The sequence below is a fragment of the Chlorocebus sabaeus genome, chromosome 28 (genome assembly GCF_047675955.1).
Source record: "Chlorocebus sabaeus isolate Y175 chromosome 28, mChlSab1.0.hap1, whole genome shotgun sequence".
NCBI lineage: Eukaryota > Metazoa > Chordata > Mammalia > Primates > Cercopithecidae > Chlorocebus > Chlorocebus sabaeus.
In genome coordinates this window covers 18998466-19137418 of record NC_132931.1, presented here as the reverse complement: position 1 = coordinate 19137418, position 138953 = coordinate 18998466, and the positions used below count along the sequence as shown (strand labels likewise).

At 55.8% G+C, this 138953-nt stretch overlaps 3 protein-coding genes and 2 pseudogenes across 17 annotated transcripts; 2 read left to right on the top strand and 3 right to left on the bottom strand.

Annotated features, from left to right (window-relative positions):
• Positions 1–8228: 8228 nt before the first annotated feature.
• On the bottom strand, positions 8229–10080 carry LOC140710629 (uncharacterized; annotated as a pseudogene).
• On the bottom strand, positions 8229–42937 carry TTYH3 (tweety family member 3). Of its 2 annotated transcripts, XM_008018849.3 has the most exons (15): positions 42621–42937; positions 27757–27926; positions 27519–27630; positions 27135–27355; positions 26722–26817; positions 25237–25309; positions 24888–24963; positions 22292–22347; positions 21527–21619; positions 17567–17659; positions 17213–17349; positions 14596–14769; positions 13998–14073; positions 12989–13089; positions 8229–11363 (listed from the first exon to the last, which is right to left on the bottom strand). In XM_008018849.3, the coding sequence occupies exons 1-14, from the start codon at positions 42741–42743 to the stop codon at positions 13009–13011; spliced, it is 1581 nt and encodes a 526-aa protein (XP_008017040.1). In that variant the 5' UTR covers positions 42744–42937; the 3' UTR covers positions 8229–11363; positions 12989–13008. The 2 variants fall into 2 exon arrangements, with proteins under 2 accessions (XP_008017040.1, XP_008017041.1); XM_008018850.3 differs by lacking the exon at positions 12989–13089 and having other exon boundaries at positions 42621–42936.
• Positions 42938–65796: 22859 nt separating this feature from the next.
• IQCE (IQ motif containing E) lies at positions 65797–116462 on the bottom strand. 11 transcript variants are annotated; one of them, XM_073012869.1, is made up of 24 exons: positions 116224–116462; positions 107906–107953; positions 106009–106054; positions 103337–103465; positions 102650–102784; positions 101499–101569; positions 97426–97539; positions 97258–97308; positions 93072–93142; positions 92020–92092; positions 91657–91706; positions 89577–89740; positions 88064–88119; positions 85923–86122; positions 82261–82365; positions 80406–80493; positions 76993–77160; positions 73945–73968; positions 70423–70533; positions 69782–69903; positions 68550–68653; positions 68149–68202; positions 66389–66520; positions 65797–66032 (listed from the first exon to the last, which is right to left on the bottom strand). In XM_073012869.1, the coding sequence occupies exons 1-24, from the start codon at positions 116257–116259 to the stop codon at positions 65911–65913; spliced, it is 2274 nt and encodes a 757-aa protein (XP_072868970.1). In that variant the 5' UTR covers positions 116260–116462; the 3' UTR covers positions 65797–65910. The 11 variants fall into 11 exon arrangements, with proteins under 11 accessions (XP_072868970.1, XP_072868967.1, XP_072868969.1 ...); XM_073012866.1 differs by having other exon boundaries at positions 69782–69981; positions 91642–91706; positions 116224–116449; XM_073012868.1 differs by having other exon boundaries at positions 91642–91706; positions 116224–116449.
• Positions 116463–118296: 1834 nt separating this feature from the next.
• On the top strand, positions 118297–136113 carry BRAT1 (BRCA1 associated ATM activator 1). Of its 4 annotated transcripts, none has more exons than XM_037995167.2 (14): positions 118297–118479; positions 119566–119708; positions 126490–126644; positions 128824–128971; positions 129948–130353; positions 130589–130708; positions 131776–131867; positions 132154–132272; positions 132524–132710; positions 132953–133026; positions 134095–134197; positions 134327–134425; positions 134617–134789; positions 135203–136113. In XM_037995167.2, exons 2-14 carry the CDS (start codon positions 119582–119584, stop codon positions 135896–135898), a joined length of 2499 nt encoding a protein of 832 aa, XP_037851095.2. In that variant the 5' UTR covers positions 118297–118479; positions 119566–119581; the 3' UTR covers positions 135899–136113. The 4 variants fall into 4 exon arrangements, with proteins under 4 accessions (XP_037851095.2, XP_037851101.2, XP_037851096.2 ...); XM_037995173.2 differs by having other exon boundaries at positions 118302–118479; positions 129948–130320; XM_037995168.2 differs by lacking the exon at positions 118297–118479 and having other exon boundaries at positions 118522–119708; positions 128827–128971.
• Positions 122742–122837, top strand: LOC119622717 (small nucleolar RNA U13; annotated as a pseudogene).
• Positions 136114–138953: the final 2840 nt, after the last annotated feature.

Here is a 138953-nt window from a genome sequence, read left to right as displayed (position 1 = left end):
GGCCGGGGCCAGGCTGCTATGAGACTTAGCCAGTCTTGCCGCATGGGCCTGGGGTCAGAGGGAAAGGAGGGGCCAGGGCTAGGTCCATCTTTGTGTCTGTCAGACCGATGGGCAAGTCTTGCTGCCTACTGGGGCCATGTACCCACCCAGCCTCAGCCTTCTCAAATATTCTCCGGGGTGACCCCCTGCTTCTGAGCCCACCCCACCTTCTGAGCCCAGAATTGGACACGCAAGAAGGCACTTGGGGCCAGGCGTGGTGGCCCACACCTGTAATCCCAGTATTTTGGGAGGCCAAGGTGGAAGGATTGCTTGGGGCCAGGAGTTTGAGACCAGCCTGGGCAACATAGTGAGACCCCATCTCTACAAGAAAATTAAAAATTAGACAAGCAGGTGGCACACACCTGTCGTCTTAGCTTCTCAGGAACCTGAGCAGGGAGGATTGCTTGAGCCCAGGAGTTCGAGGCTGCAGTGAGCTATGATTGCACCACTGCATTCCAGCCTGGGTGACAGAGTGAGATCCTGTCTCTGAATTTTTTTTTTTTTTTTTTTTTTTTTTTTTTTGAGACTTGCTTTGTTGCCCAGGCTGGAGTGCAGTGGTGCAATCTCAGCTCACTGCAACCTCTGCCTCCCAGGTTCAAGAGATTCTCCCACTTCAGCCTTCCAAGTAGGTGGGATAAGAGGTGTGCGCCACCACACCTGGCGAATTTTTGTGTTTTTAGTAGAGACAGGGTTTTGCCATGTTGCCCAGGCTGGTCTCAAACTCCTTGCCTCAAGTGATCCTCCTGCCTTGGCCTCCCAAAGTGCTGGGAGTACAGGCATGAGCCACTGTGCCTGACCTCTTTAAATTTTTTTAAAAACAGAAGGGCTGTGCTTGGTGGCTCATGCCTCTGCTCCCAGCCCTTTGGGAGGTCAAGGCAGGAGGATCACTTGAGGCCAGGAGTTTCAGACCAGCCTAGGAAACAGCAAGACCTCATCTAATAATAAATAAAAGTAAAATAGGGCTGGGCATGGTGGCTTATGCCTGTAATCCCAGCACTTTGGGAGCCTGAGGTGGGTGGATCACTTGAGGTCAGGAGTTTGGGACCAGCCTGGCCAACATGGTGAAACTCTGTCTCTACTAATAATACAAAAATTAGCCATGCACGGTGGCGGGTGCCTGTAATCCCAGCTACTTGGGAGACTGAGGCAGGAGAATTGCTTGAACTTAGGAGGTGGAGGTTGAAGTGAGCTGAGATTGTGCCATTACACTCCAGCCTGGGCAACAGCAAGATGCTGTCTCAAAATAAATAAATAAACAAAATAAAAAGGCACCTGGACTCTGTGCATCCCAAGGACGGACCCCAGGACAGGGGCTCCTCATCTCGGCCCCTGGAGGCTGGAGGTTGCCCTGATGATGTCACTGTGCTGAGGTTGGAGGCTCAGAGCTGTAACCACCCCCCCACCACGCACCCCCTGCCTCCCCTGTGCAGGCCTCTAGGACCCCACTTCCCTGCCTTGTACAACCCGAGCAGTCCCTGGGCACTGGCTTGTGATGATGGCAGGAGGTTTCTCACCCCTTCCAAATCCCACGTTTCCCAGGCCCAGGGGTGCAGCCCCAAAGAGTGGGGAAGAAGGACACCCTTGCAGCCCCGTGCTTGTTCTTCAGATTCCCTGGCACAATTCACAGCACCGTGACCAAAGCCTGTGGAGCTCAGGTCCTGTCGAGGGCACGCCTGACCCGATTTCCTGCGGCAAGAAGCCCCAGGCCCCCTCCTGTGGCCGCTGTCTGCCCCGGCTCTGGGGGATGGCATCGCAACCTCAGCTAAGACATGGTTTCCCCTGCCCTCAGAGCCCCACCAGCAGGCTCCAGGCAAGTTGGGGAATGCAGATTCCCAGGCCTGGCCCAGCACAGCCGGAACTGCAGGGAGGGGCCTGCCCGGTCTTTCCTCCTCTGAGCACCCGGCGCCACCTGCTGGGCACTTTCGGTCCACACAGCAGCTCTCATCACCACCCCAGCCCCCTCTCATCCTCCCTGCCTCATCCTGAACTCTGGCTTCTGGGACGGGAGCTGCCACCTGCTGCCCACCTGGCCTTGTGTGCGTATCCACGGGCTCCCTCTTTCCGAGAAGATTTCGGCTCACACTCCCAGACACTCTTCTTTCTTCTTTTCTTTCTTCTTTCCTCCTCCTTCTCGAGACGGACTCTCGCTCTGTCACCCAGGCTAGAGTACAGTGGCACGGTCTCGGCTCACTGCAACCTCTGCCTCCCAGATTCAAGTGATTCTCCTGCCTCAGCCTGCCAAATAGCTGGGACTACAGGTGCCCGCCACCACGCCCAGCTAATTTTTGTATTTTTAGTAGAAACGGGGTTTCCTCATGTTGATCAGGCTGGTCTCAAACTCCTGACCTCAGGTGATCCATCGGCTTCGGCCTCCCAAAGTGCTGGGATGAACAGGCGTGAGCCCCACGCCCGGCTGCAGCACCCCTCTTCTGCACTGCTCAGGGGTCTGTTCTTGGTGACCTTGGCGTCCCCTCCCTCCAAACACCCTCTCCCCCAGGTCCCCACTCATGGTCACTCTCCAGGCCTGGCTCTGTCCATGGCCTTACCCTCAGTCATCCCTGCCTCCCGCTCTGCCTTCACCTGTCTGTCCTGATGATCCCTCAATGATCTTTCCACCCTCCCCGTCTCCACCCTCCCACCCAAGCGTGCCCTCACCTGGCTGCAATCTCAGGGCTGAGCCTCCTGGGCTGGATCTTGCCTTCATCATCATCTCTTGGCAGGATCTGTCACCTGGCTGCAGCCAGTCCACTTTCTGCACCTGGGCAGCCGAACACAGCTGGAGAAAAGCCACTTCACCCTCTGTCCAGTCTCACTTGGAGTCCCAGACCATGGACCCCAGAGGGCCTCAGGGATCCCACCGTTCCTCTCCTGTGGCTCACCCTTCCTCCTCTCTCCTCCGCTCCCACCCCTTCCTGCCCACCTGGCTGCCTTCCTATTTCATGAGACCCTCTGAGACCCACCCACATGTCCCCACGGGGCCCTACTCCTGTCTGCAGCCAGCCTCCACTGTGTCCTGGGTCCAGCTCCTCTTGGCTACTCAAGAACATCGTGCCACTGATGACATCACCTCTCTCCTCCCCTGCATTCATTTGCTGTCTACTGGATCAGTCCTATTAACCTTACAAACATGCCGTTATTTCCCCATCTGAAAACACACACGTTGGCTGGGTGCAGCACTCTGGGAGGCGGAGGTGGGTGGATCACCTGAGGTCAGGAGTTGGAGACCAGCCTGACCAACATGGTGAAACCCTTTCTCGACTAAAAATACAAAAATTAGTTGGGCGTGGTGGCTCGCGCCTGTAATCCTAGCTACTCGGGAGGCTGAGGCAGGAGAATTGCTTCAGAGAAGCTGTGTAAGTGTGCCTGTTCGTGTGTGGGCTCGTGTGTGGATTTTGTTTTTAGAGACAGAGTCTTGCTCTGTCATCCACGCTGGAGTAAAGTGGCGCGGTCACAGCTGGCTGAAACTGCCAACTCCTGGACTCAAGGGATCCTCCTGCCTCAGGCTCTCGAGTAGCTGCTGCTACAGGTGCACATCACTATGCCTGGCTAATTTTTATTATTTTATCTTTCTTTTTTGAGATGGAGTCTCGCTCTGTCCTGCAGGCTGGAGTGCAGTGGCACGATCTCGGCTCATTGCAAGCTCTGCCTCCTGGGTTTACGCCATTCTCCTGCCTCAGCCTCCCTAGTTGCTGGTACTACAGGTGCCTGCCACCACACCCCGGCTAATTTTTTTTTCTTTTTTGTATTTTTAGTAGAGATGGGGTTTCACTGTGTTAGCTAGGATGGTCTCGATCTCCTGACCTTGTGATCTGCCCGCCTCAGTCCCCAAAGTGCTGGAATTACAGGTGTGAGCCACTGCGCCTGGCCTATTTTATAAAGATGAAGTCTTGCTATGTTGTCCAGGCTGGTTTCGAACTCCTGGGCTCATATGACCCTCCCAAAGTGCTGGGATTACAGGTGCATGCTGGCCTCCCAAAGTGCTGGGAGAGTGCTGCTGCGGTGGCTCACGCCTGTAATCCCAGCACTCTGGGAGACCGAGGCGGGCGGATCACTTGAGGTCAGGAGTTTGAGACCAGCCTGGCCAACATGGTGAGACCCCATCTCTACTAAAAATACGAAAATTAGCCAGGCGTGATGGTGGGCACCTGTAATCCCAGCTACTTGGGAGGCTGAGGCAGGTGAATTGCTTGAACTCAGGAGGTGGAGGTTGTAATGAGCTGAGATCAGGCCCCTGCACTCCAGCCTGGGCAACAGAGCCAGGAAAAAAAAAAAAAGAGAAAGACTTGCCATTGTGCCCATTTCTCCTCTCCCATGCTGTCCTGGACCAGCTGGGAGGCTTCACCAGATGTGTGTTGTGCCCCAGGTGACTCATGGTCACCAGATGTGCAGGCCACATCCCAGTCCTCGCTGAGCTTGATCGTCAGCAGCGTTTGGCGTGGTCCTCCATCTCTCCATGACATGCTATCTTCGTGTGGCCTCCAGGACACCCACTCTCCGGGGCTTCCTCTCAGCTCACCCTTTCCCCTCTCCTTTGCAGCCCCCTCTTTTCCTAGACTCTGTACACCGGGTGGGAGGGGGGCCCAGACCCAGTCTTTGGTCCTCTGTCTCCTCTTTGATACACACCCGCTTAGCGATCTCACCCAGGCTGGTGGCTTTAAACACTGTATCCATGCCAAAGACCCCAACTGCCAAAGCATCTCCAGTCCAGTGCTCCCCTCAAACCCCAGAGAGTCTACATCCCACCACCCTCCCACACCCCTTGATGGCAAATAGGCTCAACATTCCCCAAACTGGACACCTGACCTCCCCTGACCCAATCATGTGCTCTCCCCATCTTGATTTATGACAATACCCTACCCCCCACCCCCAGCCAGTTGCTCGATCCAAGCCGCACACCCATGCCCAGCCTGCCAGGAGGTGCTGCTGGTGTTACCCTCCAGAACTCAGTCTCTTCTTACTCCCTGCACCCAGCCCGGCCACCATCAGCTCTCACCTGCCCCCCTGCAGCAGTCCGCTAATTGGTCTTCCACTTTTGCTCTGTCCCCTTCCCAGTTCAGCAGCCAGGGCAATCCTATTAAAATAAATGTTAGGGCCCGGGTGCAGTGGCTCACACCTGTAATCCCAGCACTTTGGGAGACCAAGGCAGGCGGATCACTTGAGGTCAGGAGTTTGAGACCAGCCTGGCCAATATGGTGAAAGCCCGTTTCTACTGAAAATACAAAAATTAGCCAGGTGTGGTGGCAGGTGCCTATAATCTCAGCTTCTCAGGAGGCTGAGGCAGGAGAATTGCTTGAACTGGGAGCGAAGGTTGCAGTGAGATCGCACCATTGCATGCCAGCCTGGGCATCACAGTGAGACTCCATCTCAGAAAAAAAAAAGAAAAAAGAATGTTAGGTCATGACACTCTAATCACAGACCCTCCATGGCTCCCACCTCCCTCTGGTACAATGTCAAAGTCTCTCCCACCTCCAGCCACCCAGTCTCGTCCTAGCTCCCTCCACTCCGGCCAGCCTCGCCTCCTGGCTTGAACACACCAGGCATGCATCTGCCTCTGGCCACTCGCACTGGCTGTTCTCTCCTCTGGAACCTGCTTTCCTCAGCCTCAAAACTAAACCTGACTTCCCATGGTAGGTAGGATAATGGCTCCCAAAGTTGTCCACGTCCTCACCCCCAGACTTAGCATGGCAAAGCAAAGCGACTTTGGAAACACGAGTTAATTGTGGATCTTGAGATGGAAAGATGATTGGAAGTTACTCACGTGGGCCCAGTGTAATCACAGGCAGGGGGGTTGGGGTCAGAGCCAGAGATGTTCTCTGGTGTTCTCTGCTGCTGGCTTTGAAGGTGGAGGAAGGGGCCACCAGCCAAGGAATGTGGGTGCCTCTAGAAGCTGGAAAGGGCAAGGAAATGAACTCTCCCCTGGACTCTCTCTCCCCAGAGCCTCCAGAAGGAACCAGCCCTGCCAACGCCTTGGCTCTAGCACATAGACTTCCGGCCCACAGAACAGTAGGATCATGCGTTGTCTTAAGCCCATGGAGCTTGCTGTGCTTTGTGACAGCAGCAGTGGGCCCTCATGCGCTTCCTGGCCTCCAGCAGTCTCTCTTGGCTGCCATTTTCCAGGGAGGCTTTTCCTGACTGTTGGAAATTGCGCCTGGCCAGCCAACACCCCTGTCCCTGCCCTCCTGATCCCCACCACGATCATTTTCCTGCAGCAGGTTCTCATGTGTTCCATCATCTGCTGGTTAATTTTGTCGTTTTTCTCCCGCCGGAGCATCAGCTCTTTGAGGGCAGAGCCCTTTGTCCTTCGGTTCGTTGGGTGCACTCCAGTGCCCAGAACAGTGGTTGGACTTAGAAACACCGGCCGGGTGAGTGGATGAGTGGTATGCGCCATCCCCCGCCAAACCCTCCCACCCCTGTCCTGTTAGGAACACGGGTGTTGTTTTCTGCCTTTCCTGACAGAGAGACGGGGACTGAGATCTGAGAGGGGCGGGACATGCCCAGGGTCTTCCCCTTGTGGCTGCTGGTTCTTGCTCCAAGCCTGGAGTTCTCGCCTTTTGGGCTCCTAGCCTCAGATGTCCCTTATCACATGACTCCCAGAAGCCTTGAAACTCTGGCATCTCCACTCTGGGGAGCTCAGCGGCCTTCCTTCACAGCCGGCCTGTCCTGGGGCCCACCCTGGAGCAGCCATGGTCAAATCCAAGCACACTGGGCAAAACTGCTGGTGTGTGCTGCTGGCAGGAGGAAGGGGCCCTGCCCAGCGGACCCTGCCCCCGCACCAGCCCACAAACACAGGTGCCCTGAGCGCTGGGAGCCAGAGAGAGACCCAGCGTCCTCTGCTGACTCCCTTGCCACCTGTGTTCCAAGCCTGTGCACCCAGGCATGGGAGACAAATGCTCTGCTGGCCAACAGGAGCCTCCCCCAACTCCGGGGGTCCTAACAGCTCCCTGTGAAGTAGGTGTGTTATCACAGGGTTATGTGCCTTCCCAAGCCTGCTTTTTAGCAGAAGCGTGGGGTGAGGAGGGTCCTTGAAACATGTGGGCCCTGTGCGGGCCTCCAGGAAGGGCGCCAGAGGACCCCCAGCCCAGGGAGCACAGGAATCCGCCGAGGTGCTGCTTCTGGAAGGACAGGGAGTGGTGGCACTTGGGGCTCAGGAAGAGCTCGGCCCCGAACCCATCATTGCTCCAACCTGGCCACTTGACCCCTCCATCATCCCTGCTCCTGGCCAGGCCCCCTCACCTCTCCTGAGGGCCAGTGGGGCCTCTGCACAGCGATCCTGGTCCCGGCGGGCCCCTGGCAGTGTGTGTGGGACAGCAAAGTGAGGCTTTCACCACATGGATGGGATCAGCACTCCCAGCTCCAGACCCTCGGATCCATCGCTGCTCTGCACACGGACGCCCGGTCAGCAAGCGCCCTGAGCCTGCGAGACACCGCTCACCCAGCGAGCGTGGCCCTGTCCACTTGCTCCAAGCGGCTCCTCCTACTCCATCCCCGAGATCTCCTTCCCGGCGCCTTCGCCCACCTATATATATATATTTTTTTTGAGACAGAGTCTCACTCTGTCGCCCAGGCTAGAGTGCAGTGGTGTGATCTCGGCTCACTGCAAGCTCTGCCTCCCGGGTTCACGCCATTCTCCTGCCTCAGCCTCCTGAGTAGCTGGGACTACAGGTGCCCACCACCACGCCCTGCTAATTTTTTGTATTTTTGGTAGAGACGAGGTTTCACCACGTTAGCCAGGATGGTCTCCATCTCCTGACCTCGTGATCTACCCTCCTCGGCCTCCCAAAGTGCTGGGATTACAGGCGTGAGCCACCGCGCCCGGCCTCGCCCACGCATTTTGCAAGGCGCTCACCCACTCACTCCAGAAGCCCTGCCCACCCCATCCCTGGAAAGCCTTCCCTGGCGCGCAGCCCACATCCCCGAGAGGCCCCGCCCACCCCATCCCTGGCGAGCCTGTCCCCGGCGCCCCGCCAAGTCACTCCGAGGCCCCGCCCACAACCCCGAGAGGCCCTGCCCACCCGTTCCCGGCGCCCCGCCCACAACCCCAAGAGGCCCCGCCCAGCCCACCCCTCTAAGCTGACCTGGTCGGTCCCGCCCTCGGAGTTCCCCTGTACCCCCACTGCCCCTGCCTGGAGCCGCGGACTCCCAACCGTGGAGCGCCCAGCCAGGAGCCAAAGCAGCTCAGGAAGAGAGGCTTGTTTAAAATTTGTTTATTTTAAAACATGAAACCCAAGCTGAATAGAAACCACAGAAATTACATTGACGAGATTTTTAGTATTTGCCAAGAAAAATAAAGCCCCCAAAGAAATAAAAATCAGCCCCCAAACCCAGTTCTAAAAGAACAAAAAAACACAGCGACAGTACATACAGCCATGGCCCTACGGAGGCTGGAGGAGGGGGAAATGCAAAATGGTTCAGGCCTCAGTTCCTGGATGTTAAATCACACTGGGGTGGGGGAGGTCAGATGCCCGGGCGGTGGGGTGGGGGGGGTAAACCGGGAGGCTGAGTCTTAAGGAGATTATATATATATATTATATATAACAAATATGAAGTGGTTCAGTACACAACCATTATGGTTAAACACAAAACAAAGATCCCACAGGAGGGGCCCTGGTTCCCCGCCTGCCCCCGTCTGAGGTTCTGGGGTCCAGGGCGCTGCCTCACCACCCCTCCCAGGGCAGGGCAGAGCTGGCCCCAGGGCAGGAGCAAATGGTGCTTGGAACTCAAATTGCATAGTGAGATGGGTAGGTGGGCAATGGGCCAGGGGCTGCTCCCAACCAGGCCCGTTCACTACCAAGCTTGCCATGACATGTGGAGGGCTCCTGGGGTAGTGGATGCCTGCTGAGGAGCCCCCTCGGTGAGGTAAGCCCCTAGGCTCCTCCCTCTTGTCCCCAGGGCCACCCTGTCCTTCCAATGAAGCTGTGGGCCTGGGAGCTGCAAGACCCCCTGTGCAGGGTGGGAGTGGGGGCCGGCCACGGCAGCAGGCACCAGCCAGACGCCCCCAGTAGGTGTGGCGAGGTCATGGGATGGAGTAGTTAGGAACAGGGCACCGAAAACTCAGAACAAAAGTACAACCAACGGCAGGCGCTCCCCTCCACCTACTGAGGTGGGGTTTGAACCCCTTTTGATTTTCCCCGTTTCCTTTCTTCAACCTCGGTGAGTAGAAAGTCACAGACGGGCACACACGCACACCATGGTCGGGAGTCCCGAGACAGCACGAGGCTGGAAGCCCCGGCCTCGCCACCTCTCGAGCTATGTCCATTCACCTGGCAGGCAGCCTCGCGGCCATGGACAGCATTTGTGCTTCTGAGCGGTCGCAGGGCGCTTGGCAGGCACCCAGGCCAGAGAGTGCCAGGGCCTCCCTCCCGGCCCTAGGCCTGGAGAGCTCCCCTGGCGGGTCAAGCCCAGAGGAAAGACTGGGCAGGTTGGCTGTGGCGGGGCCTCCGAGGGGGCTCAGGATGTCAGCCACGCGGGGCCTGAAGCAGAGGCCCCTCCACTGAGGTTTGGTCACGTCTGGGGAGCTCAGATGCCCTGGCTTGGGGTCCCAGGCCCATGGACTCCCCTCCCCACTCTGCCCTCCCACATCCCCATTTTTGGTCCCAAATACCAGCACAAAGAAAAGAGGGGTTCACAGAGGAAGGGCAGGGCAGAGCCTGGCTCCAGGGAGGGGATGAGGACATTTCCGGTCCAGGTAGCTGCCGGCTGCTCTGGGAGGAAGAGCCACGTGTCTGTAAACTGCTGGGGCTGGTGGCCCGTCCCCCTGTGGGGCCCGGCCTTGACCCCCGCACACGGCCATCCAGCTGCCCTCTGGCTGCCCCTGGCCTTGGCACAGGCATCAAGCCTCGAGGGCTGGGCTGGTTGGGCCAGGGCTGGGGCCGGAAGGGGCAGCACGTCCGATCCTGATGTGGCGTGGCTCTGCCCTCCATGGCGGGAAGCACAGCAAACATCGTACACTAAAGCCAAAAGCACCGTAGGGAAGCCTCGTTCCCACTTCACCGGGAGGGAGACTGAGGCCACAGGGACCTCAGTCCACAGCCCGTGGGAGGTTCATTCCCGAGGACAGTCCTCCTGGGGCAGCACCTGCCTGGGGAGGGGTGTCCAGGCCCTTGGGCTGCCTGTCGGTCTTTGGCACCCCCTGGAGCACCCCATGAAGAAACGCTACTGCAGCCTTGACTCCCAGCCAGCTGCTCCGGCCTCGGCTCCAGCCCAGACTTGGGCTCACGCTGCCGGCTCTGGGCCAGCCAGGGGCACCCGTGGAGGCTGGGGGGTGAGGTTAGTGGTTAGTCCCAAGAGGGGACGGCAGGGGCTGAGGGACGTTCACAGACGGCTCGGGTCCAGCCCCTCAGGCCGGGCTCCTGGGATGCTGTACCTGTCACGGATGGAAATGGAACCAAGAAGGGAGGGAAGGGGGTGCCAGTGGTCCCCTCAGCCCGCAGCCCCGGCCTGCCCTAGAGATGACAAATGTGGTCAGTGCAAAGAATGAACCAGACACAGCTGCCCAGTCTCTGGGTGGGGGAAGGGGGTTTGGCACCAAGAAGGCAGCCAGCACTGGGTGGCGGGTGAGCAGCCCGGGCTCCACGTGGCCCCTGCTGTCCATGGGGGCTGGGGCCTCCGGCAGGGCGGGTGCTGAGGGAGAGAGTGAAGCTGAGGTGATGGAGAGAGGCCCTGCTGGAGGGGGCCTCTGGCAGCTGGCAGGAGGGGTGAGCCTGTGGGCGGGTGGGTGGCACGGGCAAGGAGGGCACTGCAGAGAGACAGGCACACGGAGGGACCATGGGGGACCGCAGGGCAGAGATAAGCAGGTGGCACGTGCCCGTCCCTCAGTGGCCAGCAGGCGCCAACATAGAGCGGCCCCAGCCGTGCCTGTGAACTAAGAAGGGGTCCACAGAAGTGCCGGGCAGGAGGAAGGAGAGCTGTGGAAGGAAGGGCCGGCGACAGCACAGGTTGGGTGCGGCCAGGACTTGTGGGCGCGGCGGCCATCTGCAGAGGGAGCGTGCCAGGATAGAGGGTGGCGTGCAGGGTTGGGGCATCGGCTGGCGGCAGCGTTCAGGTGTGACCCGAGTTGGCGGTACGGGCTCAGAGCCCCTGCGTCTCCACTGTGCCCCTGCGGGGAGGGGAGAGGAGGGCAAGCGGCCTGCAGACGCGTCCGGGGTGGGCCTGGTGCAGTGTGCGAGGGTCCGGCGGGTGGCCCGGGTGGAAGCGGCAGTGCTGGCACGGGGAGGGGCAGTTGGCACGTGGGGTGGGTGGCTGCCAGGCGCCGTCTAGTGGCTGCTGCTGGAGTCGGGGCGAGGCTGGCTCGTGGCGAGGTATTTGGCTCTCATGCTGGAGGTGTACTGGAGGGAGACAAGGGGAAGGCGTCAGCAGGGCCCCTGCGTGGCACACGCAGTCAGGGGCGTCTTCCGCGTGGTCCTCACTGGGCTGAGCCAGAAGCCCTGGGGGCAGAATGGGACAGCACAGGGTGCCCTGACAGAGCCTACAGGGAGGGGCTCAGGAGGGACCGTGGGTTGGGGGGCCCTGTGCTCTGGGCCTGGCTGGGGCTGAGGGAGGGGCAGCCCCCAGACTCGCCAGGTTCAGGGCAGGGGATGTCTGCTCTGAGGAAGGGTGTACACGAGGCCCCCCCATGCCCACATCAGCGGCATTCGGACGTCGGGCCAGGCAGAGCTCTGCCACCCCCAGAAGCCACAGCTCCACGGCCCTACCTGCACCCAACATGCCCAGGACCTGAAGGACACAAACCAGCCACCCTTCAGGGCCAGGCCAAGGCCTCCTCCCAGCCCAGGGCCGGGTCCTCCTACAGCCAGGCCATAGCATGCAGGAGTACAGAGGCCCCAGCCTGAGGACATCCCCCGGGCCACTCTGCCCCTTCACGCTATGGAAGGAGAGCCCCCTAAGCCACACAGGAGGCTGGAGCAATGCCGCCCCCCACTCCCGTGGGGGACCCCACTGTGGGCTCCTGGAGGTCTTGGACTTAGGGACAGAGGCAGCTGCAGAGGCAGGTGCTCCCGTGTGCCTGGCTCTGCAGCTGCCTGCACGTCGTGGGCACCCTCGTCCAGCCAGGAGTGTGAAGGTCTTGAGTGCACGTGTGTGTGCATGAGAGTGCATGTGTGTGCTCACAGAGAAACGCACACGCGCGAGGCATGTGCTGAGGCCAGACAGTGCCATGGGCCCACAGGCCTGACACGGGTCAGGAGCCGGCGGTGGTGAGGAGACCTGGCAGGCTGGCTCCCATCCCAGGTGGGCTCCAGAACCCCAGGGCCCCAGGCCCATCCCCACAGTCCCCAGACTCAGACGCACAGAGCTTCCCGGGTCCCCGAGAGCCCTCCTGGGACACCTAGAAGGTTTCGAGCAGCCCGTGGGGATGCCATGGAAGGGGTGGGAGGAGAGAGCCACGGCCCAGAGCCTCGTCATTCCATGGACATGCAGCACGAGGCGGGGGTGCGGTGGGACAGGACGGGGCACAGGCCCAGACCCCTGAAGGAGCCCAAGCAGGCACCCACACCACCGTGGGGCCAGCGGGAGAAGCTCGCGTGCTCGCCGGCACACGCCTGCCCGTGTACGCACCCCCAATATGCAGTTGGTGCCTCCAGGGCAGGGTCTGCTGGCCACACGCCCACGGCCCTAGGCACATACAGGGGTCTGGGTGCATGGATTCCTCACTGGGAGGTGACAGAAGAGGCTGGGGCCACTTGGAGCTGGTGGCAGAGTCCCCAGAGGCCAAGCAGCTGGGCAGGGGGAGCCTGGAAGGGGACTTGCCAACCCCACTGTGAGGCTGGCAGACCCAGAGCCGGCATTAGAAGTCTCTGGCTGGGCTGCGGCGCTCAGAGCTGGCCCTGCCAACAGGAGCCGGACAGATGGAGCCCCAGCCCAGTGCCGACGGGAGGGCGGCAGTGAGCGCAGGGCAGAGGCGGGAGGCGCAGGCGGGTGGCCGTGCGGGGTGGGGGACCCGGTGGGTCAGTACCTGTCGCTCTGAGGGCACAGCTACCACAGCGTTCGGGCACTGTCCATGGGCTTAAACTGCCAGCCCGCGTGGCTGCCAGAGTCCAGGGCAGCCAGATAGCGCTAGGAGGGCCCAGGGTGGGTGGGGTGCAGGAGAGAGAGAGAGAGAGAGCGCGGCCTCAACGCCAGGGTGCGGGGCCGGGAGCGGGCTGTGGGCTATGTGATGGCAAGGACGAGGGCAGCCGAGCGGGACTGGGCCTGCACCTGGATGGCCTGAGGCTCACAGGGCTGGCCCCTCCCAGGCACCCCAGGCCCAGTTCTGTGCTACAGGGGACCACGACAGCAGCTCCAGGATGTGGATTTCTGAGCAAGGCAGCCTTCAGCCTCCCAACCCCTGTCTGCCTCCTCCCTGGTCCCCCACCTTTGCCACAAGCTCCTTCTCTTTGGCACCCTGTCCCCGCCTGCCTGTGTCTTACTCAGGAAGTCAGAGGGGACACCAGGCCTGGGCTGGAACAGCCATGGGTGGACAATCAGGAAGAGACTCAAGGAAGAAAAAGAAAAGGAGGCAGAGTCAGGGCCCCGGGAACTGGAGCGGTGGCACCCCACAGGTCCAGAAGGCACAGAGAATGGTGGCTGAGGCCAGGGAGGGCCTGGTGCAGGGTCGTGCCTATGAGCTGGGAAGGCCACAGTGGGGCCACACCTGCCCGCCCACCCGCTCTGCTTCCCCAAGAAAGGGCCTGAGAGCTGACCCACTGGGCGGCTGGCCCCGAGGCTGCCCACTCTGGCCCCAGGGCACTCCAAGGCCGGCCGGGAGGAGCTGGCAGGCCCACCCAGCCCTGTCTACTCAGGCCGGGCGCCCTGCAGAGAGGTCCCAGCTAGGAAGGGTCACCTCGGACCCCGGTCGTGGTGGCTCACAGCTGCCCCCAGAGCTTACACTAGCCGCACGTGCCACACCAGCCCACCGATGCAGTGGAACAGCGGATCCCCAAGGCTGAGCAGCCCCCCATCCACCCTCCTGCCCCAAGACTTACTGAGGGCGGCGGGGACTCGCGCCCAATGAGTGGGGTGTTCTCACAGCGGGGGTTCTGGAAATTGGCGTTCTGGCTCCTGAGGCATGAGGGGAGAGAGGCTGTGAGTGCCTGCTGGACACGTGGTCCCAGCTCCAGGTTGGGGGGCCCATGGGTGGGCCGGCTGTGCCCACCCAGCTCTGCCTGGCACCCCCATCTTTGATCCTGACTTCCACAGGGATGGGCATATCCCTTCTCACTGGGGGTCCGACGAACCCAGCATAGTAACAAAGGGTTCAGAGAGGGCCCACAGAGAGACCCCTGCCCACCTGGGCCCAGCCAGAGTTCACTCCCTCCGAGCCACCTGCCCACCATGTAGCTGGGCCCTGAGGTCCTTGGCCACAGAGTCCTTGTGCCCTGGACACGGAACCTCCATGTGACCACGTGGCCTCCCCATGGCCCCTGGACCGTGTTCACCTGGGGCAGGAGGCACCCAAGGCCAGGGCTCCCCAGCCCAGAGGCCGCCCCTTCTCCAACCCCTTCCCTCGAGCTAGCGCCAGCCCGGATCCAGGCTCTCAGCTGCGATGTGTCTGCTGGCCCCACTAGGCCCCGCTCAACTCACATGTACTCAGTGACCGGGGCGTTGCTGACGGTGTGGGCCGCGGCCGGGATGCTGGTCTCACTGCCATAGCTGCTGCCACAGCTGTACAGGCTGGGCATGTGGACGCGGTAAAGGCTGTCGTGTGCCTGCCGTGGCCCTGGAGCGGCCTCCTCCTCCCCGTCCTCATCAGGGCCTCTGTGAGGAGGGACACGCAGCACAGGCTCAGGCCCCAGCAGGAAGGACCTGGCCACAGACCCACAGGGGTCAGCTCTGGTGCAGACAGACACTCCTGGTTCCAGTCCTGGCTTGGCCATGTGCATATTACATGTGGGACTATGGGCAGGTCACCCGGCTCTGCATCCAGCCCTGCCCTTGCAAGATGGGGTGCTAAGAGACCTGTGTGGTTACCTGAGTGCCAGGCCCTGTACTGCGGTCTGTGTATGGCAAGGCTGGCTGGCCGCTTACTGAAAAAAGTGCAGGGCCCCTCCTGGGAGGGTACAGGAGACTAGCATGCCTCTTGAGGGCGCAGGAGGCTGGGGTGTCTCTTGGCTCTGCAGGATCCAACCGCACCCTTGGGTGGCCTGAGCCAGTTTTCCCAGCCCTGCTGCCCTCTGGCTTTCTGTCTTCCACTCTACGCGAGCCTCTGGCACTCTGGAGCTCCTCCACGCCCCAGGAGGTCCCAGATGGGACCCAGGATAGGTTGCCTGGCAGCAAGCACTTCAGAAACAGGACAATGGTAGCTTTTGGCTGCACAGGGGCCACCAGCCAAGCCCCTCACACGCAGTGGTTCATTGAGTGCCCACTCGACACTCCAGCTGAGTCCTCTTACAACTCCTCTTTTACAGTGAGGGAAACTGAGGCCCAGGGTGGTTAAGTGACTTGCCCACATCATACAATAGGCAAGGATAGAGACAGGATCTGAATCTAGCCCTGTGGGTCCAGGGCTATGCTCTTATCTACTCCCCTATGTCTGCCATCTTTGTTGCCACTGACACCATCACCACCACCATCACCAACATCACCAACATCACCAAAGCCATCACCATCACCATCATCACCACAACCACCACCACCATTACCATCACCATCACCACCACAACCACCATCACTATTACCATCACCACCAGCATCACCACTGCCATCACCATTATCACCATCATCATCACCACTATCATCACCCATCACCATCACCACAACCACCATCACCACCACCATCAGCATCATCATCACCATCATTACCAATATCACCACTGCCAACACCATTGTCATCGCCACTGTCATCATCACCAACATCATCACCATCACCACCACCATTACCATCATCACCAACATCACCACTGCCATCACCATCGCCATCATCACCATCACCACCACCACAACCACCACCACCATTACCATCATCACCAACATCACCATTATCATCACCATCATCACCATCACCACCATCACCATCACCATCACTAATATCACCACTGCCAACACCATTGTCATCGCCACTATCATCACCATCACCAACATCATCACCATCACCACCACCACCATCACCAACATCACCACTGCCATCACCATTATCATCACCACCATCATCATCATCACCATCACAACCACCATCACCAACATCATCACCATCACCGTCATCACCACCATCACCACCACCACCATCACCATCACCATTACCACCACCATTACCACTGCCATCATTACCATCACCATATCATTATGGCCACCACCCTCATGATCACCATGACCACCACAATCATCACTATCACCGTCATTACCACCATCAGCATCACCACCATGACCATCATTACCACCATCACCGTTATCACCACCACAATCATCACCATCACCACCTCCATCACCACTACCACCATCATCGGCAGCATCACTCTCACCATCACAAAGGAAGATCATAGAAATCCAGACAAAAGGAAGAAATCTGAGCTGAGCTACCTGCCGTCCATGTTGGGCCACCAAGCAGAGCCACAGTCCAAGAGGGGAGGCAAAGGTCTCAAAGATAAGCCATGGGAGCCCCGGCAAGGGAAGGGGCCTGTCACCTCTATACACCACTCAACCCAGTACTGAGTGGGGAGACTCAGGCAGGGGCCGCCAGGACCCCTACTTCAAAGGGGAGGACATAGTGGCTCCAGGGGAGCTGGCTTCTATCCTGGTCACTCAGCTGGGGGCCACAGCTACCTGGACTACCCCAGCAGAGCTAAGCCTGCACAGCGGACCACTGACCTTTCTCCCACAGCTCCGCGCACCTGCACCCCATGGTGGGGGACCCCTGCCTGGGAGGGGGTGTGGAGTAGACAGTCTGAGGCCAGCTCTCAGGGCGTAGGGCATAGAGCCAGTCTGGGGACAGGGGGCCCCAGTCCTCCCCACTGCCTGCTCTGGACTCCCGCAACCCAGGCCAGGAGCTCCTCCACACTGTTTTCCTCCTGTGGAATGGGGAGGCTCACCTGGGAGCCGGCAGCCTCAGAGACACCACAGAGGCCTAGGGAGGGTCACCAGGTGAGGAGGTGTCTGTCCCTCACCTCTGGGACTGACACACAGGTGTCCATAAAGGCATGCCCCTGAAGCGTCCTCCATGCCACGTGGCCTGGGGCAACCTCCCGCGACCCCCGGGGCCCCTCACCTCTTCTGCTGCCAGGTGTGTGGGACGCTGCAGACGATGGAGCTGAACATGAGGGCTGTGACGAAGGAGAAGAGGGCCAGGTAGATGAGGCCCTCCACGCCGTCATAGCAGAAGCCGGTCAGCGCCTGCACGTAGTCCTGAGGCCACGGGACGAGACAGCAGGATCCAGAGACAGGGAGGGTGGAGGGGGCAGTGTGAGGCCCTCAGTCCAGCCATGGTGGCCTGGACCACCCCCCAGAGGCGGGACTGAGGACCCACTGTCTGCTGGGGGTCCCCATCCTCCTGAGCAGCTGCTCCCTTGTTCCCACCCCACAAGTCGCCATGGTCCTGCCCGAGGCCCTCCCCGCCTCTCACCAGATGCAGGCTGCGGCAGTCCACCAGGGCGGTGAGGTGCTGCAGGTTCACCTCCGTGCCGTTCAGCACCTCCTGGACACGGAGGAGGGGGTCCTGGGGGACACGCACCACAGGTGGTCAGCACTTCATTTGGACGGAGAACCTTGAGCCAGCTTCACCCCGTCTTGGAAACCCCCAGGTCTCCCTCCACCCCATAGTCTGCCACTGAGATACCCCCCACCCTGGGGTCTCAGTGCAGGTCCTAAGGACGAGGACTCTGGGCCTTGAGAATGGCGACCTCAGGCCCCTCCTCAGACCCATGGGGTCCACCAAGGACACGAGGACCTGGGAGCGCCTGTCCAGTGTGGTCGCTACTATGTGAAGACAGACCCCCCTTTATTGTAATGGGAGAAACAACAAACCCCTACATGTCTACAGACAAGGACCTGCTCTGCTTTTAAAAGTATTATTTCAGCCGGGCATGGCGGCTCACGCCTGTAATCCCAGCACTTTGGGAGGCTGAGGCGGGTGGATCACGAGGTCAAGAGATCGAGACCATCCTGGCTAACACGGTGAAACCCCGTCTCTACTAAAAATACAAAAAAAAATTGGGTGTGGTGGCGGGCGCCTGTAGTCCCAGCTACTTGGGAGGCTAAGGCAGGAGAATGGCGTGAACCTGGGAAGCAGAGGTTGCAGTGAGCGGAGATTGCACCACTGCACTCCAGCCTGGGCGACAGAGCAAGACTGTCTCAAAAAAAATAAAAAACGGTATTATTTCAAGGAACAGTTAAAAGCAAGGCAAAAGTCTCATGTTGACTGACAAAACTCTCCATGCAGAGTGAGCGCAGTCCTGTGACATGTCCGTGTGCTTGCCGGTGCTCATGTGTGTGCATGTGTGTGCACCTGTGCACGGACACCGCCAGCTCTGTCTCACGCCTGGAGAGGCGGCTGCACAGACACACTGCCAGGCTGACCGGGACTCCACAGGAGCCGTGACTGGGCCCAGTGCTGCCTTTTACGGCACGTTTTCTAAGGACCCGCTACAATCCTGAAATGGATTTTGGGGCCAGGCGCGGTGCCTCACACCTGTAATCCCAGCGCTTTGGGAGGCCAAAGCAGGTGGATCACTTGAGGCCAAGAGTTGGAGACCAGCCCAGGCAACATGGTGAAACCCCGTCTCTACTAAAAATACAAAAATTAGCTGGGCGTGGTGGCGCGTGCCTCTCATCCCAGCTACTCAGGAGGCTGAGGCAGGAGAATCGCTTGAACTCAGGAGGTGAAGGTTGCCGTGAGCCAAGATCACACTACTGCACTCCAGCCTGGGCAACAGAGTGAGACTGTCTCAAAAAAAAAAAAAGGATTTCGGGACAATAGAACCTACTGTTACAGGCTGAATGTTACCTCCAGAATTCCTGTGTTGCAGTCCTAACCCCCAGAACCTCAGAAAGGGGCTGCATTTGGAGACAGAGCCTTTAAAGAGGTGTTGAAGGTAAACCAAGGTCACGTGGGTGGGTCCTAGCCCCATGTGATGCGTGTCTTTCTAAGAAGAGGAAAATTAGCTGGGGATGGTGCAGGCGCCTGTAATCCCAGCTACTCAGCAGGGGAATCGCTGGAACCTGGGAGGCAGAGAGGTTGCGGTGAGCCGAGATTGCGCCACTGCACTCCAGCCTGGGCGACAGAGCGAGACTGTCTCAAAAAAATAAATAAATAAATAAATAAAAATAAAAAAGAAGAGATCAGGACACAGACACCCACAGAGGGATGGCCCTGCAAAGACAGTGGGAAAAGACGCTGTCTATAAGCAAAAGGAAGGCCCTGGAGGAAGCTGGCCCTGCCAAGAGCTGAGATGAGAAATGTTTGCTGCGGAGGCTGCCCCGTCTGGGGTGCCGTGCTATGGGGGGGGTCCCAGGAAATGATTCCACCTCTCTACCCATTCGAGTGCAAACACACCAAGGCGGGGCTCCCGCTGTAACAGAAATTCTAAAAAGTAAATTGAAATCAAAGCTGTGTGTGTGTATATAATTTTTACTTATTTTTAATTGGTATTTTTATGTGTGTGTATATGTTATATGTGTTATATATCATATAACATATATGTTATATATCATATATATCATATATATTATATATCATATATAGCATATAACATATGTTATATAGCATATAACATATATGTTGTGTTATATATCATATAACAGTTATGTGATATACAACACATCATGTTATGTGATATACAACATAATATATATGTTATATGGTATATATATAACGTATAACATATATGTTATATGTTAGAGAGAGAGAGAGAGTGTGAGACAGGGTCTTGCTCTGTTGTCCAGGCTGGAGTGAAGTGGTACCATCACAGCTCACTACAGCTCTGAACTCCCAGGCTCAAGCAATCCTCCTGCCTCAGCCTCCCGAGTAGCTGGGATTACAGGCGTGCTTCACCATGCCTAGCTAGTTTTTGTGTTTTTTGTAGAATGGGGTCTTGCTATGTTGCCCAGGATGGTCTCGAACTGCTGGGTTCAAGTGATCCCCTTGCCTCAGCCCCTGCAAAGTGAGGGGATGACAGGCATGAGTGCCGTGTGCCCTGTATGTGTATACACATTTGTCTGCTTTAGCTTTGTGAAGAGCTCCTTGGAGAAGGGCCAACTGCTCCCAAATGGAGGCTGAGACCCACACTTGTGCCCACAGACGCACTCCTCCCTCTCATGTCCAGTGCTGGGGCCGTGTGCGCAGGGGCAGGGATCCCCACGGGTGGACCAAACACCTCCAAAGAGATTTGGGTTTTATCAAGAGTATAGCAACATATGTATTTTTTATTTTTAATTTATTCTTTGAGACAGAGTCTCGCTCTGTCACCCAGGCTGGAGTGCAGTGGTGTGATCTCCGCTCACTGCAATCTCTGCCTCCCAGGTTCAAGCGATTCTCCTGCCTCAGCCTCCTGAGTAGCTGGGATTACAGGCGTGCACCACCATGCCCAGCTAATTTATGTATTTTTAGTAGAGACGGGGTTTCACCATGTTGGTCAGGCTGGTCTTGAACTCCTGGGTTCAGGTGATTCGCCCACCTCGGCCTCCCAAAGTGCTGCGATTACAGGCGTGAGCCACTGCGCCGGGCCTTTATTTTATTTTTTAAAACATATTATAGAAATGCCCGGGCCCAAAACACTACAGGGAAAAACAAGAATCCTCTCAAATTTCCACAGTGCCCCCAGGGCACTCACCCTGAGAATGGATCTGATTCTGTTACTCTCTTCCCTCATCTCTTTCCATTTTCTTCAAATTTTTTTAAATATAAAGAGGTTGTATTACTTTTTAAACAAAGAATAAAGTTATTTTTTAAAAGTTGGGTGTGGTGGGCCAGGCATGGTGGCTCACACCTGTAATCCCAGCACTTTGGGAGACCCAGGCGGGTGGATCACGAGGTCAGGAGATTGAGACCATCCTGGCTAACACAGTGAAACCCTGTCTCTACTAAAAATACAAAAAAAGAAAAAAAAAAAATTACAAAAAATCAGCCGGGTGTGGTGGCGGGCGCCTGTAATCCCAGCTACTCGGGAGGCTGAGGCAGGAGAATGGCGTGAACCCGGGAGGCGGAGCCTGCAGTGAGCTGAGATCACACCACTGCACTCCAGCCTGGGTGACAGAGCGAGAGTCCATCTCAACTACAAAAAAAAAAGGTTGGGTGTCGTGGCTCATGTCTGTCATCCCAGCCCTGAGACCCACCTGGGCAACACAGCAAGCACCTGTCTCAAAAGAAATGATTTTTAAAACCTACCAAAAATTCCCAAGGGAAAGGAATGAAGGAGGGAGGAAGAGGCTAACGCAGAAAGGGCTGGGGAAGGAAACACCAGGTCCCCACTCGGCCAGTCTGGTGCCTTCTCCAAATTCGCCCTGAGCTGTGTTTGCACCCAACTTTCTTTCATGCTGAGAAAAGAGGACCCCTGCCCGCCCCAGTGCCTGCCCCGCAGCCCCTCACCTTAGTGGCCGGCTGCTCCGAGGGGACGGTCCTCAAAAGCTCAGCCACGACATCCTGCATCTCCACCAGCGCCTTGTGGCTGCCTGACAGCTTCTGCTCCAGAGAGGAGACCAAGTCCATGGGTGCCTCGGGGTCCGCCCGCCTCTCCCTCCCCAGGACCCTCCAACAAGGCCACCAGCAAGGTGTCCAGCCCAGGAGGCCATCACGGCTCCGCCCTGCAGGCCAACAGGGCACTCCCTACCCTTGCTTCCCCCGGGACACACCCAGAGACCACAGAGCCCTGAGGTGGTACCAGCCAACCACACACCCACACCAGTAAGCAAAGCACAGTCACACGGCCCTCAGGATTCAGAGGGTCACGTGCTATCGGTGAAATGACCAGCAGTGCATACGGGGCTTGACCAGTTGGTGCGGCCGACCTCTTCAAACTCCCCACCAGGACGCCTGAACACGGTTACCCTACAGAGGCATCCCTGGGGCTCCTCCTTCCCCCACCAAGGCCAACCCAAGGAGCAAAAGCAGTTCCAGCGATGCAGGTGCATTGAGCAGGTCACCCCGAAAGGCTCTCAGCCAGGTCACCAGGTCACTGTCATGGTAACCCCAGGGGCCGTTGGTGACATCCACATAGCCTCTGTCCAGTTCCCTCCCCCAGTTCCCCAGTCCTGCAGGCTGAGGAGCCAGGCCCCAGGCCTGCTGGGCCGCTCCACACAGAGCAACGTACTTCAGACTCTCCTGAATCCCAGTCCTGGCCTCCCAGGCTCTCACCTGCTGGAAGGGGTTGGTGGCGCGCGGTGAGCAGGCCAGGTAATACTGCAGGATGTCTGCGGAGAGATGTCAGGGCAGGCTGAGCCACAACGGCTGTCCCTGTGCGACTGCGTGCAAGTGTGCACGTGTCTGCACGCATGTCTTCAGGGAATGTCTGTGTGCATGCTTACATGTGTGCATGTGTGTCTGCATGCACCTGTTACATATGTGCATGTGTCTGCATGTTTACTTACACATGCACGTGTCTGTGTGCACGTTTATGTGTGCATGTGTGCCTGTGTGCATGTGTCTGTGTTTATATGTGTGTATGTGTCTGTTTATATGTGTGCATGTCTGTGTGCATGTGTCTGTTTATACGTGTGCATGTCTGTGTGTGTACATGTGTGTTTATATGTGTGCATATCTGTGTGTGAATGTGTCTTCGCGTGTGTGTAACATGCATATGTCTGTGTGGGTGGCAGTGGGGTCTGGGCTCCCATCAAGCCAGGGTCCCCACACATTGCCCCTTGCCTGGGTTCCACCTTCCGAATTCTTTACAAGTTCAGTTCTTCCAATTATAAAAGAACATCAAAAAAATGTTTTAGGCCGGGCGTGGTGGCTCACTCCTGTAATCCCAGCACTTTGGGAGATCGAGGCAGATGGATCACGAGGTCAGGAGTTCGAGACCAGCCTGAACAACATGGTGAAACACGGTCTCTACTAAAAATACAAAAATTAGCCGGGTGTGGTGGCGCATGCCTGTGATCCCAGGTACCCTGGAGGCTGAGGCAGGAGAATCGTTTGAACCCAGGAGGGGGAGGTTGCAGTGAGCCGAGACTGCGCCACTGCACTCCAGCCTGGGTGACAGACAGAGTGAGATTCCGTCTCAAACAAACAAAAAAAGGTTTTAAAAGTTGAAAAACTGATGAAAGTATTGAGCAACATAGGAGAGCACCAGGCATCACTGTGGCCACCTGTGCAGTGAAGCCAGTGGGGCTGGCCTTGCTGCCTTCTGGGAGGGGCTGTCTGGCCCGCAGGCTGGCGCTCACACGCGTGTGCACATGTACATGTGCACGGGAACTGCTCATACTTGATAAGACCCCCAAAGGCCGCCGGCAGTAGGGACCTGGAGGGACCAGGCTGATAGCACCGGGGCCAAGGACAGGGGTGGGTAACACTGAGTGGTCACCAGCCCTCCTGGCCCCCAGCAGAGCGGGCCCACCCCCCCACCCTCACCCCCGAGGACAAGGTGATGACTTTTCCTCCGGGAGGCTCCCCAGGCTTTGGTGGGAATGGTTCCTTCAACATAGGCAGGTAAAGAGCCAGTCTACAAGCCAATCCTGTGGCCTCCAAGGACAAAGGGTGGCAGGATGATCACCTTCAAGGTCATTCAGTGACCCCCACCCCCACAGGGACAGGCCTTCTGTTTTTTATTTGTGAACACACAGTAATTCCACAATGGGGGCCCGAGAAGCTTAACACACGGACAGCACCCCGATCTCCAGATTCCCACGTCCACCTGCTTCAGTGACGTCCGACACACATCGCAAACCTTCCGAGGGGGCTGAAACTCCTGATGCCCCAGCTCCCTGCCCCCCACCTCCTGCTCCCCCACCCACAGTACAGAGCTGCTGAGACCAGGGACGCCAACTCCTGCTCCGTCCCTCTCGCTCCCTACATCCAACTGACCAGGAAGCCTTGCCAGCTCCGCCCTCAGAGCCCATCCCTGTCCACCTTTTGCTCAATTTATTCAAGCCCCTGCTGTCTCCTGCTTGGAGCATCCCCCTCACCTCCTCTTGTAACCCCCGAGGCCTAAGGAAGCTTTGAAAGGGGCCTTCAATCACGGGTCATCTCTCCCCCGCCTCCCTCCCTCCAATGGCCTCCCCTGGAATAAAGCGAAGCTCGCCACAGTGACTCAGCCCCTCAGCCCCACTGGCCTCCCACCCTCCCTTCTCCCCTCGGGTCTGCCTCCTGCCTCGGGGCCCTTACAGGAGATGCAGGGTCCTTCCGGCTCTACTTTTGTTTTTGAGATGGAGTTTCACTCTTGTCGCCCAGGCTGGAGTGCAGTGGTGTGATCTCAGCTCACTGCAACCTCCACTTCCTGGGTTCAAGCGATTCTCGTGCCTCAATCTCCAGAGTAGCTGGGATTACAGGCACCCACCACCACGCCCAGCTCATTTGTGTATTTTTAGTAAGAGACAGGGTTTTGCTATGCTGGCCAGGCTGGTCTTGAACTCCTAACCTCAGGTGATCCACCCACCTTGGCCTCCCAAAGTGCTAGGATGACAGATGTGAGCCACTGTGCCCGGCCCTCTGGCTGTACTTTAATGCCACCCATTTGGCCTCCCCGGGCACCTACTCGAAGCAGCCCTGGGTCACCTGCCCCTCCCCCCGCCCTGTGGGCACCCAGCACCCCACACAGTTGCTGTCATTCTTTGCAGAGCCTCCCACTTGGGAAAGGTGGTCCTGTTTGCTCACTAGCGTCCTGGCCTGGGACCTGTCTCCCTGAGACCATGGGCCCACGGGGCAGGGGTGCCTCGGCCTCAGCCACCTCACTCTCTTGGCTCAGCCCAACCCTGGGGAACCCGCTCGGACACGGCTGTGGACACAGACTCACCCCCACTCAGCACCGAGTGCTCCTCCACCATCTTGGTCACATAGGTGTCGGGGTCCACACAGAAGTCGCTGGAGCCCTGGGGTGGGCGCGGGCAAGCAAGAGGGGGTGACCAAGCTGGGCCTAAAGGGAAGCTCTCGGGGGTAGAACCAGCCCCCGGAGTCTGCTTTCAACTCAGGAGGGTGGACTGTGAATCTGGGGTTACAGGCGGACTGTGCCCATGGTGGGTCCCCACTGCTCTCGGAACCCAGTGCCCCGGGAAGATGGGAGGGGAGAGGAGTGTGGCTTCCCCTCGTCCCTCCCCCAGTGCCCAGGTCCAGCAGCCGGGGACCTCACCCCCTCTGCCACTCACCACGGACACAGCCAGCTCCAAGCCCAGTGCGCCCCAGCTGATGACCAGGGCCAGGACTCCCAGCAGGCAGACCCTGGGACAGAGATAGCCAGTCAGCAGCCCCCAGGCCAGGGTGGGGGCCGTGCCACCCGCTGGGCTGCAGGCCAGAAGGCAGGTCCCTGTGCACACCAGGGCTCAGCCCACACATGGGCTGGGGTTCTTTCTATGGCCTGGCCTCAGCCAGAGCTGCCCACAGCCCAGGGCCCAGATGGATCCCTCTCCTGGGTGGGGTGGGGCTCAGAGATCCGAGCGGGAAGCAGGACTGGAAGTCCAGGTGGGTCTCGGGGCCCTGCCCTTCCTGTCCCCCAGGTCCCTCTCCTGAACAGGCAACAGTGTCCACTTTCACGTGGGTCTCCACATCCCGCTACCCACGTAGCAGCCCAAGGGGTCTGATAGCCGCAGCTAGACCAAGCCCTCCTGTGCCGAACCCTTGCTCAGCAACCGGAGACTCAGCGCTCCTGCTACGGCACCAGCCTCTCCCTCATCTGAGGCCTCACCTCACCCACATCTGGCTCCCTTTGATCCAGACACACAGGCCCCCTGTGCATAACCCACTGCAGGTGCCCCCCCACGTTCAGGCCCCCCAAACACACCCCAGTGCAGGCCCCACACCCCACTGCACACTGTCATCCTTTCTCATCTGTCCAGGCATCCCTTACTCCCTTGGGTCCCCACTCAATCCCTCCTCTCTCAGGTCTCCTTGGGCACGGTGTGCAGCTGTACTCCCCCAACTCACCCCACTGCAGGCCTGCACACCACCCCAGCTTTTCCTCTCCAGGGTGCTATCACTTCTGGCCCATGCCACGTTTCCCTCATTCTGCTCCTCTGTGGCCTGTGAGTGCCACGTTGGGGGAGGCAGGGGTTCTCCCATCTCTCCCGGGCCTGGCCCAGGGAGGCACCAGCCATGGCCGTGCGGCTGTGCAGTGAAGGGCAGTGACAACACCTCACCTCCCCCGGAGGAGCTGCCACTGTCTCTGCTTTCCAAATGAGGAGACCAAGGCCCAGCACCAACAAGCTACTTGACCAAGGTCACCCTCCTGGTAAGCCAGAGCTGGAGCTGGAACCCAGGCTGTCCCAGGGCCAAGGACGGAAGGGGTGGAGGAAGGAGCCCCAGCCTGGTCTCTGGGTGGCCCCGGGCACTCGGAGACCTGGACAGGTTGCTCTAGGTTCTGGGCTACAAGTGCCCCACATGCAGACTCTTGAAGGAAATCAAGGGTTGGGGGCAAGTGTGCCAGGATTCTGGCGACAGGGGGACAGGCCACAGGGGGACAGGCCACAGGCATGGAAGGGGAATCTCAGAGCAGGCCCAGTGCAGAGGTTTCCCACTCAGCCCCCACCACAGAGCTTGTGGCTAGGATCTGCCGATGGGGTGGGGGAAGTGGTGCCACGTGCATTGCCCTCCCCCTCCGCTTCGGGCCCACAGGGGGCCGACACTCCCAGACTCACCCCACCAGGATGCCCTTGGAGCTGCGGATGAGGCCGACCAGCACCAGGAGGCAAATGATGACGTCCAGCAGCAGCAGGCCCAAGTAGCCCAGCCACCTGCAGGCACACCTGAGAGTGGGCCAGGGCACAGGGATGCGGGCCCAGGGAGTGGGGCACCAGAGGCCCTCAAGGGGGAGCTGAGGCCAGCAGCCTGGCACCCCAGAGGGCACTCAGAGGGTCTGGGTCACGGGAACTGGTGTCAGTTCTTGAGAAAGGCTCCCATTAGGGGAACTCCAGTCATTGCCTGTGACCTCCAGTGGCCCTGGGCCCCCCACCCATCAGACCTCATGTACTAGGCGCTGACAGCAAAACCAGCCCAAGGAGGGTGAGGCTTGCCCAGGTGGGGTTGGGCAGGGAGGAGGGCCTGGCCGCACCTATACCAGTCGTAGAGATCCACCTGCTCCGCCAGCACCTCCAGTGACACTGCCGTGTTCCTCCAAAAAGGGATGGCAGCCGTGTAGCCCAGTAGCGTCTCCAGCAGGCCCTGCAGGCGCTGTACGGCTCGCAGGGGCTCGGGTCGCCCGGCCAGCTGCCGCTCCAGGGTCTGCAGGCTGGGCTCCGCCGTGTGGTTCAGCCCCACTGCCGTGTCCCACACCTGCGCCGGACCCGCGGGCGTGAGGTTGGGAGCGCGCTCCCCTCGCCCCAGAGGCTGGGCCCTTCCTGCACCGCCCCAGCCCCGGCTGCCCCGCCCAGCCTCGCGCAGACATGGGGTTCCGGAGCAGCAAGAGTGCCCCGGCCCCAACTCCGCGGTCACTCACGCGGTCCTGGACCCCGGCCACCGTGCGGTTGGCGTGACGGAGCGAGTAGGTGGCCCGATGAATGCCGTCACTGGTCTCCCCGTTGCCGTAGAATCCCACGGCGATGCCGGCGCTGGAGAGGGCAGGGGCATGAGGGCGGGGCCTGGAGATGTAGCCCCGCCCACCAACACTCCATCCCCGCCCCCTCGGGGGCTGCCCTCTCTGGCCCCGCCCTCCGGCCCCGCCCCACCGTGCTCACCTGCACACCAGCGTGGCGATGATGACACACCAGGCCGTGCAGCAGCAGTCGGCGTCCAGGTGCTCCTCGCTCTTGCGCCGCCGACAGCACAGCCAGAAGGAGTAGAAGAGCAGGAAGAGGAGGTCCAGGGCGAGGCAGGCCAGGGCGGTGGCCCCCAGCAGCAGCAGCGCCTGCCGGCGGGCAGGAAGCGGCGCTGAAAGGGGTAGACCCCCAGCCCAGAGTCCCACGCCCCGCCCCAGCAGGGGACCTGGCGCAGACTCCCATTTAATCCTGTCCCCAGCCGTAGGAGGTGGGCCCTATCCCCGACTTGTAGGTGAGGCATGGAGGCTCCCACCACCTCAGTGATGCAACTGGGGTCACCCAGGCCTGGACCCCACACCTGGGACCCCGGTCTCACCATCCTCAAGGCTGCATGGCATCAAGACTCCATAGCCAGTAGGAGGGACCGGGTGGACGGACTCCAGGCCTCTGTGGCTCCGGCAAGGCCACGTGTCCCCTCCCCACCAGGTCCCCAGAGTCCAGGGCAGGTGCTCAGGACATCTGCCCCACCACGCCCCAAGGAGAGGCGCTGGATGGAGGTAGCCAGAGAATGTGGGTGACAAATGAGGACCCAGCAGGCTGGTGAGCCAGCATCTTTGCAGCCACAGCCCCGCTAGGGAGGTCCCTCCACCTCCCCAAGCCTGGTTTCTCTTCTGTAGAAAGAAGTGCTGCTGAGATGGGCGGGGTGGCTCACGTCTGTGATCCCCGCACTTTGGGAGGCTGAAGTGGGCAGATCACCTGAGGTCAGGAGTTTGAGACCAGCCTGGCCAACATGGCGAAACCCTGTCTCTATTAAAAGTACAAAAATTAGCTGGGCATGGTGGGGGCAGCCACTCAGGAGGCTGAGGCAGGAGAATCTCTTGAAACTGGGAGGCAGAAGTTGCAGTGAGCCGAGATTGCACCACTGCACTCCAGCCTGGGCAACAAGAGCGAGACTCCATCTAAAAAAAAAAAAAAAAAAAAAAAAAAAAGTGCTGCTGCCCCTCTGAAGAAGCGAAGCCCTGGGGAGGGGCTGCCAGCATCAGCTCCTGTCCTCACCCCCAGCCTGAGACAGTTCCAGGACCCCAGGGCCTGTCTCCATCTCAGGCCCAGAACTCTCCTACCTCAGTCCTGGCAGGATCCCCCACCCCAGCTGTAGTGCTGAGGTTTTCAGGTCTGGTAGCAAAATGGGGAGTCTGTGGGGGACTGAACCCCCTCTTGCTGACCATGAAAGTGTTTCTGAGGGGTGAACATGGACGAGGCCCCATCAGGGGTCTGATCCTGTCTGGGGTCTGTGCACTGAGAAGCCACTTCTCACTGCCCATGGAGTCCCCCCACGCTGGATGTGACGGCAGGGCTGACCTCACACTGCGACGGTCACTGGCCAGGGCTGTCCCAGTGGACACCACCCACACAGGCCGCATACGGGCACCGCACCGGACATACAGCCCTGTCTGGCTCCAAGCATGGCCTTCCGGTGTGGCTCTCCCCAGGTCTCTGAACACAAAGGACAGACCACAGAACAGACACCAGAGCTCCCCTGTCCCGAGGCCAGGAGACGCGCACAGGAAGTGGCTAATTTGATGCAACAGTGACATTTCCTGAACACCCGCTGTGGGGAGGGAAGGTAACGTGGCCCCAGAGCTGTCCCTTCTCTTGGCACCGCACTCAATCTGCCTGGCCAAGGGCTCTCACCCCATTTCATCCACAGGGAAACTGGGCTTCAGAGAAGCTACAGAGAAAGCACACAGGCCCTGCAACCCCAGGTCCCCGGGTTCAGCATAGCCCTGACCCCAGCTCAGCCCTCCGGAACCTCCACACACTTCCCGTGCCAGGGTGAAGGTTGGGGAGCTGACACAGGGCTGTGCCTCATCGTGGGGCCAGGGACCACCCAGAGGCTAACTCGGGGGTGCCCACTGGGGGTGTCAGCAGCTGGGGCCCTCAGTGTTGCGGGGTGGCCGCCAGGCACACCTGCACTGCCCTAACTGGCACTGCTGCCAGAAACGCCTCCCTCCCCACATCTCAACGCTTCAGCAATGTGGCCCACTGGGGCCCCAGCCTCGGGAGCCGCTGGGGCGGATCGTCCCCTGCCTGGCCCCCCTTGGGATGAGAGGCTCAGCCACAGCGGGCACTGGGACTGCTGCTGGATCTCCCCAGAGATGGTTGCCAGGCAGTGGGAGGATGGCCTGTCCTGCCCTCCAGGAAGTCGGCTGACACCCACACCCGAAGGCGGCCTTTCCACCTCCACCTGGCCAGGGAGTCACTGACCAGCCCAGCACACCCAGAAATGAGCTGTCATGGTCCAAAGCCACGCTGGCGTGTCCACGGCTGCCCAGCAGCCAGCAATCTGGGCATTGCAGAGCACTGGGGGCGGGCACCGTCCCACTCCTTCAGCCATGCACAAGTGCCTACCGCCCCTGCAATGGCAGGAGGACTGCTGGGCCCTGAGCCCACCCCCACCCTCTGGGAGCAGGCCCCGGTGCTGGCACCAGAGCCATTGAAACTGAATCAGCTCAGGGTGGTCTCATGGTCCCAGGGAGCTCAGGTCACAGAGGCCTCAGGCCCAGGAGGGCTTACCCAAGGTCACACAGGGAGGTGGAGACAGAGCAGTCACCTGTGGGGCGGGGGGCTCACATTAACAGTGCCAGCACCGTTCCCAGGCTCCGCATACACATTAGGGAGCCTGGAAAAGCCACGCTCTGGGGCTCCCTGGGTCTGCCCTCGCCTATGTAGGGCTGGGCATGGAGTGGAGGTGCTGACCCCACCAGCTGTGACTGCAGGCCCTGCCAGTACCCTCCCCATAGCTCAGAGGCCAAGGGCAGAACAGACCTGTGGGGGCAGCTGACCATGTCCCCAGGGACCAGAGCTCCACGGGACCCAGGCCCACGTCTGCATGTCCGTCCACAGGGCCTCCCCTGGGCTCCCATGGCCTGGGGGCCATGTCAACCAGCCACATCTTGACCCTGGGCTGGCCAGACTCCTCCAGTGAACCCTCCCTCTGCCCTCCACTTGCAGAGGCCTCCCCAGTCCCTGGCTGGCGTCACCCTCGCTCCCCCGACCCTGTGCTCACGTGGGACACGACTCAAGAGCCTGTCTCTACTGCACCCCACATTCGGGACTCACAGCTTCGCAGGGAGACTCCTGCTGGGGTGAGGAGCTGGGGACTGGAAGAGCAGGTCAATTCCAGACACGCATTACACAAAGCCCAAACACGCACCAGCCTATGACCTCTACAGCCACCGGCCTGGCCTGTCCACCCAGAGCTCGGGGCATCAGCATACATCAAAGGGCTTCCAGGCCCAGATCACTTCCTCGGTGGCGCCAGAGCCACCCACTCCCACTTGCCAGATGAGAAAACGGAGGCAGAGCGAGATAAGCCCTGGCCAAACAGGATCTGGGTGAGGCAAGCCCATCCCTCAGATGGCAGTTCCCTGGTGCGGAGGGCTGACATCCTGGGGCGGCGGGCAGGGGGCGCCCGTGGCCGGTGGGGAGAGGCTGGTAGGTACCAGGCACCCTTGCCCTTGGGGCCCGCCTGCAGGGTGGTGAGGCAACACAGGCACTCAACATCATCATAAGTAAACTGTGAAGCCTGCTGGAAGGTGAGAGACGCTGAGAAAAAACAGAAAAGGCAGCACAGGAGCTGGAGTACTGGGGAGTCTATGATTTTTTTTCTTTTTTTGAGATGGAATTTCACTCGTGTTGCCCAGGCTGGAGTGCAGTGGTGTGATCTTGGCTCACTGAAACCTCTGCCTCCCGGGTTCAAGCCATTCTCCTGCCTCAGCCCTCTGAGTAGCTGGGATTACAGGCACCTGCCACCAATGCCTGGCTAATTTTGTGTTTTTAGTAGAGATGGGGGTTTCACCATGTTGGCCAGGGTGGTCTTGAACTCCTGACCTCAGGTGATCCGCCCACCTCAGCCTCCCACAGTGCTGGGATTATAGGTGTGAGCCACCACACCTGGCCCAAGTCTATGATTTAAAAAAAAAAAAAAAAAAAAAAAATTATTTTAGAGATGGGGTCTTGCTCTGTGGCCCAGGCTGGAGTGCAGTGGCACGATCACAGCTCACTGTAGCCTCAACCTCCTGGGCTTAAGTGATCCTCCTGCCTCAGCCTCTCAAGTAGCTCGGACACAGGCACATATCACCACAACTGGCCAATTTTCTTTTTATCTTTCTTTTCTTTTCTTTTTCCTTCCTTCTTTCCTTTCTTCCTTCCCGCCTGCCCACCCTCCCTCCCTCCCTTCCTTTCTTCCTCTTTTTTTTTGAGACAGTCTCTGTCACCCAGACTGGAGTACAGTAGTGTGATCTCAGCTTACTGCAACCTCTACCTCTCAGATTCAAGCGAGTCTCCTACCTTAGCCTCCTGAGTAGCTGGGACTATAGGAATGCATAAACACACCTGGCTAATTTTTGTATTTTTAGTAGAGACGGGGAGTTCACCATGTTGGCCAGCCTGGTCTGGAACTCCTGACCTCAGGTGATCTGCCATCTCGGTCCCCCAAAGTGCTGGGATTATAGGCGTGAGTCACTGTGCTTGGCCTCTGTCCTAATTTTTTTAAAAATGTTTTTGTAAAGACAGAGTCTGGCTATGTTGCCCAGGCTGGTCTTGAACTTCTGGGCTCAAGCAATCCAGCTGCCTTGGCCTCCCAAAGTGCTGGATTACAGGTGTGAGCACTGCGATTGATTGTCTGAGGCATCTTTCTCTTGTTCTTGTCCGGATGGGGCCAGCTGCAAACGGAGCCTCACTCCTCAGCCCCCGGGGTCCAGAGGCCAGGCTTCGGGGCCCGCGCCGGCACAGCCTTACTTGGCTTACCCCAACTGAGGAAGGAGATGGCGCCTCCCTCAAAGGGAGGCCACTTGGGCTGCCTGGGTCCCAGCCCACCATGCAGAACCTGTCCTTGCCTGCTGTGCAGAGCCCAGGTGTCAGGGTGCCCAGCAAACCGGGCAGCTACTTCATCCCACCTCAGAGCCCTGGCACCCAGCGCGCCAGGCCTGAGCCCAGCTGTCTTCGGGGAGTGTGCCGTGGCCAGCCTGACCTCTGCACCCACTTCCCGAAGCCAGATTCCCAGCAGACAGTCTCCTGCGGGGCACCGGGCCAGCGGCATTCCTATGGTGGCCCAGCCACCTCTCTCCACTGGGCTGGTGGCCCCTCCGCCCCTCCCTGGCCCATTCAGAGAAAGAATGGGAACTGTCTGATCAGCAGCTGGGCTCTGACCAAATGGAATTTTCCGTCTGTGGTGGAAGTGATGTAAGGGCTCGGTCAGGCGAGGCGAAAGCTGAACGTTGGGCTCCGCAGAGCACGTGGGGAGGACTCAACTGCCACGCACGCGCCAAGGGGGCTGGAGGCGACCCCCTCCTGCAGCCTCAGTCCCCCTGTCCCCACCCTAGGACTCCTGGTCTCGGCCCTGGTTACCCCCTCCTTCTCCTGGCCCCTGCAGCCCCACAGCCACAGACAGCATCCACGGGGGATGCCCCCTCCCACCATGAGCTCAGACTCCCCCCACTGCCCTGCAGCCCCCAAAATTCAGCCCCCAAAACCCCACCAACTCTGGAAACACCCAGCCAGCCAGAGAGCCAGGGCCTGATGCCTTACTCTGTCCCAGATCAGGCTGCTACTGATAGGATCCCAGTACACCCCGGGCCACAGCAAGACCTCCCTGGCCTGGCAGGGACGCCTGGGGCAGTGGCTTGAGAGGAGCAGGCAGGGCTGGGGTGTGGCTCGGGGCAGGGCTCTGTGGCCTCTATACCCAGGCATATGCTGTCCCTGGGCCTGGAGCCTTCCTCTTCAGGGAACCCCCACTGTCCCCAGACACGGGCCGTCTCCTCCAGGATGTCCCCAGGATATCAGAGACCCAGGCCCAAACCTGGCACTGCAGCCCTTGCTCTGTGTGAACCTCGGCTCCCACACTTGGACCCGCACTTGTAGGGCGAGAACCCCAACCCAACCTGGCCGCCTGCACAGGTGGGTGGCCCCGACCCAGCCCTGCTTGGAGAGGGGAGGGCCCAGTGAGCCACAAGGCCTTAGGGCGGCCCGCGGGGCAGGAGGCTTGGGGAGAGGATGTGCATGAGCAGCTGCGAGGCCTGTGCCCCACGCCTGCCGTGGCCTCCCAGCCATGCCCACTCTGCCTCCAGGCCCTGTCTGGACGTGACTCTCATCAGCCACGCAGACACAGGCACCCCCCCACGCAATGCCAGGCTCAGCGCCAGCACAGGCCGCACCACACCAGGCTGCCAAGGCAGGAGAGCCATGCATGACGGCAGGGCAGGGCACACTGCCTGCCACCGCTGGGCATCCTGGTGGCTCCCGGAGCACCTGGTGGTGGGACGTGGGCCTGCAGTGTGTGAGGAAGCATGCCACTCAGGGGAGGGTGTACAGCAAGTCAGGGCCGGCCTGTGGAACACACGCCCCCTCGACACACAGGCGGCCACTCAACAGGCGCACCCCTGGGAACAGCTGCCCACCCCACTACCCCAGGCCATGGACCCACACGCCACTCTGTCACACCAACCTGTGGGCTACCATGGCACCTGGCTGGGCTGAGGATGCCCTGGCCCACTGGGAGGTGCTCACAGGGACTATGATGAGCAGTTTGGCCTGATGCAGCCCCCAACCCCAGCCACAGGCAGTGGCCACGATTCCACCACCCCACCACTCCAGCCACAGGCAGTGGCCACAATTCCGCCACCCCGCCACAGGCAGTGGCCACGATTCTGCCACCCTGCCACTCCAGCCACAGGCAGTGGCCACGATTCCGCCACCCTGCCACTCCAGCCACAGACAGTGGCCACGATTCTGCCACCCTGCCATTCCAGCCACAGGCAGTGGCCACGATTCTGCCACCCCGCCACAGGCAGTGGCCACAATTCCGCTACCCTGCCACTCCAGCCACAGGCAGTGGCCACGATTCCACCATCCTGCCATTCCAGCCACAGGGGCTCACTCCTTGGCTGGACACTGCTGCGGGTATGCCCTGAGCAGGAAGGGAAGTGAAGACGTAGTGCTGGCATCCTGGAGCCATGCTGCTAGGCACAGAGAGTTCAGGCAGGGGCCCAGAGTCCACAGTCACACAGCGGGGGCGGGTGAGCCCGGCAGGCCAGGCAGTGTGACCACAGCTGAGGACGATGGCTGCCTGTGGCACTGGGAGAGACCAGCGAGCCCCAGGGATGCAGCTGTGGGGCACGGTGAGCAGGGATGGCAGGAGAAGCAGCCCCCAGTGGCCAGAGAAGGGGTGGGCAGAAGGTGGGTTCCAGCCCTGCTCAGCCCTGCCCCGCCCCTCATGCCAGCTCCAAGTGGAAGTGACACAGCTAGGAGGAAGGAAAGGGACAGGCTCCACAGAGGCCAAGCACAAAGGCCACTGAGGGGCCGGAATCCCGCCAGAGGCACCGGCATGTGACAGACACACAATATGATAACGGCCGCACACCCTGACTGCAGTGGGGACAGAGTCACCTCCAGTTTCATGGATGAGGATGGAGTCCCCACACTGACGGCCGTGGTCCTGGCTGGGCTCTGGGCTAATTGGGAGCATCAGCTTTCAGGGTGTCTTAGCAGCAGCCTGCGCTGGGTGCTGGGGCCCACGCTTGGACAGACAGCTCGGCCCCGCTAGGTGGGGGCTCCCCTGTGCCCACAGTGCCGGCCCTGTGAGCTCGGAGGCTATGGGAGGCAGGAAGAGGAACGAGGTGGTCACTGAAACTCCCGCTGTGGAGAGCATCGCGGGCACCACAACAGGTGGGGAGGGCACTCTTGGCCCGGGGACAGTGTCAGCCACGTCCTGGCACAGGATCCAGGCGGCAGACGTCTGCTGCGTGCTGAAGATCCACTGGCAGCAGGGACCAGCGAGGCCCTGGCCTGAGCCTGTGCGTGTGACAGCAGCACGGGGCTCCGGGAGGATGTGACAGGCAGAGAGGAGAGGTGGGAATGGGAGGGGAGTGACCTCCACTTGCCTCCATGGATGCTGAACTCCAGCCCTGGAACTGCCAAGGCCCCTCCTCCAGAGGAAGTGACAAGGTTTGGGGGTGTCTGAGAGGCTGGCTGGGGTCCCACACTCCAATGCACACTGAGGGGTTCTGGCCCCCAGCACCGTGAGAACCCGCCAGGTGTCCTGGGTCAGGGTCAGGAAAGGGGCGGGATCCCTATGGCCAAGCCTTGTTTGGGGAGGTCAGGGTGGGCTCGGCGTGTGCGAGCCACTACCACCGCCCCGTGTCGGGGGTCCCCCACTGGGAAGTGGGTCCCCCCATCTTTGCCTCGTGGGTCGCCTTGCAGAAGTGGGGGCTCCAGGGTCACAGCCTTTGGCTGGACCACAGCCCCCCACGCGGCCAAGCTGCACACGTGGCCCCAGCCCCCACCCGTAGCACACTCGGCCCAGGCTCCCAGCGACGCCGGCCCAAAATTAAAAACAGATTTTCCACCAGGCTGGGCTTGGGTTTCACGCATTCCATGACGGTGAGCTCCTGGCCGTGCCTGGAGGACATGCAGCCAGCAGCGGCCACGTGGGAGCCGGGGTCAGGGCCAACTTTGTGTCCCTGTCCCCAACTCCTGAGGTCCGAGGTCCAGGCCGCCAGGCTGCACATGGTACCACACCCACTGCCCCACGCCCCCCGGGGCTTCCTCCAGGCTGGCCCTCACCCTCCAGGAATGGCCTGGAAGGAGGCTGGAGAGGCAGCCCTTGGGCTGAGGCTCAGAGCTGCTCCTGCCATCTCCCCACAGGCCAGGCCCCTGCCCTGCACCCTGCAGCCGGGGGACCCCAGCTCTCCCGCCGCCCACGCCCGTCCTCCCCCTTGTGCAGGGAACAGACACCAAAGAACTGCAGCAAGCGTGTCTATTTTGGTCCCCGCGCTCCGACACATCTCCCAGCGTGACACCCAGAAAATCCCCTGCTCTCCCCGCTTGTCTGCAGGCCCCTGCACCAGCCTCCTGAGGACCGGGCTCCAGGTCTCAGACCCAGCCAGGAGCTGCCAGACTGGAGCCCCGTCTCCAGGCTTGGCTCCCTACCAGGGAGAGGCAGCCCAGAGGGCACAGCCCAACCCCAGACGCAGGGCTGTGGGACTCAGAGCTGGGTGTACCCCAGAACTTCGGGAGTGCTCCTCCACGATGGCCAGGAACCCAGCCAGTGTGCATGGGCCCGAGAGGGCAGAGCGGGTAGGGGCACCGTGGCTGGCACCCTCCTCAGAGACCGAACGCACTGGCACTCTGTGGGTGGCCCGGCCTCCTCCCACACCCTCGGCCAACATGGGCCTGGCCCAGCCACAGTGGGTGCTGCCCCACGGGACTCAGGTCTCAGCCAGCCTCCCAAGACGGTGAGAAGCCCCCTCGGACGGTGTGAGGCCCAGCACAGGGCCCGGGTGAGCTCCCTGCAGACCCCAGCGGTGGGCCCAGGTATTGGAGACCCTCCTGGGACCCTCCCACACCCACCATCCACCCGCCGTCACATGCCAATTCCCCACTGGCTGCGTCAGGCACTTCCCATGTCCTTGACCCCAGGCCCCTGGCTGCAGACTCAGTTCCTCTTCTCTAGCGAAGGCCTCAGCAGAACTGATGGTGGGGCAGGTGGGGGAAGTGTAGATGCCCCTGAGCCCCCCGAACCTGCACCCCTGGGCCCACGAACTGCACTGACGCCGTGTCCACTGGGAAGGATGGAGCTGGGCTGCAGCTGGAGCCTGCACCCAGTCTTCGGGCCCCTGATGCTGGCCAGCCCCCATTTCTGTTTATGTTGGGGACACAGTGTCCACCTCCCAGGGCCACGGGGTGGCTCCCCAGGAAAAATGCTTTAGAAACAAGTAGCATGGGCATCCAGGAAGAGCCACTGTGGCCTGGGGAACCAAGCTGCAGGGCTCCCCGCTCCCCCAGAGCCTGACCAAGAGCCCCTGGCCAGGGGTCAGGGTGGCTGACGCTGCGCATCCCTTAGACGGGACCGGCCAGCGGGGCCCTGCCCAGGGGTCAGGGGAGGAAGAAGGGTCACCGTGGAGATGCCCGGAAGAGGGGCCCTAGAGCTGGCCCTCAAGTCTCAGGTGAGTGGGGGGCAGGCGGGGGTCCCGCACACACAGACTGGAGTGGCCCCTGGTGCTGCTGGAACCGGGGAGATGGGGGAGCCAGCACCCTGAGCAAGAATTACCACCCCGACATTCATGCACACCCAGGAAAGGCCATGAAGACCTCGGGGACTTCTAGAGGGTCCAGGCTGCACTCCAAGGAAGGGACTTGAGAACGAGTCTCCCGGGAACAGAGGTGGCCAGAGCACCCTCAGAACCACAAACCCAGGAGCCCAAATACAGGAACCCTTCATGCGGGCAGCAGCCGGGCCAAGGGTGGCCTGACACCCACCCCCCAGCAGGTCCAGGGCCCACAGTTCCACACCCCCTGGTCAAAAGGCAAGCTCGGCCAGAGGCTCCCCAGGAACGCTGACGCCGGCCAAGATGGAAATCCTGTGTGGACTGGGACCAGCCATTACAGGCTTCCTGCCCACCCCCCACTGCAGGGTCCCGTTCGCTGCACCCCCCAGCCTAGCTCATCAGCTTCTGTCCATTCAGGGATTGCTCCTGAAGCTTCTGCCCAGCTCCCCGGGGGCCTCCGTGTCTGGCCCGCTTCTGTCACCCGCAACTACAGAATCCTTCCTGGCACCGTGGGACACTGGACAAGCATCTGGAACCAAAGGCCCCATACACAGTCCAAAGTACGGGACATGTCAAAAGCAACAGGATTCCAGTTCTCAGGGACACCCACCCTACAGCTTTATGCGCTTTGGACTGAACCCAGCTGAAGGGACACTTCTGTCTCACGCTCTTCCCTTTTCCCCAAATGTTCCATGAACGTGCACTGCTTTCGTAAACCACAAGACAGGCGACCAACACTGCTGTTTTAACCAGAGCTAATTTCCTTCTGACGAGTGGGGAGGATGATAACAGGCTAGCCCTGCCCCAGGGAACTGCCCCGCAGGCTGTGACTGGGGACGAGGTTGACCTCGCCTCGTGGCAGCACAGAGGTGCTGTGCTCTTAGGAGCCGGGTTCCCAGCTCTGCTAGGAGAACACTGGCCCTACTCCCAGAGCTCAGATCCCCTCTGAGTGGCCATCCAGCCTGGGCTGGCACAGCGCCTGGCACAGAGGGGGTTACCAGTTCCTGAGGCAGCACATTCCCCGTGTACCGTCAGACCAGACTGACCCTCCAGCATGTGGGCCAAGGCCTCTCCCCGAGGCTCAAGCTTCCCTCTGCCTCAGGGCCTTTGCACATGCTATTCCCCCAGCCCGGAAGCTCTTCCCCACGGCCTCCGCATGCTGACCTCAGTCTTATCATTAGGGTCTCGACAGAAACATCTGGACACTCCGGGCTCTAGTGGAAAACAGGCCCCCCACGCTAGGCAAACCTGAGGCAGGGCCTACTATCTGCCCTGGAAGGCAGATGTTCCAGTGAAACCATCACCTGCCAGGGCTGGCATGGCCCATGGAGGAATCAGAAAGCAGCAGGCTAATCCTAACCCTCTGACTGTCGGCAGCTGGGCTTGCAACCTCCGTGGCAGGCCAGTGAACACCACCTCCTACAGAAAGCCTTCCCTGACCACTGGGCTCCCACCACCTGGGTTCGGAATCCACCACAGGCCATAGGTGTTCTCCTGCATCTGGCCTGCCCTGAGCTGGAGGAGACAGTGAGCCCCAGAGAGAGGCTGAGGTCAGTGAGCATGAACTTGATCCCTGCCTAAGGACACAGGGTTACGAAGAGCTGGTGGGAGCTGAGCAGGCAGGCCTCCCCCGAATAAAGCCCAGGACAGCGGCTGGACCACCCAAGGTCACACAGGAAGAAGCGACAGAGCGAGGGTGCAGGCCCACGACACTCTAGTTGAAGAGAAGGCTCTGCTCCTCTCAAGGGCCCCTGCCTGGGGCCAGAACAGCCAGACCCACTGGACATTCAGGACTCACTATGCAGCAATGACTGGACCCAGGCCACGCCAGGGGCCTCAGGCCCAGCCCTGCCAGCTCAGCTGTGGGGCCACCAGGGAGTCTCAGGCCTCCTGTGGGCTTCCAAATCCCCTCTGTGAACAACAGCCCCCCATTCACTCAGATGCCCAGGCAACGCGGGAGCCCCCCTCGACAGTCACTGGCTGGGCAGCTGCACAGAGCCGACCCCCGACGCCTCTCTATCCCCTGCCCTCCCACAGATCCCTCAGCCCCCATGGGCTCCTAATCCCACGGTCACACCCCCGGGGCAAGGCAGCTGTTGGGGAAGTGGGGAGCCTGACACTCCAGGCTGACCGGGGCTCCTTGGGAGGCCGGACAAGGGGCCTGCAGCAGGGCTGTGGTTCCACCACTTACTCACTATGTGATTCGGAGCCTCAGTTTGCTAATCTGTACGATGGACGACTCTCCCCACCTCCTGGGGCTGTGGGAAAAGTGACTGCCGACAGGCAGTCCCATGCAGGGCCTTGAAACAGGACCTGGCCCTGGTCCCTCCAGGGGCTTTCACCAGGGTTCCCAACAGCAGACCACAGGGACCAGAAATAGCAAAGGACAAAAGCCAGTCCCCCGTGCCACACCCCCAACTCCCAACACCAGGCCCCACCTCCTCTCCATCCCCCGCCCCAATAACCACAGGGCAGATGCCCCCTCCCCAGCAGGGCACAGCCCAGAGCAGCACACAGACAGCTAAGAGGGAGCCCTCGGTCAGGATGGGTGAGGGGTCCACTCCCCACCACAGCCAGCAACTCCTCACCAGGGAAGGCAGGAAGGGGCGCCTGCCACAGCCCAGGCCCACCCACTGCCCACGCTCCCAGGAAGGGGACTCCTGGCCCTTGCCTCCCAGGGGCATCCCTACGCAGGAGGCATGGCCAGCCCAGATTCAGGATGAGGCGATGAAGGCTGAGAGACCAACCAAGCAGTTGTCCAAAAGCACCAGTACTCGAAGGGCAGGGGCAGGACACACGCCAGGACCAGCTCACACCACAGCCCCTCGCCAAGAGCCGGGAGTGGAGGTGGCGGGGGATGGAGGCAGGCCGGTTTCCACATCGTGAATTATTCAGTGGCTAATTCTGCTTCGTGGAGATGAGGCAGGAGAGAGAGTGAGTCAGAGCCCTCCCACAGCAGAGCAGAGCGCAGGGCAGGGGAGGAAAGAGGGCAGAAGCCAGGGCTTCCCAGGGCCACAGCACCCTGCTGGGAGGCCAGGCAGGCCAGGCTGAGCGGAGGGGCCTGGCCACTGCCCGGAGACTCTCTTGGGCTGCAGACATCACCGCCCCTCACTCCCTCTCACTGCCTGTCTCCAATCTGGGAATGCAAGCACGCTGGAGGGCTGGAGGGAAGTGCAACTGTGGCTGGCAGCTCGGGCAGGTGGCAGCCCAAGGGACAGCAGGAAACAGCCACCTCCCATGCCCCAGGGCTGCCCCGAAGCTTCAGAACTAACAAATGGACCAAACCCTCAGGGCAGAGAACTTTCCAAAGTGAAGCACACCCTCCTTGCAGCTTCAACAGAGTCCTCCAGGGACAAGTGACAAAGCTGTCAGCATGGAAGAAGTTCCAGAAGTTCCTGAATGTGCATTGCCCCCACACTGAACGGTCCCCCAGGGCTGGGCTTCTAGAACGCAGGCGTGAGATCTTATACCAATCCTTCCGCCTCCCTCCTCCCTGCTGTGTCTGGGCGTGCCTGGGCCGATCCCTCACCCCCTTCCTCATCTGTTAGGAAACGTCATCGGCTCGGCTGGGGGCCCTGGGTGCAAGTGAGCGGGAGGCTGGGAGCAGTGGGCTCCCAGGTGCCCTGCTCCTCCACTTCCGCCTCCCTCCGCTGGATGCGGGAGAACACAGACAACGCAGTTCTGAAGAGTCCAGGTGCTAGGCTGCCCGTGGAATACCGGATTCCCAAGCCATTTTGATAAGCAAAGCCGTTCCCAGCCCACCATGGGGCTCTGCCATGATCCGTCCAGAGAGAAACTCCCGGTGACCGGGGACTCTGGTCACGGGGCTTCTGGAATCCGGATATCTAGGCAGGAAGGAAATGCCCACAGCTTGGTCCCCTGCTCCGAACTCAAATGACAGTAGCTTGGCGATGGGGGTGGTGCTGGGGCCTGGCATGATGCCAGGCTAAGGGCTCCCCTGGGAGAGGGCTGCAAAGGGTCCCCCGCCGCCCCCCAGCTCTGCCTGGGCTCAGCCGCTTCCAGCCTCCCTGCCTGAGGCCCATGGTGCTTCCCTGCCGCCAGGCCTCCCTCCCTCCCTCCAGGGCTACAGGCAGCCTGGTCTCCCACGGCCACACATGGCACCCAGTGTACATCCCACAGCCTGACCGCCAAGCAGGGGGTCATTACCGGCCACAGAGGGCTGGCGGCGGCCCAGGCCATTCACCCACTGGAAGCCTGGCAGTGGGATTCCCCAGTCGGGGGTGAGTGGGCGAGGAGTCTCTGCCTGCCTGCACCCAATGTGCTCAGGCACCCGCTCTGATCTCAGAGCCTGGGGGTCATCTGGGGAGGGGTCTCTGCTGGGACACAGCATCAGGCTGCCCCCAGTGATGGTGGAGAGGCCCTCCACTGGCCAAGGGGGCTCACGGAGGGGGGTGAGGCAGTTCCATGAAACCCCAGGGGCCTTAGTGACACAGAAGAGGCCAGAATTGGGAGGGGGGTCATGGACCCTCAATGGGGGTTGGAGGGTATTTAGACCCTTGAGGAGAAGGCCATGACCCTGGAGGTAGAGGTCCTAGGACTCAGAAGGGACCCTCGAGAAGGAAGGAGGCCAAGACCTGCGAGGAGGAGGTGGTCGTGACCCTGGATGGGGGGGATGAGGGGTCCTTAGGCCCTCGGGGAGGGGGGCCGTGACCCTGGGAGGGGAGGGGGCCGTGACCTGGGGGCCCTGACCCCGCGACCCCGAGGGGCCCGTGTCACCTGCTGGTAGTCGGCGTCCTCGGGCCGGAACTGGCTGCTGGTGGCCTCCCAGCTCAGGTCGAAGTGGGGCAGCCGGTGCAGGAGGCTCACCCACCAGGGCGCCGCGTAGCTGACCCCGGCCATGGCGGGGCCCGGCCGCCTCCGGATGCGCGCGGCCTGCGCGGGGCTCCCTTGCTGGCCCGGGGCGCGGGCTTCAGGGACCCGCCGACCCCCGCCTGGCCGCCCGCATCATCCGCGCGCTCCTGGGCCCGGCCCGGCCCGGCTCGGCCCGGCTCGGCCCGGCTCGGCTGCGCTCGGCTCCGCTCGGCCGCCCGCGCCCGCCGCCTCTTTGTTCGCCGCCGCCGCCGCCGCCGCCCCCTCCGCGCCCCCGCCCGTCCGCCCGCCGGCCCCGCCCCCGAGCCTCCATTGGCCTGCCGCCCGCCAGCCCAGTCCCCGAGCGCCCCGCCCTCTTCCCCGCCTCTTATCCACCATTGGCCTATCCCCCGCCGATCCCGCCCCACATTGTGCCCCGCCCGTTCGCTCCTGCACCTCTATTGGTCCTTTTACCTGATGGTTTTGCCCCTCCACTCGCAGGCCCGCCCATTACCCAATGGCCCCGCCCCTCCACGTGTCCCCGCCCCTCGGCCCCGCCTCTGTACCGTCATTGGTCCGCCGGCAGAGGCTCCGCCTACTTCCTCGCCCTCTTGGAGGGACGCCTGGCCCCTAAGGCGCTGGAAGACAAGTCCTCAGCGATGTACCACCGGGGCCCGTCTTTCCACGTGGCCGTGGGGGCTGGAACCCTGGCTGCATACGCAGCTGCGCTTCATTCCCTGCATTCGCTCTTCGTTTCGATCTTTGCATGTTTCTTATTTGACTCCGGGGGTCCAGCCTGGTGGGGCTGGGCTGGTCTTGGCCTCTCCATTGCACACACAACAGCCCACAGCCCGCAGCGCCCAGCGAGGCACCGAGTGGCCTGTCTGTACAATGGACATGATCTGGATTCAGGGCCTGGCTGGGGCACCTAGAGCTGTGTGATCTGGGGCAAGTTACTTAACCACTGTGTGCATAGGTGTCCTTGTCTGTAAAAGGGAATGATAAAGGTACGAGTGTTGGCTGAGTGCGGTGGTGGTTCATGCCTGTAATCTCAGCACTTTGGGACGCCGAGGCAGGCGGATCACCTGAGGTCAGGAGTTCGAGATCAGCCTGGCCAAAATGGTGACACCCCGTCTCTACTAAAAATACAAAAATTAGCCGGGCGTGGTGGCAGGCGCCTGTAATCCCAGCTACTCGGGAGGCTGAGGCAGAAGAATTGCTTGAACCTGTGAGGTGGAGGTTGCGGTGAGTGGAGATTGCACCACTGCACTCCAACCTGAGCAACAGAGCAAGACTCCGTCTCAAAAAAAAGAAATTTTTTTGCCGGGCGCGGTGGCTCACGCCTGTAATCCCAGCACTTTGGGAGGCCGAGGCAGGCAGATCACGAGGTCAGGAGATGGAGACCATCCTGGCTAACACGGTGAAACCCCATCTCTACCAAAAATACAAAAAAATTAGCCAGGCATGGTGGCGGGTGCCTGTAATCCCAGCTCCTCCAGAGGCTGAAGCAGGAGAATGATGTGAACCCGGGAGGCGGAGCTTGCAGTGAGCTGAGATGGCGCCACTGCACTCCAGCCTGGGCGAGAGTGCGAGACTCAGTCTCTCTCTCTCTCTATACATTAAAAAAAATTTTTTTTTTGTTTTAAAGTACAATAGTTAAGTGGATCCACAGGTAGATTCAGTCCCCATCTGGCTTTTCCTCTGGGGAAGGCTGAGTCTTTTGTCAAGACCTGAGACGAAGACAGTGCCCTGTTCTGGCATTCTGGGGTCTAAAAATTCAGGCACCTGCCAGGGAGGGCCCCTCATGGGCTTTGGAGTCACACGGCCAAATTTCCTAACAGGGCCTCCTCATGCCTGTGCCTCCTCCTCTGCTAAAGGGGAGATGGGAACTGCCAGAGCCAGGAGAATGGACATAGTACGCGTTTGGGCCCAGGTGCATGCCTCCCTCCCCACTCCAGGGTAGTGGTTGCATCCTGGCTCTGTTTCACCACCTGGGGCCTTATTCCTGGACCTCCTATGTGCTGAGAAACAGGTTTCCACACCCGGTCTCCACCATCTGCTGTGCCCGGCTTGGCCACTTCTGTGGGCAGGCAGGCCTTTCCTGGCAGGAAGGGCTTTTTGCAGGCAGGGATGGTTCTGGGCAGTGGCTTCCCAGGAGACTTGGACTTCAGCTCACTGACTGCCCCTGACGTGCCTGTTTTCCTGTGATAGGGCACCAGGCAAGAAGGCCTAGCTGAGCTGTGGTTTCTACCCGCTGGATAACTTAGAGACACCACCCAGTTGGGAAATAACAGCCGGGCAGAAGCCGGGAGATTGCATTCTCCATCCCTAACGGCCGAAGAGCCAGTAATTCAGGGTGGGGTGGGGGTACTGGCTCAGGTTCCTCCCTCTCCAATGCCAAGGATGCTGGGAGCTCCAGGCAGACGGAAGCCCCACTAACCCCCTAAGACCAAGGCTACCTCCTTGGGGTGGGCTGGTACCTGGCCGGTGAGTCCTCTTCTCTGGCACCAGCTGACTGCTCACTGCGAACAGGTGGCGTAGGCAGGACGCCCACTCCTAGCCTGACACTGCTCCAGTATCCAGCCTGTGCCCTCATCTCCACAGCCAGGGGATCGCCTGCACGGCCTGTGCCCCGGGCTGACTCTGAGGTCAGAGTCAGTTATGCTACTCTGTGTCACGTAACTCCAGGGATGAACAGGGCAGTCCCTGGCCAGCTGCAGAAATTGTCTCATGGCCTGGGATTGTTTCTGGTTCCTGCTATTGGCAGCAGCTCCTATGGCCACAAACAGAACCTCCTGCTTCCCCCCGACTCCAGTGCCCTCTACACCAGCCTGGCAACCCTGCCAGGGTACACACATGCAGGCAGGGGGTGCATGAGTTCCTTCCCCTGTTTCCAGAAGCCTCACAAAATTGTGCCTTTTCTTTTGATAAAGTCAGAAAGCCTGATGCAGACATTATGTGAAATAACTCAGGGCCGGGCATGATGGCTTACGCCTGTAATCCCAACACTTTGGGAGACTGAGGCAGGGGGGATCGCCTTAGGTCAGGAGTTCGAGACTAGACTGGGCAAATGGTAAAACCTTGTCGTTACAAAAAAATACAAAAATTAGCCAGGTGTGGTGGCACGTGCCTGTAATCCCAGCTACTCAGGAGGCTGAGGCAGGAGAATCGCTTGAACCTGGGAGATAGAGGTTGCAGTGAGCCAAGATTGCGCCATTGCACTCCAGCCTTGGTGACAGAGCGAGAACCCCATCTCAGAAAAGAAAGAAAGGAAGGAAGGAAGGAAGGAAGGAAGGAAGGAAGGAAGGAAGGAAGGAAGGAAGGAAGGGAGGGAGGGAGGGAGGGAGGGAGGGAGGGAGGGAGGGATAACTCAGGTGTAGTGCATTGAATTATGTTCCCCAAAAAGATATGTTCAAGTTCTAACACCTGGCACCTGTGAATGTCACCATCTTTGAAGAAAGGGGCTGGGCGCAGTGGCTCATACCTGAAATCCGAGCACTTTGGGAGGCTGAGGCGGGAGGACAGCTTGAGGCCAGGAGTTTGAGACCAGCCTGGACAACACAGCGAGACCCTTCTCTACAGAAAAATTTAATTAGGCTTATGCCACCACAGTAGTTCCAGCCCCTTGGGAGGCTGAGGTGGGAGGATCACTTGAGCCTAGGAGATCTAGGCTGCAGTGAGCTATGATAGTGCCACCACACTCCAGCCTGGGTGACAGGCTCACACCTGTAATCCCAACACTTTAGGAGTCTGAGGCGGGCGGATCACCAGAGGTTGGGAGTTCCAGACCAGTCTGACCAACATGGAGAAACCCCATCTCTGCTAAGAATACAAAATTAGCTGGGCGCGGTGCCATGCACCTGTAATCCCAGCTACTCGGGAGGCTGAGGCAGGAGAATCGCTTGAACCTGGGGGATGGAGGTTGCAGTGAGCCAAGATCATGCCATTGCACCCCAGCCTGGGCAACAAGAGTGAAACTCTATCTCAAAAAACTAATAAATAAATAAATAAAGGTCTTTGCAAATGGAATCCAGTGAAGATGAGGTAATACTGGATTAGAATGTTCTCTAATGCAAAGATGGTGTTCTTATAAGAAAAGATAAATTTGGACACAGACTCGGAGATATAGAGACACAGAGGGAAGCGCCCCCTGTGAACACAGAGGCAGAGTGTCAGCGATGCCGCCACAGCCCCCAAAACCGAGCATTGCTGGGGCCACCGGAAGCTGGGAGAGAAGCCTGGGGCCCTCCCTCCCTTAGAGCGCCCCTGCCTCCATCTCGGCCTTCTGGCCTCCAGAACTGTGAGACAATGCATGTCTGTTTGAAGCCACCCGGTTTGTGGAGATTTGTCACGGCAAATCCAGAAACGAATACATCGGCTTTCTAAGAGCTTCCTGGTGACCGGCATCATGTGCCTCTGATTGGTATGGGATGAAAAGGTGCTGGTGACTGAGTAATATTTGCAGCGTATTTGGGCTGTGAAATCTATTCCTAAGGGGCCTGTGGAGGAAGAATTTGGTAAAAGGGATCCAGGGTGGAGAGAATAAGGGGCCCACAGTGAAGGTTCTGGAAGAACACAGCCAGAGTCCCTACCTCACCGCCGTGCAACGCTGCTTGGGATCCAGGTGTTGAAGAGAAACTCCGTGGGTCCCTCCCTCCAGTTCCAGGAAGGTTAAAGGAGAGAAGGCCAGAGAGAGGATCTAGTGTGGGATGGGGCATGGAGGAAGCTCCCCCTACCATCCCGCCTGCTTTGACCCGACAGTCACTGCCCAGAGCGATGTGGTTCTTCCCATCTGTCCTGCAACCACTGTGGCTGGAGGCTGGACTTCACTCCCACTCTACAGATGGAGCAGCTGAGGCCCGGGCCCCGCCATTGCATGGGAGGCCTCGAGAATCACGAGCTGGTCAGAGAGCCAGGGTTCAGCCTAGTTTCAGGGGCCCTTCCTCCCTCCCCACTTCTTCCCTCCCTCTCTCCTGTCCTCCCTCCCTTTTCTCCTTCCCTCCTCCCTTCCCTCCCTTTCTCTCCTTCCCTCCCCCCATCTCCCTCTTTCCCTCCTTCTCTCCTCTCTCCCTCCCTCTCTCCTTCCCTCTCCCTCCTTCCTTTCCTCCCTCCCTCTCTCCTTCTTTCCTTTCTCCCTCCCTCCTTCCCTTCCTTCCTCCCTCCCTCCTTTCTTCTCTTCCTCCTTCCCTCCCTCCCTCCTTTCCTCCTTCCCTCCTTCCTTCCCTTTTTTCCCTCCCTCCCTCCTTTCCTCCCTCCTTCCCTCTTTCTTTCCTTCCCTTTTTTCCCTCCCTCCCTCCTTTCTCCCTCCCTCCCTCTCTCCTTCTTTTCCTCACTCCCTCCTTTCCTCCCTCCCTCCTTCCATCTTTCCCTCCTTCCTTCCTTTTTCCCTCCCTCCCTCCTATCTCTTTTTTTCCCTCCCTCCCTTCCTCCCTTCCTTCTTTCCAGTGAAATAGGGATTGTGAGTAAAAACCAGGCCTGCGAAATCTGTGAGAGACTGCTGAGGCAGTCTGGCACAGAGGGAGGGGGGCAACCAGGTCAGGAGCTTCCAGGGTCTTTCCCCCACGCCAGGAAGGCTGAGGCTCCCGAACGGTTGTCCCAAGGCCTGCAGGCACCAGAGAGAGGCCAGGCCTGAGCTGAGCGTGGCCAGGCCTGGGCCGCTCCCCCAGATGCTGGGGCGGGAGCCAGGACAATGGAATTCCCTGTGTTTGGGCCCCGTCCAAAGAGGTTCACATTTTCTGTGGAGACGGACCTCACTGGCCAGGAAGAGAAGGCTGCAGGGCTGGGCTTCCTGGCGCCTGCCGAGATGAGGCTGGGTGACTCTGTGGTGGCACAGCCAGCCCGGGCCTGGCTGACCACAGACACCTGGCTGATGGATCTTGGCCGCACGGGAGCCACAGAAGCACCACTTTCTTTTTTTTTTTTTTTTTTTTTTTTTTGAGACGGAGTCTGGCTCTGTCACCCAGGCTGGAGTGCAGTGGCGGGATCTCTGCTCATCGCAAGCTCCGCCTCCCGGGTTTACGCCATTCTCCTGCCTCAGCCTCCGGAGTAGCTGGGACTACAGGCGCCCGCCACCTCGCCCGGCTAGTTTTTTGTACTTTTTAGTAGAGACGGGGTTTCACCGTGTTAGCCAGGATGGTCTCGATCTCCTGACCTCGTGATCCGCCCGTCTCGGCCTCCCAAAGTGCTGGGATTACAGGCTTGAGCCACCGCGCCCGGCCAGAAGCACCACTTTCAATCTGGGTCTGAGGCAACCGGCCTGCAGCTCTGGAGGCTGGGAGAGATGCCAGCCAGCGTGGTCCCCAAGAGGACCATGGAGCAAGCCACGCAGACCTGGCCAGAGTGAGGATGTGAGCACCTCTCATTTATCTGGGCTTACCCGGCCAGCAGCCTTGCCATGTCCAGAAAGCCACTGGGAGCCAGGAGACCAGTGAGGATGGTCTCTGAGCTGCCAAGAATTCTGCCCCAAGTCTCATCACTCAAGTCGAGTGTTTCATTCAGAACCTCCCTACTTGCCACATAAGACTATCAAGACTGGGTCTCTGGGTCTCTGGGTCCCAAGCCCAGTGTAGATTGAAAATAGTGCCCTGAGGCCAGGCATGGTCACTCACGCCTGTAATCCCAGCACTGTGGGAGGCTGAGGCAGGTGGATCACCTGAGGTCGGGAGTTCAAGACCAGCCTGACCAACATGAAGAAACCCTGTCTCTACTGAAAATACAAAAACTAGCCGGGCGTGGTGGCGCATGCCTGTAATCCCAGCTAGTCGGGAGGCTGAGGCAGGAGAATTGCTTGAACCTGGGAGGCGGAGATTGTAGTGAGCCAGTATCACGGCATTGCACTCCAGCCTGGGCAACAAGAGCAGAACTTGGTCTCAAAAAAAAAAAAAAAAAGAAAGAAAAAAGAAAATAGTGCCCTGAGGCCAGGCATGGCAGCTCACGCCTGTAATCCCATCGTGTTGGGAGGTCCAGGGAGGAGGATCACTTGAGCCAGGGGTTCCAGCCCAGCCTGGGAAACACAGGGAGACCCCATCTCTACAAAACATTTGAAAAATTAGCCTGTCCACGCAGCCCCACCCAGCAGCTAGGTTTTGTTGCAATGAGCACTGTGCTGAGAGTCATGAGACCTGGGACTTACGTCAGGCTTGGCCCAACTGCTATGACCCCTTTGGGAACCCATGTCACCGATTTTACAGATGGGGAAACTGAGGCTCCGAGAAGGGAAGAGACTCATCCCAAACCACAGCCCTAACTCATCAAGAAAACAGCCATAAAAAAAGAATGAAATCAGCCGGGCGCGGTGGCTCACGCCTGTAATCCCAGCACTTTGGGAGGCCGAGGCGGGCAGATCACGAGGTCAGGAGATCTAGGCCTCGATGAAATCCCGTCTCTACTAAAAATACAAAAATTAGCCTGGCGTGGTGGCGGGTGCCTGTAGTCCCAGCTACTCAGGAGGCTGAGGCAGGAGAATGGAATGAACCTGGGAGGCGGAGCTTGCAGTGAGCCGAGATCACGCCATTCACTGCAGCCTGGGCGACACAGCGAGACTCCATCTCAAAAAAAAAGAAAAAAAAAAAAGAATGAAATCATGGCCTTTGCAGGAACGTGAATGGAGCTGGAGGCCATCATCCTAAGTGAGCTCATGCACCACACGTTCTCACTTACAAGCCGGAGCTAAGCAACGAGTCAACATGGACAGAAAGAGGGAAACAGTAGATACCAGGGACTCCAAAATGGGGAAAGGGCTGGGCACGGTGGCTCACACCGGTAATCCCAGCACTCTGGGAGGCCGAGGCGGGTGGATCACTTGAGGTCAGGAGTTCGAGACCAGCCTGGCCAACATGGGGACATCCCATCTCTACTAAAACTACAAAAGTTAGCCGGGTGTGGTGGCGCTTGCCTGTAATCCCAGCTGCTTGAGAGGCTGAGGCAGGACGATCGCCTGAGCCTAGGAGGTCGAGGCCACAGTGAGCTGTAATTACACCACCACATTCCACAGCCTAAGCGACAGAGCAAGACCTTATCTCAAAAACATAAAAACAAAACTGAAACAAAACAAAACAAAAATGAAATGGGGAAAGCTTTGTTAAAGCTCTGATGCTTTCAAGGGATGTTCATTGTCTGCCAGTAAATCCCTGCTCTGGGGGTGCCGGGAGCCGGCTGCGTCTGAGCAGGATATTCATCAAGACCCAGTACTACCATCTCTTCCTGGTGGTCTCCAGTGCCTCAATTCCAGGAGCAGTGGGAGGGGGTATCTGGCCACTCTGTGGGCTGCAATTGGCATCAGTGACAAAGGCTGGCTGAGTCGCTGTTGGCAGGTGGGCCACCGACCCCGCTGCCTGAGCTTGGTGAATAAGATGTCTTTCACTGACCTTCAGAAACAGGCCAGCAGTGGGCGTGGAGGGAGGCCCTGGGGCTGAGTGGGTAGGGAGGGGTGGGGGGGGGAATGGATTCTCACCTCCCCCTCGGGAGCCCCGCCCGCTGCTCTCACAGGACCCACAGGCTGTCACAGGCTTGAGCTGCCAAGGAGACACTGCTCCCCGTCGAAGAGCAGAGACCTTTCGACCACACAACTCTCTAAGCCTCAGTTTCCCCAGCTGTAACAGGAGGAAGGTCATGCTTCCATCCCTGGGTGGGTACTGCGATTATGCTGGAAAAGGGGTGTCCAAGGTGAGGCCCCACATAACCTGTGTGCTCTGCCCCATGTCCCCTTGGGGGACCCTGTCCTCAACCCACATCCACTGTGTCTTTGTCTGGCCTGGGCAAGGGAGTGTCCTGCACCCTCTGGGTTTCAAAGCCTGGATCCGACAAACTTCACTCCCCCAGGCATGGGGGAAGGCCAGCTCAGCTTCCTTGGCTGGTTTTCTGGTCAAGGTGGGCTCAGGGAGCCCAGGGAACCCAGGGTCTCCCTCACTGGGCCGGGCAGGCTGCTGGCTCTGGGGAGCCTCTGGAGAGCCGATCCTCCCCTTGACATGCCATTTCAAAGGCAGGGGGCCCAGGAGGGAATGCGGGTCCCCCAGCATCCCCGAGGCTTTGTCCAGAACACACCACCCCTGGAGACCCGGCTCGGCGTAGGAGACGTGCTGTGTGTGGAGGTGGGCGACGGGCAGCCCCTCGCGGCCCCCACCCCTCGCCCAGCCCCCATCCTAGGACAAGCAGGGAAGTTCTAGACGCCACTCTAGGGGTGACCCACTTGCCCAGAGGGGCTCATCTCATGGGACAGGTCTGGAGGCAGGAGGTGGGGCCTTTGCTGGGTCATGTGAAGACGTCTGGGGCCACCTGGAGAAGCCCCTCAGAGGCGTCACCATCCCGCCCCTGGCAGGGCCGCCTCCTCCGAGCACACCCAGTGCCAGCCGCCGTTCAGGAGGGGCTCTCCAGCTCCACTCCTGCCAGTCTCAGCTCTGGACGCTCGGAAAAGGAAGTGTCTCGCTCAAGGTCCCCGGGAGCACGGGGCAGCAGGGCCCTGCCCTTTGTCCTGAATTTCTCTGCACCGCCCGCTTCATCTCTGACAAGGAATCTGGCCTCCTGCGCCCCTGCCAGCCCCTCCCTGCCCTCCCAGGGCCTCAGGACCAAGTCCAGAGTCCTCCCAGGACTGGCGAAGCCTCCACATCGCTCCTGGGGGTAGGGGGGCAGTGCAGGGGCACAGGGCTCCGGAGAGGAGCAGGCAGAAGCTTCTGGAAGCAAGCTGGTGATGGCGATATGATGAGGGCCAGGGCTGGGCCCGGGATAGACGCTTGGGGTGTGTGTCTGGGATGAACGGCGTTTTGCTCTTCCAGAGCTCTGCTGGCTGGTGTAGGCCCTCCCCGCCCACTGGCTCACAGCCACCCAGATACAGGGCCAGCACGCCCTTGGGTACAGATGGTGAACCTGAGGCTCGCCACGGGTCGCCCGCAACAGGGGGTGGGGGGCGGGTTTCGGGGGTGGTGCTGGCTGGAACCCTGGGCCGAATTCTTCCACCTGCAGGCCCAGGAGCCCCACTTTCCTTCCTAGACTTCCCAGCTGGGTCTGCAGCTTGGCAGGGAGGATGTGGGATGCAGGAGGCCCTGCTGGGCTTCATCAGTCGGGCTAGAGTGGAGGCTCAGCTCTGGCGGCCCAGCCCAGCCTCAGCGGACCCCAGAAAGCCCCTTCTGCTCCACAGGGTCCCTGTGAGTACAGAGAGGCTGGGGCAGGAGGAGATGGGGGCAGGAGGAGCAGGGGGAGCTGGGAGTAGGAGGAGCAGGGGGAGCTGGGAGTAGGAGGAGGAGAAGGAGGAGGAGCTGAGGCAGGAGGAGCTGGGGAAGGAGGAGCTGGGGGCAGGAGGAGCTGGGGAAGGAGCAGCTGGAGCAGGAGGAGCTGGGGCAGGAATAGCTGGGGAAGGAGGAGCTGGGGCAGGAGGAGCTGGGGAAGGAGGAGCCGGGGGCAGGAGGAGCTGGGGAAGGAGGAGCAGGGGGCAGGAGGAGCTGGGGAAGGAGCAGCTGGAGCAGGAGGAGCTGGGGCAGGAATAGCTGGGGAAGGAGGAGCTGAGGCAGGAGGAGCTGGGGAAGGAGGAGCTGGGGGCAGGAGGAGCTGGGGAAGGAGCAGCTGGAGCAGGAGGAGCTGGGGCAGGAATAGCTGGGGAAGGAGGAGCTGGGGCAGGAATAGCTGGGGAAGGAGGAGCTGGGGCAGGAATAGCTGGGGAAGGAGGAGCTGAGGCAGGAGGAGCTGGGGAAGGAGGAGCCGGGGGCAGGAGGAGCTGGGGAAGGAGCAGCTGGAGCAGGAGGAGCTGGGGCAGGAATAGCTGGGGCAGGAGGAGCTGGGGCAGGAATAGCTGGGGCAGGAGGAGCTGGGGCAGGAATAGCTGGGGCAGGAGGAGCTGGGGCAGGAATAGCTGGGGCAGGAGGAGCTGGGGCAGGAATAGCTGGGGCAGGAGGAGCTGGGGCAGGAATAGCTGGGGCAGGAGGAGCTGGGGCAGGAATAGCTGGGGCAGGAGGAGCTGGGGCAGGAATAGCTGGGGAAGGAGGAGCTGGCCGGGATGTGGCTCCATTCCAGGGGGAGGGGTAGGTGGAACGTGTTCCCCTCTGCGGATTTCCCCAGCCTGGCCGGGCCTCCTTCCCCTCTGCGTCTCTTGGCCAACAGCCAGGCTGTCCCCTTCCAGGGGCCCTGGGCTCTCTCCTCCGTGGGGTCAGCACACACGTGCTTCCTCATCAGCCCATGACGTCCTCTGCTGTTCCCAGCCTCCCTTTCTCAAATGCAAATACAATCCTGTTCCCACAGCTCTCAGGGCAAGGTCCCCCCCAGCCTGGCCTCTGTGTCCCTCCTGAGCCCTGTCACCCCTGCCACACCTGACCCACTGTGTCTGGCCACCTTGGGGCCCTTCCCATCCTGGAGGTGGGCCCTGCTCCCTTTTCCTCTGGAAAGAGGCTGATAGTTCCCTGGGCCTGGAAGACACTTGCCTCCCCACCTGCTCAGCCGCAGCCCTGCCTTTTCTGGGAGACCAGAACTGCTCCCCAGCCCTCCTAGTGTCTGGGTCTAAACCACCTGTGTCCCCACCACCCTGGAGGGGAGCCCTTGGCTGTGGTCTGCCCCAAACTTGGGTTCTCTGCACCTAAGCCAGTGAATATTTGGTGAGTAAATGAATTTAGGGTGGGTGAAGTGGCTCATGCCTGTCATCCCAGCACTTTGGGAAGTCAAGGCGGGAGGATCGCTTGGGGCCAAGAGTTTGAGACCAGCCTGGGCAACACGGCAAAAAAATAAAACAAAATTTAAAACTTAGCCAGGTGTGGGAGCATACACCTGTAGTCCCGAGTACGGGAGGCTGAGGAGGGAGGGTCGCTTGAGCCCAGGGGTTCAAGGTTGCAGTGAGCTATGACTGCACCACTGCACTCCAGCCTGGGCAACAGAGCGAGACCTTGCCAAAAAAAGAAAAAGAAAAAAAAATTATTTCCTGGTCCCAAAGATCCAGTCCTCACAGAGCTTAGTCTAGTTGCAAACAGACAAAATAAACCCTAATATAGTCCGTACAAAGTGCCCTCAGGTGCAATAAATACTAAAAGACATAGACGGGCTGGGTGCTGTGAGATTACAGGGAGGAGGAGCTGATGGTGAAAAGCTTCTCAGCAGAGGGTCATCCGGGCCGGCTCCACAGGAAGGTCATTCCTGGCAGCAGAATCGGCACAGGCGAGGGGCCAGCTGGAGGTAGAGGAGGCATTTTCCACAAAGGCCCGTGGTCAGGGGTGTGTGGCTGGAGGGGAGACCAGACAGGGCAGACGTGGGGTGCCGCGTGGAGGTGCTGATGGGATCCAGGGTGCCACGTGGGACCTGAGCACGTTTGTGGAACAAAGGGCTGAGGAACGGCTCATCCCGGTTCTGGACTGAGTCCCCTAGTAGCAATGGGGAGGCAAGACAAAAGCCCGGGACCCCAGAATCAGTGGGGCCAGAGGGAGATGAGGCTACTCTATACTTTTCTGTTTTTCTTTTTATAATGTGTTAGATATCTTTTTTTTTTTTCTTTGAGACGGAGTCTCCCTCTGTCCCCCAGGCTGGAGTGCAGTGCGTGTCCAGCCTCCCAGCTTCAAGCGATTCTCTGCCTCAGCCTCCCGAGTCGCTGGGATTACAGGCACCCGCCACCACGTCCAGCTCATTTTTGTATTTTTAGTAGAGACGGGGTTTCACCATCTTGGCCAGGCTGGTCTTGAACTCCTGATCTCATGATCCACCCGCCTCGGCCTCCCAAAGTGCTAGGATTACAGGTGTGAGCCGCCGCGCCCGGCCAGGTATCTTTTTTAAGAAACAAAATGTGACTGTAAAATAGAAATGGCCCGTGGGAAAGAGCCAGGTGAGTACGTGAAGGGAGGCATGAGAGCGGGAGCATCCCTCAGGGTCAAAAAGGGAGGACTCTCGGGCTTAGGAGGTGGGAGGATGAGGCAGGGGCTGAGATTGGGAGGCCGCTGAGCTTGGCGGGAGTTTCTGCAGGCTGAGGCTGAGTGGTGAAGAAGGCCCTGGTTTCATTCTGGGACAGTTCAAATAGAAGAGAGGGGGAATTTTCCTTCCCCACAAAAAATTATCCTTCATGGCCTGGTGGCTCACACCTGTCATCCTAGCACTTTAGGAGGCTGCAGTGGGAGGATCACTTGAACCCAGGAGGTTGAGGCTGCAGTGAGCTATGACCGCACCATTGCACTCCAACCTGGGTGACAGAGCAAGACCCTCTCTCTACAAAAACAAAAATGAGGCCTGGCGCGGTGGCTCACACCTGTAATCGCAGCACTTTGGGAGGCTGAGGTGGGTGGATCACTTGAGGCCAGGAGTATCTAGAACAGCCTGGCCAACATGACAAAACCCCGTCTCTACTAAACATACAAAAACTAGTTGGGCGTGGTGGTGTGTGCCTGTAATCCCAACTACTCAGACGGTTGAGGCAAGAGAATCGCTTGAGCCCGGGAGGCGGAGGTGGCAGTGAGCCGAGATCGCACCACTGCACTCCAGCCTGGGTGACAGAGCGTGACTCCGTCTCAAAAATAAAAGAAAAAAAATGAAAACATTAGCCAGGTATGGTAGCTCACACCTGTAGTCCCAGCTACTTGGGAGGCTGAGGCTGGAGGATTGCTTGAGCCCAAGAGGTCAAGGCTGCAGTGAGCCATGATTGTGCCACTGCACTCCAGCCTGGGGTGCAAGATCTTGTCTTTAACAAACATAATAATATTTTAAAAGTATCCTTCAGAAAACAGGGAGCTGCCTTCTTAAGTCCTTAGAAAGTATCTCATTGCATGAGGCTCTCAATTAGTTTATTTTGACAGCCACACACTGTATGGGAACCGAGGGAGGCGTCTGAAAGCTGGGAGCAATGTGTATGGAGGTCACCTGGCAGAATCCACTAAAAAGATGTCAGAAATAAATTTAACTCAGATTAGTCATTTTTCCAGGAGTAGAACCTCACATTTGCAAGCATTGGCTGTCTTTGTGAATCAGCCTTTAAAACATTTAAAAATACAGCCAGCAGTTCCACTGTGGAAATGTGATCATAAAGTCACTGCCACCTGGGCCGCCGTCCTCAGGTCCAGCACACTGGCACTTGTGGCTTGGGGAGAAATGCTCAATCATGGCACAACCTGTTCAGATTTTTTTTTTTTTTTTGAGGCAGAGTCTTGCTCTGTTGCCCAGGCTGGAGTACAATGATGCGATCTTGGCTCACTACTGCAATCTCCACTTTCTCTGGTTCATGCAATCATCCCACCTCAGCCTCCCAAGAGCTGCGACCACAGGTGCATGCCACCATGCCCAGCTCATTTTTGTATTTTTGCACGGAGAGGGTTTTCACTATGTTGTCCAGGCTGGTCTCAGATTCCTGGATTCAAGCTATCTGCCCGCCTTGGCCTTCCAAAGTGCTGGGATTACAGGCGTGAGCCGCTGCACCTGGCATGAGCAGATTTCTCAGCCGTCACGTGGATTGCAAACAGCTTAGATGGAAGTGGAGATGTCGTGCCTGGGAAACTGTGTGAGAGGATCCAAAACACGGGGACGAAGCTGCTGGTGCAGCCAAGTCCCGGGAGCACCATCAGAGGCCTGCTCCTAGACCAGTCTTCTTTTAGCTGTGACTTTAAATATGCATGATGTGTGACCAAATTAACATATTAATTATTCACAAGTTGGCATCTGACACTTTCATCCACACCTATATAAAGCTCATACTTTCAAGTTGGCTAGACGGGTTTTCTTTTCTGCTGTCTGTCTCTTCTTTGGAGACGTGGAGCCTCACATAGCTCAGGCTGGCTTGAGTTTTAAGTGCGCGTGCGCGTGTGTGCATGTTTGTGTGCATGTGTGTTTTATATGTATGTTATGTGTGTTTGTGTGTACCTGTGTGTACGTGTGTGTGGGATGCAAATTTGTGTATGTTTCTGTCTTTGCAGGTGTGTTTGCAGGCATGTTTGCATGTGTTTGTGTTTGTACGTGTGTGTGTGCATGTCTGTGCGAAGTGTGTTGTGTGTATCTGAGAGTGCATGCATTGGTGTGTGCGTGTTGATTCTGTGTGCATTTTCAAGCCTGCATTGTTTCAAGTGTGTGCATGTGTTTGTGGGCATACGTCTGCTCATGTGCAGGTGTTTGCACATATGTTGCGTCGTGGCGTTTTGTGTGTGCACGTGTCTTTGTGTGCGTGGACACGCAGCAGTCTGGCGTGTTCAGGAGTTCGGTTTTGTCTTGGAGCCCGTGGGAAGTGTCTGGTGGGGTCACCTGGCCTCACTGCAGATTGTGGCAGCAGAGTTGAGGGCTGCTGAGGGGGTAGCCCCTGTGGGGCCTAGTGAGAATGGGGAGGGAGACAGGGATGGTCTCTGGGTTTCTGGCAGGGACAACCATGTGGCTTGTGATGTCATTTACTGAACAGGGAGCAGGGTCACGGGGGAAGATAAATTGAAGCCGAGCTAAGCTGAACTGGAGGCGTCTGGGATATGAACGTGTGGACATCCAGTGGACGATCCAGGCAGGTCGGGGTGTTGGGGATGGAGCCGTGGGAACACCCATACTCAATAGGCAGAGGGTAGGACTGGGTGCCAGAGCAGAAGAGAAATCCCAAAAGCAGGGAGGAGTGATGAGGCGGGAAGGGTGCACTCCCCAGTGAGGGTAGCGGCGAGCGGTGGAGCAGTGAGGGGAGTGGAGCCAGCAGCCCACATGGGTGTGAGAAGGGAATGGGGCGGGCGAGGCTGCAATGAGCGGGAATCAGCCCCCTTTGTATATCTTATGCGAGCTGCGCCCCGGCCCACCCACTTACACCCTTCCCTGCTTTCATTCCTTTGCAAGCCGGGCCTGGGAAGGGAAGGGCTGGTGGGGAGGAAGCCCCCAGACAGGGCTGCCATGAATGGCAGCCGCGGGAGCCCTGGCAGCGCTGGACTCTCTCCTTTGAATCCCAGGCTGCTCTGGGGTTTCATCACCGAATAGCTCAGGGGCACCCCCTCCTCTTATTCAGAAAGGCACATAGCACCATGGAAACGTCCCCAGGTTCCCAAGGCAGGCCCCATCTAATGGGGCTGGCCCTCGGGGCTGTCGCTGGGCCTGACTCCCGGATCCAAAGGGGAGGTGCTGGCCAAAGGCCATTAGCTGGCACCCATGCAGAGACACGCCACCCTGTTCCTCAGCCCGTCATTCATATTCCAAGCCTGACAGCAGTGCTGAAAGGAGCGAGGGATTCAGAGGCTTACTTCTTTTTTTCTATGTCCCCCAGGGACCTTGGAGGAATCTCATATTTAAAATCGTCTTGGCAAGAGCTTGTGGTGACTCTCACTCGGTCTTTGAGGAGGCCCTCATGTACTCAGCACATGCCTGGGAACACCAAAAACTAGCGGGCCGGATGGGGAACAGGAAGAGGGTTCTCCCCGTGCGCCTGTGCCTGTGTGCACGGATGTCCACACTCACAGACTTCCATGTCTATCCATACCCCCGCCCACGGCGAGTGGAGGCCTGAGGTTGGACCTTCTCTCTCCTTCTCTCGCCAGCTCTAGCTGAGAAGCCCCCACAGGCTGCCTCCTCTCTGCTGGTGGGTCTGAACCCCTCAGGGAGCTCACAGCTGGCGGCTGCGGTGGCAGCGAGCTTGCAGCGGGCGAGTGCCTGGTGCACCATGCTCTCCAGTGCCACAGGCTCCTTCAGGCCCTACCAGCTCCTCTGCAAAGTGCAAGTCTACAAATGAACCACTTGCCAGGACAGCACACAGGCCATCGGGGTGTAAAGATGGGCTTGGGGCAGGGTGCAGTGGCTCACACCTGTAATTCCAGCACTTCAGGAGGCCAAGGTGGGAGGATTGCTTGAGGCCAGGCATTGGACACCAGGCTGGGCAACATAGCAAGACCCTATTTCTACCAAAAAATTATTTTATTTATTTACTTATTGAGACGGAGTTTTGCTCTTGTTGCCCAGGCTGGAGTGCAATGGCTCGCTGCAACCTCCACCTCCCAGGTTCAAGTGATTCTACTGCCTCAGCCTCCTGAGTAGCTGGGATTACAGGCGTGTGCCACTATACCCGGCTAATTTTTGTATTTTTAGTAGAGACAGGGTGTCATCATGTTGGCCAGGCTGGCCTCGAACTCCTGTCCTCAGGTGATCCACCACCTCAGCCTCTCAAAGTGCTGGGATTACAGGCGTGAGCCACGGTCCCCCACCCCCAAAATTTTTTATATTAGCCAGGTGCACACCTGTAGTTTCAGTCACTTGGGAGGCTGAGGTGTGAGGATCACTTGGGCCCAGTAGTTCAAGACTAGCCTGGGCAACTCAGCAAGTCCCTATCTTTACAGAATTATTATTATTATTATTATTATTTTTTGAGACAGTCTTGCTCTGTTGCCCACCCTGGAGTGCAGTGGCGCCATCTCAGCTCACTACAACCTCTGCCTCTTGGGTTCAAGCGATTCTTCTGCCTCAGCCTCCCAAGTAGCTGGGACTACAGGTGTGCGCCACTACGCACGGCTAATTTTTCTATTTTTAGTAGAGACAGGGTGTCACCATATTGGCCAGACTGGTCTCAAACTCCTGACCTCGTGATCCACCCACCTCGGCCTCCCAAAGGGCTGGGATACAGGCGTGAGCCACTGCACCTGGTCAGAAATTTTTAAAAAAGTGGTTGGGCGGCTGGGCGCGGTGGCTCATGCCTGTAATCCCAGCACTTTGGGAGGCTGAGTTAGGCGGATCACGAGGTCAGGAGATGGAGACCATCCTGGCGAACACGATAAAACCCCGTCTCTACTAAAAATACAAAAAACTTAGCCGGGTGTGGTGGCGGGCACCTGTAGTCCCAGCTTCTAGGGAGGCTGAGGCAGGAGAATGATGTGAACCCGGGAGGCAGCGGAGCTTGCAGTGAGCGGAGATCGCGCCACTGCACTCCAGCCTGGGCGACAGAGCGAGACTCCGTCTCAAAAAAAAAAAAAAAAAAAAGTGGTTGGGCATGGTGGTGCACACCTATAGTCCTAGCTACTTGGGAGGCTGAGGCAAGGGGATGGCTTAAACCCAAGAGTTTGAGGCTGCAGTGAGCTATGATTGCACCACTGCACTCTAGCCCGGGCAAGACAGCAAGACCCTATCTCAATTTAAAAATGTACATATATTTCCACACACACACACACACACACACATATATGAGATCGATAGAGAGAAAATGGACTTGGGCAAATGCCAGAGCCAACCTCAGTAAATATGGAGGCTTCAGACACACTCCACCCAGGATTCAGGGCCCCAGGGCAGGCAGCCACAAGCGCGCAAAGCCACAGATGCACCTTGTCCCATGCAACAAAATATTGGAAAACAAAACCCAGATATCAGCTCCTTCTGGTTGTTTCCATCTGTGTTTGATTCTTCAGGAAATTATTCTTTCCCTGCTCCTGAAACAAAAATGAAATCACATGTGGAGAAATGACTGCCTCACGCGCGGACATTTTTGTGTCCTCACATCTCAGGAACTGAAATTCGACGGGGGACTGGGGTGTCAACAGATGTATCCGAGTTCACGTGTGGCGGGGAGCTGGCGGCGGGACCCGTCCCTCCAGCTGGCTCTCCAACCCCAAGCCTGCACGACGACCACAGCAAAATGCCAGAAGCCCGGAGAAGCGGGGTTTCTGAAGCACATCGTTTGTGCAGCCTGAGCACATGGAGCAGGAACACACCTGGAGGTAATTAAAGAGACAGCTTCACGGGCAATCAAGGCGCCCTGCAAAACAACTTTTTATTTAAAAGGCCAGTAATGAGAATAATGAGTTGCACAAGAATGAAAACCGTATCCCTTCCAAAAGATCTGCCTATACGTTCTGTATAAAATTAGAATAATTCTAAATACAAAATGCCGAAGACCAGCGGGTCTGCTCCTTCCTCTCCTAAGCCATCTCAACAGTTTCGCCTTTCAGCTTCCAGACGTCGTTTCTGTTGCTTTTGAGGGTGCTTACCCAGCCGTGGTCTGTACCAGACAGGGTAGTTGGCACAGCGTAGGCGCTGCCGGCAGGCCCTTGGGAGCTTGGCGAGGTGGGAACCTTGAGAAATAGCTGGCTCGGACCCATGGTGGGGTTTGTGTGTCAACTCCTGGTCCTCAGAGAATCCCTGAGCCACGTGTGAGCAAGCGCTGCTTCCAAAACCAAAGGAGGAATTTTGCCATCGTTTAGACGGGTTATATTAGAATCTCGTTCAGATGTTAAAGGTTACTGGTGCTTTCTGCAGAAGGTTTTTATTCCTCAAAAATGCAGCCGAGCTTTGCTGTGCTTATCTTGGTGGATCTGAGCTAGGTTGGGTGATCTCTTCTTAATTCAATTGGCTTTTTTTTTTTTTTTTTTTTTTTTTTTTGCGAGGAAGGGGGTTTCTGGTCTGTTGGAGGGATCAAGGGCATGGTCCTCACGTCTCTTGTCAGGAGACAAAAATAGACATTCAGCAGACAGAGCACAGCCAGAGCGTGCGACCAGTGTCGTTTGGCTATTTTAGTCTCTTCTTAATACACAGACAAACGAGCAAAGAAAAAGCTACTTTGTCCAACACTGGGCCCTGGGTTGGAGTTTAGCCCTGCTTGGCTCTGCCCGCTAGTCTCATAATCAGGTCACTCACCCCATGCCTGGGGAAACGGTGGTCTTGGCGGTCTTCTCTGGCCCCTCCACCTCTTCTCCCTTGTGGGGACCACCCCAGCCCTCTCCTGACTTGCCCAGAGGCTGCACGCCTCTCTGGCATCACAGTCCGCACAGAAACTGGCTGTAGGACTCCACTGAAATCTCCCCGGTGCTGGCTTTGTGCCCCAGGCACACCCACCTCACTTCTGCCTCCTTTCTGCTGGTTTCTGGCCTCTTTGGTCCCAGCCCCTCCCTGCACTCTCTCTGCAGCTGTGTCTGGTGGGTGACGTGAACCAAGGGACACCCAGGGTCATGGCACTACCTGGATTCAGTTTGGTAATCCTCGGCCATCTGTCCCTGGCTTCTGAGCCTGGGGCCTCCTCCTCTTTCTCCCCCTCCTGGATGAGCAGGACACACTGGGGAGACAGCGTCCTACAAACGCCTCCTAAGAGCTGTGCCCTGTGCCAGGAAAGCTTCCCATATCTCCAAGGACGTCCGTGGAGCCCTCCAGCTGGTGCCTCTGCTGAGGTCTGACGGCAGCAGGAATAGGCCTCGGGGAGGAGGTGGGGGCAGGACTCTAGGGGAGACCACACCTCCAGGGAGCTGCACCTGTGGCTCACCAGCCCCCCGCACTGGGGCCAGCTTCAGCCTCAGCAGTGTCGGCTCCACAGGTGTGGCTGCTGTCAACACAGTGGGGCCAGGCCCTGGAGACGGACATTTTCTGTGTCTGCATGTTTAAAGGGCATGCGATGGAGAAAGAGTATGTTAGTTCAACGCTGGGCTACCTAACAGCCTCTGATAGCAGATACAGCTTTGCTGCCGTTCTTTAAGTTCAAGGTGATGTGGAGGCGTTGCAGCGACAATCAGGACACCCTGAGCAACACGTGCCAGACAATCAGGACACCCTGAACAACACGTGCCACCAACGTCTATCCCGAAGTGGTGGGCAGGACCTGCTTTGGCACTTAACGCTGGGGCAGAGCTCCCTTTCGTGGGGACTCACGCTCTACTTCCAGTCTCCCCTAGGCCCTGCCAGCAGCCCCAGCAGCTCCGCCCAGCCTACTCCACCCACGGCTCCAACAGCCTGGCCCAGTCCATGGCTAGCCCCTCCCATGGCTCAGTCCCGTCCATCCACAGCTCACCCCTCCCATGACCAGGCCCCGCCCACAGCTCGCCCCGCCCATGACCAGGCCCCGCCCACAGTTCGCCCCGCCCACGGCTAGGCCCCCACCCACAGCTACCCCGCCCATGACTGGGCCCCGCCCACATCTCACCCCTCCCATGGCTAGGCCCCGCCCATGACACCCCTCCCATGGCTCCATGGGCTTCTGTTCCCCTCCTGCGGAAGTTCCCGCAGGGCCAGAACCCCTGGCCCCCAGGCCCTGGGGCAGCCGGCAAGGAGGCCTCTCGGCTTGGTGCTGTCTCCAAGGAACAAAACCACACTGCAGTGTTCCAGGACCACAGAACAGCTCGGCGGGCTGTCCCCAGCAAAGGGGACTGGTGACCAGCACTGGGCACTGGACATCAGCTGAAGACACAGGCTTGAGAATGCATTGCCATTTACCCAGCGAGCTTCAAGACAGACGCTGGCTTTTAACAGAGCAGTCCAGCTGCACCAAAGGAGGACATGATGGTTTATGTATGGAACATTCTCCACCAAGCCCGAGGCAGGAACGCCCTCTCCATACCTGTAACCCAAAGCTCTAGGCCACTGGTTCTCAAGAGTGAGCACGTCCCACCGAAACAGCTTGGTTTAACAAGAGGGAGCAGCTGCCACAAGAGAACGGAGGGTCTCCCCCAGCGAACATGCAGGTGTCTCACTTTCTCAGGGCTTTCGAGGTAGACTGGCTCCTAGGACTGCAGCTTGGAGCTGGCAAGCAGGGATGGCTGGGACAGAGCCCCAGGGAGTGGACCCGGGCAGGTGGGGTGAAGACAGGAGTTTACAGAGGGCCTGTGTTTGTTACACAGTCTGTCAAGTTACCAGCCAGTTCAGGGAAAAAAAAAAAAGGACTTGACAACCCACAGACCAAGTAAGGAAAAGACGTACGCAAGCCAGGACCCCGCTGACTTAGTTCCACCCGCTGCAGAAACAGCGCCTAAGTGGAGACAGGAGCCAGGCTGCAAACCGCAGGGTGGGGCGGGTCCTGCACTTTGGGTGGCCCCATCCCTGACTGACTGGGAGAGGACAGGCTGCACTGGGGACACCTGTGTCCTCCTCCCACAGGGCAGATGGACATGCAGAGCCTCCTCTCTCTCTTCCACAAGCCACTGTGTTGGGGCCATTGGCCTTCTGACCGCCGTGGAGGACGCCCCAGGCTCAGCCCGGGTGAATCAGAAGGATGCCATGCTGCAGAAGAGGTGCCCAGGGGTTAGCCTGTCCCTGTGGACAGAAGCCTTGGGAGAAGCCATTGGCTGTGTAAGAAGGGGCTTTCTAACATTGGGTCTTTCCTAAGACAGCAGCCAGCCCCGGCAGGAGTCCCCACAGGCGTGCTGTGGAGACGTGGACACCAGGCCCGGGCTGTGCAGGGGTCTAGATGCCCCTTGAAGGCCCACCCAGGTCTAAGGCTCTTCCTCTTGACGCCCCAGCAGGGGCTAATCTCACACACAAGCAAGAGATGGGCACTGGACACTGTGCACTTCCCCCAGGAACTCCTTCCTAGGCCTCTGCAGCTGCTGCCTCCAAGGGCTCCTCCCAGGCCTCCGCAGCCGCTGGCTCCCCAGGCTCCGCACGCCCAGCCCAGCCCAGCCCAGGCCAGCAGTGGAGCTGGGAGTGCAGAGGCCACACACATGGGGTGATGGGGACTGTCCCAGACACCACATGCAACACACCCCAGCACGAGCCTGTGCTCTCCCTTGGAACGGCGAGCCTGCCTCCTCACCCTCCTCTCCTCTCCTTCCCCCAGGTGGCCCCACAGAGGCTGAGGCACCCGCTGCCGGTTTGGGAACAGACATCACCCTGATGTTCTCAAAAGCAAGTGTGATGCTGCTTTTGTGATTATAATTTGGAATTAAAGAGAAGACTTTGTCTCCACAGTGACAGAATCCCACCAAACTCCTTCCTGGGAAGGGCAGCTCTGGAGGGCGGTGCTCCAGGGGGTAGCGAGGGTGACGGGAAAGGACGGGGTGAGCAGGTGGGGCATGGAGTACGTTCATTTGGGGACCTGGGTGTCTTTAGCTCCTCACGGGCTTGGGACATGCCGTGTTTTGCTGTGGGGCTGGGGGAAGCCGGTCTCACACCTTCCTAAGGCACAGCGGGGCACCTCTGCCTGGCCTACTGGGCCGAGATCGAAGCAAATCCTGGTTGTCGCGGGTGTCACCAGGAAGAGCGGGCGTGGTGTTGGCGCTAGCTGCGGATAGCAGCTCCTCACGGTCAAGGTCGTGGGCAGGCGGCGAGGTGGTCAGATAACATGTCACTACAGGGCTCCCTGGTGTCCGTGAGCTCACGGCAGACGTGTCTGTCGCCACTGAAAACCCACCATCCGAGCTGCAGCGGGAGACGAGGGGGATGCGAGCCGCTGGCCCTCCCCGGAGAATAAAGTAAAGGCATTTGGGTTTCCTTCCACAAACAAAAGCACAGAGAGACGACACACATGTTGAGAGGTTAAGTAGGTATCATTCTTCTCCTAACACGACAAATTATCTTTCCAGTCGTGGCTCCTATGTCCTCAGCAGTGCTGCCATCACGTCATGGAGACAGTGACAGGGACCTAGACTGGAAAGTTCTTCTTCGTGGGCAGAGACAGGGCGATGACAATATCGTCGGAATCATCGGAGTTGACGTCATCCCCGGGTAGAGGTGCCACGGGCTGCGGCCCTGCGAGAGAGGGGTCTGCGAAAAAATGAACCACAGGGAGACAGGTCAGCCACGCTGACCTCAGGGGCTGCCACCACGGACACCCTTACACTGTCTGGTCTTCCCCGGCAGGTAAGACGGCAGCTACCCCCAGAAGCAGTAAGCCATGGGGCACACAGGCGCACAGGACCCACTCACACCCCTGCCAGAAAGCCTCACGCTCCTAGCCTTCACACTCAGCTCTGAGTGTCCTCGCCATTCCCCAAATCCAAACTCCTGCAAAAGCGGACATTTGCCAGCACGGAGGAACCTCCAGTCCGCGCCGGAGGAATTCCCCGGAAGTCATTCCCACAGCAGCAGCCCAGGAGTCTGGGGCCTGGCCGGGCGGCTACCTGTGTGTAGGAGCGTTTCTGCTGGGTGCAGTGGCTCACGTCTATAACCCCAGGACTCTGGGAGGCCAAGGTGGGAGGGTGGCTTGAACCCAGGAGTTCTAGACCAGTCTGGGCAACACGGTGAGACCACATCTTAAAAAAAAACAAAAAACAAAAAACAAAAAGCCAGCTTCCCTGTTAACTCGCTAGCCACTGGTATGGAAGGCAGGAGGGGGCAAGGCACGGATCGCTGTGAGCCTGCAAGCTGCTCGGCCATTCCCCCTTGGATGCTACTTCCTTCATAAGCATCTAGAGTGTTCAGAAGTTTTAATCCACTCTAGAATGGGAAGCCACCTACAGACGGGATGGGGGTGGGTACCAGAGCTGAAGAAGGGACCGGCCCTACCACACCAGCAGCCCCAGAGCTCCTCGCGAGGGAGCCTGACTCTTACTGCCTTGAAAGATGAAAGTAGAAAAGTAACAAACTGCTGATGTGAGATTTTAAAAAGGGAAGGAAATGGCAACTCGGCCATGCTGCAGATACTGTAACTGTGTCAGCTTTTTTTTCCTGCCACTTCCAAGAAAATTCATATTAAAGGGGAACCTTACGAAATTAAAAACAGTTTTCATGGTGATCTTCAAAAACAACCAATCAGCTCAAACAAAAGCTCTATTTCTACTTTTCACAGAGACATTTCCTTAGGTCAATCAAGCTGAATCCCTGGGTCACTGGGATGAACTTGCCCCTTCAAAATCACTTGCGTTTAGCAAGAGAAAAGGGCAGCACCAAGGCCCGCTTTAGCCCCTGATCAAAGCCTCTAAAGGTCGCCAAACGCAGGGTCTGGTGAAGCCGGCGGAACAATGGAAAGCCTTTCGCAGAGCCCGTGAGTCACAGGCCGGCCGGCGGCTTTGCGCGTCTGCACGTTCTCCCCGAAACCCCACAGGGCTCCTCTTTTGGTTGAGCTTTACAAATGGAGGTTTTGGAGCGAATAGCAAAGTTCAAAGTTTTCTAGCTCTGACGAAACTAGGTTAAAAACTGACTGAAAAGAAGAAAACGTGATTTCCTATGTGGCATTTCCAGGTCAAACGTGGTGTACAGTTCTTAGCTCGTGCAGGAGACTCTCTCAGACACAGCCCCTGGTGGGACCCGCTAGGGAGGGATCTCCTAGGAAAGCAAGGCCTCGGCCCACCATGGGCCCCGCACTTACTGGAGTGGTGCTGGGGGGCTGCCGCCTCCCTGGGCCCGACCTGAAGGGACGTTCTCATTAAGGCGTGTGGGTCCCGGGCAGGCCTCACCCTTCCTTCACCCCCGGCCTTCATCACCCTCATCCTCTGGGCTCAGAAGAGCCTCTTCCTTTGTGGTTTTCCTTGCTGTTCTGTCTCCTCCCTCCCTGACTCCACCCTGGAGACCTAAGGACTCAGCACAGCAAAGCCCTTCACCTAACACTTCCCACGCGAGAGGCCCCGCACGCCACACTCCTCAACAGGTCTCAAGGCTGCCCTTCTCCATCTCCCGACAGTCCCGCGTCTCGACACTGCGCCTCTGCGCTCATCCTCCCTTTACAGGAAATGTCAATGAGCGGTTTCTAATTGCAGGATAAGACACGGGATCTCAAGTCTACACAGAGCAGCATAGATTTGGGGGTGCAGTGGCTTTCGAGCTGTCTAGCCCGTTCTCTACTTTGCACATGAAGGGACTGACGGCCAGAGAAAGGCAGGGCCCTGCTGGGGCATCCCCGTCAGCTCCCGGCAGCTCTGGCAGAGCAGGGATGAGGCCTCACCCGAGGGTGTGGTATCCTGCAGCGCCAGCGGCTTCTTCACTGACTGTTTTTGGGCTTTAACAAAATAGAAAAGGAAACAATAACACAGTTTTACTTAACAAACAAATGGGAGAAATGCTGGCCCGAAGGAGGAAGCCACCTCGGGCCCATTGGAGCTGAGGGCAAAAATAAAGACAGCAAGGACCTCTGCAGTTCCAGGGACAAGGGACAAGCTGGGCCAAGGGGGGCTCTGTTGGGGGCCTTCCTTGCATAAGGCGACGCGTAGTTCAGAGGCAGCTCCAGATGGGACACTCCTCCCTCCCATCCTGACACAGCCCGGGCTTCCTGGAGGTGGCCACTGTTTGGCTGGGACCTCAGCAGACCAGCTGCCCTGGTGCCAGAATCCAAATGAATGAAATTACCAGGAGGAGCTGCAAGGAACGGTGGGGAGGAGGCGTCCCCATGTGTGGCTGAAGCCGATCTCTTCTTCGTAGAAGCTGCGGTGGTGGTTCTTTTACCGGTAGCGCTGGAAAAAAGAAAACGCCAGCTGATTCTGCCCTTAGAGAGTACAAACCTCTCTGAGGTTTACGACAGGCCTCACTAATTTGCCTGGAGGCAAGTATTCCAATGAAAGCAAACACACAGCCACCCCCGAGCCCCACGGCCAGCCCTGTACCCGAGATGCACCCAGGGTCCAGAAACGTCCGGCCATGAAGAGCTTCAGACACGTTCCCTGTGCATCTCCTCAGGGACCATGCTGAGGTCAGGCCAGTACGGTTTTATAAGCTGGCCTCAGACAGCTCCCTTCCCTGTCTCCTGTCTGGGCCAGCCCAGCTGCCATTCCCCAGGGATGTGGTTGCAGGTTGCAGGGCCCTCCACGTCGTGGCTGGGGCTCGCTGCCCAGCGACGGGTCCCCGACTCCTGAGCCCATGGTGTGTCCCAGGCCACATGGGATCAGGACCACGAGATGCAGATGCGGCCTTGGAGGGAGAAACTGCCCACTTGGAAGTGCTGGGTGGCTGTGCGTCTCCACCGTGAAGGCCGAGAACCAGAGCAGTCTGTGATAAGAGGGGAACAAGCCCCACGCAGGGTGAAGCGGAGGACGGTGAGGGAGCGGGGCCGTCTCTTCCCTCTACTCTAAACTCCCCCTCTGCCCAGGCTCACTTCAAGGGGTTTTGATTTCTGCAACCAAGAGAGTCCCAGCGAATCCACCGGGAGGCCTGTAGGAACGCCGCCATCTAGACCCTGCACGCGTCGCCTGTCACATGCCATGTCCGACACCGAGGTCACGTCACAGTTCTCTTTCAAAGGGATGACGTATCAGCACAGCTGAAAGCCAGGCCAGACTGATGGTGACCTGAGCTACACGGTGTCTGAAGCTCCTCCTTATCTCCTCCCAGTAGGGAAGAAGCGGCTCTGGAAAGGGCTCCCGAGGATCAGAACTTCCAGCCCGCTCCACGTCCGTGGTGCAGCAGGGAGTCCTCACGACGCGAAGCCTTTACTCAGGCCCCAAACTGAGGTCCCGCTGGCAGACGGCAGGTGCTGCTCCAGTTCCCGCTACATGCCCTGGGCCCCGTGCTCTGTGCCCACTGCAGTGGGCAGCCTCCTGCGCCACATCTGTGTCCCAGGGGGCATCCCTGTGACCCCGACTCACCTGTGCCTGGCCCGGGCCAGGTGTGCCTGCAGAGCGGACTGGATGGTGATGATGGCCTCCTCCTGCGCAGGGCTGCCCTCGGCCTGGGCGATGGGGCTCGGAACACGGGGCACGGGAGAGCTCTGGGGTGCAAGGACAGTAGGGAAGACGACTGTTTGGCAGCCCCCTGCTGGCTCCCGGTGCTCGGCCCCTGGGACACCCTGGGTGTAAGGGAGACAGGAAGAGCTCAGTTTCCATTTCAGGTGGCCCTGCCTCCTGGGAATTGCTGGTCAGTGAGGAGCCTCCTGGCGGCAGGTTCTGAATTTTTAAACTGTAGGGATTCTTAAACAAACACCTGGTCCTCCTTACAGAGGAAGGGCTGGCATGGCCTGCGTCTATCTTCGGTAGTTTTTAGCTACATCTTCATGGAGCTATTTGACTCTCCGGCAGCTCAAGGCAATCTGGCCCTAATGCCATACCCATCCGGGGCCTGTGCAGAGGGGCCTGCGTGGCCTACGTGGCCAGGGATGGAGTGGAGGGGATGCCTGCTGGGCGGGCGGGGATGTGGAGGCTGAGAGGTGCCCTGTGCTTTCTCAGTGGATGGAGTGTGAGATGAGCAGCTCTGGAGATGGCCACTGGGATGTCCAGCACCCCGATGTTACCTGGTCTGGGAGGCCTGGCATGCTGGGCGGCTCTGAGCCACGTGCTTTGCTTGCTAAGAGCTTTGTCCGCGCCAGATGTCCCCTGAGAGCTGCCTGAAGCACCACAGCCGCCTGTCAGGGAAGGAAGCAGGGAGAGAAAAGTGGGTGTGAGTGCCCGGGGTGACGGCGGGCGAGACGGAGGTGCCGAGGGGAGAGCTGCCTCGGTGGTAGGGAACGCAACTCCTCTCACTGCTGCGCAGCCATAGTCTCCCAAAGAGCCTTCTGTGCTCCCACTCACCCGAGTCGGTCAGAAACTCACTGGCACCCCAGGGAGCACAGGGCGCGGCGCCTGTCAGCACGGTGGGGACTCTGGGAATGGGAGGGGCCCGCTGCTCACTGCAGTCCCCTTCAGTGGCTACTAGGAGCTGGTATTTCACACGTGGTTATGTTTTCATGTTGGAGCGTTTTTCCGCGTTGGAATAGTTTACTGGTTTCATCTACTTTCCATATACGTTTTCTAAATCAAGCAAGGGGCAACAGGACCTCTAAAGTGATCTTAAGAGAATAATTTATCCTTTGAGCTTAATCTTAAATGATTTTCTTAGGAAATGTGGCCGGGTGCAGTGGTTCATGCCTGTAATCCCAGCACGTTGGGAGGCTGAGGCAGGATGATCACTTGAGGCCAGGAAAATTCAGACCAGCCTGGGCAACACAGCAAGACCTTGTGTCTACAAAAAATTAGCTGGGCATGGCATACTCCTGTCATCCAGTGCTTTGGGAGGCTGAGGTGGGAAGATCCACTGAGCCCAGGAGTTTGACACCAGCCTGGCCAATATGGTAAAAACCCGTCTCTACTGAAAATACAAAAATTAGCCAGGCGTGGTGGTGCATGCCTGTAGTCCCAGCTACTCAGGAGGCTGCGGCATGAGAATCGTTTGCACCTGGGAGGCAGAGGTTGCAGTGAGCCAAGACTGGGCCACTGCACTCCAGCCTGGGTGACACAGTGAGACTCTATCTCACTCCGTGAGAAGTCCACGCTCCATTTTCGGGGAAGCACTTACTTTTGAACAATCTGCCTCTAACCCCGTGAGCGCCCCCAGCCTGATACGGGCAGCTCTCAAACACGTTAGGAGAATGACGAGTGTGCCCACCGAGCCCCACGCCAAGTGAGGTTAGCAGGCTTGCCGCTGCTGGAACAGAAAGCACCTTTGTTTTGTCTTAAAGCAAGGGGAAGAACGCTGGGGTGGGAAAAGAGCTCAGCAGAGGAGGGCGAGGCAGCGCTGGCTATCAACAATGAATGATCCGCCAGAGTGCGGCGACCACATGGAGGCTGCCCAGAAGCTTCCGGTAAAGCGGCTGCCAGATAGGGGCGTTCTGCACCAGACGGAGGGGTAAGAGGGGCACGCATCTCTGTCACGCCACACACTGTGCACACACTGGCAAACCCCACGCTCACCACAGCCCCACACAGGCAGCCTCACTGCTATCTTTAGAGATGAGGACCCTGAGGCATCGGGGGTGCCAGGGAGAGAAGCAGGATGGGGAGACAGCACCCACCACTGACTGGCCCATTGGCCGAAGAGCCTGGGTCCCCTCACCCACTCGCTGGAGGGCATTTACCAAACGCCTCCCACATGCAAGGCGCTAGTCTAGGCACCAGAGGTGTTGTGGCAAAAAAGAGCTTGCATTCTGATGGGAGGCTGGCAAGAATAACCACAAAGTGAGATGCAGGCAGGGGCATGTGCTAGGAACCGCAGCAGGCTGCGGGGACTGGGAGCCTGGGCAGGCTGTGGTGGGTGGGGCAGGTGGGAGGCTGATGTGCTGGAGACCTCGGGATGAGGGCCTAAGGGCTGCTAGAGGATGGGATTGTCAAGAGACGGGAATGTTGGAAGTTGCCACTGCAAATGTGTCAGATGGGTATGGACAAGGGTGTGGCTGTGGGGCAGGTTCAGGGAGGAGGAGGCCAGGCACAGAGGGGCTGCAGAACTGAAGGCTGAAGACTAGGGCAGTGGCGAGCAGGGGGCCCTTCCTCAGGGACAGTGTGGTGAGCCAGGCGGGCAGTCCAGCTACCTGCTCGTGGAGGGCGCTCACGCGGCTGTGGCCTGGCCGCCAGATGCCAACGTTCTCCCACTGCAGCTGCGCGCAGGCCACCGAGCCTGGTGCGCCGCCCGCACCCGTGACCATACCAGCTGTCCTGACTGTAGAGTATGAACCCCGTGAAATTTGGACAGTGTCTGGCTGGTCTGTTACAAGTTTCTCTTGTGCCTGGCACATGGCAAGAGCCTAGCAAACACTTGTGGATGAGTAATGTGGCCAAGGGGAAGGGGACAATGGGTGGGGCAGGGGGAAGGTAAGCCCCGCCCTGATGGCAGAGCTGTCAACCCTGCTGGCATCAGATGCACCTGGGGAGTGTGAGGACAAGCGGGTGCAGGGTCTGCCCCACCACGGAGAAGCAGCTGCCGGTGAGGAAGAAGGCAGCGTGAGAAGCCCTGTGGCCCGGTGCCCGCTCTGAGTGACTAGGGCTGGGGCCTCTCCCGCGGTCTGAGTGGAAATACACTGCGGTCCCCGAAGGGGCCCTAGAGGAGAGGCGAGCATCTCCGAGGCCACCAGAACTCTAGCAAAATAACGATCTCCCTTTCCAGCTCCTCCCTGAAAAGGATCATGGCTGGAACTGCACTGTTCATCCATCTGTCAGTTCTCAGCTGTGGGTGACATACTCAACCTCCATTCCAGTTCCACGCCCTCGCCCCGTCTCAGACTGCTCATCCCGCTGGCTCTGCTAGGACACCCTCCCCTCACTTCCCGGTGCAGCGAGCTCTGACGTGTGTCCCACGAGGCCCACCTTGCACGTCACCCCTCGCAGGGACCTCCTGGCCTTTGTGTGCAGGGCTGGCCGCCCCCAGCGCCACCCTGGGCTGTAACCGCTTGTTCACTTGTGTGTCTGAGCCTCTGCGTCCCAGAGCCTCTGAGACTGTCCTACGCAGGGCTGGTGATCAGTGAATATGCATGGAAAGAATGAATGGAAGGAAGGAATGATTGAAGAGATTTTGAAAGTGGGAAATTATCCAAATATTTATTTGATGTTTCTATTTCTTATGTATGTTATACTTAATGTTGGGGTCTGGTTTGGTTTCTTGAAAAGGACTCACCGGGCGTGGTGGCTCACGCCTGTAATTCCTGCACTTTGGGAGGCCAAGATGGGCGAATCACCTAAGGTCAGGAGTTGCAGACTAGCCTGGCCAACATGGAGAAACCCCATCTCTACTAAAAACACAAAAATTAGCCGGGCGTGATGGCGTGCACCTGTAATCCCAGCTACTAGGGAGGCTGAGGCAGGAAAATCGCTTGAACCCAGGAGACGGAGGCTGCACCACTGCACTCCAGTCTGGGCCACACAGCGAGATTCTGTCTCAAAAAAAGAAAAAAAAAAAAAAAAAAGAAAAGAAAAGAAAAGGACTCAACGCATCTTTAAATATCCCCTCATCTACTTTACAACAAAATGCAAATCCGTATTTCAAAACTGATGAAATAAACCTCACTTACCTCATCCAGAACAGCTTTTTTTTTCTGAAAAAAAGAAAAAATACATGAATAAACACGAGAAGGATGAATGTTTCCCCACACAGTGGTTTTCAGCCCTTGATCTTGCCAACAGGCGTCAATCAAGCCAACAAGAGGCCTGGCTGCCCTGGCTCCTCCCTCCCGAGCTGCCGGGGCCCAGCAAACAAACGCCTTTGTAAGGAGGACGAAAGTGAGAGGCAGAATGAGGATGGCGGGAATTCTCCGGGAGTCCCGAGGTGGCCCAAGCTGCAGATGAAGGGATGTGTCTGTGCCGTATGCCGGTCCTCTGGCTGTGCAGAAGCGACTCCATTAGGCCAAGCTGTGCAGCTAAGGAGGTGGATGTGGGCCCGATGTGAGAGCCCTCTCACATCACAGGTGTCCGGACCACTGTCCTTTCTGGATAAGTCCCAGAAATCGGAGGCTGAGGCTGCCTGCTGGGGACGTTATGAAGGGGACTTTGGTTCAGGGGTTTGGATCACTGGCCTCAACCTGACTGGTCATCAGTCACCCTTGGGTGTCTTGGGAAGTTTGTGTGTCTGCAGCTGACACACAGCATCACAGTCAGCAGAGAGGGTCCCGCGGAGCACGTGTTCTTATAGATGTGAATGAAGTCCTTCCCACATGTTGATGCCAAAATAATCAATATGCACTTAATGGCACGGAATGGCCACGGCCAGATAACAGGTACATGAGCCGGCTGATTTTCCACAGTCATCAGAGTGCACAGCCCACATTTGTACTACTGTACACAGGATCTGTCCCTTGGGAGATTAAGCAGGAACTGAGTACGAGGACCAACAGAATGTAAGATGGAAGCAAAGAGATATATACACTGAATAAGAGAGAGACAGAGAGACAGAGAGACAGACAGACAGACAAGCCAGCATCTGCTCAGCACCTGAAGGGAAGTCACTAAGTTTTCTCCCACCCTTTTGGGAGGACCAGGAGTTGGCCCCGCTAATAAGGAAATTGCTTTCCAGACGAAGACAGCTGTGACATGAAGGACACGAAGGCCACAAGGGGAAAGGTGGTGGGGACAGACTTCATGGAGGCCAAGCTGTCCCCTGTAAACTGCTGGCTAGTTACCAAGGGAAACTCGTTTCTTTAAAATGGCGAAAGCCAGCAGCCATGACCAGGTTAGAAACACAAACAGGGGCCGGCCTCAATGTGAGACATTCTTGCCAAAAGCAAACCTGGGTGAATCAGAGCTGGAGACCTTATTTCTCATTTATGGGAAATTAAGGGGACAGAGGACCAAGTTAATGACCCCACAAGGAAACAGATCCAGGACAGGGAACATTCTGTAACACACTGGCCCACTCTCTGCCAAAGAAAATGTCTTTAGGCCGGGCGCCGTGGCTCATGCCTGTAATCCCAGCACTTTGGGAGGCCAAGGTGGGCGGATCACAAGGTCAGGAGATCGAGATCATCTTGGCTAGCATGGTGAAACCCCGTCTCTACTAAAAATACAAAAAATTAGCTGGGCGTGGTGGCGGGCCCCTGTAGTGCCAGCTACTCGGGAGGCTGAGGCAGGAGAATGACATGAACCTGGAAGGCGGAGCTTGCAGTGAGCCGAGATCGCGCCACTGCACTCCAGCCTGGGCGACAGAGCGAGACTCCGTCTCAATTAAAAAAAAAAAAAGACAATGTCTTTAGAAAGAAAAAAAAGGCCGGGCACAGTGGCTCACACCTATAATACCAGCACTTTGGGAGGCCAAGGCAGGTGGATTACCTGGGGTCAGGAGTTCGAGACCAGCCTGGCCAACATGGTGAAACCCTGTCTCTAATAAAAATACAAAAATTAACTGGGCGTGGTGGTGTGCACCTACAATCCCAGCTACTTGGGAAGCTGAGGCAGGAGAATTGCTTGAACCCGGGAGGCAGAGGTTGCAGTGAGCCGGGATCATGCCACTGCACTCTAGCCTGGGCGACAAGAGCAAAACTCCATCTCAAAAAAAAAAAAAAAGAAAAAACATCTAGGTGCAGTAGCTCACACCTGTAATCCCAGCACTCTGGGAGGCTGAGGCAGGTGAACGGCTTTAGCTCAGGAGTTCAAGACCAGCCTGGACAACATGGCAAGACCCGTCTCTACAGAAACTGGCCAGGTGTGGTGGTGCCTGCCTGTAGTCCCAGCTACTTGGAGGGCTGAGGCTGGAGGATTGCTTGGTCCCAGGAGGTTGAGGCTGCAGTGAGCCGTGATTGTGCCACTGCACTCCAGCCTGAGTGACGGGGTGAGACCCTGTGTCTATGAAAAAAGAAAAAAAAAGGCCGGGTGTGGGAGATCATGCCTGTAATCCTGGCACTTTGGGAGGCCAAGGTGGGTGGATCACCTGAGGCCAGGAGTTTGAGACCAGCCTGGCTAATATTGTGAAATCCTGTCTCTACCAAAAATACAAAAATTAGCTTGGCGTGGTGGCGGGCACCTGTATCACAACTACTTGGGAGGCTGAGGCAGGAGAATCGCTTGAACCTGAGAGGGTGACCTGTTGGTTAAAGAAAAGAAAGTATGGGGGCTGCTGTGAACCACACTAAGGAGATGTAACCAACCAAGCCCCGGGCTCTGGCGGGAGGTGGGCTGAGAACCGCCGTGACTGAATGCTGGCGGGAAACAGATGGCTGCAGGCGGCGTCTCGGGACGTTTGGGAAATGTGAACAGGAAGGGCCGGTAGGTGAGGATATCAAGCTGCTGTGACAGTCTGAGGGGCAGTTACTGTGCTGTGCGCAGGTAGAAGATACTGTTCCTTAGAAGATACATGCTAATGTCTCATAACATCTAAAACCCACTTTCGAATAGTTCTGGAAGAAAACTGTATGAAAAGAAATCTGGCGAGATGTTCAGTATTGCACAAAACGCACCCAGAACGGATGAGTCAGTGTGTGAATGAGGTTTTTATTTTCTGTATGTTACGGTACTCGGACACCCGGGGCCCGGCTGGCCCCCCAGGCCTAGTCATTCCTAGACAGTGCGTGGCTTGCCTTGGAGCACGAAGACTCACAGGGAGCAGCCCGGGTCGCCTTGGGGAGCCTCACCTTGTGCTTGTACACCTTCCACTGGGCCTGCAGCACCCTGGCCGCGGCGTCTCTTCTCCTGTCAGAGCAGGGGGCGCGGGGCCACGGGCGCCCCCCCTCACTGGTCTCCGGTGGCCAGTCTTGCTCGCAGTGCCTGCTGCTGGGAGTGGGGGCTGGGAGCTCTTGGGCCTGCAGGAAATTGAAGGAGTAAGAGGACGATGAAGCCAGGGCAGGGACGAGCAGTATCCAGCAAGGGGACAGGATATTACTCTGCACGGTACGGCTGGGCTTATCAGGTGAGTCTTATTAATGTGGCGAGAGCTGATCCATGCTGGTCCGCGGGCCACATGACAGCGGTCTCCTGCACTGCTGAGAAACCATGTCCAGGCGAGCACACACGTGCAGACACACTTCTCGTTAAACTCCCTCAACTCTGTCTGGCCACGCCTTCTGGGAGAGAGAGAGGACGTTTCTTCACACAGCCGTCACACACTCACTACACTCGGTCACATTTGGTTCCTGCAAGAACTGTTTTTCTGGGGTCCTTTTCTGTTTTCTAGTTTAACACTCTAAATTATAAACATGGGATTTCTGGGATTGAAGGCATTATATATATTTCTACCATGGTTTTTAAGGTAGAAACAAGCCAGGATTGCTATAACGACCACGGAAATAACCATGATTTCAGGCTGGGTGCAGTGGCTCACGCCTGTAATCCCAACAATGTGGGAGGGCCAAGCAGGGAGGATCACTTGAGCCCAGGAGTTCAAGACCAGCCTGGCCAACACAGCGAGACCCCATCTCTATGAAAAAATTTTTAAAATACCCGGGGTGTGGTGGCACACCACTGTGGTCTCAGCTGCTCAGGAGGATCGCTTGAGCCCAGGGGTCAAAGCTGCAGTGAGCCATGATTGTGCCTCTGTAGTCCAGCCTGGGCAACAGAGTGAGACCGTCTCTAAAAAGAAAAAAGAAAAATTATGATTTCTAACACTGATGACTCCAAATGTATCATCCACAGGACACTACCCAGTACAAACGAAAAGGCCTCTCATGTCAAGAATGCAAGCTCGGTGGAGAGCATGCTGTTGCTGAAAGCCCTCCCCAGAGGCAGACACGAGACCGCTCCCAGTGCACACTGGGCCAGGCGCGGGCACAGGTGGCCTGTCCACAGGCTTGAACCAACACAGAATGGATTGCACTGGCTTTTCATTATCTGTGTGTTACGACGCTTGGGCATCTGGGGCCTTGATGCCCCTCTGGGCCAGGCCAATTCCTAGACAGTCAAGGGCCTGCCTTCGGGCACGGCCATCCTATGCGAGCAACTAATCCAGTGTCCACACTCAGAATCGCCTCCTGCGCTGGGCCCCACCCTCCAGGAGGCAATATTCCTCAGCCTTAATCACCCAGGGCCAGGTGCGGCACAGCTCAAGACCACCCTGTGGCCCAGGTCCCGCTGAAGTTCTTCAAGCTTCCAGCCCGCCGGCCCCGACCAGCCAGCTCGCCTCACCTCGCCCGCTCCTTCCCATGATAAAGGCCCTGGCCCAGGTCTTCCGCACATCCCTGCCGCCTCCTGGCCGACGCGCTGCTCCTGCGCGGCCTTGCATGCCCTGCCTCCTGTTTCTAGGGACCTGGGAGTGTAAACTTCCTAGGACAGTCACTTGCATGTCTACACATCTTAACATCCCTGACGAAGATGCCCTGGGTACATCCACACAGCCAGCTGTTTCCAGATCCCTTTAGCTGTGGCACCAAGTTGCTTGGCACCAGCATGCCGGCCCTGGGCTTCCACATTCCGATTTTGTGACCCTAAGAAAAGCCTCATCTTCCCTCAGTCCTGACACATTTTCAGGCCTCTGTTCCGCTAAAGTGAGATCGGCTGTTAGTACGTGGCCCGTGCCAATGTGATCGGAAAGGTAAAATCAGCTCCTCAGAAGATAAATGAACATTTACTCACACAACTACACACGGTTAAAAAAAATCTAAATGTTCACATGCTTATAAATTCCTTGAGGCAACTCTTAAACCCACTCTTGTCACTCCATTTAACCTGCAATTAATCATTCCCACGTGAATGCTAAGAGCCGATTCCCCTACTCGGAGAGCTGATCACTCAATCCCACTCTTCTTGTCTCTAAAATAGAAATGTTTCCTGAGGAGGAAAATAACACAAAGCTAATACATGCTTATTATGAAAAATTCAGACAATACTAAAAGAAAGTTAAAAAAAAAAAAAAAACTTATAACCCCACCACACAGAAAAGGCTGTATTTCAGCAGTATTTTCAGACATTTTTGTTTTCTTTCTCTCTCTCTCTCTCTCTCCTCTCTCTCTGTTTTCAGACATTGTTCTTTTCTCTTTCTCTCTTTCTTTCTTTCTTTTCTTTTTTTAGTGAGACAGGGTCTGGCTCTGTGGCCCAGGATGGAGTGCAGTGGTGCGACCTTGGTTCACTGCTGCCTCCCAAGCAGCTGGGACCACAGGCGGTGGCTTCGATTGGTTTTATCCACGAGCCCCTCTTAGAGCGAACCGCAGCCCCAGGATGGTGACACCAAGCTCCTTGCTTCCTGCCTGAACATGCATGGGCCCACACCTGCCCTCCGAAGGATCCGACCCACTGGAAGGGGATTTGTGAGGACGCCTTTCTGCCATCAGAAGTGCAAGTGCAGGCAGCACCGGCCATGGTGACCAGAGCATGGCTGTGACCCTCCAGGGAGGCATCAGAGGGCCGGGAACCTTGGAGCCACAGAGACACTGCCTCGACCAGCTGCCCCTGGGTCGCGTCCACACACGCGGGGGGAGTGGAGAGGCAGGAGGGCATCCGCCTAGGGTCCCTGCTCACCTGCCGGGTCCCTGCTAACAGTCACTTCATGTTCAACCTGTGCACAGCTGAGTGACGGCAGAGAGGGCAGAGGAACCCCCACTCCACCCAGAGGGCAGTGCCCGCTGAGGCCTTGCTGGCCTTGTGTTCTGCAGAGAGGGCAGAGGAAGCCCCGCTCCACCCACAGGGCAGTCCCCGCTGAGGCTTTGCCGGCCTCATGTTCTGGAACTTAGATGAGAGGAGAGGGCGCAGGCCTAGGTCCACGCAGAGGCCTGACTGAGCCTTTGTCCTTTCCCCCCACGCCCCTCCTGCCTCTCAGTGACAGCTCCAGCCACACACCTACACCCTCCGCACAGCTGAGCTTTCGGTTAACTCTTTACTCACCAGCCTTGAGACTCAAATATCAGTTCGAGACGTCAATTTGCTGACAATTAATCCAAAACGCCGGACTTTGACACACACGACATGAGTTATAGAAATCAGTTGTGATGACAAAAGGGAGTGGGATTTTCAGTGGATGGTCAGAAAACAACTCTGGGCAGAGAAACGGTCGGCACCGTCATGACCAGCGGAAGCCTCACCACACCTGATGGGAGACTCGGCCAAATGGTCACCGTACCTTCTGAAGAACTTCTGGGCAATCCTCTTTCTCTTTCTTCATTTCTTGCAGCTCTCGGAGCTTGCTGGTAAGCGTCTGAATCTCCTCTCTAAGGCGGAAAGGGAAAAATGAGATGCCTCACCTGTCACTATGTGATGAAGGCCGGCGCAGGGCAGGGTGGGGCGGGCGGTCCACGCTGAGACAGGGGGACGCCAGGCAGCCTGTAGAAGGCTGGTGGGGTCACGTCTCCCTGAGCCACTGGGCCCCAGCTATGACCTGACGGCACCAGAAACCCCATCGCAGGCTGGGACTTCCTGTTGTCTCCTGCTCTGGGCTGGAAGCCCAACGAGGCCAGGGCTGAGGACCCCCAGGGCCCAGCACCTCTCTTGAAACAGCTAAGAACTAAAAACAGAATCCATTGTGTGAATGAGAAGTAAGTAGGAGGCCGGGCGCGGGGCTCACGCCTGTGATCCCAGCCCTCTGGGAGGCCGAGGCCGGAGGATCACTCGAGCCCATGTGTTTGAGATAAATAAGCAGGGATCACTGGGGTTTTAGTAAACGGTATGAACAGGAGGCGCTGCAGTTTAGATGTTCATTCTAGGTACTAAAGGCAAAAAACAAAAAAAAATTCATTTCTGCACATGCGCTCTTTCGGATTTACTTTAGTTCTGGCCTTCTGACAGAATTCAGTCAGATTTCTCCTGAAAATGAAACGTTTTCTTTTATTCTTTTTTATTTTTTTGAGATGGAGTCTCACTCTGTTGCCCAGGCTGGAGTACAGTGGCATGATCTCTGCTCACTGCAACCTCCGCCTCCCGGGTTCAAGTGATTCTCCTGCCTCAGCCTCCTGAGTAGCTGGGATTATAAGCACCTGCCATTGTGTCTGGCTAATTTTTGTATTTTTAGTACAGAGGGGGTTTCACCATGTTGTTCAGGCTGGTCTTGAACTCCTGACCTCGCGATCTGCCCACCTCAGCCTCCCAAAGTGCTGGGATTACAGGCGTGAGCCACTGTGCCCAGCCAAGGTTTTCTTCATTCCGGTAATCTATGTCTTACTAATTATTCTGAGTGCTAAATATGTCTGCTCAGATTTCTAACCTAGTTTTTTGTGCATTTTAAAAAGTTAAGACTCATCACATAAAATTCACTATTTTAAAGTGTATAATTCAGTGAATTTTAGCATATTCACAATGTTGTGCACCTACCACCCCTATCTAATTCCAGAACATGTGCATCGCCCCAGAAAGGAACCCATGCCCGTCAGCAGCCCCCGCTCCCTCCCAGCCCCTATCAGCAGCACTTGTCAGGTGGGTCCGCCCGTCCTGGACGTTTCCTGCACACGGAATCGTGTGCTGCGTGGCCTTTTGTGTCTGGCTTTCTTTGCCGAGCACCACGTTTTTGAGGGTCCCCGGGCCAGGCCTGTCGGGACTGCCGTCCGCTCTGCACCTCCGTGTGGTCGACCTCAGGGTGTTTGTCCACCAGCAGCTGATGGACCGTGGGGTGGGCGCTGCTTCCTGGCTCTCGCAAACGGCGTTACTTTGAGGGCACGGGCGGCCCCTCTTGAGGACGTGGCCCACACCAGGGTGGCTCTGACCAGAGGCCAGTGTGATGGCTCGTTGGGAAGCGGCAGGTGCTGGCACAGCCAGAGCAGAGGATGCCCCTGGGAGGTGGCCACGATGCCAAAGGGCAGGCCCTGCTCAGCACCCAGAGGTTATTCCCGAGTCGGGTGACAGAAAACCAGGGAAAGACTGCAGGGAGGTGTGGCCTTTCTAAAAACCCACTGGCAGCGAGGCTGAGATGCCACGGGGGGCTGCAGTGGTGGCAGGAGTGCAGACTCGCCTGGCTCCTCTCTCCGGCCCTGACCCAGGTCACATACCTCAAAGCCTCCTCTCTCTCTCTCCTCTCCTCCTCGCCCTCCCTCGCGCGCTCCAGCTCCTTCTCCAGGTCAGCCTTCGCCTGTAGGAGCTGCTTCACCTCCAAACTGCACACACAGAATAGGAGACTCGTCAGCGTTCACGAAAACTTGAGGTTATGTCAGAGCAGGAAGGTGCTTCTGAAAAGTGACGGTGCTCAACCCTTCCTTAGGACAGCGGATGGTGGGGCAGGAGGACCACCAAAGGCCCATTTCTTTTTTTTTTTTTTTTTTTTTTTTTTGAGACGGAGTCTCGCTCTGTCGCCCAAGCTGGAGTGCTGTGGCCGGATCTCAGCTCACTGCAAGCTCCGCCTCCCGGGTTCACGTCATTCTCCTGCCTCAGCCTCCCGAGTAGCTGGGACTACAGGCGCCCGCCACCCCGCCCGGCTAGTTTTTTTTTTTATTTTTTAGTAGAGACGGGGTTTCACCGTGTTAGCCAGGATGGTCTCGATCTCCTGACCTCGTGATCCGCCCGTCTCCGCCTCCCAAAGTGCTGGGATTACAGGCTTGAGCCACCGCGCCTGGCCTTTTTTTTTTTTTTTTGAGACAGAGTCTTGCTCTGTCGCCCAGGCTGGAGTGCAGTGGCGCGATCTCGGCTCACTGTAAGCTCTGCCTCCTGGGTTCACGCCATTCTCCTGCCTCAGCCTCCCGAGTAGCTGGGACTACAGGCACCCACCACCACGCCTGGCTAATTTTTGTATTTTTAGTAGAGACGGGGTTTCACCGTGTTAGCCAGGATGGTCTCTATCTCCTGACCTCGTGATCTGCCCGCCTCGGCCTCCCAAAGTGCTGGGATTATAGGCTTAAGCCACCACGCCCGGCCAAAAGGCCTATTTCTAATCACACAGTGCCAAGGACAGACCTCAGGGCCCTGCCTGCCCTGAACCAAGCACTTGCTGTGTGCAGGGGATCAACAGGACGATGCCAGAGAAGGCCCTGCCATCAGGCCATAGAATGGGGAGTTGCCCCTCCAGCCGCCACTCATTGGCACGGACCTCGCACCCACGTGGGGGTGCTGCAGGCAGGCGCGGGGTCCGTGAATGGGACAGGGGCCTGCCTTGCCTAGACCGTGCCACTGCCCGTGCGGGGCTCCAGCTGAACCGCTCCTACATGCATTTCTTGCGTCCCATGTGGTGTGATAGCCACACACTGGCCTTCAACGGAGACTTCTGTCCGAGTCTCAGATGGACTGTATGCTGTCTGCAAGCCCTGACTGCTCAGGGCCTGTGAGTCTCTATTAAATGCCAGAAACCCAGAGTGCTTAGCAGAGCCCCTGTCACACAGTAAGGGCTAATAAGGTGGCTCTTGTCATGCCACTTTACAGTTTCATAGATAATTCCAGAAGTTATTTACCTTTCATGACTACCTTAATTTTTTTTTTACCTGATGTCTCTGAACTCTGTAATGACTGCTTAATTGGAAAAGCTTGTCATGAAATACGAATTTTTACAAACGACCTATCAATTGCCATAAATGCGATCTGAGACCTCATGTGAGGGGTAAGGACAGTGGTGACGGGTTGGCCTTCTACTGTTCACAGCAGGCAGCAGAGAACTTAGCAGGCTGGGAGGCATTGGCCGAGTTCTCAGACCCTAAAGGGCACACAAATCGCCTGTAGGGCTGGGCGCGGTGGCTCACACCAGTAATCCCAGCACTTTGGGAGGCCGAGGCGGGCAGATCCCTTGAGATCAGGAGTTCCAGACTCAGCATGGCCAACTTGGTGAAACCCCATCTCTACTAAAAATACAAAAATTAGCCGGGTGTGGTGGCGCGCGCCTGTAATCCCAGCTACTCGGGAGGCTGAGGCACAAGAATCGCTTGAACTGGGGAGGAAGAGTTTGCAGTGAGCACAGATTGTGCCACTGAACTCCAGCCTGGGCGATAGAGGGAGATTCTGTCTCAAAAAAAAAAAAAAAAAAACAAAACCAAAAAACCATCACCTGCAGATCCCACTGGATGCAGAGTGTGATTTCGAAGGCCGGGGTAGGGCCTGCGCTCCCGCATGCTAACCAGCTCCCAGCTCCTGCTCCTGCTGCTGCTTCCCAGGCCACTCTGAGGGCAAGTCACGGTAGCTCTTGCAAACTAGAGAGAAACATCATTCCAAAGATGATGGAGGTGGTTGCCTCATGGTGGAGCCGAGCCCAGAGGAGCCGCAAATAGGAGGAGGACAGGAGCCAGGCCGGGTGCTAGGTAGCCACAGGTCACGGAGCTCCGGAACACCCGGTGAGGCCCTGCCTTCCCAGCCCTATGTTCACACCAAGTATTTCACAGCATTTAGGTCTTCTTCTGTTTTTTTTTTTTTTGGAGACAGCGTCTCACTGCCACCCAGGCTGGCATGCAGTGGTATGATTATAGCTCACTGCAGACTCCACTTCCCAGGCTCAAGTGATTCTCCCACCTCAGCCTCCCAAATAGCTGGGATTACCGGCTTGAGTCACTACGAATGGCTAAATTTTGTATTTTTTGTAGGGATGGGGTTTCACCATGCTGCCCAGGTTGGTCTCGAACTCCTGGACTCAGGCAATCCTGCCACCTTCGCCTCCCAAAGTGCTGGGATTACAGGTGTGAGCCACTGCGTCAGGCTGCAGCATTTATGTTTTATTTCATATGTATTAATAGATCATATGCCCCATAAACATATTACTGAATGAAGACCATGCTGCATAAAATCTAATTGATTTTACATAAACCAATGAAAGTAAATTCGTCTCTAGTAGACAATTTGAAGATTTCTCTGGAATTCGGGGTAGAGAGATTTAAATGTGCTCTCCCACCATTCCCTACACTTCTTTTTTGAGTTGAAGTCTCACTCAGTTGCCTAGGCTGGAGTGCAGTGACATCATCATAGCTCACTGCAGCCTCGAACTCTTGGGCTCAAGCGATCCTCCTGCCATGGCCTCCTGAGTAACTGGGACTACAGACATGAGCCACCACTCCCAGTTAATTTAAAAATTTATTTTGGAGAGATGGAGTCTTGCTGTGTTGCCCAGGCTGGTCTGAAACTCGTGGCCTCAAGCAATCCTCCCACTTCGGCCTCCCAAAGTGCTGGGATGACAGGTATGCCCGACCCCTCATGCTTTTGATAATGTAATATGGTCAGTTAGTGTCTTCTTGTTATCATTAAAGCTGCCTTTCTTTCACCACCAAAACGTAAGAAGTTTTAGAATCATATAAAAATATTTATGCAGTGCCACTATGAGTTGAACAGTTTTCCAAACTGACAACTGTTGAACCCCAGCAAAGATCAGTTTCCACAGAGAGTCACAGCTGCTTCCCTGGCGAGGCTGCTGGGGGCACCTCGGGAGGACCTACTCTCTCTGCGGCAGCTGCTCCTGTGGGGACACTGCGGGGGACACTGGCTGAGCCTCGGGAGGACCTACTCTCTCTGCAGCAGCTGCTTCTGTGGGGACACTGGCGGGGCCTCGGGAGGACCTACTCTCTCTGCAGCAGCTGCTCCTGTGGGGACACTGTGGGGACACTGGCGGGGCCTCGGGAGGACCTACTCTCTCTGCAGCAGCTGCTCCTGTGGGGACACTGGCGGGGCCTCGGGAGGACCTACTCTCTCTGCAGCAGCTGCTCCTGTGGGGACACTGTGGGGACACTGGCGGGGCCTCGGGAGGACCTACTCTCTCTGCAGCAGCTGCTCCTGCAGGGCGGCCTGCTCTTCCTTCAGGTCTCTCACGGCCCCTCGGAGACGCTCGTGGTCCTTGCTGTGGTCCCCTCGTGGCTGTCTGTGCGGCACGGAGCTGGAGGCAGGGCAGGCTGGCGGGTGTGAGCTGACTGGCTCTGCGGCATGTGGTTTGGAGCTCTCCATCACACTTACTTTCTGGAGGTAACACAGGCATGTGTTAGACGCTAGTTCTCATTTCTACTTTCTATTTACCAAACCCAGAAAAGAGACACCGAAGCAGGGCAAACCGAGTCTCCAGCAGGGCCACGAGAAAGCTTTGAGGGGACCCGAGTTACCCAGAGACACCACGGGGCACAGGGCTACTGGAAGAGCATGATCCCTGCTCAGCTGTCTTTAATCACAAGTGAGGCACGCCAGACCCCTGCCGAGGCAGGGCACAGGCAGAAGCCATTAAAACAGAGAGCAGGGCATGAGGGGAGGTGACTCAAACAACACTGCACATCTACCCTCCTGCCCATCCCCACCCTCCACTCCTGCCTCTCCCTCCACTCCTGCCTCTCCCGGCTCTCGGACGTGCTGCCCGCTGTGCTTCCGAACCACCTCTGGGTGCCTTGACTTCCCAACAAGTTCTATATTTTAAACGTTCACAATTTATAGAAACTTCTCTTCTTGTTTTTTTTTTTTTTTTTTGAGACAGGGTCTGGCTCTGTCACCTAGGCTGGAGTGCAGTCACAGCTTGTTGCATTCTTGAACTCCTGGGTTCAAGTGTTCCTCCTGCCTCAGCCTCCCAAGTAGCTGGGAATACAGGTGTGCACCACCACACCCGGCTAATTGTTTTCATTTTTGTAGAGATGGGGTCTTGCTATGTTGCCCAGGCTGGTCTCAAATTCCTGGGCTCAAGCAATCCTCCTCTCAAAGTACTGGGATTGCAGGTGTGAGTCATTGTATCTGGCTAGTTTTCTACATTGTAAATATGTAAAAAACTATTTTTTAAAAACGTTTTTCCCTCTAGGTTTATTATTCTTGGCCAAACAACACAGACACTCTAATTTACTATTTAAAATACAAAAGTCCAGGCCGGGCGCGGTGGCTCACGACTGTAATCCCAGCACTTTGAAAGGCCAAGGTGGGCAGATTACTTGAGGTCAGGAGTTTGAGACCAGTCTGGCCAACATGGTGAAACCTCATGTCTACTAAAAATACAAAAATTAGCTGGGCATGGTGGTGGGCACCTGTAATCCCAGCTACTGGGGAGGCTAAGGCAGAAGAACTGCCTGAACCCAGGAGGCAGAAGTTGCAGTGAGTCGAGATTACGCCACTGCACTCCAGCCTGGGCGACAGAGTGAGACTCCATCTCAAAAAAAAAGAAAAAAGAAAAAAACCAGCCAAGCTCGGTGGCTCATGCCTGTAATCCCAGCACTTCAGGAGGCCAAGGCGGGTGGATCACGAGGTCAGGAGATCAAGACCATCCTGGCTAACATAGTGAAACCCTGTCTCCACTAAAAATACAAAAAATTAGCCGGGTGTGGTGGCAGGCGCCTGTAGTCCTAGCTACTGGGGAGGTTGAGGCAGGAGAATCACTTGAACCTGGGAGGCGGAGGTTGCAATGAGCTGAGATTGCACCACTGCACTCCAGCCTGGGGACAGAGTGAGACTCCATCTTAAAAAATACAACCCCAAACAGAGGTCCAATTCCAATAGAATCAGCCTAATTCCTACTTTGCAAAGTTGCGTAGGGGATGTGGGGAAACGTTCACTTCCCAGTATTTCTGGCTGACCAGGAGTTGGGTCAACAGTTCCCTGTGGATTCCAACACAACTCGAGTGGTGGAGGCAGCGCCTGGTCGTTGACGGGCAGGGCACAGCCCACATCCTGCACAGGGGAGCCCGTGAGGGGCTCCAGTGCGAAGCGCATCTGCCTGCGGCCCCGCACAGAAGCTCACAGCCCAGCGAGGGGCGTGAGAGCTGCCTTCAGCGTTGTCTACACCCGGAAGAAGTCTCCTTGTGGTCTGTGTGTGGTGCTGCCTGGCGGACAGCCAGTGCCATGCTCAGCGCCACCTTCCGCACCCCGTGAGCCTGTCCCCACAGCATGAGGCCCCTGGTCCTCAAGGACAGTGGCCCTGAGACGCCTGCTCACCTTCTCCAGCTCCACAATGCGTCTCAACAGCCGGGGCTTGCTCCACTCCACATAACCTGAGGGAAGCGGTGTGGTTTCAAACGGCTCCTGGCGAGCACTGCCAGCAGGGCCACCCTTCTCAGGTACGGCCTGAGGCTCCTCTCCTGCAGCCGGAGCAGCCTGTGGGGCTGCAGAGCCACTCTGACAGGTCCCGGCCCCCTGGGGGTTTCACCAGCACGGGCCCAGTCTCTGTCCCCTTGGACCGTGAAGAGATGGCTGTACTAATGGCCTCCAAGCATCTCAGGGTGACATGCTTTCCCATTCCACCTGGCCAGGCCATTAAGACAGTTCTCATCAAGATCTCCGATGACTGTCATTCTGCCAAATCCAACAATTGGTTCTCCGTCTGTCCCCTTCCTGGCATGCACAGCCCCTCGCTGGCCACTCCTCCCCTCTGCCTTGTTGGCTGCCCCCCGCCCCTTCCTGGCATGCACAGCCCCTCGCTGGCCACTCCTCCCCTCTGCCTTGCGGGCTGCCCCCCGCCCCACCATACACGGCCAGGTTCAGGGCCTGACCCCTGCTCCTCTCACTCCGGGTGAGCTCACTCGATCCACCTGAGTGCTGGTGACCCGCATGCTTGGCTCTCTAGACCAGACCTCTGCCCCGCACCCCTACACAGCCACTGCCTGGCCCGCACTCCCACACACTCAGACCTCCCGTGGCCCTTCCCCATCTCAGGAAACAGCAACTCTGTCTTTTCAGTTGCTGGGACGAAAAGCCTTGGAGCCTGGCTGCTCCCTCTCAGAGCCTACACCCTCTCTGCAGTTTCCCTAAGCTCTGGCTACAAGGTGCAACCAGACCCTGACCACCTTTCACCACACCCACTGCTCCCCCCATCCAGGCCACCAGCAGCCCGACTAGACAAGTGCAGAAGCCTCTGTCTGCCACCATCCCTGTCTCTGCACAGAAGCCAGGGGGCCTCGGGAGGCAGCACGGCCCCCTCCACCCTCTGCCTAACACTCCCACGGCACTCTTAAGGCTCCCATGGCACCCTGCCCCGCCGCCCCACTGGGCTGCAGGGGCCACACTCCACGTGTCTCCCAGGCACTCAGCCCTGCCCTGCCTGTCCCACCCCTGCTGCCGTCTTCATGGCTGTCTTGCCTCTTCCGGGTCCCGCTCAGCTGTCACTGTCTTGGGGGCACCTTCCCGTCAACCCTGCTTGCAGCTGCACACGCCACCTGCCTCACCCCAAAATGTGTCCTCCTCCCCTCCTCCATGGCACGGCCATCTGACACACCCGTCACGCATCTGACCCAGCTCCTCCCTCCCTCCCACAGCACTGTCTCCTCGAGGGATGTCTGTGAGCTTCCGTTCACAGCTCCATCCCCCGGGCACCGCGTGGTCCGTGGCAGGTGCTGGCGCACGTGGGAATTGGCGTCGCTCAAGGGTTCACATCTGTCCTCGTGGTGCCTGTCCAGTGGCCATGCCCCGCCCTTCCCTGGCCTCCCTCCTGCAGTGGCTTTCAGGAAGGTACCCTGTGTCTTGGAGATGGTGGGGGAGGTGCTCAGCACGCGGTCCAGGTCCTCCTTCAGGCTCTGGTTCTCCTCCGTGAGCTCCTGGACGCTCCGGGACAAGTTCAGGAGGGCACTGCCCATCTTCTTCTGCCTTTTGGTGCCCGTCTTCTTCTCCCCCAGGGGCCTGGAACAACCAAATCGTGGGCTGAGGTTTGCATTGCTAAGCTGCTTTCACACATGCTTGAAACGAGGGGCAGGTGAATCACAGCTTGCTCTGCTGGTCATGAGCTCAGAGTGGCTTCTGCAGGTGAGTATTTGAAATCCAATAGGCAGTAATAACTTTGAACCCTAAATAAGCAAAACGTTAGCACCCAAAATGGAACCCCATCCTCATGCAAGGTAAACCTGTGTAACAAAATATCGTACTCAAGCAACAGTATTGTATTTTCCATGCCATCACTAGAAGGGTTATGGAAACGTATCTTGTTCCAGCAGGTGCCTGCAGAATAGCTTAGATTTCACTTCTTAGCCCACAAGGTCTAAAGTATAGTCGATCCTCATTATCTGCAGATCCCATAATTGCAAATGTGATTGCTGCTAAAATGGATCCGTCAGCCCAAAATCAATATGCACGGGGGTTTTGTGGGAATTCTCACACGTGCACAGGTGACGAAAAATGCCAGCTCGGGCTGAACCAGGTGGTGCTCGGCTCCTCACCTCAGCTCATGTAAAAACAAGCGTGCTTTCTGTGGCCTGCCTGGTGCTGTGGCTCTCACATTTCTGTGCTGTTTGCTGGTGATGCTGCCTCGAGTGGGCTGGACTGCAGCGCTGAGTGCTGTCCAGTGCCTCTAAGCTCAGGAAGGCCGTGTGGGCCCCTGTGGAGACGCTTATGTGTGTGCGAGAAGCGTCATTCAGGCCAGCCGTGAGTTTGATGAAAATTAATCCACAATCACTATTAAATAGGGTGTCTTTAAACAGACACACACATTAGCCAGGTTATACTTTGACTGGCTGATAAAAATGTTGCGACCTGGCCGGGCGCGGTAGCTCACGCCTGTAATCCCAGCACTCTGGGAGGCCAAGGCAGGCGGATCACCTGAGGTCAGGAGTTCGAGACCAGCCTTGCCAACATAGTAAAACCCCGTCTCTACTAAAAATGCAATTTATCTGGGCATGGTGGCACATGCCTGTACAGTCCCAGCTACTCGGGAGGCTGAGGCAAGATAATCACTTGAACTCAGGAGACGGAGGTTGCAGTGAGCTGACATCGCGTCACTGCACTCTAGCTTGGGCGACATTTTCAAAAAAAAAAAAAAAAAACAAACAAACATTGTGAGCAGAAGTTCGCAGGAGCCCTGTACCTCCCCTAGGAGCAGTGGTTTAGCATTCGCTCATTCCATGTTCATAGAGACTTTATAACTCTGTAAGGCGGACGTGATAACCACTGCACTACGAAAACCTACAGAGACTTTGTAACTGAATAATGAGAATCAATTGTAGTATCTGGCCCTTTACAGAAAAAGTTTTCCAACCAGTTTTAAGGATTAGGGGTAAAGAAAAAGGAAGGCAGTCCGTGACATCAGCAAGCTGCTGCAGAGGCCAGTGACACGGCCAAAGCCACCGTCAGGGATCAGCCACCCAGAAGCGGATGGCAGCCTGGTGCTGCATCCATTGGGAAAGGGATATGGGAGATCTAGCAGACACGGAGAACCTCAGTGTTTCTCCTCATAAACTTATTTAGGAAAACATTAGGTGGCAAAGTAAACTTGTCCTTGTATGCAATGTCTTCCTAAAAAGGTGGACCTGCTTTGAAACAGCACTTTCTAGCTCTAAGCTGGAAGGCAGGATGTAGAATCTAGAACGAACACAGGCAGCACTGAACAAGCATTGGCCGTCAACACGTGGTCACTATGAGGAGTCTGTGAACACCGCAAACGGAAACGTATCAACTCTAACCCTGAACAGAACACTGTGGTGTTGGCACCGCTGCCAAGCTAAGGGCAGTGTATCCTGCACCCACGTGACAACCACACGCTGTCAGAGGAGCTTCCACAACGTGAAGGCAACACACAAAACGCAGCTCACAAACGGCCATCGTACTTCTTTCCGGTGGTTTCAGAACTTGCCAAGAGGGTCTGGAGACGATGCACCTGTAAATACCAAATTGAAACGCATGAAAACACAAGGCTAGCACGGAGAAGACCTTCTCTGAGAAGACTGACATCACAGTCCTGACCACTGCCTACAGCCGGAAGCGAAAACTAAGTGGTTGCACTTCATCTTTCCATTGGGCTTGAAGCAGGAGCAGGCTCCAGGAACGCAGCTCTGGGCCACCTGGGCTCGACCTACCACCTGGGGCCAGCACCGATCCCCTCCCACTTGGTGCCCCCAACTCAGTGCCGGCCCTCCACCCCGCCGCCCAGCACGGTGCCCGCCCTCCACCCGTCACCCAGCACAGTGCACCTCCTCGTAGTACGTCTCCATGGCGATCCGCATCTCTTCCAAGTTGGTGGTCTTCATATCGGCCTGGAGTTTGCTGAAAACCCAAGTTCAGTGTTAACAGGGCTGTGCCAGTGTTCCCAGGGGACAGAGCAAGAGGAAGAGTTTCCCAGAACATTCGGAAGAGGAAAGGCTTTGGAAGAGACCTGGGATGGGAGGGAAAAGCCTGAATGGGCCTTCACTCAGCTTGTGCCTTGAACAAGGGACTCGTTTCGAGCCTGATGGGAGAATTCCTCACACTGGAAAGCATCCCCTGTGTGGACCAGCTGCTTCGCAAAGTGAACAAACAGCTTCCCTAGAGCTACTCTTCTCCAAGATGCTGTCTTTAAAAGACTAGATTAATGGTGAGGAAAGACTTCGGAGCGTAGAGAGGACAAGCCGCTTTGAGTGGTTGGTTTTGTAAGGAAGAGAGAATCACCTTTTCCCTGGCACTGTCAGGTTGTCCCCTCGCTCTCAACACAGAGCAGACTTTAAATAGAGACAGCGATAGAGAAACCAAAGTAAGATCATGGAGGTTCTGCACTGAAACAAGAAGAAATCTGCAAACTTAAGTTGACAAAATTGGGCAGGAAACGAGGCGGGAACTATTGTACGAACAGGAGACACAAGGCAATGGACGTGTGGCCTCAGTTTTCCTTAAAGAAACCAAAACACGGCCCAGAAAGACTCTCCCTTCGCACTCAAAAGGCAGGTAAAGAAACGCGAGTAGCCACACCAAAAACAGCACAAGGATGGCGCAGGACTGAGGCACGGAAACCTCATCCTGGGAAGACACAAGGACCCGCAGAGCAAGCAGAGAGAAAGCATTCCTTAAATACAAGAAGAAGTTGAAGGGAAATATTTAGAGGGAACAAAGACAATTAAAAAAATGAAAAAGAGGCAGCTAATATTTACCTTCGGCTTTGGGGTGGGAGTAGGGACACAGGACAGGGGTTGGGGAGGAACAAAGGCTGGAGTCTGAGCGAGCAGCACAGGGGGGCAGGAGGCAGGGGAGAGGATGCAGGCCCTGCGCCTACCTGATGGTGCCATCCTTCTCCTTGCACTGCTGCTCCAGCTTCAGGATCCTCTGTTTCAGCCCATTAATGACCTGCCCGGGGAACATGCCCATCAGGCAGGCCACCCTCACTCTCCCTCAGTAGACGTGGCTGTCCCCTCCTCCCAGAGCACCTGCACACCTCACTGGCCTTCCTCCCTCCAGCACTGTCCTCTCTTCTAGACTACAGGCCCAGGGAAGAGGGAGGGCCCCACTGTGCTGCCCTCTCCCTGAGTAAAGCTGGGTGAATGGTAGGGGTGTGACACCGGCTGGAGCAGGAGGAGGTGGCAGCCATCGTGGGCACACTGACCGACTGGCAGCCCTTCCCCAAGCACACCACACACTTCGGGGACAGAACAGGGTGCTCCCTTGATTATATTAAATAAAGGAAGCAGCCCCATCACCAGCTGGAGAAACGCCGGACTCAAAGCCCCTAGGGCCACCCAGTTCAGTCTCCACAGGGCAGCGAGTGGGGCTGGGAGACAGCGCAGCCGTAGGGCCCCAAGGAGCCGCTCCCCTCCATCTGGGGAAGGGAGAACAGCTCCAGAGGCCCTCTCACCTCCTTTTCTGTGAATGTCTTGCTTGGAGGAGATAAGATTCTTATATTCTTTAAAGAACATTCTTTTCTTCTAAATAGACAACTTTTAAATAGAGATGGGGTTTCACTATGTTGCCCAGGCTGGCACTGAACTCCTGGGCTCAAGCAATCTGCCTGCTTTGGCCTCCCAAAGTACTAGGATTATGTGTGTGAGCCACCACACCAGGCTTGAATAGACAACTTTTACATTGGATTTTAAAGTCATTTTAAATTATGTTAGTTGACTGGGTGCAGTGGCTCACGCCTGTAATCCCAGCACTTTGGAAGGCCAAGGCAGGTGGATTGCCTGAGGTTAGGAGTTTAAGACTAGCCTGGCCAACATGGTGAAAACCCATCTCTACTAAAAACACAAAAATTAGCTGGGCATGGTGGTAGATGCCTGTAATCCCAGCTACTCAGGAGGCTGAGGCAGAAGAATTGCTTGAACACGGGAGGTGTAGGTTGCAGTGAGCCGAGATCTCACCACTGCACTCCAGCCTGGGCAACAGAGCCAGACTCAGTCTCAAAATAAATAAATAAACAAACAAATAAATTATGTTAGTCATACATGAATACGTTTTCCTTAAAAAAATGAAGATGTTACAGGACTGGGTGCGGTGACTCACGCCTGTAATCCCAGCACTTCGGGAGGCCAAGGCGGGGATCGAGACCATCCTGCCTAACACAGTGAAACCCCGTCTCTACTAAAAATACAAAAAATTAGCCAGGCATGGTGGCGGGTGCCTGTAGTCCCAGCTACTAGGGAGGCTGAGGCAGAATGGCGTGAACCTGGGAGGCGGAGCTTGCAGTGAGCTGAGATCCCGCCACTGTACTCCAGCCTGGGCAATAGAGCAAGACTGTCTCAAAAACAAAACAAAACAAAACAAAAATGAAGACGTTAAAGAGGCTAAAATACTCTGACCTGGCCACTCTCCTCTTCAGCCAACCGAATCCTGTTTCCGCTTGCATGCCCCTCTGCACCTGGTTCTGTGCATGGCTGTGTGTGTGCACTCGGGCAGTCAGGCCCTCTGTTCTCACAGAAACGGGGCTCTGTCACACGCATCCCTCTGAATCTTGTTTTTTTTTTTTTTTTATTCCCTGACATTCAACAAATCCTCCTGGTGCTCTGTCCCTGCTGGCGCCTGTGAATCCACACTATTTCCCACAGTCTCTCCATCCAGTCTCTCTTATTGATAGATACTTTTTGTTTTTTGAGACAGAGTCTCACTCTTGTCGCCCAGGCTGGAGTGCAGGGGGACGATCTCGGCTCTCTGCAACCTCCGCCTCCTGGGTTCAAGCGATTCTCCTGCCTCAGCCTCCTGAGTAGCTGGGATTACGGCACATCACCACACCCGGCTAATTTTTTGTATTTTTAGTACAGATGGGGCTTCACCATGTTGGCCAGGCTGGTGTCGAACTCCCGACTTCAGGTGATCCACCCGCCTCGGCCTCCCAAACTGCTGGGATTACAGGCATGAGGCACTGCGCCCGGCCAATAGACCTTTTTAAAATCTTTTTTTTTTTTTTTTTTTTTTTGGCTATCCTCTAAAACCTATCACTGTAGCCTACTGACACATACTTCAGTTGTAGCCCATTTTTGTGATTCTGGTCAATCCTATAAGCAAAATCCTTGGCCAGGTCTCCTCAGGCACATCTGCAAATGTTTCTTGAAGGCAGGTGATGACAAGTAGATGTGGTAGGGTGCAGCCACTCTGGTGGACAATTTGCCATATGATAATGAATACTGCATATACCCGAGGATCTAGAATTCCTAGTTTAGCCGGGCGCGGTGGCTCAAGCCTGTAATCCCAGCACTTTGGGAGGCCGAGACGGGCGGATCACGAGGTCAGGAGATCGAGACCATCCTGGCTAACACGGTGAAACCCCGTCTCTACTAAAAATACAAAAAACCAGCCGGGCGAGGTGGCGGGCGCCTGTAGTCCCAGCTACTCCGGAGGCTGAGGCAGGAGAATGGCATAAACCCGGGAGGCGAAGCTTGCAGTGAGCTGAGATCCGGCCACTGCAGTCCAGCCCGGGCTACAGAGCAAGACTCCGTCTCAAAAAAAAAAAAAAAAAAAAAAAAAAAAAAAAAAAAAAGAATTCCTAGTTTAAATTAACGTTAGCCAGGTGCGGTGGCTGAGGCCTGTAATCCCAACACTTCAGGAGGCCGAGGCAGAAGGATCGCATGAGCCTGGGCAACTTCGTGAGACCCCATCTTACCAAAACTAAAAGAAAATTAGCTGGGTGTGGTGGCGCATGCCTGTGGTCCTGGGTACTCAGGAGGTTGAGGTGGGAGCATCGCCTGAGCCAGGGATCGCCTGAGCCGAATGCTGCAGTGAGCCATGATCCTGCCCCTGCACGCCAGCCTGGGCAGCAGAGTGAGTCCTTGTCTCAAGGAAAAAAAAAAAAAAAACCACAGACACGCACACAGAGCACCAGAACAACAAAACTATGGAGCCCTTTCCTTACGAAAGTACCCACTACTTACAGGCATTTGTTAAGGATTTACTTTGTGCCATCCCAGGTGCAGAACCAGGCTCTCACCATCTACTTTAAACATGTAATGATTATACAATCTGTATCTGTGACATAGTTTGGAGGAGACGGCTTTTTTCTTTAGAGATGTATGGTTTTTTTGTATATTCTGAACAGAAAACTTTGCTGTTTTGATCCATAATATCCTTCCCCTCCCCCATGACAGTGATCTGGGTGCTCCTAGCCCCATGGGTTTTCATTCCATCACTTCTAATTTTACATGATCAAATCCATTAATCACGTCGTTCATGTTATTTTATTATTTGTGTTCAATAATCTCAAAATCATATCCCTTTTGGTTTTCTTACAGCATTTCCCGCTTTAGAAAAGTACTTCCTTGACTCCTAGGAGGTGTACTGTGCTACCTACAGTTGATCGCCACGGCATTACCATTGCGAAAGGCAACGTCTTCCCTCCTTCCATTTCATTCCACTTTTTACATATCGTCACATAGTATCTGGGGGGTCTGGATCTCTCTGAAGGACTTTATCGCTGCCCTGGCTCCCTGATTTACATCTGTAGCACTTGTTTTTTTTTTTGTCGCCCAGGCTGGAGGGCAGTGGCACCATCTCAGCTCACTGCAACCTCTGCCATACAGGTTCAAGCAATTCTCGTGCCTCAGCCTTCTGAGTAGCCAGGACTAAAGGAGCAGGCTGCCATACCCGGCTAACTTTTTTGTATTTTTAGTAGAGACAGGGTTTTACCACGTTGGCCAGGCTGGTCTCGAACTCCTGACCTCAAGTGATCCACCTGCCTCAGCCTCCCAAAGTGCTGGGAGCACTTGTTGAGCTTAATGTATTTTCTCAGGTGTGAGGGAGAAGTTGCCCATTGTGACGGGTTTTTCCTACAGTGTCTTGCTTGGCCTCTGTGGTGAGCCTGCTGACCCCCCTCCCCGTAGCATCCCCAGGTGTCAGCGGAGAAGGGTTTGGGGGTCCGCAGTCGCCCCCCGCCTGCTACTCTTCATGAGTGGGTGCTGCAGGGAACAGCGTCCCCGCTGTGGCTGTCCCCTGTAACTAGCATCTGGGGAAAGGCTCTGTCCTGCACAGCCCATACTCACCCAACTGGCATCGGGCCTTTTCTCTGCCAGAGTCCGAACAAAATCTGTGCCCTGTGGTAAGCAGATTGAGACATGAAGACGGCCTTCGGTGTAGCCCACAGCAGGGCTGGCTGGCAGATGCCCCGAGGACCCTCCCCGCGCCCCGTCCCTGAAGCGCCAGGAGCTTACGCGGCTGGGATCAAGGAGCTGCTCTATCTGCCGGTCCTTCCTGCTGTTTTCCTCCTCCAGGCGCCGGAGCTTCGTTCTCATCAGGTCCACGTCGCTCTTCTGCACGTGCAATGACTGAAGAAAAGAAGGGCCACGCACGGCCATCTACACCGCTGGGCACACACCGCACACACATCCTCGCACGCACAGCCAAGCACACGCTGCTGCGCACACGCCGCACACACGTCCCCGGGCAGCCAAGCACATGCCGCACACACATCCCTGCGCAGCCAGGCACACCACACCATGCACACGCCGCACACAGGTCCCCCCACGCACAGCCACGCACACACCGCTGCACACATGCCACACACATGTCCCCGCGTACACTGCCATGCACACACGACTACGCGCACACAGCACACACACAGCCATGCACACCACACCGCGCACAGGCCCAGGGAAGCACTGAGCTGGGAGATTTGGAAAGCTGCCTGGCACGGTGTGTGATGGGTGGGGGGAGATCTGGATGTCACGTGAGGGCACCGGAGGGCACGCCGGGCATTTAGTGGGTGGGGATGGGGAAAGCTGGATGGGCAGGAAGCCCCCACGGAGAAGAACTGTCCCACCCAAGATACCAACGGCCCCCGTGCTGAGAAACCCCGTCCCACGGAACGCACGGGAAAGGAATGCCGCCAACACCGGGGCTGGACGGTGACGCACCATGCATTCTCTCCCATGACCACACAAGAAAGTCCGTTTTGTTCACGTTTTTATCAATAAAACTCATCCAAGGCTAATATGCATTTCAAATGCTTATCCTCAGCTACAGCTCAGGTGGAAGGCAGTGCTTCCCAATCTTTATCTGTGGACAAATTCTTTACCAATTTGTGGTGACCTGACGGGGGACAAAAAAGACTGTGTAGTCGGGGCCGGGTGCGGTGGCTCACCCCTGTAATCCCAGCACTTTAAGAGGCCGAGGCGGGTGGATCACGAGGTCAGGAGTTTGAGACCAGCCTGGCCAGCACGGTGAAACCCCATCTCTACAAAAAATACAAAAAATTAGCCGGGTGTGGTGGCGGGTGCCTGTAATCCCAGCTACTCGGGAGGCTGAGGCAGGAGAATCGCTTGAATCTGGGATGGGGAGGGTGCAATGAGCCAAGACTGCGCCACCGCACTCCAGCCTAGATGAGAGTGAGACTCTGTCTCAAAAAAAAAAAAAAAACTATACAGTCGATTTCTTACAAAACTAAGTTTATTCAATCTCTACAACTATCCTGTACTTTGAAATTATGTTCTTCCTACTATTTTCGTGGTAGATAAAGTCCGGGAAAGAAACAGCATGTAGGCTGGGCTGTGCCACAGCTCACCAGCTCCCAGCCTCAGCCTGCATCTAACCGCCAGCCATCCTCCCACACAGCCTTCTTGCAAAAGACTGTGGTGTTCCAGAGACTGGACCTCTGAGCAAAAGACAATCTGGAGTGCGCACCCCGTGGGGGTGGCTCGGCACTTCAGCCACATCCACAGCTGACAAGATCGCTGCAGACAAACCCACAGATTCAGGAGGCATGACGGCAAGCCGGCACTCAGCTTGTGGAGTCAATGAGCGAGGGCCCAGCCATGGAGGAAGATGGGAGCTCTAGTAACGGGACTGCTGCTTCCAGGAGCGTGACCTAGATTCACCCCTCCCAACTCCTCCTGTCAGTTCCACTCAACACCTGCGCTCCATGTGTAACGCAACCTGAGACTGGAAAGGTGGAGGTGGCAGACGGGCAGGGACTTGGGGGCCCAGCGATCGACACGGCAGGGAGCTCCTTCAGTTTTCTTTCTGCCTCATCTGGGCTGGATGCTGGAGAAGCCAACAGCCTAAAAACGCCAGTGGGTGCAGACAATAAAAGCCCACGCAAAGCCTCTTCTCTCCAGCCAGAAGACAAGGAAAGGAACAGACCAACAAGGCAGAAGCTGACAAGCAGGAGCCACTCTACCCTAAGCAGACCATGGAAAACGCCACAGTCCTCCCCAGAGCACAGGCTACGTGGGGAGCCCGGACACTCACCCTTGTCCGGCTGCACCCAGGCCCCTCCCCTCCTGCACTGGTGGGGCTCCAGAGGAGTCCGTGCAGAGTCGGGACCACCATCGCCTGGTGGCAACAAGGCCACCCCTGCATCAGCGAAGGCTGAGCGGAGCAGTACAGGTGGCCCTTCCCTCCCAGCCAGGGCGGCGGCAGAGGCTGAGTGAGGGGCCCAAACTCCCGCCCTGCCCAGCAGGAATGAGGAGCCCCTCCCGGAGCAGGTGCTGATGACGGCTGAGTGGGAACTGGACTTCCACCCTCGCGGGTGGTAGTGAGGCGGTGCCCCCTTGACCCACAGGGCAGTGTGAGAGGAGGCCTGCCACAGCACAGGATTGAGCAAGAGTCAGAGTCTCGCGACAAAACACTCCGAGCATCCTGGTTTCAAGGAAATCACTTTTATACTAAGAACCAATAGCTCAACCTGAATGAAGAAAAACAAGCCACAATGTCAACACTGAGGTGGCCTGGACATTAGAATCCCGCCGCAGACTTACGGCAGCCGCCACAAAGATGCGCCAGTGACCGACGACAGACACGCTTGAAACAAGTGAAGAGGCAGGGGGGGCGTGTCAGCGAAGACCAAGACAGAAGGGGCCGCATGGAGATTTCAGAACCGAACAGATAGTAAGGTTACACCCAACAACGGGCTCAACGGCAGGATGCAGAGGCCAGCGGAAAGCATCCATGAGCTGGAGGGTCGAACAACGAAGCTACCCAATCTTCATGAAGGAAGACGGAGGGGAAAACACTGAACAGAGACCAGGGACCTGAGCAGCTGTCACCAAAGAGGGCAAGGATGAGAAAACAACTCAAGACTCGATGGCTGAAAATGTCCCAGATCTGACAAAAGACAAACCTACAGATTCAAGAGGCTGAGAAAATCCCAAATGAGATAACCCCCCAGTACACACCGAGTTCATTCAGCTCATTCCAACCAGAATGAGGATCACGTCCATGACATCCCTGACACGCAGCCGCCGCCTGTGCTCAGAATCTCCAAGGCCAGGGCACGCACCTGCTCCTCAGCGGCACAGCCAGTCAGACAGCTCTCGTGGCGAGAGTGTTCTCACACAGCCTCAAGTCTGACTGTTCTCTATGGCTAACAGAGAAGGTGCTGTCTTTTGTACAATGGCCTACTCCAGGTTCCCCAGTTTCTTCCCAGCTCGCCAGGGGAAACGGCTTCCAGATCCTCTTCCGTGCTCTGGGGGTGAGGCTGCCAATGCCCTATTGCCCTCTGGTGCCCCAGCTGAACACAGTGTCTCAGACACACATCAACTGGTGGAGACAGTAGGTCTATAAACAGACTAAAATTATGGAAGGAAATGAACACAGATGACTTCTCCAGGGCAAACATTTACGGATATTGAGAGCCAGCGGGATGGTAACGGTGCCGGTGGCAGTGACAATGATGATATAGCTCAATGCAGTTCATGCTTTCATGAATGGGAGGGGCCATGGGGTAATACAGAGTCTTGGCCTTGGAAGGCAGGTGACCTTGAATCTTGCTTCTGCTACTGGTTGACCTTGGACAGACTACTAACGTTGCTGAGTCTCAAGTCCATCAGCAGACGGTGGTTGTAACAAGTGGCCCTGCCTGTCCCACAGAGCTTCTGTAGAGGGCAACTGAGATAGGGCATGTGAGATGTCTCGATAACATAAAGCATGGCATACATGGAAGGTTACTGATAACTCTACCAGTGACCTTATCACAGTACCCAATCTCAGGACACAAGGGGACTCTGAAGTTTATCTAGTCCTCATCCACTCTTCCCCATCACGCTGGAGAAGCAGAACATGGACGGAACATGAGCTCTGCTGCCTTTTACGTGCTGGTGCTATGGCCTTTAACCAGGAACACCAACCAGCTCCTAGGGTACTATGCCACGGCTCAAACTCAGGTTCAACCCCAATGCTGCCGCTCTTCCCATATGGGCACCTCCCAGCACAGGCACTGATGTTCTAATAGATTGTTATAGGAAGCTTTCACTGTTTTAAATCAATAGAGAACAAACTGAAATACTACCTTCTTTAACTCAATAATCTCGTCATACATGTCTTCTTTCTCTCTGTAGACAGGAGTCCCAGGGACATGACCTAGAGAAAGATAGACAAATCTTTTCAAAGACTATCTAAAAAGTAGAAAGAATTATTGGCTATACTTTAAGGAAAACCTGGAAGTTAATAACATTTCCTTTTAAAAAAGAAGAAAATAGAAAAGCAAAAATAATTCCATGTTTTTTGGCCTGATCATGATACTTCCCCAAGTAGCAAGAAAACTAAAAATGGTAGATATAGAGAGATGAAGCAAAAAGGAAATAAATAAAGATGTGAAGACCAAGTTTAACGACAGTAAAAGGATGAAAGAAGGGACTCACGGAAGGAGGGACATGTTCAGATTTAAATAGCAAAACAAACAAATACCAAACACAAAAAATGCACAGAGCATCTCAGCGCCCATTCCAATGTAAAAACAGTCATGTTTACTTTGGTTTTAATGATACCTAGTATATTAAACATCTAAATTTCAGCCTAAAAGATAACTCCTAACCAGTAAAAGCAGGAAGGTAATCAATTCCTGGGGTACAGTGAGGAGGTTTTCAATACACCCTGGGAGCTGTTCTTCCTTAAGGAGGATAAGTGGGAAACATGTGGATAAAGAGAGAGGCCAGGCACCGTGGCTCACGCCTGTAATCCCAGGACTTTGGGAGGCCAAGGTGGGAGGATCCACTTGAGTCCAGGAATTTGAGACCAGCCTGGGCAACATAGCGAGATCCCATCTCTAAAAAAAAAAAAAAAAAGACTAGACAGGAACATAAACACAGCAACAAGCTGATTCTCTTTGGTGCAACTTGGACTTTTTATCATCATTTATGTATCATGATTTGTTCCTAATATCATTTACTCAATGAATAAATTTAAGCAGGCCTCTGTGTTTAGGGTGGGAGGAACAAATAACACTTGGCAAGACGCCTCTGCTCCCACGAGGAAAGCGACCTTCTGGCGCAGGCGGGTTTCGTGAGTCACTGTTCCCACGGCCTCCCAAAACCTCCCACTGACGGAGCTCACACATGAAGCCTGACATCCCGCTCTGACGAAGGACGCCTCCAGCCCAGAGACTGTCCTTTCCTTCCTGTCCTTCCTTGGCCTCGGCCTCGCCACCACTGGCATGCTCACCGTTGCTGGCAGAGCGCCTGAGATGTGGCCTCTTCACTCTGAGGGCGTCTGTCAGACAGTCGGGAGTGCCGCTGGGGACGCCGGTCCACGCATGCTCCCAGGTGAGGGGTGAGTTCAGGGCCTGGGTCAGACTTCCTGGTTTGAATGTGCATGGGTTTAACATGACAGGTACAAACACACACAATGGGAGGTTTTGTTTCTAATCAACTTTCCTGGATTGAAGAAAGCTTAATCACTGGTAGACACCAGCCGTCAGTGGTGTGCTGGTAAATGGTTAATAACCGGCTCCCAAATATAAATTAATAAAGTCCTGATTACAGTAGTTGCCTATTTCCACAGTAGAAATATTTCTACCATGTCTAATATCAAGTAGCCAGCATGGCACTGACCAGCCCACCAAACTCCTAAGACTGTAACAGTTGGCTCTGGCAAGATGGCCGGAACCGGCTCCAACTCACCACTCCCATGCAGAGACCGCACGGGGCCAAGGAAGGCTAAAGTGCCACTTGGCGAAACCACGTTTGTGCATGACATAAAACTACGATATGTATATTCAGTGTCTTGGAGAAAATTAAAGACAATGTAATTCAAACAAGGAATATTAAAAACTCCAGCTCAAACCCCTCCCTGAAATTTCTTGAACTCTTCTCTGAAGCAGGAAGGGCCTCCAGTGTGGCAAGCACATACCTGGTTTTGCGGTTCCCAGCCACAGCTTCTGCGGGGTCAGGGACGCGCGGCCGCCCAGAGGCATGCTCCCTGCCGTCCTGAGGGACCTCCAGGAGGCCACTTTTCTTGGCTTAGAGAGATAAGGTGATTCTAGAAAAGCCAACACGTGGATTCAGAGGTGCCCGAGAGCAACGCGTGAGCTCAACACATGAGCTTCCGAAAGACAGAAATGGGAAAACAAAACACCCGTGAGGGCGGGGACTCTAGTCAAACATTCCGGCAAAAATTCAAAAAGAGTTACTTTCCCTACACACTGACATTTCTCCTCTAACTTTTATTATAAAGAAATAATAACGGGGCCAGGCATGGTGGCTCATGCCTGTAATACCAATACCTTGGGAGGCTAAGGCAGGAGGATCACTTGAGACGAGGAATTCAAGACCAGCCTGGGCAACACAACAAGACCCTGTCTCTGCAAAAAATCTAAAAATCAGCTGAGTGCGGTGGCTCACACCTGTGGTCCCAGCTACCCAAGGGGGCTACGGCAGAAGGATCTCTTGAGCCCAGGAGGTCGAGGCTACAGTGAGCTGTGATCACACTACTTAACAGGCTTTTCTTTCTCGAAAGAAAGAAAAGAAAAGAAAAGAGAAAAGAACAGAACGTAATGGGAAGAATATAACGGGAAATATATGAATTCTACCAATATTTATTATAGTATTTAATTTATCACCCCAATTTTTAGAGAGATGTATATGTTTTTATGTAGTCACAATCATAGTGAACATACAATTTTGTATCCTTTTTATTTAACATTGTAAATTTTTAATGTCATTACATAGTGACATAGCAATATTTAGAACTTAATATGTAAAATATCTAAAAGAAATGAGAAAAATTATACTTTTTCAGAGCATTCTTGATTTTGTATAAAAGTAAGGGAAATGTTTTAAAATCTTTATCCGAGATTTTACCTCTTTAAGTATAAAAAAGATAAACGTATGCAAAAACTAAGGCACTCTTAAAACATTCTTATATATCTTAAATTGCAAAATTTATGTCAGTAGGTTCTGAAAATTTAAGTCTAATATGTTCAAAATGTTTAAATTTCTTCGTTTTTCCCGTGGTTTCACAATGTATGGGAAATTTGCCACTGTGACTCTGAATGAGGGAATAAAGGGGCAGGGATCCTGATGCGTCTTCACTCACCCCAGGACCACAGAACCTCGCCTCCGAGATATTCTCAAGTTCTTCCAAAATGTAAAGATTTAAGTTGTCATTTATACAAGTAAATGAGTGAGCGGAAAAAAGCCCCACACGTTACCTTTCCCTCCTAAGAGTGTGTGGGTGTATCGGCGAGTAGGAAGGGTTCCTCAGGAAAGCACGTATGCACGCGGATAAAAGTGGGGAGGGAGGAAGAGAGGACGGCGACAGGGTGGTGGAGACATGCCAACGTTTGATACTGCCCGGAAAACGACAAACTCAGAAAGCACGAAAACATCATCTCCTGCCTCGCCCTCCTTGCAGAGTGACCAGGACGATGAAAAGCCTCAAAGCACGGTGGAAGCTGCAAACCTACAAGCAGATTGACCAGGCCTTCAAGAAAAATACTGGCTGAGTGAACAGGACAGAAAGAGTCCCTACACTCACGGCACCGGAAACCTGGAGAAAAACAGGCCCCAAGTGTGAGTCAGGAGGCACCCCTGGTCCTGGCCTTTTACTTTATATCAATTCTCAATTTTCTCCATGGAAGGAGAGAAAGGACATCAAAAATCCAAAATGCTAGGTGGTTTCCTTCTAGTGTGTGTACTGATTTGCAACATATAACATGTATTCTTTTCGTTGCAGGGATTTACCTTTCTAATTACGGTTTCCTTAGGTCAGTAGGAAAGTTTGTTTATATTCTCTGAGTATGTCACATACTTGACTCAACCTTTGAAATACATGATATGTGTATATAAAATAGACATCTGCAGATGGCACAGCCAGGGAAGGCCACAGCCTTTGGGGCAGCATAGGACGCCGGCCTAGGATCTACAGGGTCACGAACACGTTCATATGCACGAGGTTGGCACATGGGCTGCTGTACACGAGAGCGGCGTTAGGGACAGAGGGGCCTCGGGGCCACCTGGACTAACCCCATCTCCACAGCATCCTCCAGACAGGCAGGGGGGCAAACACGGCCCTCCTCCCACTGAGGGTGAGGAAGCACAGAACCCTGGCAGCAACACAAGCCCAGGGCGATCCAAAGGGAAAAAAGGGGAACTTTCCACCCATCCTGCACCAACTACACCTTCTCAGTAGCTTTGACTCTCAGGAACAAATCCCAGGTCAAAAATCCTTTAACTCCGGCAGCATTCGGAAGAGGTAAGCCTTTGAGAAAGCGAGAAAAAGAAAACAAAAGGCCTAGAGGCCCTGTCGGGGGAAGGCTGGGGGTGGGGATGGCAGCCTCAGCCCTGAGAAAGGGTTCGTCACTGGCACCGGCAGGGACTCTACGTGCTCCTGAGACCCCAGCGTGAACCCCAACATGAATGGGGGAGACCCCAGCGCAAACTGGGAGACCCCAGAGGGAATGGGGCCACCTGGCTGAGGCATCAGGTCTCAGCTACCTAAATGTACAAAGCAAACACCCTTCCTTCTCTCCAGGACACCAGGGAACGTGGGCATGAGAGGGAAGGCAGGCCGGTCATACTTACTTGGCGATGTGGGTGGAGGTTTGTGGAAAGCTTTCCTTTTTGCTTTCTGAAAGAAAGAAGAAATGGCGTAAGGCTTGCTGAGCTCCCACAATGGTGCGTCACAAGACCCTGCCATGTTCAGAAACGGTCACGGGTCATGTAAGAACAGCAAGAGGACATTAGCTCACAGGGATGTAAGGAGGGTCCAGGCACAGGACATGCAGGGCCCGACGCACACCCCAGAAAAATGCACTCATATCAGTGCTCGGCGCTGGGCTCTTAGAGCACGAGTTCCAATGACAGAAAACCACTGGGCCTGGGCTCCTGACGTTCAGACTGACGGTCCCACACAAATGGCATATCTGCCCCCCCCCCAAACTGCCCGCACAGCCAGCCCGGGAGCCCCAGCGTGCACCTCTGTCCACTCGGTTGGAGGTGGTGAGATGAAATCCCTGCATGTAAGTCAACTGCAAAGCCCACTAAGGAAGAAGGCCCAGCAAAGGCAGACCCTGTCTGGAAGGTGGTTTCCTGTGACACACACAGAACGGGGTCCAGATCTGGTTCCACTGCTTACTACCGGGTGAGTGTCCCGTATCTGAAATGCTTGGGACCAAGAGTGTTTCAGATTTGGGAATATTTACATCCATATAATGAGGTATGGGGATGGGACTCAAGTCTAAACACAAAATTCATTTATATTTCATGTATACCTTATACCCATAGCGCAAAACTAACTTTAGATTGTGTTTTTAATAACTTTGGGCATGAAACAAAGCTTGTGTGAAGTAACTGAAGTGTGTAATTTCCCACTTGTGGCCTCATGAGGGTGCTCAAAAAGTTTCCATTTTTGGAGCATTTTGGATTTCGGATTAGAGACACTCAACCTGTCGTGCCATGGCCTGGGGAAGATGCTGCCACACTTCCAACCTTAACTTCCTTATCACCTTGCACTAGACCGAGCAGGTAAGGGTACCGCGGCCAGGTCTCCTCACTTCCCCTCCAGCAGAAACAGTGAGCCCAGGCTCCGTGCGGGGGCAATTTTCCCCGGGGCTTGGTCTGGATCCCTCCTCCTCCGGGGAGCATCAGGGTAGCATCCCCTGCCCTCGGTGACATGGAATGAAAATCCTTAACTTTGCAGACAGAGGTCCCTGGAGGGAGACAGTGGAGCCGAGGCTCCCCCTTGAGTCCACAGAGCAAACGTGGAATTGAGATCGGCTGGCACCGGGTTCGTTCTGCCGGCTGCAGTTTTGCTAGATCTGCGTCTGCAGTAACAAAACGGCTGCAGTTCTGCTAGATCTGCGTCTGCAGTAACAAAAGCTTTTTTTGCTCATACGGGAACAATTGGCACGCTTCCTCTTCTACCCTGCACAGCTTGCCAAACAAACCCAAAGTCCAGGCCGGGGCCACAGTGTGCCACTGGGCCATCAGACACCACTCCTGCCCCTCTCCCTTCCAGGCCACAGAGTGCCACTGGGCCATCAGTCACCACTCCTGCCCCTCTCCTTTCCAGGCTGGGAGGCCAGGCAGCGGCTCAGCTTGGGATGGTGGCTGCCCAGGTCTGCTTTCTCCCATCAGGTCCTTCCAACAGATTAGCAGGGGCTCTCCTCCTCCCCTCAAGTGTCAGGATGGGGGTGTGGGGTGCAGGGCAAAACCAGCTGCAGGCCAGGGACCAGCAATCCACCTCACGTGAGCCCTGCTCAAGATTCACTTCCGGATAAAAGTTGTAAAGTTATCACCACAGGTATTTAAACCCAACGAAAGGCTGGAAACTTTTCAAACACCAAGTAGCATTTGGAATATGCATTCCAGCTCTCAACACAGTATTGTGGAGAATGGCCCATTTTACCAGTCTGAGTGAAATCTGCAAGGGCAGCACCACCAGCCCTGGGGCGCACGGCTGATGCCCGGCGGCACTCACCGTCTCCACGTCAGAGTCAAAGGTGACTGCAGACAGACTGTCATCTCCCTGGAGGAAGAGAGGCAAACACTGTAACTCGACGGCACCTGCTGGGCTTCCAGCAGTCACGTTTACAAAAGCGAAAACAGCCCGTCCACAGCTGCGGAAACAGAAACTCCAGAAATCCAGCTCCAAGGCCACTCGGAACCCTCCAGCTGGGCAGTGGCCAGTTCCTCAGTCTCATCAGAAGGAATGGGTGGGTGGGGGGAAGAAAACAGAACGCCGCCCAGAAGGCGTGCAAATATCTGCAAATCCAGGAACACTATTTCCCACAGAACTGTGTCTTGACAAAGAAAAAAAAAACAAAACCAGTTCTTCCCGAAAGCATTTCATTTTCACACACATGTTCTCACTCTTATTCATCTTGACATCAAAGCACAACAAATCTGTGACTGTCTCCTGGTAAGAACTGGTCAGAGTCATCTTTTAAAAAGCAAACTCAGCCTGGGCAACATGGCGAGACACTCTCTCTACAAAAAAATCTTAAAAATTTAAAAAATAAGCCAGGCTGTGGTTGCACACACCTGTAGTCCCAGCTACTCGGGAGGCTGAGGTGAGAGGATTGCTTGAGCCCAGGAAGTCGAGGTTGCAGTGAGCCATGACCACGCCTACAGCCTTGGCAAGAGACCAAGACCCCAGCTCAAAAAACAAACAAACAAACAAAAAACCCCAAACCAACAAAACCAAAAACATATGCATTACAACGAGAAGGCATTTGGGCCTATAAAGGTTCTTGCCTTCTTATTCCAGTGACTTTGTCCTGGCCCAGGGAATGAAATAAAATTTGCACTGTCTGATGTCAGCACTAAGACGGCAAAAAAACAAAACAAACAAACAAAAAAACGGGAAGCTTTTTGAAGACAAAAACGTTTCTGTATTAACTTACTCACTCAAATTGAAATCCAAAAAGAGAAAGCATAACATGTTTAATCGGCCGGGCACGGTGGCTCACGCCTATAATCCCAGCACTTTAGGAGGCCGAGGCGGGCGGATTACGAGACCATCCTGGCTAACACGGTGAAACCCCGTCTCTACTAAAGAATACAAAAAATTAGCTGGGCGTGGTGGCGGGCGCCTATAGTCCCAGCTACTCGGGAGGCTGAGGCAGGAGAATGGTGTGAACCCAGGAGGCGGAGGTTGCAGTGAGCTGAGATTGTGCCACTGTAGTCCAGCCTGGGCGACAGAGCAAGACTCCATCTCAAAAAAAAAAAAAAAAAGTTTAAACTCCCTCGGAAGATTGTATGGTGCTTTCCGATGCGGACACTGGAGGTTAGAGCTGAATACCCTATTATGAACCAATAGTGCTACAGCTCAGGGAGGAGGCGATGACATTTCTGCCACCTGTCGCTGGTATAGCTGAGTCCGCGTAGTTTCATAATGGGATGCTACTGCATTCTGAAAAGCAAACGTATTTTCTACAAGGTTAATAGTACATGAAGCGCCAATTTTGCTAGCAGTGTGAAACTACGAGAAATATCTGGCTGCATGAATACACGCAGAAGGTGCAGCTGCAGTGATCCGGTGCCCCGAACACAGACAGGCCAGGGCACAAGTGAGTGATCCAGTGCCCTGAACACAGACAGGCCAGGGCACAAGTGCAGTGTGACTGCATTTCGAGGGGCAAAGGGAAGACGGTGCATTCCAAATAAATGGAATCTTTGAAAAAATCAGTCACTGACTGACAGTTTTTATATCATTAAATAGGTGACCTTTTAGGCACAAACAGCACATGACAATTATAGAGAGAAGTTTTCCTTTAGCAAAGTGTATTACAATTGTGTACAAAACTGAGGAAGGGCAGGCCGGGAACTGGACACACAGGATAGCGGGGGATCAGAAAAGCCAAGTCAGCCCTGGGCATCACAAGGATGTGCCTGCAGAGGATGGAGGGGAACCTGCTGAAAACTGTCTAAAAAAGCAGCAGCAACTTTTCTCTGTAAACATCTGTCATTATTCCCCACTGTGAAGAAAATCTTGAAGACTTTTTGAATGACCTGAAATTCAACGAAGGAATGAGATTTTATGTGTAGTAAACAAAATGCATTGATCTCACCCACAACGGCTGCCCTCTCCACCACTCCCTTCCAGCCATGCTGCCTCCAGTCTGCCAGTTGTAGTGCAGGGAAGAGGTGAAACGGGTCAGGACCAGAAATCACACCACAGCCCAAGGATCCACGACTCCAGTCAGCAGAATACAACCATACACAGCACACGCACGCACGCATGCACACACACACGCACGCATGCACACACACACGCATGCACGCACGCACGCACGCATGCACGCACACATGCAGGCACCTGAAATCACACAACAGTCCAAGGATCCATGCCTCCAGTCAGCAGAATACAACCATACACAGCACACACACACACGCACACACACACGCACGCACACACGCATGCGCACACACACACACGCACGCATGCACACACACACACGCATGCACGCATGCACACACACACGCACCTGAAATCACACAACAGTCCAAGGATCCACACCTCTAATCAGCAGAATACAACCATACACAGCACACACACACACACGCACACACACACGCACGCACCTGAAATCACACAACAGTCCAAGGATCCACGACTCCAGTCAGCAGAATACAACTATACACAGCACACACACACACGCATGCACGCACACACGCACGCACGCACACACACACGCACCTGAAATCACACAACAGTCCAAGGATCCACACCTCTAATCAGCAGAATACAACCATACACAGCACACGCACACACACAAAACGGCCAATCTGTTCTGCCACCTTCAAGCACTGTCTGAGGTTGCCACTTATTTCCACGCTAGATTAAGCTCATTCAGCCTGTGTCAGGGTGGCTGTAACAGAAGAAACGGGGTGACTTCACACCGCAATTAAGTGTCTCAGTTTAGGAGGCTGGAAGTCCAGAATCAAGGTGTTGGCAGGGCCAGGTTCCTAACAGACAGAACAGCAAGGTGGAAGATCAACGAGGAGTTAGAAAGACTTGATCAGCAGACACTAAAAACCTAACAGACGTTTACAGAACACCCCACCAAACAACAGCAGAATACGTACTCTACTCAAGTGTACATTAAACATAAACCAGACAATAGGTCACAAAAAAGCCTCAATGAATTAAAAGAGAAAATCAAAGTATATTCTTTGACAACAAGGAAAATTAGAAATCAACAAAAGAAAGGGATTCACAAATGTATAGCGTTTTTTTTTTTTTCAATTTTTTTTTTTTAACAGAATCTCGCTCTGTCACTCAGGCTAGAGTGCAGTGGTGTAATCTTGGCTCACTGCCACCTCTACCTCCCAGGTACAAGCAATTCTCCTGCCTCAGCCTCCTGAGTAGCTGGGATTACAGGTGCCACCATCACACCCAGCTAATTTTTGTATTTTTAGTAGAAATGGGTTTCATTCACTATGTTGGCCAGGCTGGTCTCGAACTCCTGACCTCAGGTGATCAGCCCGCCTCAGCCTCCCAAAGTGCTAGGACTATAGGTTAGAGCCACTGTGCCTGGCCTGGATTTTAAACAACAAATTCCTAAACAATCAATGGGTCTAAGAGGAAATCACAAGGGAAATTTAAAAATATCTGAGATGAGTGAATTTTTTTTTTTTTTTTTTTTTTTTTTTTGAGGCCAAGTCTTGCTCTGTTGCCCAGGCTGGGGTGCAATGGCATGATCTTGGCTCCCCACAACCTCCGCCTCCCAGGTTAAAGCAATTCTCCTGCCTTAGCTTTCTGAGTAGCTGGGACTACAGGCGCACACTACCATGTCCGGCAATTTTTTTTTTTTGTATTTTTAGTAGAGATGGGCTTTCACTATGTTGGCCAGGCTGGTCTTGAACTCCTGACCTTGTGATCTGCCCACCTCGGCCTCCCAAAGTGCTGGGATTACAGGCGTGAGCCACTGTGCCCGGCTGATGAATGAATTTTAAAAATCAAAATTTACGGGTTATATCTAAAGCAGAGCTCAAAGAGAGACACACAGCTGTAAATGTCTATATTTTTAAAAGATCACATCAAATAAATAACCTAATCTTCCACCTTAAAAACAAAAGCAGGGCCGGGTGTGGTGGCTCACGCCTGTAATCTGAAGCCCAGGAGTTCAAAACCAGCCTGGGCAACATGGAGAAACGCTACACACACACACACACACACACACACACACACACACACACCAAAAAATTAGCTGGGCATCATGGCACATGTCTGTGGTCCCAACTACACAGGAGACCAAGGTGGGAGAATCACCTGGGCCCGGGAAGTTGAGGCTGCAGTGAGCCATGATGGTGCCACTGCACTCCAGCCGCAAAGAAACAAAAGCAGGCTGAGCACCGTGGCTCATGCCTGTAATCCCAACACTTTGGGAGGCTGAGGAGGGAGGACTGCTTGAGTCCAGAAGTTCAAAACCAGCCTGGGTGACATAGTGACACCCAGTGTTTACAAACAATTAAAAAATTCACCAGGCATGGTGGCGCATGCCTGTAGTCCCAGCTACTTGGGAGGCCGAGGCAGGAGGATCACTCAAGCCCGGGGTTTGAGGCTGCAGGGAGCTGTGAGTGTCCCACTGCTCTCTAGCACCGACAACACAGTGAGGTTCTGTCTCTGAAAAACAAAAACAAGTAATCAAAACACAAAAGCTGTGTTTAGAGGGTAATTTGGAACTGTAAATGCCTATATTAAAAAAAAAAAAAAAAAGAAAGATCTCAAGGCAATAATCCAATAATCTAAACTTCTACCTTTAAAACCAGAAGACAGAAAACTAAACTCAAATGAAGTAAAAGGAATAAAAATTAGTGAATAAATGAAATACAGAATAGAAACAACAGAAAAATCAATGAAGCCAAAAGTTGGTTCTTCGAAAAGATCAACAAAACTGACAAATCTTTAGCCAAGAAAAAATCCAAAGACACGAAATTATCAAAATACGGGGGGGGGAAAAAAAGAGGGGCCTCACTACTAACCTTATAGAAATAAGGCAAATCCCAGAACCACATGGTCTCACTGGTGAATTCTATCAAACATTTAAAGAGAAATTAACACCAATCCTTCACAAACTCTTCTAAAAAACAGAAAAGGGAACGCTCCCCATTCTATGAGACCTATATTACCCTGATACCAAAGGCAGACAAAGAAATATCACAAGTAAAGAACACTACAGACCAACACTCTTTTTTTTTTTTTTTTTTTTTTTTTTTTTTTTTTTTTTTTTTTTTTTTGAGACGGAGTCTTGCTCTGTAGCCCGGGCTGGACTGCAGTGGCCGGATCTCAGCTCACTGCAAGCTCCGCCTCCCGGGTTTATGCCATTCTCCTGCCTCAGCCTCCGGAGTAGCTGGGACTACAGGCGCCCGCCACCTCGCCCGGCTAGTTTTTTGTATTTTTAGTAGAGACGGGGTTTCACCGTGTTAGCCAGGATGGTCTCGATCTCCTGACCTCGTGATCCGCCCGTCTCGGCCTCCCAAAGTGCTGGGATTACAGGCTTGAGCCACCGCGCCCGGCCAGACCAACACTCTTTATGAATACAGTTGCAAAAATCCTCAACAAAATGCTAGTAGGCATGAAAAGGAATATATATATATATATACACACACACACACATATATACACACACACACACACATATATATACATATACACCCTAATTGGTAACGGTATATATGTATGCACGCACACACACACACCACCCCCCAAGACCAAGAATGAAAGATTGGTTTCACATACAAAAATCAGCCAATATAATATACCATATTAATAGAATGAAGAAAAAGAATCATATGATTTTCTAAAAGATATAGAAGGTACATTTGACAAAATCTAACATTCATTCATGATAAAGACACTCAATCATCTATGAAGAGAATTTCCTCAATCTAATAAATGGCATCTACAAAAACCCAGTGCAACACAATATTTAATGGAGGAAGAAGGAATGTTTCCCTTCTAATATCAGCAGTAAGACAAGGCTGTCCTTTCTCATCACTTCAATTCAAATTATACTTGAGTCTCTAGCCAGGACATTAATGCGAGAAAAGTAAATAAAAGACATTCAGATTGAAAAGAAAGAAGTAAAACTATCTCTTCACAGACAACATGATTTTATACATAGAAAATCCTAATGAATCTACTAAAAAACTAGTAAACATAATAAATGAGTTCAGTAAGTTTGCAGGATATGAGATTCATATAAAAATATTATTGTATATACAAGCAGTAAATAAGCTGAAATGAAGTTAAGAAAATTCAATATACAATAACATCAAACAACATAAAATGCTTAGGAATAAATTTAACAAAAGCATAGACTTTGTACATTGAAAAATATAAACCATTGTTGAAAGAAATTAAAGATCTACATAGCGCCGGGAGCAAAGGCTCATGCCTGTAATCCCAACACTTCGGGAGGCCAAGGCGGGTGGATCACCTGAGGTCAGGAGTTAGAGACCAGCCTGACCAACACAGTGAAACCCCATCTCTACTAAAAATACACAAACTAGCCGGGTGTGGTGGTAGGGGCCTGTAGTCCCAGCTACAAGGGAGGCTGAGGCATGAGAATTGCTTGAACGTGGGAGGCGGAGGTTGCAGTGATGGGAGACGGCACCACTGCACTCCAGCCTGGGTAGCAGAGCGAGACTTGGTCTTTTTTTTTTTTTTTTTTTTTTTGAGAGGGAGTCTCTGTTGCCAGGCTGGAGTGCAGTGGCGCGATCTCGGCTCACTGCAAGCTCTGCCTCCCAGGTTCACACCATTCTCCTGCCTCAGCCTCCCAAGTAGCTGAGATTACAGGCGCCGGCCACCACACCCGGCTAATTTTTTGTATTTTCAGTAGAGACGGGTTTCACCGTGTTAGCTAAGATGGTCTTGATCTCCTGACCTCGTGATCCGCCCGTCTAGGCCTCCCAAAGTGCTGGGATTACAGGCACCAGACATCGCGCCCGGCCAAGAGACTCTGTCTTAAAAGAATAATAATAAATAAATAATACGCGCAAATTATTTTTATAATCACAACAAGCAGTTCTGTTCTCAAAGATGAAGAAGCAGTAACTGAAGGCCAGTGTAGACAGGCCCTCCAGATGAGACTGGACGTGGTGCCCTGGGGAAAAAGCAGGCAAATTCAGCTATTCCAAATGGGCCAGCAGCACCAAGCCACTACTGCAGGTGCACCTGTGCTAAGCCCTGTGGTCTCCTTAGGAGGAAGCAAGGCGAGCACAGTTCCCTCGATGTGCTTCCAAAGGCTCCCTCTGTTTCTCCAATAAAATCCAAATTCCCTGCATGGCCAGCAGGACTCCCCATAATCAGGCTCATGGCCATCTTCCGTTCACTGCCCTTGCCCGCGTCCCAATGGGCTTTCTTTTTTTTTTTTTTTTTTTTTTGAGACAGGGCCTCACTCTGTCACCCAGGCTGGAGGGCCATGGTATGATCACAGTTCAGGGTAGCCTCCACCTCCTGGGCTCAAGCGATCCTCCCACCTCAGCCTCCCGAGTAGCTGGGACTACAAGCAGGCACCACCACAGCTCGGCTAATGTGATGGTTTTTTGTAGAGATGGGGTCTTGCTACGTTGCCCAGGCTGGTCTGGAACTCTTGGCCTCAAGCGATCCTCCCACCTCGGCTTCCCAGAGTGCAGGGACTACCTGCCTGAGCCACCCTGTTTCATTTCCTGCAGAGCACTTCTCACTTTCTGACACGATCTTAATTACTTGTTTATCACCTTGTCCCTCAGACCCCCAACCCCCTGGAATGCAGCTTATTCCGGTGTCTCTAACACACAGTAGGTGTTTACCGGGCAAAGGAACTAACCGAGGGCCCGTGCACCCTCGCCCTGGGGAGTACATCGGGCACCACCCTCCTCCAGGAGGTCTCCTCTGACCAAGCGGGGTTCCCAGACCCCGGGGCTGCCTCCCTCCCACCTCGACGGCTTGGGGCTACACGGGATCCGTGGATCCGGCCTTGGATCGGGGGTGCCCGCAGGCACTTACACCGTGAGCTCCGTCACCGGCGGGCCGCAGACTCACAGGCGCCCAGAGGCGATGGCGCGGCTTCCCGGAAAGCTTCCTGGAAGCGGCGGCCTCTGCGAAGGCGGGCGCGGGCGAGGCTGCAGACTGCGCGGGGCCTGCAGCGCGCTCTTGTGCGGTAACAATAATGGCAGCTGTCACCCGGCCGTGCGCCCCGTCCTCACGCCCCGGACCGGCCACCGCGCGGGGCCCCAGGGCTGGGGGGGCCGGGACTAGCAGAGGCCTCGCGGACGCCCGCCCGGCGCCGCCCTCTTGCCCGTTCTTACCGTCTCCGAGGCCGGCTCTCCGGTGCCCAGGAACATGGTGACGGCGCTGCCCGGCCGCCCCTCAGGGCTGCGGGATCGGGCGTCCGGGTCTGGGGTTCCGCGGGCAGCCCTGGCGGCCCGCAGCCTCTGGGCCTTCCCTGGCGCGGGCCAGCGACCCCGCTGCCATGGCAACCAGGCCGCCGACCCGCCGAGCCCGTACGCAACCTGCGCTTCCCGCTGGGGCGACCATGCGCGTGCGCAGAGTCCACGGGCGCCGGCCGGCCGACCAGGAGACCTCCCGGAGTTCCCGGGGCGGAGCGCTGGGCTGAGAGCCGGGAAAAAGAACCGGCCGGGAACTGGGGCTCGCGCCTGTAATCCCAACACTTTGGAAGCCTGAGGCGGGAGATTCAACTGAGCCCAGGAGTTTAATACCAGCCTGGGCAATGTAGCGAGACCCCGTCTCTCGAAAAGTAATAAAATAAAATAAATAAAATGCCAGGCATGGTGGTGCATCCTATAGTCCTAGTTCCTCGGGAGGCTGAGGTGGGAGGATCGCTTGGAGCCCAGGAGGTCGAGGCTGCAGTGAGCTATGATGGCACCACTGCAGTCTAGCCTGGGCGACAGAGCAAGACCCTACTTCAATCAAACACACATAATAAACTTTTGTTTGTTTTCCGCGTCTCATCCAGGGCGCTTTGCTCTCCGTGCTCCCTGTGCATAAGCTACTCTTGCCATTCTCCCACTCTTGGGCTTCGCAAACTTCTTGCCCTTCTCTTACCCAATTATAGAGCTGTGCCTATCTATGACCTTTCATCTGTGATTCTGAATTCCATAAACTTCCGAAAGACTTTCACAACTTATTGGAAGGCCAGACCAGTCCTAACCTCAACTCTCCGGGAAGAAAACTCTGAGCTGAGGCTATTTATAGCGTTTATTTATTCCACGGGGTGTACATGAGTGAGTTTCACTGAATGACTTTTTAAATTTTTTTTGACAGGGTCTTGCTCTGTGGCTCAGGCTGGAGCGCAGTGGTGCGATCTCTGATCACTGCAACCTCTGCCTCCTGGGTTCAAGCGATTCTCCTGCCTCAGCTACCCGAGTAGCTGGGACTACAGGTGCATGCCACCACGCCCAGCTAATTTTTGTATTTTTAGTAGAGACGGGGTTTCACCACCTTGGCCAGGGTGGTCTCACTCTCTTGACCTCGTGATTCGCCCACCTCTGCCTCTCAAAGTGCTTGGATTACAGGCATGAGCCACTGCACCCGGCCCTGAATAACTATTAATACGTTTAATTATGGGGTGTGTGTCACACCCTGCTGATAATCTCATAGTTAATGTACACGTGCCATGTCACATTTCTTTTTCTTTTTTTTTTTGTTTGAGATGGAGTCTCACTCTGTCGTCCAGGCTGGAGTGCAGTGGCGTGGTCTCGGCTGACTGCAACCTCCACCTCCCAGGTTCACGCCATTTTCCTGCCTCAGCCTCCCGAGTAGCTGAGACTACAGGCGCCCGCCACCACGCCCGGCTAATGTTTTGTATTTTTAGTACAGACAGGGTTTCACCGTGTTAGCCAGGATGGTCTCGATCTCCTGACCTCGTGATCCACCCGCCTCAGCCTCCCAAAGTGCTGGGATTACAGGCGTGAGCCACCGCGCCCGGCTTTTTTTTTTTTTTTTTTTTTTTTTTTTTAATTGTAAGAGATAGGGTCTCGCTCTGTTGCCTAGGTTGGTCTCAACTCCTGGCTTCAAGCAATCGTCCCAACTGCGCCTCCTAAAAGGCTGGGATTACAGGCATGAGCCACAGGGCGGCCGCGGAGGACCTAATTTGAGAACCTTAAGCCAAATAACCAAGGGCTTTGGTGCACAGATCAGGACGCTTCTCTCCGGCACGTGGTTTTCTCGCTCCGGCGGATGCAGACACAGGGCGCCCCTGCAGGCGAGGCCCCGCCCCTCCGGACACAACGCCGCGCCTTCCTCAGAGATCCCCGCCCCCGGGACGCCCCGCCCACCCACCGGATGCTCGGCATGTACCACCGGGTGCCTGGCGGGGGTGATGAGTCGGAGCGACCGGCTTGGCGCCTTCCTGTCCCTCTCAGCTTGAACTCCTTCCTTCAAGTGTGAGCCCTCGAGGCTTCCAGAGGGGGCTCCAGGAGAGCTGTCCCGGTTCCCCACGCCAGCCGTCTCCGTCCTCCGCCTCCTCCGGGCTTGGCAGGTGGCACAGTCCGGAGGCGGAGCCTTGGGGAAGGGGTGGTTGTGACGGAGGACGGAACCAAGCGGTGAGGCGCGCTGAGCCTGGGGGGTCGCGGTAGCGGTAGCCGGGCGTGGGGAGGCCAAGGCCTGGCCGAGGGGGCGGGAGGGCCAGGGAGCAGCCCAGCCCGGGGTGTACGCGACCTACGCTCGCTTCCGAGCCCGACTGTGGCCGCCTGGTCTGGCGCCCTTTCTGGACCCTCGGGCCTGGCTCCCGCGGCCAAAACCGACTCCAGAGTGTTGGGAGGGTTCCTCTTCCCGGGACGCAGCCTCCCCGGGCATTGGCAGACGATGCCCCGGTCATACAGAGCCACTGACCACCCCGCCCACCCCCGAGGCCGGACGCACGGATGCACACCCCGTCCTGGGAGGGACAGGCGCCCCTTCCCCTCCGCACCCCGCCGGGCCCCCCGCACCCCTCCGAACCCCCCTCCCGCACCCTTCCGAACCCCCCTCCCGCCGCCGGCTGCAGGACGTCAGATGCAGCCACCACTAACCCTGGGAGGGACAGACACACGGACAGGCGCCCCTTCCCCTCTGCACCCTCCTACTGACTGCAGAACGCCAAATGCAGCCAACACTGACCCTGAGAGGGACAGACACACGGACAGTCGCCCCTTCCCCTTCGCACCCCCCTGCTGGCTTTAGGACCTCAATTGCAGCCACCACTTGACGTTGGGAGGGACAGACACTTTCCAGCCCATACTGGCCCTGGGGCATGGATAGATATCCCCCTGCACGCATGGCTGACCCCGGAACTCAAAGATGCCCCTGACTCTGGCCCACCTGCAGCCTGGGCCAGCACCACGCTGCTGCCCCTACTGCACCAAAGCTCAAGGTTGACAGACTTTCAGCTCCGGAGGCCTTGTGATTTCAGCCAGACTCTCATTTGCCCGTTTCAGCCCCAGCACCAGCGCTCGGGGCCCCACCTAGACCAAAGCTTTGATCCATCCCTGCAGAACAGACCTCTGGTCTGGGGATCATGGTTCTCCTGGTCTGAGATGAAAGTTCTGGGGCCTCTTCCCAGGCCTGAGCAGGCATGGTGGGCTGCTGTGACTAGAACGAGCTGGTTCTGCAGTGGGTATTGAGGTTTGGGTCTCACATTGGCTTTGCAGGGACTGCGGCCTCACCATGGACCCCGAATGCTCCCGGCTGCTCCCTGCTCTCTGTGCTGTTCTGGTAGATCCCAGGCAGCCGGTGGCAGATGACACCTGTTTGGAGAAGCTGCTGGACTGGTTTAAAACTGTCACTGAAGGAGGTAAGGAGGTGGTGCTGCTGTTTACTGTCTATCCAGAGACCAGACGCAGAGCCTGGGACAGGGAGCAGGGACCGGGTGGGGACTCCCCTGTCCTGGAAGAAGGGCAGAAACTGCAAATCAGATGTCTTTCCTTCACTTCCTAGAGATTATCTGTGGCAGACTGAGGGCAAGTCAAGATGAAGCCCGAGAGAATTATCTGGAGAGTTAGAGTTTGAAAGTCAGCCAGTTCAGCCACGATCAGGGCATCCCAAGATTCAGTTCTGTGGAAGGCGTGAACAAACTTATTTTATTGTTGTTCTCATTGTATTTAGTGTGTTTAAGACATCAGGTTTGTTTTCTGATTATGAAAGTAGGAGCAGCTGGATGCAGTGGCTCACACCTGTAATCCCAGCACTTTGGGAGGCTGAGGTGCGTGGATTGCTTAAGTCCAGGAGTTCGACACCAGCCTGGTTCAACATAGCGAGACCTCATCTCAAAAAAAAAAAATAACAAAAATTAGCTGGGCCTGGTGCCGCACCTGTAGTCCCAGCTACTCTGGAGGCTGAGGTGGGAGGATCCTTTGAACCCAGGAGGTAGAGGTTGCAGTGAGCTATGATTGTGCCTCTGCACTCTGACCTGGGTGATAGAGACCCTGTCTCAAAAAAAAAAAAAAAGTAATTCATGTTCTTTAAAACGTGAACAAAAGAGTAAAGAGGAAACTTAAACCATCAACCTTTTAATTTCCTCCCAACCTTTTTCATAACACATCATAAAGCTGTATTTTTCTGGGAAAAAAATGAGGTCATACCATAAATACAATTTTGGTGTCTTGCTTTCTCTCTTGCCATCATAGTGTTTTCTCCACGTAATATGTCAATGTTACTGACTACATGTTATTTGCTGTAGGAGTGGACCGTAATTCATTGAATTTATTAGATGTTTATATTTCTCATTTTTCATCATTTTAAGTAGTGTCATAGGTCCAGCACGGTGGCTCACACCCGTAATCCCATCACTTTGGGAGGCCAAGGCAGGCAGGTCATTTGAAGTCAGGAGTTCAAGACCAGCCTGGCCAACATGGTGAGACCTTGTCTCCACTAAAAATACAAAAATTAGCCAGGCATGGTGGCATGCGCTGTAATCCCAGCTACCCTGGAGGCTGAGGGGAGAATCGCTTGAACCCTGGAGGAGGAGGTTGCAGTGAGCTGAGATCACACCACTGCCCTCCAGCCTGAGCGACTGAGAATGGACTCCATCTCAAAAAAAAATCACATCATCATGGCTTTCCTTTTACATAAATATTCTTGCGTGGAAATGTTTATTCTCGTAGTTGATCATTGCGTTGGGATAGACCGCATGTTTTTAATTTCTGCTATTCTTTACTTCCCCCTGTTCTTTTACTCGTTTTATTTTTAAATTATATTGTGGTTTTTTTTTTTTTTTTAGGATGGGGTCTCACTGTATTGCCCAAGCTGTTTTCGAACTCCTGGGCTCAGGCAGTCACCTGCCTCTGCTTCCCAAAGTGTTGTTTACCCTCTTTTGAGCTAAATATCTGGGTCTTCCTTGTTTTCTAATACATACATTTAAGGCCAGGCGCGGTGGTTCGTGCCTATAATCCCAGCACTTTGGGAGGCTGAGGCAGGTAGATCACTTGAGGTCAGGAGTTGGAAACCAACCTGGCTAACATGGTGAAACCCCGTCTCTACTAAAAATACAAGAATTAGCCTGACATGGTGGTCCATGCCTGTAATCCCAGCTACTCGGGAGGCTGAGGCAGGAGAATCACTTGAACCTGGGAAGTAGAGGTTGCAGTGAGCTGAGATAACGCCACTACACTCCAGCCTGGGCAGTGGAGTGAGACTCTCTCAAAAAAAAAAAACCAAAAACAAACATATATATGTGTGTGTGTATATATGTATGTGTGTATATATGTGTATGTATATATGTGTGTATATGTAAGAGTGCGTTTCTCTAAAAATATGACTTTAGCTGCATCTTACAAGTTTTACTATGCAGTACTTTGGTTGTAATTTAGTTCTAAGTATTTCATGCTTTTCATTCTGATTTTTTTTCACCCACAAGTTATTTAAAAGAGTATCATTTAGTTTCAAAATGTGGATTTCTCTGGTCTTTTTATTATTGATTTTTAATTTATCTTATGGAGGTTAGAAAATATATGTTTTGAATCTTTGTAGCTATTGAGACTGTTATTGAGATATAGGACTCAGGCGAATTTTCTCAGTGTTCTAGAGATTTCACTGTATGAGTTTGATGTTTTGGTATTTGAAGGTCTTGAACTGTGGCCTAGTTTGTAGTCAGTTTTTCTTTACTTTCTTTTTCTTTTTTTTCTTTTTTTTTTTTTGAGCCAGGGTTTTTCCGTCACCCAGGCTGGAGTGCAATGGTGTGATCACAGCCCACTGCAGCCTCGATCTCCTGGGCTTAAGCACTCTGCCTGCCTCATTCTCTTGAGTTGCTAGGGTCACAGGTGTGTACCAGGCCCAGCTATTTTTTTTTTTTTTCTTCCTCATAGAGATGAGGTCTCACCATCTTGCCCAGGCAGCTTGGAACTCCTGGGTTCAAGCAGTCTTCTCGCCTGGGCTTGCCAAAGTGCTGGGATTACAGGAGCGGGCCACCATGCCCAGCCTGTATTCAATTTTAAAAAGTATTTTTCATTAGCTTTATTGAGATATAATTTGCATACCCTGCAATTCACCCACTTAACGTGTACCAGATCCTTCTGTAGTTTGTAAGCATGATAATTTTTTTTTTTTTTTTTTTTCGCGACCAAGTCTTGCTCTGTTGCCCAGACTGGGGTACAGTGGCACGATCTCGGCTCACTGCAACCTCCGCTTCCTGGGTTCAAACGATTCTCCTGCCTCAGCCTCCCGAGTACCTGGGATTACAGGCATGTGCCACCACGCCCGGCCAATTTTTGTATTTTTAGTAGAGATGGGATTTCACCATGTTGGCCGGGCTGGTCTCCAACTTCTGACCTCAGGTGATCCCTCCGCCTTGGCCTCCCAAAGTGCTGGGATTACAGTGGAGGGCCACCACACCCAGCCTAAGCATGATAATTGAGTGTTCGGGTGCATGTGTGAGATGTGGTACCGTGGAACCGTGGTATGATGTCAGTACGTGACCCGTCTGACATGAGAAAAGGACAAAATAAATAAATAAATGGTATCAATTCAACAGTTCTTAGTAAATTTATAGGGCTCTGGAATCATCAGCACAATCGAATTTTGTTCTCCTAAAGAAACCGAGTCTGGATTCACAGTGAGTCCCTGTTTCCTCCTCCCTCCCAGCCTCTGTCATTTCTCCTGCGCTGTACTTGATGGAAAGAGTATTTTCCACACTTGTTCACTAGTTCAAACCTGCTATGTTCTTGCTAATTTGTTTGCTTGTTTCTGAGAGGTGTGTAAAAAGCTTACACCAAGATCATGGATTCATGAGTTTTCTTTGAGTTGCATTCTTTTTTTTTGCTTTACATATTTTTTTCTTTTTCTTTTTCTTTTTTTTTTTTTTTTTTGAGACGGAGTCTTGCTCTATTGCCCAGGCTGGAGTACAGTGGCGTGATCTCGGCTCACTGCAGCGTCGACTTCTTGGGCTCAGATGATTCTCCCACCTCAGCCTCCCTAATAGCTGGGACCACAGGAGCCCACCACCATGCCCGGCTAAGTTTTTGTATTTTTTGTAGTGACTGTTTCACTGTGTTGCCCAGGCTGGTGTCAAACCCCTGAGCTCAAGCAGTCTGCCCGCCTCGGCCTCTCGCTGGGATTACAGGTGTGAGCCACTGTGCCTGGCTTTTTTTTTTTTTTTTTGGAGACAGGGTCTCACTTTGTCACCCAGGCTAGTGTGCAGTGGCGTGGTCACGGCTCACCGTAGCCTCAACTTCCTGGGCTCAAGTGATCCTCCCATCCCAGCCTCCTGGACGGCTGGGACTACAGGAATACACCAGCAGCGAATTTTTTGTATTTTTTTGCGGAGACGGTTTCACCACGTTGCCCAGGCTGCTTTACATGTTTTGAAGTTAGGTTAGATATACATAGATGTAGGAATGTTGTATCTTTCTGGAATTTCTCAGTGAACTTTCTTCTGAGTGAATACTGCTTTTTGCTTTATAGCCCATTTTGTTTGCTATTACTGTTGCTACACCAGCTTTAAAGTTAGAATTTGCCTACTGTGTCTTTTTCTCTCCTGCTCCCAGCCTTTCCCTTTGTTGCATTTTATTGCTTTTAGAAACACCACATTGCTCGTTTTTAGTTTATTTTAATCTCAGCAGCTCTTTCAACAGATAAGTTTGATCTCTCTAATTTGTTGAGGCGACTGTTAGATTCGAATTCTTTTGTATTTTTTAATTTCCTGTGCCTTATCTTTGTGCCTTTATCCTCCTCCTTTTCTGCCCTCCATCAGATTGATAAAGCTTTTTTTTTTTTTTTTTTTAATCTTTCCTCTTCTGGTTTTGAAGTGATACATTCTGTTTATGTTCTTTTTTTTAGACAAGTTCTTGCGCTGTTGTCCAGGCTAGAGGACAGTGGTGTAATCACGGCTCACTGCAGCCTTGACCTCCTGGGCTCAGGCGATCTTTCCGTCTCAGCTTCCAGTGTAGATGGGACTACAGATGCGTGCCACCGCGCCCAGCGAATTTTTTTTTTTTTTGAGACAAAGTCTCGCTCTGTCGCCCAGGCTGGAGTGCAGTGGCTGGATCTCAGCTTACTGCAAGCTCTGCCTCCCAGGTTCATGCCATTCTCCTGCCTCAGTCTCCCGAGTAGCTGGGACTACAGGCGCCCGCCACCTCGCCCGGCTAGTTTTTTGTATTTTTTCAGTAGAGACGGGGTTTCACCGTGTTAGCCAGGATGGTCTTGATCTCCTGACCTTGTGATCCACCCATCTCGGCCTCCCAGAGTGCTGGGATTACAGGCTTGAGCCACCGCGCCTGGCCTCCCAGCGAATTTTTATAGAGAGAAGATCTTCCTGTGTGGCCCAACCTGGTCTTGAACTCCTGGGCTCAGGTGATCTGCCCACCCCGGCTTCTCAAGATGCTGGGGCCACAGGCTTGTTTATGTTCTTTAGTGGTTACTCTTATATTTTTAACATGAGAACTGGATTTTTTTTAAAAGTCTGAAGTTAATTAGACTTTCCATTCTCTATCCAGGCAACTGAAGGATCTCAGAGCACTTGACTTTCAGGCCATCACAAGCTTCTGTTATTGTTGTTTAGTATTTTAATTCTGTTTTGTTTCAGAACCTTCAACAATGATTTTTTAGTTTTGAACTCAGTGGGGTTTTTTTTTTTTTTTTTTTTTTTTTTCTTGCCCTGTCACCAAGCTGCAGTACAGTGGTACAATCTCGGCTCACTGCAACCTCCACCTCCCAAGTTCAAGCAATTCTCCTGCCTCAGCCTTCTGAGTACCTGGGACTACAGGCGCACACCACCACACCCGGCTAATTTTTTATATTTTAGTAGAGGCAGGGTTTCACCGTGTTGATCAGGATGGTCTCAATCTCCTGACCTCGTGATCTGCCTGCCTCAGCCTCCCAAAGTGCTGGGATTACAGACATGAGCCACTGCGGTCCGCCTTTTTTTTTTTTTTTTTTTTTTAGAGACAGGGTCTCCCTCTGTTGCCCAGGCTGTAGTACAGTGGTGCAGTCATAGCTCACTGCAGCCTTGAGCTCCTGGGCTCAAGCGATCCTCCCATCTCAGCCTCCTGAGTAACTGGGACTACAGATGTGTGCCACCACTCCAGGCGAATTTTTATTTTATTTTATTTTTTATTTTTTGTAGAGACAGGGTCTTGCTATGTTGCCCAGGCTGGTCTTGAACTCCTGGGCTCAAGTGATCCTCCTGCCTTGGCCTCCCAAAGTGCTGGGACTACAGGTATGAGCACCTCACCCAGCCTGCGGTGCTGATTCAGGCGGACTCAGTGCTTTTTGAGTCCTAGCCTGGTTCTCCTCCTCTGCCTGCTCCTCGCTCTCCTTCTTACTGAACCACATTCTTTCTACCTTTGCCTCAAAATATCTTTTTCGCTACTGGTGCTTTTGAGCAATAGTGTAGCTAGGTATAGAAATACAGGTGCTACGTCTAGAGAGGAATACGTGTTCCATTTTATCTCCTTGCACAGAGTGCTAAGGAAAAGTACCAATTTGAAAGGTGAAAATGCTCTTCCACTTTTTGTTTTACTTTTTATTTTTTTGGAATGGAATCTCGCTCCGTCACCCAGGCTGGGGTGTGCGGTATGCAGTGATGCAATCTCGGCTCACTGCAACCTCTGCCTCCTGGATTCAAGCGATTCTCCTGCCTCAGCCTCCCGATTAGCTGGGACTACAGGCATGAGCCACCACACCCAGCTAATTTTCTGTATTTTTAGTAGAGACAGGGCTTCGCCATATTAGCCAGGCTAGTCTCGAACTCCTGAGCTCAAGTGACCACCCGCCTCGGCCTCCTAAAAGTGCTGGGATTACAGGCGTGAGCCGCTGCGCCCAGCCTGGTCTTTCACTTTGATTTGTATTTCTTTTTCACTGTCAGAACATTTTTTTCAGCATCTTTGGCCATTCACCTGTTGTGAAAGGTGAAAATGTTCCGCCTCTCAGCTGTTGTTAAACTTTCTAGTTTTTCTGCCCTTACTGAATTAAAATTATGAGTCATTTGCCGTATTTATTGCAAATATTTTTTTCCCAGTTGGATCCCTAAATCTAACACCCTGCAAGAAAAGGGTCTGGGAATTGCTAGGAGAAGAGCGGTCATCCAGGGGGACACCTGGTGCTGTGCCCCTGGTAACCCCTGGGCTGGGCTGTCCCCACAGAGTCCAGTCTCGTGCTGCTGCAGGGGCACCCCTGCCTGGTGGAGCTGCTGTCCCATGTGCTGAAAGTCCAGGACCTGAGTCCCGGGGTCCTCTCCTTCTCTCTGCGCCTGGCAGGAACCTTCGCAGCCCAGGAAAACTGCTTCCAGTATCTTCAGGTGAGCCTGGGGCCTCCCACCCTCCGAGTGTCCCGTGGAGAGGTGGGCAACCTTCTCCTCCCGCAGCCAGGTGGGGCATTTGTAGCCATCACCATCCCAAGTCCCAGCGGCCTGCCCCCACCCTGTGTCCTCGCCAGAACTGCATGCTTTTACCCCTGACTGTAGCCCCTGTGAAGAATTCTCCCAGAGTGATGCTGGGGCTAAGGAGTTGAGGTTTTTTGGAATAAGATGACTGGGATTGGCTCCCACCTCTGATCAGCTGTCTGACCTTCCCACGGCCGCAAGCCTTCGTCCCTCCCTAGGACAGAGATGGGGGTCGTAGCCGTGCCGTGGCCTCCGTCTCTTCCTAGGACAGAGATGGGGGTCGTAGCCGCGCCATGGGGTTGTCATGAGGACCAAACGAGACTGCACATCCTGCACCTCCAGCGACCCAGCCTACAGATGAATGAATGACTAATGAGAATGTCTTTTAAAAATTAACTAATTTTGTTTATTTTTTATTTTATTTTATTACTATTTTTTGAGACCCCAGGCTGGAGTGTGGTGGCTCAAACTCAGCTAACTGCAGTCTCTACCTCCCAGGTTCAAGCGATTCTCCTGCCTCAGCCTCCCGAGTATCCGGGGACTACAGGCACCTGCCACCATGCCCAGCTAAGTTTTGTATTTTTAGTAGAGACGGGGTTTCACCATTTTGGCCAGGCGACGCTGGTCACAAACTCCTGACCTCAAGTGATCCATCTGCCTCGGCCTCCCAAAATGCTGGGATTGCAGGCGTGAGCCACCACACCCAGCCTTTTTTGTTTTGTTTTTTAGAGACAGAATCCTGCTCTGTCGCCCAGGCTGGAGTGCAGTGGCAGCTCACTGCAGCCTTGACCTCCTGGGCTCAAGTGACCCTCCCCATTCAGCCTCCCGAGTAGCTGGGTCCACAGGTGTATGCACCTGACTAACTTTTTTTATCTTTGGTAGAGATGGGGTCTCACTGTGTTGCCCAGGCTGGTCTCAAACTCCTGGCCTCAAGCGATCCTCCTGCCTCGGCCTCCCAAAATGTTGGGATACAGTCGTGAGCCACTGCTCCCAGCCAAGAATTTCTATGTAGCAATAAGGCATGAGAGCTCGAGAGTTCTCCAGAGCTGTGTCTTCCAGCTCCAAACAGGCAGCACTGAGTCTGTCACGTGATACCTGATGTGAGCTTCAGGGCCCTTGCCTGTCTAACACGACGGCTTCTCTTGGTGCCCCACAGGCCCTCGCCAGGTTGCTCGAAGGCACATCCAGTACCGTTAGCTTGCCATTCATGGTGCCCCCCAATTAAGCACCTGCAGACTCCCTAGCAGCCCACCCAGACACCATCCTGCTGCAGGACAGACTTTCCAAGACGGCCTAGGGCGCTGCTGTACAGTGAATCCGGGGGCCCTTGTCTGTCAGCAGCTGGTAGGAAAGGGCCCTCCAGACCGGGTGCGGTGGCTCACGCCTGTAATCCCAGCACTTTGGGAGGCTGAGGCAGGCAGATCACCTGAGGTCAGGAGTTCGAGACCAGCCTGACCAACATGGTAAAGACCTGTCTTTACTAAAAATGCAAAAATTAGCTGGGTGTGGTGGCGGGTACCTGTCATCCCAGCTACTCGGGAGGCTGAGACAGGGGAATAGCTTGAGCCCAGGAGGCAGAGGTTGCAGTGAGCCGAGATTGTGCCACTGCACTCCAGCCTGGGTGACAAGCGTGAGACTATCAATAAATACATACATACATACATACATACATGAAAGTGTCCTCCAGAAGTGCCTCCACCAGCCCTGGAAAACTGAAAACCCATCTGTGCTTTGCTCCACATCCCTGGAAACCTGCCAGGTCCCCTAACCTCTTTTTTGTTTGTTTTTTTGAGACGGAGTCTCTCTTTGTTACCCAGGCTGGTGTGCAGTGGCGCGATCTTGGCTCACTGCAACCTCCGCCTTCCAGGTTCAAGCAATTCTCCTGCCTCAGCCTTCTGAGTAGCTGGGATTACAGGTGCATGCCAACACACCCGGCAGTTTTTTGTATGTCTAGTAGAGACGGGGTTTCACCATGTTGGTCAGGCTGGTCTTGAACTCCTGACCTCGTGATCTGCCCTCAGCCTCCCAAAGTGCTGGGATTACAGGTGTGAGTCACCGTGCCCGGCCCCCCCCCACCTCTTTCTTTGCTTCCCAGCAGGGGGAGTTGCTACCAGGGCTCTTTGGGGAGGCAGGACCCCTCGGCCGAGCAGCCTGGGCTGTCCCCACCGTGCGCAGCGGCTGGATCCAGGGCCTGCGCTCCCTGGCACAGCACCCCAGCGCCCTGCGCTTCCTGGCCGACCACGGTGAGTATGCCCACGCCCCACCCCATTCCTCATCCTGCCTGTGTGACCCCAGGGGAGTCACTGCACCTTGCTGAATCTGAGCGTCTGGTCTGTGCGATGTCACAGGGTTGTTGTGAAGAATGCACCGTGACAGTACTGCTGTCCAGTGTCCTCTGGCTTGCAAGTCAGGCCCTAGGAGCCGAGGCGGCTTTCTCAGCCATTTACAGATCAGCTGTGAGGACTCAGTCTTTGAAACTATTTGGGAGCCAGGCATGGTGGCGCATGGCTATAGTCCTGGCTGCTCAGGAGGCTGAAGCAAGAGGATCTCTTGAGCCCAGGGGGTTGAGGCTGCAGTGAGCAGTGGTTGAGCCATGGCACTCCAGCTTAGGCGACAGAGCAAGACCCTGTCTCAAAACACAAGAAACAAGGCCGGGCACAGTGGCTCACGCCTGTAATCTCAGCACTTTGGGAGGCCGAGGCAGGTGGATCACCTGAGGTCAGGAGTTCAAGACCAGCCTGGCCAACATGGTGAAACCCCATCTCTACTAAAAATACAAAAATTAGCCGGGCATGATGGCAGGTACCTGTAATCCCGGCTACTTGGGAGGCTGCGGTGGGAGAATGGCTTGAACCTGGGAGGTGGAAGTTGCAGTTGAGCCAAGATCGCACCATTGTACTCCAGCCTGGGCGACAGAACGAGACTCCGTCTCAAAACGACAACAACAAGAACAAAAAACAACAAGGAATGAATTGGGAAGCATCACAAGCTGTGTGTGTTTAACGCTTAGCCTGGGGGGAGGTGCTTGTCTCTAGGGAGCTTCAGTTCTTGTTCTCTTTTGCTTTTGAGTGGAGGGGCATTTGGGGGCGTCTTGGGGTGCGCTCTGCTGTTTGCATCTTCCCTGAGGCCCTGCAGTCCTGGATTAAGGTTGCTGTCTGCCTCCCCCGGCTCTGTTCTGGCTCATCCCCTTTTTCCTGTCTTCCCCCATCCCCTGCCCAGGTGCAGTCGACACCATCTTCTCCCTACAGGGAGACTCCAGCCTGTTTGTGGCCTCGGCGGCCAGTCAGCTCCTGGTGCACGTCCTGGCTTTGTTCATGCGAGGCGGAGCCGAGGGGCACCCCTGCCTGCGGGGGGATGACTGGCCCGCGTGTGCCCAGAAGATCACAGATCATGTGGAGGAGTCCTTGTGCTCCACGGCCACCCCCAAGGTCACTCAGGCCCTGAACGTCCTGACCACGACCTTCGGGCGCTGCCAGAGCCCCTGGACGGAAGCCCTGTGGGTGCGGCTGAGTCCCCGCGTGGCCTGTCTGCTGGAGAGAGACCCCATCCCCGCCGCACACTCGCTCGTGGACCTGCTTCTCTGTGTGGCTCGGTCAGGCCCCCGGGATGCAGCTGGGGAGCCTGGGTGGGCAATTGTTTTCCTCAGATGACGCCCGGGCATGTCCCACTGGCAGCCAGAGACTCCCTGAGGATGTGGCCTGCAGTGAAGCGGCACCGGGGTGACCCTGGAACCCTTGGGGGGAAAAGCTTGTCCTGGGCTGGGCGCCTTCAGCGCTGGGGCCAGGGCAGTCTCTCAGCCAGGCCTGGAATGGGGTTTTAGGGGATGGGGGATAATTTCTCTCTCTGGGGTCTCCCTGCAGTTCTCCTGTGTTCAGTTCTTCCGACGGCGGCCTGTGGGAGACGCTGGCGCAGGCTCTGAGCTGCCTGGGCCCCACCCACGTGGGACCCCTGGCTTTGGGGATCCTGAAGCTCGAGCACTGGTATGGGCTGGGGTGCATTTCATGCCGAGGCGAGTGTTGGGAGCCAGGGCAGGCAGGGAGGTTGAGAGCGCAGCCCTCAAGGCAGGGGAGTTCCAGAAACCAGGGACAGTCAGGCAGCCGTGTGGGGTGTGATTGGGCCGTGCGTGGGTGACACATGGCAGTCGTGCAGGCTGGCGGCTTCTGCAGGATCTTTAGCAACAGAATAATTGTTTCAGACAAAAGCTCTGCGAGATCCCCAGAGGTGAGAAGGATGGCCGGAGCTGCTCTGCCCAGAGCGGGATGGTCCTGCCCAGGCCCTGCGCTCCGCTGCCCTCCCACCTGTCCCCCACCGCAGCCTTGGTTTGGGGTGCTGGAGCTCCCCAGCACGTACACCATGCAGATGGGGGGCCTGGGGGCGGTGGAACGGCAATGCCTGGGTCAGGACAGGTGGGAATGCCGTGGACAGCCTGCCAGGGTTCTAGATGGGCTCACATTAGGGGTGGACGTGACCTCAGGACCCGCTGCCCAAAGGGCCCAAGGGTACCATGAAAGCCTGGCTCTGAGCTCCGGGATCGCCGAATGTTTAGGAGAGTAGACGGGGGAGGACGGAGGAACAGACCCGGCCTTGCAGGAATGCACTGTGGGGACACCCAGGAGGCTGCGGGTACCCTGTCCCTGTCCCCCTGCGCGGGCACTGCCCCCACCTAGACCCAGACATGAGGGCAGGTCCCTCCTACAAAGTGGATGCTGTGCACACCTGGGGATACCCAGGAGGTTGGGGGCACCCCATCCCTGTCCGCCTGAGCGGGCACTGCCCCTCTCTCTGGGTGCATGGCCGGGCCCTCCTGGAGGCCCCTCAGTGTCTGCTCCTAAGGACATTGGGAGTGTCAGGCTCATCTCCTTGGTCAGGTCTGTCTCCCCACGACTCTGTCCCATGGCGTCCCCTGGCCAGTGGCCTGCAGAGAAACTGTTTCTTGGCGGGGTGTCCCAGCCCCCTCCCTGATTTGCCCCAGGCTTGCTGGGGATGTTAGCACAGCCGGCTTGCCTCACAGCCAGGGTCACGGCGCTCACTGCGTGTTTGTCTCCAGCCCACAGGCACTGAGGACCCAGGCCTTCCAGGTCCTCCTCCAGCCGCTGGCCTGTGTCCTGAAGGCCACAGTTCAGGCCCCCGGACCCCCAGGTACGCGGCTCAGAAAGGGCTGGGAGGGCGGAACCTGGGTCCCTGAAGCTGGGCGGGGGGGGAGATGGATGGGAATACCAGACTCGCCACCCCCACCCCACTTTAGTCACACCCAGGCCTCCCACTAAGGGGAAAGGGGACCGGGGGCGTGGCCATCATCCCTGGTGAGCCGCTGCTCTGCACCCGGGTCCTGGCCTCTGCTGTGAGTGGTGGCCAGGGGGTGGCTGGCGACCGTGGGGAGGCTGAAGTGCTCTCTAAGGCAGCTCTTTCCTGGCTTGGCCCCCAGGCTTGCTGGACGGGACGGCAGACGACGCCACGACGGTGGACGCGCTCCTGGCCTCCAAGTCGTCCTGCGCGGGCCTCCTGTGCCGCACCCTGGCTCACCTGGAGGAGCTGCAGCCGCTGGTAGGTGCGGCCCCGCCCTCATGCAGCGCGGCAGCATCCACGCCGGCAGTGGGACCGCAGCCTGGGCTGACGCCCCGCGCCCCTCGCAGCCCCAGCGCCCCTCGCAGCCCCAGCGCCCCTGCGTCCACGCCGGCGGTGGGATCACAACCCTGGCTAATGTCCCCTGCCCCACATGCCTCGAAGCCCCAGCGCCCCTGCATCCACGCCGGCAGTGGGACTGCAACCTTGGCTAACGCCCCCCTCCCTCGCAGCCCCAGCGCCCGTCGCCGTGGCCGCAGGCGTCCCTGCTGGGGGCTGCAGTGACTGTCCTGCGGCTCTGCGACGGCTCGGCTGCCCCCGCCTCCAGCGTAGGGGGCCGCCTCTGTGGGACCCTGGCGGGCTGCGTCCGGGTCCAGCGAGCAGCCCTTGATTTCCTGGGGACGCTGTCAGAGGGGACAAGTGAGTGTGTTCTGTACGGCTTTGGCGTTGGGCGAAACCCAAGCCCCCACTCTGCTTTCTGCTCGGAGGCGCCTGGGAATTGCTGTCCCTCTGTGTTTCTTCTCTGGGGCGGGGGCTGAGGGGTGCAGGGGCCATGCAGGTTTCAGCTGGAGGATGAAGCCTTGTCCTGCTCCTTCCCAGAGTTGATGGGGAGGGCCCTGGGGTGGAGGTGGGGGTGGTTTATCCGCTCACCTCTGTCTCAGGCCCCCAGGAGTTGGTGACGCAGGCGCTTGCTGTCCTCCTGGAGTGCCTCGAGAGCCCCGGCTCCAGCCCCACGGTACGGATAGGGAAGGAGGAGAGGAGGGAGGCAGAGGCAGTGGGACCCACCCCCCACTCCACCCTGGCCCCATGCGGGCCTCTGGGGACGGGGCCTTCACACAGGGCCACAGAGTCACTGCTCAGAGAGCTTCGTGACACAGATGGCTGCTTGCGTCGGGCCCAGGGCCTCTTGTTGGTGAAGATACATCAACGTGCCGGGGTGTGTGGCCCGTGGGAAGCAGGGGCGCCAGCCAGGCGGCCTGCAGGGAATTCTGGACAAGGGAAATGAAGTGGCACCAGGACGGCCCTGGGCGTGGGCTCCGGGTTCTCCTAAGCGCCATTTGTGAACGTGCCCACTCCACAGCCCCTCGCGGAGCTGGGCCCTGGCGGGTACAGACCTTGTGCCGCCTGCCGCTGAGCAGACAGTGGACAGCTTTGGAGGAAGGGCCCAGGGCCTCCTGAGATCCTGAGGAAAAGTGCGTCATTGGTCGTGTTTTGATGTAGAAACCCCGCTTCTTGGGTGGTGGGTCTTCTGGTGGGGGGCTGCCGCCGCTTCCTCCTGCTCACAGTCTGGGAAGCTAGGTCCACAGCAGATTCTGCCTTATTAAAATCAGCCCAGGAGGGGTGTGGAGCTCAGAGCTGTGATTACTGTGCTGTGGGAGGATCCGTGGAGCCCAGGACTTTGAGTCCAGCCTGGGCAACATAGCAAGATCCCATCTCTACAAAAAGTACAAAAATTAGCCCCAGGGTGTAGCTCATGGGTAGAGCATTTGACTGTAAAAATTAGCCGAGCGTGGTGATGTGTGCCTCTAGCCCCAACTACTCATAAGGCTGAGGCAGGAGGATTGTTTGAGCCCGGGAGGTGGAGGCTGCAGTGAGCTGTGATTGCAGCACTGTAGTCCAGCTTGGGTGACACAGTGAGACCCTGTCTCTAAAAAAGAAGGAAGCCCAGCGCTCCCTTCTCTCTCCACTTCCTGTCCCCATCTCTGTCCCTGGAGTGTGGGCAGCACAGAGGAAGGTGAGGGGACAGGCAGACAGCGTGTCCCTCCGCCTCTCGTGGCCCTACAGCCCGCCCTGTCTGCTCCAGGTTCTGAAGAAGGCCTTCCAGGCCACGCTCCGGTGGCTCCTGAGCTCACCCAAGACCCCCGGCTGCTCTGATCTTGGCCCCCTCATCCCGCAGTTCCTCAGAGGTAACGCAGCCCCTCACAGGGGTGAACGGGGCTGGAGTCGCAGGGGTAGAGGCAGCAGGGACTGGGTGGCTCCGAGGGCAGGGTGAGCCTGGCCCCCAGCTCGCCCTGACCTGCCCCTTCCCACCCTAGAGCTGTTCCCTGTGCTGCAGAAACGCTTGTGCCACCCCTGCTGGGAGGTGAGGGACTCCGGCCTCGAGTTCCTGACCCAGCTGAGCAGGCACTGGGGAGGTGAGTGCTGGCAGAGGGAGGGGCTGCCTTCCCGCCTGCTGGGGGCTCACTGAGCCGGGCTGCACCAGCAGCCTCTTGCTGGCTCTAGAAATTTGGGTCACGTCGGCTGCCCACAAGGGGGTGGAGGCAGAGGCCGAGGCGGCAAGGCTCGGCCCTCAGTCACAGCTGCATGTGGCCACTTCGACCCCCAGGACAGGCCGACTTCAGATGTGCCCTCCTGGCTTCAGAGGTGCCTGAGCTGGCCCGGCAACTCCTCCAGGACCCTGAGAGTTACGTCCGAGCAAGCGCAGTGACCGCCACGGGGCAGCTTTCCAGCCGGGGCCTGCACGCCCCCACCAGCCCTGAGCACGCAGAGGCCCGGCAGGTAGGAGGTGTCGGGTTCCTTGGCCAGCAGCTCCCACCTGGCCATCGTGTGTGCTCGACTGCTTGCGGGGGGGTGAGCGGCCAGCATCCACCGTGGGAGCAGCTGCTGCTGTGGGCAGCACCTGTGGGAGTGACTGCCGAGGCCCTGGGGCTCTGCTGGGCGTGGGGCCTGTGCTCTTCGCCTTGTCTCCCCAGCACCCCTCCGCTTAGACATGGTTACCTCCATTTGACAGATGGGTAAACTGAGGATTGGAGGGCGATGTGCTCACTGCGTAGCATGTAAGGTGCCAGAGTGGGGTGTGGCCCTAGACTGCCCATGTCCGGGGCCAGCCCCACGGATGCCCCCGGGGTCCTGTTGTGGGAGCCCCACTCCTGCCGCCCCACTGACCATCCCACCCGCTCCCTGTCCCCCAGAGCCTGTTCCCGGAGCTCCTGCACATCCTCTCCGTGGACTCGGAGGGCTTCCCACGGAGGGCGGTCATGCAAGTCTTCACCGAGTGGCTGCGGGACGGCCACGCTGACGCGGCCCAGGACACGGAGCAGTTCGTGGCCACTGTGCTGCGGGCGGCAAGCCGGGACCTGGACTGGGAGGTCCGCGCCCAGGGCCTGGAGCTGGCGCTGGTGTTCCTAGGCCAGACGTTGGGGCCGCCGCGTACCCACTGCCCCTATGCCGTGGCCCTACCCGAGGTGGCCCCAGCCCGGCCACTCACCGAGGCACTGATGGCTTTCTGCCACGTGGGGCTCTTTGACTTCGCCTTTTGTGCCTTGTTTGACTGCGACCGCCCTGTGGCGCAGAAGTCCTGTGACCTCCTCCTCTTCCTGAGGGACAAGATTGCTTCCTACAGCAGCCTGCGGGAGGCCGGGGGCGGCCCCAACACCGCCTCAGTGGAGGCTGCCCTGCCGAGGTGCCGGGCGGGTGAGCACGCCCAGCCCCCAGGGGACCAGGAGCCTGAGGCTGTGCTGGCCATGCTCAGGTCCCTAGACCTGGAGGGCCTGCGGAGCACACTGGCCGAGAGCAGCGACCACGTGGAGAAGAGCCCCCAGTCCCTCCTGCAGGACATGCTGGCCACTGGGGGCTTCCTGCAGGGGGATGAGGCTGACTGCTACTGAGTAGAACCAGATTCTGCCACTGGGGTTCAGGACCGAGGAAGGCAGTGCCACGTCCTTCCGTGGGACACTGCCATCCCCAGGGCTCCAGCCCAGCCCAGTGGATCCTCTGGGGAAGCCAAGACGAGGAGAGAAGCAAGGTCAAGAAATGCCACATTTTGATGTATTAACGAAATGACTTATTTTCTACTCAAAATAAATGGCATTGAAGTCTTTAATCCATTTTGAGTTAATTTAGTAGTAATGATCCGAGACAAGGGTCCAGTTTCATTCATTCGAATGTGGATATCCAGTTTTCCCAGCACTGTTTCTCCCTCCCTTCCCTTCCCTTTCCTTCCCTCCCTTCCCCTCTCCTTCCCTTCCCTCCCCTCCCCTCCCCTCCCCTCCCCTCCCTTCCCTTCCCCTCCCCTCCCCTCCCCTCCCTTCCCCTCCCCTCCCCTCCCCTCCCCTCCCTTCCTTCTTTCCTTCCTTCCTTTTTCTTTCTTTCTCTCTCTCTCTTTTTCTTTCTTTCTGTTTCTCTTTCTCTGTCTTTCTTTTGAGATGGAGTTTCGCGCTTGTTGCCTAAGCTGGAGAGCAGTGGCACGATCTTGGCTCACTGCAACCTCTGCCTCCTGGGTTGAAGCGATTCTCCTGCCTCAGCCTCCCAAGTAGCTGGGATTACAGGCCCACGCCACCATGCCTGGCTAATTTTTTGTATTTTTAGTAGAAATGGGGTTTCACCATGTTAGCCAGGCTGGTCTCGAACTCCGGACCTCAGGTGATCCACCCACCTCAGCCTCCCAAAGTGCTGGGATTACAGGTGTGAGCCACTGTGCCTGGCCAATTTATTTTATTTATTTATTTATTTATTTATTTATTTATTTATTTATTTAGATAGAGTCTTGATCTGTCCCCCAGGCTGCAGTGCAGTGATGCAATCTCAGCTCACTAGCCTGTACATCCCAGGCTCAAGGGATCCTCCCACTTCAGCCTCCCAAGTAGCTGGGACTACAGTCACAGGTCACCATGCTTGGCTACTTTTTTGGGGTATTTTTTTTGTAAAGACAAAGTTTCACCACGTTGCCCAGGCTGCTCTCAAACTCCTGAGCTCAGGTAATTTGCCTGCCTTGGCCTCCTAAAGTGCTGGGATTATAGGCATGAGCCATTGCACCCAGTGATGTTTTAGTTTGTTTTACAGATGGGGTCTTGCTCTGTGGCCCAGGCTGGAGTGCAGTGGCATGGTCAGTTCACTGCAGCTTCAACTTCCTGGGCTCAAGCCACCTGCCTGCCTCAGCCTCCCAAGTAGCTGAGACTATAGGCGCATGCCACCACACCCAACTAATTTTTAAAATCTTTGTAGAGATAGTCTCCCTAGGTCCTCTTATTTATTTACGTATTTATTTACTGAGACAGAGTCTCACTCTTGTCCAGGCTGGAGTGCGATGGCGCAATCTTAGCTCACTGCAACCTCTGCCTCCCGGGTTCAACCGATTCTCCTGCCTCAGCCTCCTGAGTAGTCTGGTCCTCTCTTATTAAAGGGACTATCCTTTCCCCACTGTGTATTCTTGGCACCCTTGTCAAAGACTAATCATGAGGGTTTATTTCTATGTTCTGTTCTGTTCCACTGGTCTGTGTGTCTGTCTGTATGCCAGTACCATACTGTTTTGCTTACTCTAACTTTGTAGTATACTTTGAAGTCAAGTAATGTGATGCCACTAGCTTTGTTCTTTTTCAAAATTACTCTGGCTTTGGGGTCTTTTGTGGTTCCATATGAATTTTAGGATTATTTTTTCAGCTTCTGTGAAAAAGGCCATTGGAATTTTGATAGGAATTGCATTGAGGTTGTAGAGCACTTTGGGTAGTATGGACATTTAAAAAATATTAGTTGTCGGGCACAGTGGCTCACGCCTGTAATCCCAGCACTTTGGGAGGCTGAGGTGGGTGGATCACGAGGTCAGGAGATCGAGACCATCCTGGCTAACACAGTGAAGCCCCATATCTACTAAAAATACAAAAAAATTGCCGGGTGTGGTGGTGGGCACCTGTAGTTCCAGTTACTCGGGAGGCTGAGGCAGGAGAATGGCGTGAACCCGGGAGGCAGAGCTTGCAGTGAGCCGAGATCACGCCACTGCCCTCCAACCTGGGTGACAGAGCGAGACTCTGTCTCAAAAAAAAAAAAAAAAAAAAAAAAAATTGTCATTCTTATCCATGAATATGGGATATCTTTCCATTTATTTGTGTCCTCTTCAGTTTATTTAAATTGGTGTCTTAACAGTTTCCAGTGTACAGATCTTTCATCTCTTTGGTTAAAGTTATTCCTGGGGGCCGGGCGCAGTGGCTCACACCTGTAATTTCAGCACTTTGGGAGGCTAAGGTGGGCGGATCACCTGAGGTCAGGAGTTCGAGACCAGCCTGGCCTCAAGTGATCCTCCTAGCACTCCATAAGTGCTGGAATTACAGGCGTGAGTCACAACACCACATCCAGCTAGGCAGTTACTCTCTTGTAGTGCGTTGGTTTGTTCAGCACATCCCAGCATCCCTGACTTCTGTCACTGTGTTCAAAAGTTTGGCTGTCAGTCTAACGTCCGTTCTTTCAAAGTAACTCTCTCTTTCCTCTGGCTGCTTTTAAGATTTTTTTTTTTTTTTAATTGTCCTTGGTTTTCAGCAATTTTACTATCTTTTGTAGGGCCGGGCGCGGTGGCTCAAGCCTGTAATCCCAGCACTTTGGGAGGCCAAGACGGGCGGATCACGAGGTCAGGAGATCGAGACCATCCTGGCTAACCCGGTGAAACCCCGTCTCTACTAAAAATACAAAAAACTAGCCGGGCGAGGTGGCGGGCGCCTGTAGTCCCAGCTACTCCGGAGGCTGAGGCAGGAGAATGGCGAGAACCCGGGAGGCGGAGCTTGCAGTGAGCTGAGATCCGGCCACTGCAGTCCAGCCCGGGCTACAGAGCAAGACTCCGTCTCAAAAAAAAAAAAAAAAAAAAAAAAAAAAAAAAAGAGAGTTTCTTTTTATTTGTTCTGCTTGGCATTCACTAGGATTCTTAAATCTGTGGATTAGTAGTTTTCATCAGTTCTG

Coding starts and splice junctions, on each gene's coding strand:
- TTYH3 (XM_008018849.3), bottom strand. CDS start 42,743: ATGGCCGGGGTCAGCTACGCGGCGCCCTGGTGGGTGAGCCTCCTGCAC. Junction 22,348..24,887: donor GCACTCGGTGCTGAGTGGGG/GTGAGTCTGTGT, acceptor ATCTCTCCGCAG/ACATCCTGCAGTATTACCTG. Junction 14,770..17,212: donor CACACCTGGCAGCAGAAGAG/GTGAGGGGCCCC, acceptor CCCTCCTCACAG/AGGCCCTGATGAGGACGGGG.
- IQCE (XM_073012866.1), bottom strand. CDS start 116,259: ATGTTCCTGGGCACCGGAGAGCCGGCCTCGGAGACG. Junction 97,540..101,498: donor AGATTATTGAGTTAAAGAAG/GTAGTATTTCAG, acceptor TCTTTTCTTCAG/TCATTGCACGTGCAGAAGAG. Junction 88,120..89,576: donor CACCATCTCCAAGACACAGG/GTACCTTCCTGA, acceptor CGCTTCCCTCAG/GTTATGTGGAGTGGAGCAAG.
- BRAT1 (XM_037995167.2), top strand. CDS start 119,582: ATGGACCCCGAATGCTCCCGGCTGCTCCCTGCTCTCTGTGCTGTTCTG. Junction 133,027..134,094: donor GCCCCGGCTCCAGCCCCACG/GTACGGATAGGG, acceptor TGTCTGCTCCAG/GTTCTGAAGAAGGCCTTCCA. Junction 134,790..135,202: donor AGCACGCAGAGGCCCGGCAG/GTAGGAGGTGTC, acceptor CCTGTCCCCCAG/AGCCTGTTCCCGGAGCTCCT.